This window comes from Mesoplodon bidens, assembly GCF_964165515.1.
Source record: "Mesoplodon bidens genome assembly, chromosome: 2".
In the NCBI taxonomy this organism is placed as follows: Eukaryota; Metazoa; Chordata; class Mammalia; order Artiodactyla; family Ziphiidae; genus Mesoplodon; species Mesoplodon bidens.
Window position 1 is genome coordinate 51,260,638 of NC_138177.1, and position 122,504 is coordinate 51,383,141.

At 38.0% G+C, this 122,504-nt stretch overlaps 3 protein-coding genes and 1 pseudogene across 4 annotated transcripts; 3 read left to right on the forward strand and 1 right to left on the reverse strand.

The window, feature by feature from the left end:
• Positions 1-3,248: 3,248 nt before the first annotated feature.
• On the forward strand, positions 3,249-11,761 carry LOC308629592 (complement component receptor 1-like protein; the record flags this gene model as incomplete). The annotated part of the gene is made up of 3 exons (XM_081257614.1): positions 3,249-3,561; positions 10,835-11,014; positions 11,634-11,761. 3 exons carry the CDS (start codon positions 3,249-3,251, stop codon positions 11,735-11,737), a joined length of 597 nt encoding a protein of 198 aa, XP_081113740.1. The 3' UTR covers positions 11,738-11,761.
• LOC308612486 (uncharacterized protein C9orf40-like) lies at positions 9,982-10,746 on the reverse strand (annotated as a pseudogene). The gene has a single exon. The product of its transcript is annotated as an uncharacterized protein C9orf40-like (transcript).
• Positions 11,762-14,462: 2,701 nt separating the features above from the next.
• Positions 14,463-46,376, forward strand: LOC308629602 (complement component receptor 1-like protein; the record flags this gene model as incomplete). Its single annotated transcript, XM_081257632.1, has 6 exons — positions 14,463-14,476; positions 24,414-24,499; positions 41,851-42,249; positions 44,679-44,855; positions 44,945-45,047; positions 46,283-46,376. 6 exons carry the CDS (start codon positions 14,463-14,465, stop codon positions 46,374-46,376), a joined length of 873 nt encoding a protein of 290 aa, XP_081113758.1.
• A 1,323-nt stretch (positions 46,377-47,699) lies between these two features.
• CR1 (complement C3b/C4b receptor 1 (Knops blood group)) lies at positions 47,700-116,629 on the forward strand (the record flags this gene model as incomplete). Its single annotated transcript, XM_081257640.1, has 24 exons — positions 47,700-47,712; positions 48,185-48,403; positions 50,421-50,600; positions 51,192-51,291; positions 54,440-54,525; positions 56,609-57,007; positions 58,527-58,703; positions 58,787-58,889; positions 60,269-60,354; positions 63,826-64,055; positions 66,046-66,226; positions 66,861-66,960; positions 75,496-75,581; positions 80,797-81,195; positions 82,559-82,735; positions 82,817-82,919; positions 84,101-84,186; positions 85,917-86,144; positions 87,119-87,295; positions 98,432-98,617; positions 100,455-100,478; positions 101,253-101,328; positions 112,508-112,612; positions 115,052-116,629. The coding sequence occupies 24 exons, from the start codon at positions 47,700-47,702 to the stop codon at positions 115,062-115,064; spliced, it is 3,534 nt and encodes a 1,177-aa protein (XP_081113766.1). The 3' UTR covers positions 115,065-116,629.
• Positions 116,630-122,504: the final 5,875 nt, after the last annotated feature.

Below are 122,504 nucleotides of genomic sequence, written 5' to 3' on the forward strand. Positions count from 1 at the left end.
TTGGCAGAGAAGAGGTCAAGGTGCCGAAAGGCCAGGTACTTGGAAAATACCATCATTGTGAATATCAAATCACTGAGGACTATGGCAGGAGTAACAGTAGAGGAGTTTGCCATGAGCTAGGAGCTAAAAGCTTTAAGATATGAGGGAAGAAAGCAGATGCTAGGAGATTAGTGTAAAAAGAAGTGGTAATGAGTGGCATATTCTGATAGCATGTGAGGTAAGCCTGGGGAATTGAATCTTCTATTCCCTTTTCCATGGCCTACCATGATCTGGCTTCTTTTTCTGTTGCTCTGTTGAGAATATTTTGAAAGGATAATATCAAATCCTTGATAGAGTGGTATTAAAGTATTAAAAAGGAGGTGTGGTAAATGATGTGATCAAAGTAGACGTTTCTTGCAGTAGAGTCTTGGGAGAGAGTCTAATGGAAAGGAATGGAAAATTAAGAACATATCTGGCCTTTGTGACATTGCTCTTTCTCAACTAGGACACTTCCCTTTCTCAACTAGGAAGTGAGACTTGAATAAAAGGGACAAATGAAGTAAGACAGTATTCTGGATTGTTTGTGTGAGCTAAGGCTGTACATGCTGAGTGATATAGGTTTGCTGGACTGTGTGTACATGGGTCTCCAGCAGTGAAAGTACACTGAGTAGAGAATAGTTTTCAACCTTGAGTGTCTTTACTCCACGATGAATCATATCTATGCATGGAGGAGAAAAGAGCTAGCATATTTACTGAAATATCTGCTACAATATCTTTTCAACCCTCACCCCCCTCTCCTCTCTACAGCATTTGAGGAATTACTCCACTCTCCATATGACTTGTTCCGACTCTTGCTTCTGAAATGAGTGTCTCTTATTTCTACTAATTTTTAAACCTGGAGTTCTTGTCTTAGGAACCACAGACCTCCAACAATTCGTGGCTAGAACTGTATTTCAGTATAACCAGTTTTCTTTGTAATCCTATGTACTTTATTTTTTGCATTTAAAAAATAATTCTGAGAAGGGGTTCTGCTTGATCAAACAGGCAAAGTGGTCCATGATACACAAAAATATTAAAAACCTCTGGTTGATAAGTCAGACAGAAAAAGACAAATGCTGTATGTTATCATTTGTATGTGGAATGTAAAAAATGAAACAAAAGAATAAATATAGGGCTTCCCTGGTGGTACAATGGTTAAGAACCCACCTGCCAATGCAGGGGACATGCGTTTGAGCCCTGGTCCCAGAAGATCCCACATGCCTCAGAGCAACTAAGCCCATGCGCCACAATTACTGAGCCTGTGCTCTAGAGCCCTCAAACCACAACTACTGAACCCACATGCCACAACTACTGAAGCCTGCACACCTAGAGCCCATGCTCTGCAACAAGAGAAGCCACCGCAATGAGAAGCCCACATATCACAACGGAGAGTAACCCCACTTGCTTCAACTAGAGAAAGCCCACATGCAGCAATGAAGACCCAACACAGCCAAAAATAAAAACAGATAAATTAATTAATTTTTAAAAAATGAATGAATATAACAGAACAGAAACAGACTCACAGATATAAGGAACAAACTAGTGGTTACCAGTAGGGAGAGGGAGGGGGAGAGGGACAAGATAGGGGTAGGGGACTAAGAGGTACAAACTACTATGTATTAATAAATAAGGTACAAGGGTATATCATACAGCACAGGAAATATAGCCAATATTGTATAATAACTTTAAATGGAATAAAATCAATAAAAATTTTGAATCACTATGTTGTACACCTGAAACTAATATTGTACATCAACTATACTTCAACAAAAATTTTTTAAAACCTCTAGATGAATCCTGATCTTTCTATTGTTTATTGTACATGTCCTCCCTTAACAGACCCAAGAATTCCTGAGATTTTTAACCCTCTTCCATCCATTTCCTTTTCAGAAGTCCTCTTTATGGGCCTTACTAGAAGTCCAGCTTCATAATCAACAAACTACCTATATTCCCAAACTTTTCCTAGAACATTCCCACACCTCCTGGCTGTCACGAAACTCCATTTGTCCAATGACCATAACTTTCTCAGTTAAAAATCCAAAAAGCTTTTGACACTCTCCCTTGATCAGGCTACCCTCCCTCCTCCATATTAATTTCCTGTTACTGCTATAACAAATTACCTTGAATCTTAAAACAGCACAGATTTTTGTTTTAAAAATTCTGGAGGTCAGAAGTCTAAAATGAGTACTACAGGGCTGGACCAAGGTGTTGGTGGGACTGACTCTTTCTGAAAGCTCCAGAAAAGAATCTGTACCTTGCCTCTTTCAGCTTCTAGAGGTAGCTGGCATTCCTTGGCTTATGGCAGCATAACTCCAATCTCTACTTCAGACATTACCTTTTCCCACTTTGTTCTGCTGCCTTCCTCTTATAAGAACCCCTTTGATTATGTTGCCCACCCAGATAATACAGGATTATCTCCTCATCTCAAACTCCTTAATTTAATCACACCTGCAAAATCCCTCTTGCCACATAAGGTGACATATCACACGTTGTGGGGAATAGGACGGGGACATCTTGGGGGCCATTATTCTGCCTACCACACACTCCCATTTCTCTCATCTTTGAATTCTTACCTTTCCCTCCCCCATACTTCTTATTTCAATAAATAGCACTACCATTCATTTTGAATCCTCGGGCTAACTATTGATTTCCTTCTTTTTCTCACCACTAACTTTAAGAAAGAAATTAACCAAAATCCAATGCCTGAGAAAATTTTGTTCATCTGCAATATCTTTCTTAATTGTCTACTTTATGCCCAGTCACAGTCACCACCAAACCCCACCCAGATGATGGCAAAAGCCTCCTTGCTGGTCTCCGCTATTGCCTTATTCCTATCCAGTCTTTATACTATAGACAGGATCATACTTTTACAAATGCAAATTTGATTAAGTCACTCTCGTTTAAAAAATCTTTCAGTGGCTTGGTGTATCTCAATTCAACATAAAGCAATTGGTTCTTCATATTCCGTGTACACTGTGCATGCTGCCTGCAACTGTTGCTTCAACAGAGAGAGCAGGCATTTCTTTAGGTGACCTACCCACGTGGATTCCTGAGAAGGGGAAAAGCCGTGCAGGGGTGTATAAAAGCGAAGTTGTGAGAATCCACCGCCTTTGTCTGGAACTGCCCATCCTCACACGCGGAATACATCAAGGAGCTGAAAGCGCTGCCAGATTTTCCTCCTGTACCTGGATCTCTAAGGTGGTCTTTGGGAGTGATACTTGTTAGAAACAATGCAAACTGGGAGTAAACAAGATCTTGCTCACCAAGGGGAAGTTGTGGTCAAAAGCTTTTTGTCCCGGAACCTCCGCCACGCTTCTCAGACCCTGGGAGCGGAACCGGGTGTGTGGTACTTCTCTCGGCTGCACTTTCCCCTGACTTCGATTTTCTCCGAGATCGCATCTGGTTACTCGAGGCCCTTGGGGAGGATGGGAGCCACTTCTCCGAGGAGCCAGGAGCCTTTCCTGCCGCCAGCGTTCCCTACCTTCTGTCCCGGAGGAGCCCTCCTGGCCGTTCTGGTGCTGCTCGCGCTGCCGGCGGCCTGGGGTGAGATGCGGGAGGGCGTGGGAGCGGGCGCGGCGGGCACTGCCTCGCTGGTCCTCGCGTCCGAAGTGTCTCCTTCCACGCGCTAAGCGCGCGAGAAGGCAAGTCGGCTCCGGGATTCCCCTCTGTTTCCCGGGACCCTGCTGGCACTGGTCGAATTCCTCTCTTCGGGGGGCTTATGTTGTGCTCAGCGCAGACGATGAACAGGTGCTGCACGGAATTGCTTGCCTTTGTGTTCATACGGAGACTGGCTTATAGCGGTGTGGCGCTGATCACAGGGAAAGAAAGAGGGGTTGGAAATTCGACAAACTTGGGTTCTAATCCTAGAACCATATTAATTGTGAGGAAAGTTACTACATGTGTTTCTTCATCTGTCAATGCGAATACTGATCTCTGTACCTCATGGGGTCGGTACCTAAATGGCATAAAGTGTGTCAAAGGTCTAACACAGGGCCTGCCGTCATTACTTCAGCTCTTTGTTCACGAGGGTGTTTGGACAAGCAGTCCGGGGGTTGCAATTATCACCTGAAAAGTGCCTTGCATCCGGCTATATTCACCCCACCCACACCCCAAACAACCACTGCCATCATTACAGACCCCAGGTGTTTGGGGTTAGAAGAGCTAGCTAAGCTGCAGAACCCTCAGTGTAAAGGTTACCAGTAGAAGGAGAGTGTAGAGATGTTTACATATTGTCCCATTTTAGCCAATTGTTTAGAACAAAACTATCATGAAAATTTTGATGTGGCATCCTCCCTTCCTTCCGTTAGCTTCAAACAGGTAAACAGAGATTAGAACCCTTCTCTTCTTATTTTTGGCTTTCCTAGAAGTCTTCTTAGTTGCTCAGACTCGTGTCAACATCTTGGTTGAAGTGACGGTCTTTTTTTGTCCAGCCTCTTCTTGACAACTCAGTTTGCTCTTCGCTGTCACTAGACGTTTTGCATTCATTATTATTTATTTATTTATATATTTTTTGTGCGGTACGCGGGCCTCTCACCGCTGCGGCCTCTCCCGCTGCGGAGCACAGGCTCTGGACGCACAGGCTCAGCGGCCATGGCTCACGGGCCCAGCCGCTCCGCGGCATGTGGGATCTTCCCGGACCGGGGCACGAACCCGTGTCCCCTGCATCGGCAGGCGGACTCTCAATCACTGCGCCACCAGGGAAGCCCCATTCATTATTTGATTGTGACTTCTCTTCTAAGAGGAAAAGGGAAACCAAGTTTCCAAAGAAATTGCTATTAATATCTTATCTCCTTAGACGTCATAAAAGAACCTGTTCACTGAAGAAATGGGATAAAACCTAAAGCTTTATTTTCAGAAGAGAAGCATGCCAAGTAAGTTAGGCAATCTGTGCTTATAATTTTTGTGGACTTTGTGGCTATCTGGCTCCCTTCTTACTGGAATGTTGTTGTAGCCTGTCTGTGTTTATTAAATTACTATTATAGTACAATCCCAGACACTATTTTTTTCAATGTCAATTTATCTCTTTATTTTTAATGTAATATTTGTTCAGTTTATGGAACTAATTATTTTTAACATCTTTATTGGAGTATAATTGCTTTACAATGTTGTGTTAGTTTCTGCTGTATAACAAAGTGAATCAGCTATATGTATACATATAACCTCATATCCCCTTCCTCTTTTGTCTCCCTCCCACCCTCCCTATCTCATCCCTCTAGGTGGTCACAAAGCACCTAGCTGATCTCCCTGTGCAAGACAGCTTCTTCCCACGAGCCATCCATTTTACATTTGATAGTGTATATATGTCAGTGCTACTCTCTCACTTCGTCCCAGCTTACCCTTCCCCCTCCCCGCCAGACACTATTAATTACAAAAAAAAAATTTCCTAAGGTCATCAAAATAACTTCAAAATGTGAAACAGCCTAAACTAAACTATCTAGTAATTTACTTGCCAAAATAATTTAGCTAAAGAAAATGCTGGTGGAATGCTGACAGTGTGCACAGCACTTTGGGGTTTGAAAGAAATGTAAGAGAGAGCTATGCCTCCAAGGTGTATGCATACAGGGTGGTAGGGTGGTGGGGTTTTATGAAATCTCCTTAATTAGGATGCCAGCGTTCTGGTTTGTCCAGCCTCTGCTACTTACTAGCTGGGAACATTGAACCCAGCGAGTCAATTAACGTTCCTGATCTTGAGAGTCCACACATATAAAATAAACATAATTGACATTCTGCTATCTGAGAGGGTTATTGTGAAAATCAGATGAGGTAGTGTGTGTGACAGGGTTTTATAACCTGAAAATTCCCATGGAGATCTACAAAACCATGACTAGGAAGTCACAGAAGAGCCCGATGGGATGATTGAAAAGGGAGATCCAGTGATATTCACCTGAGTGGAAGGAGCATGGCTTTAAGAGTACTAGAGGAGTGAATCCAAAAAAAAGAGATTGTAAAGCATGTTTCACAGGGATATTTATTTTACATAAAAATTAGCACACTAGTTAAGCATTACTAGGACCACTTTGAACATACAGCAGACTCTGGCGCCCTCACTTGGTAAATATACATGTTTAAATATATTTAACATTTAAATATACATAATATAACATGTTACATATAAATTAACAATATAATTATGTTGTATTCTGTAATATAACATACTGTTTTATATACCTAAATGTTATATTTATATTATAAAACATACTATGCTATATTTATGCTGTTATATAATGTAGTATGTATGATTACATTGTATATTGCAAACATAATTATAATAATAACTTTATTACGTTATATAATATATATGATAATGTAATATCTAATATTACCTTCTTATAGTTTGTATAGATTATATATAATATTAATCTATATAATACATAATGTGCATATTAACTATCATATATTATTTACTACCAAAGTTTATATTATGCCATATAGAAAATCTAATCTATATTATACATTATAACAAAGTATGTAGTACGTATTATATATTATATAATACACCAAATATATAACGTTTAATATAGGTCATAAAATATATAAATATATTTAAATATAAAATACATATAAATGTTAAAGTGCATGCTCCTTTTTTCTTTAACTTAAAGAGTTACTTAAGCAAACATTTTCAGGTCCCTTCAATAAAGAAGAGAATATGCAGTATGGGGAGCAGAGCATACCCAGGTTGTCAGCTCATGTTTGAACAGACATGAAAGAAACAAAAGGTAGTTTGTACTTATAGTATAGAATAAATCAACTTGCCTTGAGTAGAAGTTTTGAGTCAGGTGTGTATTTCAAAGTGGACTGTGTCATCCAAGACAAAAATCACAATGAGATGACACTATACACCCACCAGAATGGCTAAAATTTTAAAAACTGACCATGCCAAGTATTGGCTATAAGGTGAAGTAACTAGAATTATCATACATGGCTCATTGGTAAAATGATACAACCACTTTGGAAACAGAGTTTTGGCAGTTTCTTAAAAAGTTAAACACACACGTATCTAAGCATTTCACTCCTAGGTATCTTGTCAAGAGAAATGAAAGCATATGTCCTCCTAAAGACTTGTTCATGAATTTTTATAAGGGTTTTATTTGTAACAGCCAACAACTGGAAACAATTCAAAAGTCCTTCAACAGCTGAAAGGGTAAACTAAGTTAAGGTGTATTTTTGCAACTGAATGTTATTCAGCAAACAAAACAAAACCACGCAAATTTTTATACGCAACACCTGGATTATTCTCAAAATAATTATGCTATGTGAAAGCTAGACAAAAATAAAAAGTACAAATTGAGTGATTCAGTTTATATGAAATTCTAGAAGTCAGATCAATCTGTGTAAGAGGAAGCAGGTTGGAGGTTGCCTGGAGAAGGAGATAGAGAGATGGATGGATTACAAAGAAACATTAGGAAACTGTAGGGAGTGTGATGGAAATGTTTGTTGTCTTGATTATGGTGATCATTTCATGGTGCATACATATGTCAAGAGTCATCACATTGTACACTTACTGTATTTAATATATCTTAATAAAGCTATACAAAAAGTTTTTTTGTAAACTCTTGTAGATCTTGAGTTTACAGAGTTCATATTAATATAGTTATCTTAGGAACCAGCCACAATTTGAGGGATTGGCAATGAAGGAGGAAAAAGAAACTAGATCAAGCTTTCTCAGGTGAAGTTTCACAGATTCTTTTTTATTTGGGGTATTATCCAAATTTGAATTTTTAATTATTCCATATACTATACCCAGAACTCAGGTAAGAATTTTAGGTAACTAAAGGAAAGTAATGTCATTCCAAGAACTATGCATTCCATTTGTTTTTTGGTTTACATCTCTGTCTTCTCCTTGTGAGCTTTGCTGTGACATTCAGCCTCTCCTAGTAAAACTTTTGGCACCATTTGGTCCAAATGGCACCTTTTGGTCCATTTGGCATCTCTTCCCTTGTCCAGCATCAATGGATGAGACGAATATCAAAATTACACTCATCCCACATATCAACTAAAGAAAAGGTGCAGGCATAACATTTGAAATCACAGGAGTTGTTTTTTACTTGTAGCTTTTTCCTGTTTGTCACAGTGGTTCTCAAAGTGCTGTTATCTATCCAAATCACCTGTGAAGCTTTTTAAAAAGATAGTTTCATGGGCTGTAACCCACAACCACTGAATTAGAGCTTTTAGGGATATAGCCTGCACCCTTGATTTTTTTAAGTTTTGTAGGTAATTCATCATTCATCTATTCATTGCAACAAATATGCACAGACTGCTTATAATTGAGTGCTAGCCACCTAGACTAGGTATTAGTTTAGAGGAGCAAAAATCATGGGGTTTCTTGCCTTCACATTATGAATGTCTAATATGCATGTCTAATACTTATTGAGATAAATAGATATTTTTAAAAGCACATAAATATAAAAAGCACACACCATCATAAAGCAATTATACTCCAATAAAGATGTTAAAAAATAAAAAAAAATTAAAAATTAAAAAATTAAAAAATATTCCTGTTTTACCCCTAGGTTCTTCATGACATTTTTTTTTCTTAAATACCATATGTATATATATATATACATATATGTTAGCATACGGTATTTGTCTTTCTCTTTCTGACTTACTTCACTCTGTATGACAGACTCTAGGTCCATCCACCTCATTACAACTAGCTCAATTTCGTTTCTTTTTATGGCTGAGTAATATTCCATTGTATATATGTGCCACATCTTCTTTATTCATTCATCCGATGATGGAGGGGGAAGGGTAAGCTGTGACAAAGCGAGAGAGAGGCATGGACATATATACACTACCAAACGTAAGGTAGATAGCTAGTGGAAAGCAGCCACATAGCACAGGGAGATCAGATCGGTGCTTTGTGGCCACCTGGAGGGGTGGGATAGGGAGGGTGGGAAGGAGGGAGACGCAAGAGGGAAGGGATATGGGAGCAGATGTATATGTATAACCGATTCACTTTGTTATAAAGCAGAAACTAACACACCATTGTGAAGCAATTATACTCCAATAAAGTTGTAAAAAAAAAAAATTAATTAATTAATTAAATTTAATTTTAAAAAATAAAATAAAATGGATCATGGATAAGGACCTACTGTATAGCACAGGGAACTCTACTTAATACTCTGTAATGACCTATATGGGCAAATAATCTAGAAAAGAGTGGATATATGTATATGTATAACTGATTCACTTTGCTGTACAGCAGAAACTAACACAACATTGTAAATCAACTATACCAATAACAATTTAAAAATAAGTAAATAAATAAACTAAAGGGGGGGGCACAATACCAGGGGGAGTTCCCTGGTGCCAGTGGTTAAGTGGTTAAGAATCCGCCTGCCAATTCAGGGGACACGGGTTCGACCCCTGGTCTGGGAAGATCCCACATGCCGCAGAGCAACTGAGCCCGTGAGCCACAATTACTGAGCCTGCGCTTTAGAGCCTGTGAGCCACAACTACTGAGCCCGCGTGTCACAACTACTGAAGCCCTTGCGCCTAGAGCCTGTGCTCCACAACAAGAGAAGCCACCACAGTGAGAAGCCTGTGCACTGCAAAGAAGAGTAGTCCCCACTCACCGCAACTAGAGAAAACCTGCGTGCAGCCAAAATAAATAAACAAAACAAAACAAAACAAAAACAATATCAGATTTCAGAAAGAATCTCCCACATTTTAAGTTTGCATAGATGTTTAAGTCAGCTATTTGTTCAACGAAGAAGAGTCGATGAAATGTATTAGAAAGCATTTTATTAATAAACTATTATCAAACAATATTCATTTCATGTAGCACAAATTAACTTTTTGGTGCAAGAAGAGGAATATCTGAATGTTTCCCATCTATTTCTAAAACTGTCAGAATTCCTTTGTATAAGATTGATATCTTCAAATTTAGAACCTAAACATAAATTTTTCTTAAGAATGCATACATAAAATACTTCTCCTGTAACTGCGCTATACCCTTGACAAATCCCTATTGGGAGGTACAGTAGTGACTGCAGGCATTTATCTTTAAAACAACGTTTCCTCATTTTTCAGGTTTGGGAAGGATATCACATCAAGTATGGAAAATAACTTTTTTCCTTAAGAAGACATAAATTCACTTAGAGATGTCTCCTCAAATTCAGGAAAACCCATTTCTTCAGCTCCTTCTGGCAGGACTCCATATTGATCTCAACCACTTCATTCTTGCCTGGAAGTGTTTTTGTCGGGTTGTCTTCACTTACACCTTCAATGTCTGCCAGATCAATAGGTGGTAAAGGATTCCTCCAGCACTGGAAGCTGTTATACTGCCAAAATTCTTCATTGAGCTGGCGCGGCGCGGCCCCCCAGTCTCCCCGCAGGGAGTCTGCGCGCCCCGCCCCTTCGTCGCCGCCGCCCCTCCCCCGGCCCGCGGGGCCGCACGGGCGGCTGCAGCAGCGGCGGTTCGCCGGTCTCCAGGCCGCGGCCCTCACGCTCCGCGCCGTCCGGGGCGCCAGTGTCCCCGCCGTCGCGGCGCTTGCTGGGCGAAACCGAAGGCTCAGTCATAGCCCCCGCGTCGATTTTACACTTTCGGGGCAGCTCCGGGACGCCGAGCGCCTGCCCGGGATGCGAGACCCCCGGCGGCGGGATCCAAAGCCGTGGCCATGCCGGCTCCTCAGGAAAGTCGCGGAGCAGGAGCCAATTCCAGGGCACGTGGAACGTCAGGGGCTCGGCAGCACGCCGCTTGCCCGTGGGCCCTGAAGGCTCTGGCGGAGCCTGCCGGGGGCGGCACTCCCGTAGCTGTGGGAGTGGAGGGCCTCTCTACTAACTTTGACGTCCCTGTGGTCTTGCTCTCCAGGTCAATGCCAATCCCCGGTGCACCTTACATTTGCCATGCCTACCGAACTGATTGACAAAGATGAGTTTCCTGTTGGGACATCTCTGAAGTATAAATGCCGCCTTGGTTACTACAGAAGAGAATTCTCTATCACCTGCCTGCAAAACTCTGTCTGGTCAAGCCCTGAAAACAACTGTAGGCGTAAGTAACTCTAGACTGAGGACTCCTCTGTCTGTGTCAATAATCCTTAAGATCTGATCAGTCGTTCAAATTTTGAAACAAAGACACGTGTCTTGGTAACTTTGCCTAAGGTATAAAAAGATGTGAGGGTTATTCTTGTAGGTCATATCTTCCTACTGCTTTGAGTTCCTAGCACCTTCATTACAAGTTCATTTCATGAGAAATGACCATCACAAGGCATGACTGAGGGAAAATCTCAATTCAGTAGGGGTGTCCCATTTTTACACCTGAAACTAAGTAATGAATGACTCAGGAAAGGAAAGAAATATGTAGGTGGGGAGAGAATCCCAAACTTCAAGACTTTTGATGTACACTGGTTGAATTACAGAGTAAGCATTTTAGTAACAAGCAAAGTTTACATCTTTCTAAGAGGCAAAAAAATATGGGGATGAGATCTGGAAGGGAGGTCTTTTTGAAAGTGGTGCTTAGTAGGTGGCTGATCCTGAGGCAGTCTTGTGAGTTTCCTCAAGGTGGCAAATCTATAGAACTACAAGAGCTATGGCCAGTTTGGGACCTTATGTATTAACAGACGTTCAGAGTATTCTACACCCAGTCCCCACATTCTGCTTCTTTCCCATAGGTAAATCATGTGGATCTCTTCCAGATCTCATAAATGGCAAAATGGACATCAACAAAGACACCCAGTTTGGATCAACTGTTACTTATTCTTGTAATGAAGGGTGAGTTGGCAGTAGCTTTGTTTGGAATGACAGTTCTAGAATTGTAACACTAGTCTCTAAACAGTAGTCTCAGAAAGGAAAGTCAAACTACCTGTCCATTTAAAACATAGCAGTAAGATTTCTAAGTAGAAGTTGTGCCTTGAATCCAGGCATTTAACTACCCTTGCAATGACTAAACAAATATTTGAAAAAATAGGAAAAAACCTGTAACCATGCTAGAAATTGGAGGGGTGAGGGTAGTGTTTGCACACCAAATTAATGCACCTAAAGCCAAGTGAAGCATTTGCTACATGAGAAGGACCAGCCTTCTAAAGAAGTATGTGGAACAAACACACATATATTCTTAACTCAAAGCAATAAGAGATAGAAATGTTGGACTCAGGAAAAAGTAGGAAAGAGTTGTTTATTTGGGATGATGGAGTAGATGTGGTGGATGGGCAAATCTTAATTGTTATAGCACCTCTCCAGAAGTGTACACAATACAGGAATCTTGCTGTGGACATACTCTTGGCTTATCTGTAGGGGAGACAACCAATTTAGGAAAGAAATAGGGACACCTTATATCTTAACTTTTGTTCTGTTTTTATTACTTATTATTACTTACAATACACGCAAAATAACATAAGTGAAACATAAAAATAGTAATAACAATAAAATGAATTTCAATGCATATGCCACCCACCTTAAAAACATCACTAGTACCTTTGACGCTGACTATGTGCTTTTCCCAATTTCCATTCCTTCACCTCCAAAACTTCTCCAGAAGTAACCACCATCCTGAATTTTGTTTATCCCTTGCATTTCTTTTCCATTTTCTCCCGTACATAGTCCTAATCATTATATTTTTAGTTATACATATTTTAACTTTATATAAATGACATGATTTTATATGAACATCTTTGCAAATTAGTTTTGATTTAATAGTTTGTTTCTGACATTCATTCATGTTGTTGTGGTTAATTCATTTTCATTTAGGATAGTGTTCTCTTGTCTGGATACAGAAAAATTTATTTCTTTTTTTGTTGTTGTTAGATATTTCGATTATTTCTAGTTTGTTTTGCTTTGTTTTGTTTTGGCTATTATAAGCATCCCTGATATAAAGATACTCATACATGTCTCCTAGTACACATGGGCAAAAGTTTCTCTAGGACAGTGGTTTTCAAACTTATTTTACCATGATCAACAACTAAGAAATATATTTCTACAGCACATACACACACACATAAACAGATACACATGTATACCACATCACATACACATTTATATAAATTAAAATTGTCACACAAATATTTAACATTATACTGGAAGTTCTAGCCAGGAAATTAGTCAAGAAAAAGAAATAAAAGGCATCCAGATTGGAAAGGAGAATTAAAACAATCTCTGTTTGGAATTAAAACAGTCTCTATTTGGAGGCCAGATCAAGACAGTGGAGTAGAAAAATCCTCACCTTCTCCCACAGACATACGAAAACTACAACTACATATAGAATAACTGTCTCTGAAAGTCACCTGAAGACTAGCAGAACAGATTTTCTACAACTAAGGATATAAAGAAAAGGCCACATTGAGATGAAGAGGAGGGGAAGAGATGTGGTCTAGTCAGAACACCCCCCCCAATGCAGTGACCCACAAGCCAGAAGAAAATCACAACCATGGCGATCCCCCCTGAGGAGTGAGGGGTCCAAGACCTACACTGGGCTCCCCAGCCTGTGGCACCTGCACCGGGAAGACAAACCACCATAGTGTCTGGCTTTGTAAACCAGCAGGCTTATGTTTCAGGGGAGCCAGAGGGCAGCGGGAGACTGCTCTTGAAGGGCTCACTTGCTCTGGGTCCCAGCACAGACAGAGCAGCAACTTAAAAAATGCCTTGGCTTTATGAGGAGGAGATATATTGATTAATTCTGGGGCAGGTACCAGGGGATGGAAGTGCTGGTAGGTGCCATTTTTTTTTCTCCTTACACCTAGCTGGCCCAGTGCTGATAGGTGCCTTTCTGTCACTCTCCATCAACTCAGGTAACACTGTGTGCCCCACCTCAACGTTCCCCTAAGTACCTGCCCAACCCAACCCACCTGCCTCAACCAGTCCCTCTAAAGAAGCTCCCACCCCATCCTACCTGGTACATGGTTCTGCCCAGGACCAGTGCTCCTCCAAAGTGGTTCACATTCTGGGGACCTAGCCCTTCCCACTAGCGAGCCCACAGAAGTTGCAACCAGGCCTCACAGACAGCTGGGCTGGGGATCAACCCTGCCTACCAGTGTGTCTGTAGAAGTCATGGCCTAAACACAACAGGAGGATGCAGGCAGCCCATGCAGGGGTTAACCTTGAGCACCTGGCTCGGGTGACCAGGGGGGATTATGCCACTGGACTCTACATAACACTGTCTACATAAGGCCACTCTTTTAAGGTTGGGAGATGTAGCTGATGTACCTAATGTTTAAAAACAAACACCGAGAGTTAGACAAAATAAGAGACAAAGGAATACCTTCCAAGTGAAAGAACAAGATAAAACCCCAGAAAAAGAAATATACAAGATGGAGATAAGCAAATTACAAGATAAAGAGTTCAAAGTAATAGTCATAAAGATGCTCATCAAACTCAGGAGAGAATGGATGAACAAAGTGAGAACTTGAACAAAGAGATAGAAAATACAAACAAGAGCCAATCAGAACTGAAGAATACGATAACTGAAATGAAAAATACATTAGAGGGAATCAATTACAGAATAGAGGATGCAGAAGAACAGGTCAGTGATCTGGAAGACAGAGTAGTGGAAATCACCCAATTGGAACAGCAAAAAGAAAAAAAGGAATTAAAAAATGAAGATAGCCTTAGGAACCTCTGAGACTACATCAAGCATACTAACATTTTCATTAGAGGGGACCCAGAAGGAGAAAAGAGAAAGAAAGGGACAGAAAGCCTATTTGAAAAGATAATGGCTGGAAACTTCCCTAACCTGGCAAAGGAAACAAACATTAAAATCCAGGAAGCACAGAGAGTCCCAAACAAGATGAAGCCAAAGAGACCCACACGAAGACACACTGCAATTAAAACGTCAAAAGTTAAAGAGAGAAACTTAAAAGGAACAAGAAGTAAACAAGTTATGTACAAGGAAACCCCCATAAGACTATCAACTGATTTCTAGGCAAAAACTTTACAGGCCAGAAGGGACTGGAACAATATTTTCAAAGTGCTGAAAGGAAAAAACTTATAAGAACACTCTACCCAACAAAGTTATCATTCAGAATTGAAGAAAAGATGGAGCCTCCCAGACAAGCAAAAGCTAAAAGTTCATCACCACTAAGCCAGCTTTACAAGAAATATTAAAGGAACTTCTATGAATGGAAAAGAAAAGGCCATAACTAGAAACAAAAAAAATTATGAAAGGAAAAATATCTCACTAGTAAAGGCAAACACAGAGTTAAGGTTGTGGATCTACCACTTATAAAGCTAGTATGAAGTTTAAAAGACAAAGGTAGTAAAATCCATCTAAATCTAAAATAATTAGTTAAACAATACACAGAATGAAAGGATGTAAAATATTATGTCAAAAACATAAAATGGGGGAAGGAGTAAAAATGCAGTGCTTTTAGAATGTGCTCCAACTTAAGCAACCATCAAATTAAGATAGGCTGCTATATACATAGGTTGCTATATGTAAATCTCATGGTAACTATAAACCAAAAACCTATAACACAAAATATAAAGAGAAAAGAATACAGACATAAAGCTAGAGAGAGTCATCCAATCACACGGGAAGAGAACAAGAGAAGAAGAAAGGAACAGAGAAGAACTACAAAAACAACCATAAAACAATTAATAATATGGCAAAAACTACTTATCTATCAGTAATTACTTTAAATGTAAATGAATGAAATACTCTAATCAAAGGATACAATGTTCTTGGATTGGAAGAATCAATATTGTGAAAATGACTCTACTACCCAAAGCAATCTACAGATTCAATGCAATCCCTATCAAATTACCAATGGCATTTTTCACAGAAATAGAACAAAAATTTAACAATTTGTATGGAAACAAACACAAAAGACCCCAAATAGCCAAAGCAATCTTGAGAAAGAAAAACAGAGCTGGAGGAATCAGGCTTCCTGATTTCAGACTATACTACAAAGCTATAGTAATCAAGACAGTATGGTACTGGCACAAAAACAGAAATATAGATCAATGGTACAGGATAGAAAGCCCAGAGATAAACCCACACAGCTATGTTCACCTAATCTATGACAAAGAAGGCAAGAATATACAATGGAAAAAAGACAGTCTCTTCAATAAGTGGTGCTGGGAAAAGAATGAAATTAGAGCACTCCCTAACACCATATGCAAAAATAAACTCAAAATGGATTAAAGACCAAATGTAAGGCCAGAAACTATAAAACTCTTAGCGGAAAACAGGCAGAACACTCTTTGACATAAATCACAGCAGGATCTTTTTTGACCCACCTCCTAAAGAAATGAAAATAAAAACAAAAATAAACAAATGGGGCCTAATGAAACTTAAAAGCTTTTGCACAGCAAAGGAAACCATAAACAAGATGAAAAGACAACCCTCAGAATGGGAGAAAATATTTGCAAACGAAGCAACTGACAAAGGATTAATCTCCAAAATATACAAGCAGCTCATGCAGCTCAATATCAAAAAAACAACCCAATCCAAAAATAGGCAGAAGACCTAAATGGACATTTCTCCAAAGAAGACACACAAATGGCCACAAGGCACATGAAAAGCTGCTCAACATCACTAATTATTAGAGAAATGCAAATCAAAACTACAATGAGGTATCACTTCACACCAGTCAGAATGGCCACCATCAAAAAATCTACAAACACTAAATGCTGGAGAGGGTGTGGAGAAAAGGGAACCCTCTTGCACTGTTGGTGGAATGTAAATTGATACAGCCACTATGGAGAACAGTATGGAGGTTACTTAAAAAAACTAAAAATAGAACTACCATATGATCCAGCAATCCCACTAAGGGGCATATATCCTGAGAAAACCATAATTCAAAAAGACACAAGCACCCCAATATTCATTGCAACTCTATCTACAATACCAGGGCGTGGAAGCAATATAAATGTCCATCGACAGATGAATGGATAAAGAAGATGTGGCACATATATACAATGGAATATTACCCAGCCATAAAAAGGAATGAAATTGGGTCATTTGTAGAGATGTGCATAGACCTAGAGTCTCTTGTACAGAGTGAAGTAAGTCAGAAAGAGAAAAACAAATATTGTATATTAAGGCATATATGTGGAATCTAGAAAAATGGTACAGGTACATATTTGCAGAGCAGGAATAGAGACGTAGACATAGAGAACGGACGTGTTGACATGTGGGGAGAAGGGGAGTTGGGATGAATTGAGAGATTGGGACTGACATATATACACTACCATGTGTAAAATAGCTAGCTAGGGGGAAACTGCAGTATATCACAGGGAGCTCAGCTCAGTGCTCTGTGGTGACTTAGGTGGGTGGGATGGAGTGGGGTGGGAGGGAGGTCCGAGAGGGAGGGGATATGTATATACATATAGCTGATTCACTTTGTTGTACAGCAGAAACCAATGCAACATTGTAAAGCAACTATACCCCCCCCAAAAAAGATACAGGGTGGCTGAATGGATTAAGAAAACAAGACCCATATATATGCTGTCTACAAGAGACTCACTTCAAATCTAAAGACACACCCAGACTGGAAGTGAAAGGATAGAAAAAGATATTCCACACAAATGTAAACAAAAAGAAAGCTGGAACAGCAAGACTTATATTAAACAAAATAATAATATTAGACAATATTAAAACAAAGACTGTAACAGAAGACACAGAAGGACATTACATAATGATAAAGGGATAAATCCAAGAAGAGGACATAACATAAATATATCTATGTACAATAATCAAGATATGGAAACAACCTAAGTGTCATTGATAGGTAAATGGATAAAGAAGATGGAGTATATATACAAAACAATATCACTCAGCCATAAAAAAGAATGAAATCTTGTCATTTGTGACAACATGAATGGACCTAGAGGGCATAATGTTAAGTGAAATAAGTTAGACAAAGAAAGACAAATATGATTTCACTTATATGTGGAATCCAAAAAACAAAACAAGTGAACAAACAAAACAAAGCAAAGCAGAAATGGACTCACAGATACAGAGAACAACTGGTGGTCATCAAAGGGAAGGGGATAGGGGGTTGGGTGAAACAGGTAAAGGAGATCAAGAGGTATAAACTTCCAGTTATAAAATAAATAAATCACAGGATGTAATGTACAGCATAGAGAATATAGGCAGTAATATTGTAATAACTTTGCATTATGGGGACCTAGCCCTTCCCACTAGCGAGCCCACAGAAGTGGCAACCAGGCCTCACAGACAAACTGGGCTGGGGATCAGCCCTGCCTACCAGTGTGTCTGTAGAAGTCACGGCTTAAACACAACTGAAAATAATAATTATGTATAAATAAATAAATACGTATCAGATTTAGGGACATTCCAAGTCAGTGGGTTCATTTCAAGCAAAGGCAGAATCCACAGAGAGGTTAATAGAATTGACACATACACAAATACTAAAAACAAATAAAATACAAATGAAAAACCACAAAATATATAAAAAGCCCTTACAAACAAAATATGAACACCTAAATAGAGAAATGATCAAAAGATACAAAGTGACAATTAAAAGAAAAAGGTACAAATGGTAAATACATGTGGAAGAGTCTGGCCTTGCTATTAATAAAATTAATACAAATGAAAATAACAATAATATGCTACTTTAACCACTTATTCAATCCAAAAGTATTTATTCAGAGCCCACAAATACTAAGAATAGGTACTATTCTGGAAGCTGGAGATACAGCAATAAACAAAATACACAAAAATCCCTCTGTGTAGCTGTTAGTTTTGAAGTTCAGGGTAATGGGCATTGACATAAACTCCTGGTGGCAGTATACATTGATACAAATTTATACCATTTAACACAGTTTAGGCAATACACTTTTGCCAAGAAATCAAACTTAACAGTCTTCCTTTTTGAAGTCTTTTAGACTCTAAAGGCTTGGAAAGGTTGGAATGGAAAACATCTTAATGTTCAACAACAGGGGATTATTTGAGTAAATTACGGTCCATTCATGGGATGGAATATTATTCTGCCAATAAAAATATCGGAGATTGATTATAATATATTTGCTGGGGTTTGAGGGATTCCAATAAACAATACATATATCTTCACCACCAAATTTCTGGACCAGCTGAGGCATCAGACAGATGAAGATCAAATTATATCTTTATTGCTGAAAGAGATTAGTAGAGAATATAACTTTAGGTCAGGGCTAAATGACCTAATTTTTTAAATCCCATAATTAAATGTAATTAAATTAGGTCCTGGCCCAGTTTAACCTCACCTACTTGACAGCTGACATCCATGTTACATGTATATCTCTTCATGTAAGAAACCGAAAGAATTTTCTGTAAGTTCTTGACCCAGAGCATGGTGCACAGACCAGCAAGGTCAGCATCTCCTGGGAGCTTGTTAGAAATGCAGAATTTTCATACCCACTGAATCAGAATCATATTTTCACAAGATCCCCTGGTGATTTCTGTGCAAATAACACTTTGGAGAAGCACTTCTCTAAACCATTAACTATGTTGTAAGATACAGTTTAGGTAATTTTTTTCCATTACTGGAATTTTCTGTATCTTTCACATTTTTTCTACAAAGACTGAGTATTAACTTTTGTAATCAGCTTTTAAAGAGCTGTTACTGAAATTCCAGTTCCAGATTCACTTTTCCCTGCTTCTCTCTCTACACATAACTAAATACCCTAGAAATTGTTCAAGATACAACTATAAAAGGACCACAAAAGGTAGAAAGAAAGTGGACTGGCTAAGGACCCCAGAACTTAAAGAATGACCCTGAAGTGAGTTCCCTGCGTTTTCTTTTTATCTCTCAGGATGGGTGCTATAGAAGACTGTAAACCAGAACAGTCAACAAGCAGAAAGAGAGAGAAGCCTACTCCCCTGTTAAAGGACTGGGGAAGGGAAAGCTCAGCAGGGATGTAGTAGGGAGACCCATACTTAGTGATAGTGGTGGCCCAATCTGCCTAAATTAGCAGCATAAGGAGAAATTGGGGATGGGGGAAGTCTATCTTTCCCATGTCACACACCCATGGGAAGCAGCAGGTTCCAGTCCACCAGCAGCTGTGTCAATAGCCGAACCTGGGTGCACTGACATATCTCATGCCCCCGCATGTGAGCCTTATTCTGCCTGCAGTGGCAGCATCAGCAGAGCCTGGTTGGTGAGACCTAGACTTCAAGATAGCAGCAGGAGGGCTCCTCCACTCACACCAGACATGGGATTGGTAACTTATTTGTCTAGCTTCTTGGGGGCACGTCTGTGCATTTGTCCTCAAGTGGCCTTATGGATGTCTTTCAGAAAATGGTTATTTTATATGATTTGTTATGGAATTTGTTATGTTATGGAATTTGTTCTAATAAATCATTCTTCTATCATGTGGCAACATGCAAAAAAATAAAACAAAACAAAACGTTTCAGAAGAATTCTAACTCAAGTTAGAACTTGCTTCACCATTTTTATCCCAATCCTCTTGATTAGAAAATCAAAAAGAGCACTTTAAGAAATAATCTTTATGAAGTCAAAAACCAGAGGAGTCTCCATGATTCTCCGCTCCTATGGCAAACAGGAAGGAAGAGGTGCACACATAGTGGAAAGACTGCAGCTTTCCTTTACTCCATTTGTTGTCTGTGTGTATGTGTGTTTTCAGTGCAATTTATTTATTTTTTATTTTATTTTATTTTATTTTATTTTATTTTTTTATTAGTTTCTGCTTTATAACAAAGTGAATCAGTCATACATATACATCTGTTCCCACATCCCTTCCCTCATGCATCTCCCTCCCTCCCACCCTCCCCATCCCACCCCTGTAGGCAGTCACAAAGCACCGAGCTGATCTCCCTGTGCTCTGCGGCTGCTTCCCACTATCTATCTACCTTACGTTTGGTAGTGTATATATGTCCATGCCTCTCTTTCATTTTGTCACAGCTTACCCTTCCCCCTCCCCATATCCTCAAGTCCATTCTCAAGTAGGTCTGTGTCTTTATTCCCGTTTTGCCCCTAGGTTCTTCATGACATTTTTTTTTAATTCCGTATATATGTGTTAGCATACGGTATTTGTCTTTCTCTTTCTGACTTACTTCACTCTGTATGACAGACTCTAGGTCTATCCACCTCATTACAAATAGCTCAGTTTCGTTTCTTTTTATGGCTGAGTAATATTCCATTGTATATATGTGCCACATCTTCTTTATCCATTCATCCGATGATGGACACTTAGGTTGTTTCCAGCTCTGGGCTATTGTGAATAGAGCTGCAATGAACATTTTGGTACATGTCTCTTTTTGAATTATGGTTTTCTAAGGGTATATGCCTAGTAGTGGGATTTCTGGATCATATGGTAGTTCTATTTTTAGTTTTTTAAGGAACCTCCATACTGTTCTCCATAGTGGCTGTACCAATTCACATTCCCACCAGCAGTGCAAGAGTGTTCCCTTTTCTCCACACCCTCTCCAGCATTTATTGTTTCTAGATTTCTTGATGATGGCTATTCTGACTGGTGTGAGATGATATCTCATTGTAGTTTTGATTTGCATTTCTCTAATGATTAATGATGTTGAGCATTCTTTCATGTGTTTGTTGGCAGTCTGTATATCTTCTTTGGAGAAATGCCTATTTAAGTCTTCTGCCCATTTTTGGATTGGGTTGTTTGTTTTTTTGCTATTGAGCTGCATGAGCTGTTTATAAATTTTGGAGATTAATCCTTTGTCAGTTGCTTCATTTGCAAATATTTTCTCCCATTCTGAGGGTTGTCTTTTGGTCTTGTATATGGTTTCCTTTGCTGTACAAAAGCTTTGAAGTTTCATTAGGTCCCATTTGTTTATCTTTGTTTTTATTTCCATTTCTCTAGGAGGTGGGTCCTCCTCCTTGCTGTGATTTATATCATAGAGTGTTCTGCCTATGTTTTCCTCTATGAATAGACCAATCACAAGCCCTGAAATTGAAACTGTGATTAAAAATCTTCCAACAAACAAAAGCCCAGGACCAGATGGCTTCACAGGCGAATTCTATGAAACATTTAGAGAAGAGCTAACACCCATCCTTCTCAAACTCTTCCAAACAATTTCAGAGGAAGGAACACTCCCAAACTCATTCTATGAGGCCACCATCACCTTGATACCAAAACCAGGCAAGGATGTCACAAAGAAAGAAAACTACAGGCCAATATCACTGATGAACATAGATGCAAAAATCCTCAAGAAAATACTAGCAAACAGAATCCAACAGCACATTAAAAGGATCATACACCATGATCAAGTGGGGTTTATTCCAGGAATGCAAGGATTCTTCAGTATACGCAAATCAATCAATGTGATACACCATATTAACAAGTTGAAGGAGAAAAGCCATATGATCATCTCAATAGATGCAGAGAAAGCTTTCGACAAAATTCAACACCCATTTATGATAAAAACCCTGCAGAAAGTAGGCATAGAGGGAACTTTCCTCAACATAATAAAGGCCATATATGACAAACCCACAGCCAACATTGTCCTCAATGGTGAAAAACTGAAACCATTTCCACTAAGATCAGGAACAAGACAAGGCTACCCTCTCTCACCACTCTTACTCAACTTAGTTTTGGAAGTTTTAGCCACAGCAATCAGAGAAGAAAAGGAAATAAAAGGAATCCAAATTGGAAAAGAAGAAGTAAAGCTGTCACTGTTTGCAGATGACATGATACTATACATAGAGAATCCTAAAGGTGCAACCAGAAAACTACTAGAGCTAATCAGTGAATTTGGTAAAGTAGCAGGGTACAAAATTAATGCAGAGAAATCTCTGGCATTCCTGTACACTAATGATGAAAAATCTGAAAATGAAATCAAGAAAACACTCCCATTTACCATTGCAACAAAAAGAATAAAATATCTAGGAATAAACCTACCTAAGGAGACAAAAGACCTGTATGCAGAAAATTATAAGACACTGATGAAAGAAATTAAAGATGATACAAATAGATGGAGAGATATACCATGCTCCTGGATTGGAAGAATCAATAGTGTGAAAATGACTCTACTACCCAAAGCAATCTACAGATTCAATGCAATCCCTATCAAACTACCACTGGCATTTTTCACAGAACTAGAACAAAAAATTTCAAAATTTGTTTGGAGAAACAAAAGACCCCGAATAGCCAAAGCAATCTTGAGAATGAAAAACGGAGCTGGAGGGCCTCCCTGGTGGCGCAGTGGTTGAGAGTCCGCCTGCCGATGCAGGGGATACGGGTTCGTGCCCCGGTCTGGGAGGATCCCATATGCCGCGGAGCGGCTGGGCCCGTGAGCCATGGCCGCTGGGCCTGCGCGTCCGGAGCCTGTGCTCCGCAACGGGAGAGGCCACAACAGTGAGAGGCCCGCATACCACAAAAAGAAAAAAAAAAAAAAAAAAAAAAAAACGGAGCTGGAGGAATCAGGCTCCCTGACTTCAGACTATACTACAAAGCTACAGTAATCAAGACAGTGTGGTACTGGCACAAAAACAGAAAGATAGATCAATGGAACAGGATAGAAAGCCCAGAGATAAACCCACGCACATATGGTCAACTTATCTTTGATAAAGGAGGCAGGAATGTACAGTGGAGAAAGGACAGCCTCTTCAATAAGTGGTGCTGGGAAAACTGGACAGGGACATGTAAAAGTATGAGATTAGATCATTCCCTAACACCATACACAAAAATAAGCTCAAAATGGATTAAAGACCTAAATGTAAGGCCAGAAACTATCAAACTCTTTCAGTGCAATTTAGAATATTTTCATTTTTGATGGTGTACTGGAAGGCATTAAAAACCTGAAAACAATACTGAAGGCATTAATAAATACAACATAACCACTGCTTCAATGTAACAGTGCTTCAGGTTTCTTCAAAAACATCCACAGCTCTTTTCATTTGATCTCCATTTGACCCATTTTGATGTTTGAATAAAGTTTGTGCCACCATAGTTTCTTATATATTCATAAGGCAGTGTTCTCAGTTATACCAAATAACACCTGACTGTTACTTGACACTATTCATCTTAACATGCAGTAGTATCAAGTTCAGCCTTACTCTCCACCAATTTTCATGAATGGTTCAGCCCAATATTCCATGACTATAGAAAATTTCAGTTGAAGTAAAAATAAATGTCATCAGGTTTTCCAAATTGTATGGCAAACTTTGAACAGCTTGTGGCGTACTAATTGAGAATTTCTGTCTCTAAAATTTATAATATGAAATAAGTGTTCACCTGTTTTTGTCTTGCTTGGGTTTCCTTTGGTTATAGTTTGATGAATCTTATTTATCTTAGATGTATATAAAAAATGTGCCTTAACCTAATAAAGAAGAGACATCTCATCTAATTTAGAAGGCATGAATAAGATAATTTTAAAGTCCAAATAAAGACACAAAAGTTGGGAAAGCAATAGTACTTTGACAAATGGAAATTGTCCTTCTGAATTCTCCAAGATTGTAATCTCTTGTAAGCAGCAATTTAAGCAGGATTAAGTGTTTATTTAGATTATAACATTCATTATTCTTTGCCTCTAGATACCGACTCATCGGTAAATCCTCTGCTGCATGCGTCATCTCTGGCAACTCTGTCACCTGGGATAATGACCCACCTATTTGTGAGAGTGAGTTGAAATATTCTTTTCTATCACCTTTACCAATAAATTCTCACTTTCCCCCTGGAGCTATAAAAATCTTAATTGATTTTTGCATTCTGTCATTCAGATGGCTGAAGACAGCTATAATGGTCTCAAAAATACATGTGGGGTCCTGGCAACTGTTTTCTTAAGTTCTTCTTTATCCTGGGTTGTGCCTTTTCTGAACCTCAGGACTTAAATGCATAAAAGTCTTCAAACTTTATTTTTACTTCAGTTAATTTGGAATTATGTTGGTTCTGCCATCCCCAGTATAATAACCATCCTGCTTAGAAAATTAGTAAAGATTTTTAAAGTGATGCTCTTTGAGGTTTGATGAAGCTGTGGAGGAATTCACACTTTCACGTGTCAGTGGTTCAACACACTCTCTTGAAAGTCATAATGTAATATAAGCCTCAAAAATGGGCATACATTTTGACCCACTTCTTAGAATTTATACTTAGAAAATAAACAGATTGTAAACTTTTTATTGCAGCATACTTTATAATGGCAAACATGTTAAACTAACCTAAATGCACTGCATGGTTCCTAATATGGTTTGGAAATAACCTATTGGAAGCAAAAAACATGTTAAAAGTGACTACAGAGAATTCCCTAAGAAGCATAAAATAGCCATGCAGAATTAGAAGAAATACATCCATACACTGGAAATTTATTCAGCCATAAAAAGATATTATGGAAAAACACTTAATATTTATAAAGATGAGTATTATATATATTTCTGTGAAGAAAATCAGATGACAAAATAATATGTTTTATACACAATTTATACAAGACTATACAAGATCTCATTATATTAAAAATAATACGCCTTGACATATTTCCATATTTTTGTCTCTATCTTTAATTCTGTAACCTTTTGTATATCCAACCCTGGCAAGTGGCTTTAAGCCTCCTTGGTGAATGATAGGGAGGAAACTTACAGTATACATTTTGGCTGTGCAGCAGTTGCTTCCTCTTCCTCAAGAAGAGCCAATCTCCTGTTTTATTGAAGCTGCTCTGGGTCTCTAAACTGGTTCTCAAGTCTTAGAACTGGTTGACAAATAACCACAACTCTCTTTTGTAGTGATTCAAGTCAGACTTCTCTTCACTAGACCTAGATCTTCTCTGCTAATACAAATCAACTAAAACTTTAGACCACTATCCATCTGCTTCAGTTTTAGAGATTCTATGATCAATGAGCCAATGACAAAGATCTTTGCAGGAAAATCATTCTGATTTCTGCTTCAGTTGTCTCTGACAGTTAAGTGCTACCACTTGGCCTCTGTGACCCTGAGGTCCTTTCATCCCCATTGGATTCAGGTAACCCCATTTAATAGCTACCATTCCTACTGTCATTCCTGGCCTATGGAGAATAGCCATCACAGAGTTCTTCAAGGATGCTGAAACTTCTGCATAAATGTATTTCTCAAAGCCTTGGGTAAAAGGTCTCACTTTCAACCTATGTGCACCATGGAGATAATTAGGGAGTAGATGAACAGGTCTTACATAATAAATCCACTCTAGCATTCCTAAGTCCGTAGGCCACAGGATGTTTTCCTCTGCAGTGCCCTAATAATGTTCTGCTTTTCAACTTCATTCTGTTAGGCCACACTCAAACTAACACGTTGAATTCAGAATCTCAATTCTTTTGCTGTATTTTATACTTTCTCACAGGTCATAAGTTTTATTTCCCCAAATCTCCCTGGTCCTGTCAGGGCTTGAATCTGGTTAGAGGACTAGAAACAATGCAAGGTGGTAGGGATAGGTCCTGAGGAAAATCAGCAGTCCCTGCAATTTGGGTTGCCAGACTTAGTAAATAAAAATGCAAGATGCCCAATTAAATTTGAATTCAGAGAAGCAACAAATATTTCTGTAGTATTAATATGTGCCATGCAATATTTGGGATATACTTAGAAATATTCTTGTTTTTCTGAAATTCAAATTTAACAGAGCATTCTGTATTTTCCACGGCAGTCCTATCAGGACAGCTACCTCAGGAGAGGCTGTTAGTTTCTTCAGGCAAGAGGAGGCTTTTCTCCTCAGACCAGGGAGGAAGGCTCTCCTTCTGGCAAAGGAGGCTTGGCAGAATTTCTTGTTTTCTTTTTTGCCATCTGTGTATCTTCTTCTTCTTTTTTTTTTTTTTTTGTATTTAGAATTATTTACTTTTCTTTGTGTTTACAATTTTTTTAACATCTTTATTGGAGTAAAATTGCTTTACAATGTTGTGTTAGTTTCTGCTGTATAAAAAAGCAAATCAGCTGTATGCATACATCCATATCCCCTCCTTCTTGCATCTCCCTCCCACCATCCCTATGCCACCCCTCTAGGTGGTCACAAAGCACCAAGCTGATCTCCCTGTGCTATGCAGCTGTTTCCCACTAGCTATCTATTTTATATTTGGTAGTGTATATATGTCAATGCCACTCTCTCACTTCATCCCAGCTTAACCTTCCCACTTACCGTGTACTCAAGTGCATTCTCTACGTCTCTGTCTTTATTCCTGTCCTGCCCCTAGGTTCTTCAGAACCTTTTTTTTTTAGATTCCATATATATGTGTTAGCATACAGTATTTGTTTTTCTCTTTCTGACTTACATCACTCCGTATGACAGACTCTGTGTCCATCCACCTCACTACAAATAACTCAATTTCATTTCTTTTAATGGCTGAGTAATATTCCATTGTATATATGTGCCACATCTTCTTTATTCATTCATCTGTCGATGGACGCTTAGGTTGTTTCCATGTCCCAGCTATTGTAAATAGAGCTGAAATGAACATTGTGGTACATGACTCTTTTTGAATTATGGTGTTCTCAGGGTATATGCCCAGCAGTGGGATTGCTGGGTGGTATGGTAGTTCTATTTTTAGTTTTTTAAGGAACCTCCATACTGTTCTCCAGAGTGGCTGTATCAATTTACATCCCACCAACAGTGCAAGAGACACTTTTCTCCACACCCTCTCCAGCATTTATTGTTTGTAGATTTCTTGATGATGGCCATTCTGACCAGTGTGAAGTGATACCTCATTGTAGTTTTGATTTGCATTTCTCTAATGATTAGTGATGCTGAGCATCCTTTCATGTGTTTGTTGGCAATCTGTATAGCTTCTTTGGAGAAATGTCTATTTAAGTCTTCTGCCCATTTTTCGCTTGGGTTGTTTGTTTTTCTGATATTGAGCTGCATGAGCTGCTTGTATATTTTGGAGATGAATCCTTTTGTCAGTTGCTTCATTTGAAAATATTTTCTCCCATTCTGAGGGTTGTCTTTTCGTCTTGTTTAAGAGTTCCTTTGCTGTGCAAAAGCTTTTAAGTTTCATTAGGTCCCATTTGTTTATTTTTCTTTTTCTTTCCATTACTCTAGGAGGGGGGTCAAAAAAGATGTAGCTGTGATTTTTGTCAAAGAGTGTTCTTCCTATGTTTTGCTCTAAGAGTTTTATACTGTCTGACCTTACATTTAGGTCTTTAATCCATTTTGAGTTTATTTTTGTGTATGGTGTTAGGGAGTGTTCTCATTTCATTATTTTACATGTAGCTGTCCAGTTTTCCCAGCAGCATTTTTTGAAGACGCTGTCTTTGCTCCATTGTATATTCTTGCCTCCTTTATAAAAAATAAGGTGACCATATGTGTGTGAGTTTATGTCTGACCTTTCTGTCCTGTTCCATTGATCTATATTTCTGTTTTGTGCCAGTACCATACTGTCTTGATTACTGTAGCTTTGTAGTATAGTCTGAAATCAGGGAGCCTGATTCTTCCACCTCTGTTTTTTTTTTGTTTTTTGTTTTTCTTTCTCAAGATTGCTTTGGCTATTTGGAGTCTTTTGTGTTTCCATACAAATTGTGTAATCTTTTCTTCCACTTCAGTGAAAAATGCCATTGGTAGTTTGATAGGAATTGCATTGCATCTGTAGATTGCTTTGGATAGTAGAGTCATTTTCACAATGTTGATTCTTCCAGTCCAAGAACATGGTATATCTCTCCCTCTGTTTGTATCAGTTTTAATTACTTTCATCAGTGTCTTATAGTTTTCTGCATACAGGTCTTTTGTCTCCTTAGGTAGGTTTATTCCTAGGTATTTTATTCTTTTTGTTGCAACGGTAAATGGGAGTGTTTCTTTAATTCCTCTTTCAGATTTTTCATTACTAGTGTATAGGAATGCCAGAGATTTCTGTGCATTAATTTTGTATCCTGCTACTTTACCAAATTCATTGATTAGCTCTAGTAGTTTTCTGGTAGCATCTTTAGGATTCTCTATGTATAGTATTATGTCATCTGCAAACAGTGACCATTTTACCTCTTCTTTTCCAATTTGGATTCCTTTTATCTCTTTTCCTTCTCTGATTGCTGTGGCTAAAGCTTCCAAAACTATGTTGAATAATAGTGGTGAGAGTGGGCAACTTTGTCTTGTTCCTGATCTTAGAGGGAATGGTTTCAGTTTTTCACCATTGAAAACAATGCTGGCTATTGGTTTGTCATATATGGCCTTTATTATGTTGAGGTAACTTCCCTCTATGCCTACTTTCTGGAGGGTTTTTATCATAAATGTGTGTTGAATTTTGTTGAAAGCTTTTTCTGCATCTCTTGAGATGATCACATGGTTTTTATCCTTCAGTTTGTTAACATGGTGTATCATGTTGATTGTTTTGTGTGTATTGAAGAATCCTTGCATTCCTGGGATAAATCCCACTTGATCATGGTGTATGATCCTTTTAATGTGCTGTTGGATTCTGTTTGCTAGTATTTTCTTGAGGATTTTTGCATCTATGCTCATCAGTGATATTGGCCTGTAGATTTCTTTCTTTGTGACATCTTTGTCTGGTTTTGGTATCAGGGTGATGGTGGCCTCATAGAATAAGTTTGGGATTGTTCCTCCCTCTGCTATGTTTTTGAAGAGTTTGAGAAGGATAGGTGTTAGCTCTTCTCTAAATGTTTGATAGAATTCGCCTGTGAAGCCATCTGGTCCTGGGCTTTTGTTTGTTGGAAGATTTTTAATCACAGTCTCAATTTAAGTACTTGTGATTGGTCTGCTTGTATCTTCTATTTCTTCCTGGTTCAGTCTCCGAAGGTTGTGCTTTTCTAAGAATTTGTCCATTTCTTCTAGTTTTTCCATTTTATTGGCATAGAGTTGCTTGAAGTAATCTTTAGTGATCCTTTGTATTTCTGCAGTGTCAGTTGTTACTTCTCCTTTTTCATTTCTAATTCTATTGATTTGAGTCTTCTCCCTTTTTTACTTGATGAGTCTGGCTAATGGTTTATTTTGTTTATCTTCTCAAAGAACCAGCTTTTAGTTTTATTGATCTTTGCTATTGTTTCCTTCATTCCTTTTTCATTTATTTCTGATCTGATCTTTATGATTTCTTTCCTTCTGCTAACTTTGGGGGTTTTTTGTTCTTCTTTCTCTAATTGCTTTAGATGCAAGGTTAGGTTGTTTATTTGAGATGTTTCCTGTTTCTTAAGGTAGGATTGTATTGCTGTAAACTTCCCTCTTAGATCTGCTTTTACTGCATCCCATAGGTTTTGGGTCGTCGTGTCTCCTTTGTCATTTGTTTCTAGGTATTTTTTGATTTCCTCTTTGATTTCTTCAGTGATCACTTGGTTATTAATTAGTGTATTGTTTAGCCTCCATGTGTTTGTATATTTTACAGATCTTTTCCTGTAATTGATATCTAGTCTCATAGCGTTGTGGTCGGAAAAGATACTTGATATGATTTCAATTTTCTTAAATTTACCAAGGCTTGATTTGTGATCCAAGATATGATCTATCCTGGAGAATGTTCCATGAGCACTTGAGAAAAATGTGTATTCTGTTGTTTTTGGATGGAATGTCCTATAAATATCAATTAAGTCCATCTTGTTTAATGTATCATTTAAAGCTTATGTTTCTTTATTTATTTTCATTTTGGATGATCTGTCCATTAGTGAAAGTGGGGTGTTAAAGTCCCCTACCATGATTGTGTTACTGTCAATTTCCCCTTTTATGGCTGTTAGCATTTGTGTTATGTATTAAGGTGCTCCTTTGTTGGGTGCATAAATATTTACAATTGTTATATCTTCCTCTTGGATTGATCCCTGGATCATTATGTGGTGTCCTTCTTTGTCTCTTTTAAGAGTCTTAATTTAAAGTGTATTTTGTCTGATATGAGAATTGCTTCTCCAGCTTTCTTTTGATTTCCATTTGCATGGAATATCTTTTTCCATCCCCTCACTTTCAATCTGTGTGTTTCCCTAGGTCTGAAGTGGGTCTCTTGTAGGCAGCATACATATGGGTCTTGTTTTTGTATCCATCAGCCAGTGTATGTCTTTTGGTTGAAGCATTTAATCTATTTACATTTAAGGTGATTATAGATATGTATGTTCCTATTACCATTTTCTTAATTTTGGGGGGGTTTGTTATTGTAGGTCTTTTCCTTCTTTTGTGTCTCCTGCCTAGAGAAATTCTGTTAGCATTTGTTGTAAAGCTGGTTTGGTGGTGCTGAAATCTGTTAGCTTTTGCTTGTCTGTAAAGGTTTTAATTTCTCCTCAAATCTGAATGAGATCCTTGCTGGGTAGAGTAATCTCAGTTGTAGATTTTTCCCTTTCATCACTTTAAATATGTCCTGCCACTCCCTTCTGTCTTTCTGCTGAAAGATCAGCTGTTTATCTTATGGAAATTCCCTTCTATGTTATTTGTTGCTTTTCCTTTGCTGCTTTTAATATTTTTTCTTTGTATTTAATTTTTTATAGTTTGATTAATATGTGCGTTGTCATGTTTCACATTGGATTTATCCTGTATGGGGCTTTCTGTGCTTCCTATACTTGATTGACTATTTCCTTTCCCATGTTAGGGAAGTTTTCCACTATAATATCTTCAAATTTATTCTCAGTCCCTTTCTTTTTCTCTTCTTCTTCTGGGACCACTAATTCGAATGTTGGTGTGTTTAATGTTGTCCCAGAGGCCTCTGAAACTGTCCTCTATTCTTTTCATTTTGTTTTCTTTATTCTTCTCTGTGGTAGTTATTTCCACTATTTTATCTTCCAGGTCACTTATCCGTTCTTCTGCCTCAGTTATTCTGCTACTGATTCCTTCTTGAGAATTTTTAATTTCATTTACTGTGTTGTTCATCATTGTTTGTTTGCTCTTTAGTTCTTCTAGGTTCTTGTTAGATGTTTCTTGTATTTTCTCCATTCTATGTCCAAGGTTTTGGATCATCTTTACTATCGTTACTCTCAATTCTTTTTCAGGTAGACTGCCTATTTCCTCTTCATTTGTTTAGTCTGGTGAGTTTTTACCTTGTGCCTTCATCTGCTGCATATTTCTCTGTCTTCTCACTTTGTTTAAGTTACTGTGTTTGGGGTCTCCTTTTTGCAGGCTGCAGGTTCGTAGTCCCCATTGTTTTTGGTGTCTGCCCCCAGTGGGTGAGGTTGGTGCAGTTGCTTGTGTAGGCTTTTTGGTGGAGGGGACTGGTGCCTGTGTTCTGGTGGGGGGGACTGGATCTTGTCTTTCCCATGGGCAGGGCCACGTCCTGTGGTGTGTTTTGGGGTATCTGCGAACTTAGTATGAATTTAGACAGTCTCTCTGCTAATGGGTGGGGTTGTATTCCTGTCTTGCTAGTTGATTGGCATGGGGCATCTAGCACTGGAGCTTGCTGGATGTTTGGTGGTGTTGCGTCTTATTATTGAGATGGAGATCTGTGTGAGAGCTCTCGCCAATTGATATTATGTGGGGTGGGACATCTCTGGTTGTCTAATGTCCTGAACTTGTCTCTTCAACCTCGGGCGCTCAGGCCTGATGCCAGGCCCGAGCACCAAGACCCTGTCAGCCACATGGCTCAGAAGAAAAGGGAGAAAAAAAGAAAGAAAAAACAATTTAAGAAAAAAAAATTATTAAAATAAAAAATAATAATAATAAAAAGAAGAGAGCAGCGAAACCAATAAACAAATCCACCAATTATAACAAGTGCTAAAAACTATACTAAGATAAACATAAAAATCAGAAACAAATCAGTCGCAGACAGCAAACCCCAAGTCTACAGTTGCTCCCAAAGTCCAGCGCCTCAATTTTGGGATGATTCATTGTCCATTCAGTTATTCCACAGATGCAGGTACCTCAAGTTGATTGTGGGGTTTTCATCCACTGCTCCTGAGGCTGCACGGAGCGATTTCCCTTTCTCTTCTTTGTTCACACAGCTCCTGAGGTTCAGTTTTGGTTTTGGCCTTACCTCTACGTGTAGGTTGCCCTCAGACCTCTGTTCCCACCCAGACCGGACAAGGTTTAACTGGAAGCCGATTAGGGGGCACTGGCTCACTGAGGCTGGAGGGGGGAGGGAGAGGTACGGTAGTTATAATTGGAATGCATAGCGAGCCTGTGGCCGCAGAGGCCAGCGTGGTGTTGCAACAGCCTGAGGCACACTGTGTGTTCTCCTGGGGAAGTTGTCTCTGGATCACAGGACCCTGGCAGTGGTGTGTTGCACAGGCTCCCAGTGGGGTGTGGATAGTGACCTGTGCTTGCATACAGGATTCTTGGTGGCTGCAGCAGCAGTGTTAGCATTTCATGCCCGTCTCTGGGGTCTGAGCTGACAGCCATGGCTCACGCCTGGCTCTGGAGCTTGTTTAGGCGGTGTTCTGCCTTCTGTGGGCAGACAGGGAAGGAATCCCCTCTCCTTGTGTACCCTGAAACAATGGTCTCTTGCCCCTTAGGCTGGTCTAGACATTTTTCCGCACTCCCTCCTGGCTAGCTGTGGCACACTGGCCCACTTCAGGCTGTGTTCATGCAGCCAACCCCAGTCCTCTCCCTGGGATCTGACATCCAAAGCCCGAGCCTCAGCTCCCAGCCCCCACCCACCCCGGCGGGTGAGCAGACAAGCCTCTCAGGCTGGTGAGTGCTGGTCAGCACTGATCCTCTGTGCGGAAATCTCTCCACTTTGCCCTCTACACTGCTTTTGCTGCACTGTCTTCCGTGGCTCTGAAGCTTCCCCCATGCCCACCTCCCATCTCCACCAGTGAGGGGGCTTCCTAGTGTGTGGAAACTTTTCCTTCTTCACAGCTCCTTCCCAGAAGTACAGGTCCTGTCCCTATTGTTTTTTCTCTGTTTTTTCTTTTTTCTTTTGCCCTACCCAGGTGTGGGGATTTTCTTGCCTTTTGGGAAGTATGAGGTCTTCTGCCAGCGTTCAGTAGGTGTTCTGTAGGAGTGGTTCCACATGTAAATGTATTTTTGATGTATTTGTGCAGAGGAAGGTGTTCTCCACGTCTTACTTCTCTGCCATCTTGAAGGTCCTCTCTCAGCAGAATTTCCAGGTTCAAGGTATTCTGTTTCATTAGAATTTTCCCATATATCTCCATCTCAATTTTCAGAGTCTTCCTTTTTCTAATCAATGCCCAAACTTTAGCGTAAGAGACTCTGAAATTGTGAATTCAATTTGCATTGCAGTTCAGCCACAGGATTAGGTGGTGTGTTTGTTTTTTAGGAATCTTGGCCCTGTGCCTACAGGATACAAGTGTTTCTTTTTGGGCAGATGTAGAAGCTTCCAGATCCAGACCTTGAACAGGAATTTAAAGCTTTGTACTCAAAATTTTCTTTCTCTTAAGTTCTCTGGTGCACTTAGAAGTACGCAACCAACCTCATTATTTGCCTTCCTTAAAATGTTCTAGGACAGCAACCACTTGGTCACCCAAAACCTTGCTTCGATTGATTGTAGATGTCTGTGGGTGTTAACTGAGGTGATCTTCTTTCTCTACATTCCATAAACTACTTGTGCGCCCTTTTTCATGGGCAACGTTAATTCCTTTAAATCCAATCGTATCAAAGAACCAATCCCAGACTCTTCTGTTACTCTGGGATAAATTTTGGTCCAAATATGGAAGCAGAACTACTATTGGTATTATGAAATAAGAGATTTATTATGGAACTAAACTTTATCCAGTTGCATGAGGAGCTGCTCTAAAAAGATCAGAAAAATCACTAACCAGCTGTCTTGGAGTTGGGGCTTTCTGGAAGCTAAGCACATCTGACTGCTGGGGTAGAACTGGGAAGACGGCTGGTGTTAGAAATCTATAAAAGTTTTTTGCTCTTCATGACTACTGCTTCTGTAAGCTCACAGTGAAGCATCTGAGACTGGGTTGGAATCACTGTAGGTAAGCAGGAACAGCAGTTAAGGAGAGCTGGATGCAGAAATAAGGAGAGCAAGAACAAATGGGAACCTGTCCATTTGTCTGGTGCATCTGTCCCCTTGCCACCTCTAACCAAGGATGACCTTCAGAGTGGAACTGCTGTTGCTTCATTTCTACCTTGCATTTCATGCCAATTTCTCAAACTCTAACCCTAATACAGGCAAAGTAAGTCTGGGAAAACTAATTCCAATTTAGCCTTGATGACATTGTACAAAAACAGTAGATAACTACAAACTTTCTGTCTCCCTTCTTCTTCCTCCTCTTACTCCTGCTTCTTTCTTTTCTTTCTCTATCCCTTCCTTCCTCCTTCTATCTTTCTTTCTGTTTTCTTTTGTTTGTTTGTTTTTTGTTTTTTCCACGCTACATGATTTCTGGGATCTTAGTTCCCCAACGAGGGATTGAACCTGGGCCCATGGCAGTGAAAGCACTGAGTCCTAACCATTGGACCACCAGGGAACTCTCTCTTCATTCCTTCCTCCCTCCTTCCCTCTCTCCCTCCCTCCCTCCCTTCCTCCTTTCCTTCCTTCCTCTCTTTCTTTCTTTCACTAGGTAGACCACCAGTGTAACATTTCACATTGGGGGCTAGAAGGCATCCTTGTTTTGTTCCTCATCTCAAAGGGAAAGATTCAATCAAATATTTCACCATTAATCTGGTATGTGTTGTAGGTTTATTTTGTAGATACGCATTTTCAGATTAAGGAAGTTCCCTTATGCTCTTCATTGCTAAGAAATTTTGAAAGACAAACTGATTCAAATTCCAATTTTACATTCTTGAAATAAATCAGCTTGGTCATAATATTTTATAATTTTTTTGTTGTTTAATATGCTTTTGTTTGAGATCTAATTCATATACCATAAAATTACCCTTTTAAAGTATACAGTTCAATGATTTTTGGTATATTCATACCTGTGTAACCAGCACCACTAATTTTAGAACACTTTTATTACTCCATTCTTAATATTTTTTAGAGAGATTAGACTGTAATTTTCTTTCTTGTAATGTTTTTATCTGATTTTAGTGTCAGATTTATGATAGCCTCATAAAGCCAGCTGGTAGTGTTCCATATATCTGTTTCCCTGTAAGGGTTTAGGTGAGATTGGAATTAATTCTTTTTTAGATATTTGAAAGAATTCATCAATAAAGCCTTGTGGCCTGGAATTTACTTTGTTAGATGGTCTTTTTTTCCCAACAATTTTTTCACGTTGTGTAGACTTTTTATTGAAGTTTAACATATATTAAAGTGCACAATCTTAATCATTCAGTTCATTGAATTTTTACAAAGTGAACGCACCCATGTAAATAGCACTCAGATAAGATATAGAACATTATCAGCACCTCAGACTCCCCATCTTGCCCTTTCTCAGTTATTATCTTCCCAAAGTAACTATTATTCTGTCCTCTATCACCAAAGATTAGGTCTGCCTCTTCTTAAATTTTATATTAAAGAAACAAAAAAGTGTGTATTCCTGTGTCCAGCTTCTGCTCAGTGTTTACTTAGGAGACTCATCCATGTTGTTGCATGTAGGATTAATTGTATCTTTTCTATTGCTATACTGTATTTAATTAATTTGTAAATTCAGCTGTTTAAATATCAGCAGTATTTCTTACAGGTACATATGCAAATCTATGTGAATTTGTGAATATTTATATATATGCAAATCTATACATATTTATATACATGCAAACCTATATAAATTGTTTATATTTCTATAAGTGGAATTCCTGGGTATAAATATATTCAGTTTTAGTAGATACTGCTAAGATTTTATAAAATGGTTGTACAAATTTACACTTCCACCAGAAGCATATGAAAGGTCCAGCTGCTCCACATCCTTGGAAACTTGTTATTTATCAATTGTTTAAATATTAGCTGTTCTGGTGGCTCACTGTGGTTTTTAATTTGCATTTTCCTAATGACTGATGCTGATCACCTTTTCATACGCTTATGAATGCCTGTTTAAAACTTTTCCCCAATGTTTACCCGTTTGTGTATCTCTTTATTGTTCTGTAGAAGTTCTTTACATATTCTCAGATTTTCCAATAAATGTAACACAAAAATTTTCTTCCAGGCTAAAACTTGTCTTTTGGTTTCTTAATGATGTCCTTGGTAATAGAAATACATTTTAATAATGTCTAATTCATGAGTCTTTTCCTTTCTAGTTACTGCTTTCTCTGTTCTACTTAAAAAAAAAAAACTTTGCCTATCATTTTATTTTTCACGTTTAAGTCTGTGATTCATCTCAAATTTATTTTTTGTATGGTGTGGAGTATGGTCAAAGTATTCATTTTTTGTTTTTTTTTCCCTGTTGGATAGACCATTAATCTAATAACATTTATTTTAAAAGACCATTCCTTATATACCACAATGCCAATGAGTCAGGTGATGTGATATGTGAATCTCATTCCAGAGAGGTTCTGTTCCTTTCGTTTATTTACTACATGGTTTCCATTTCTATAGCATTATATTAAGACTGGTATCTGGTGGCTCATATCCTCTAACCATTTACTTTCAAGATTTACATGGTAACTCTTGGCCCTTTGCATTTCTATATAAAATTTAGAATCAGCTTGTCAGTTTCCACACACACAAAAAAAAATCCTGGTTGAATTTGTATTGGGTTTCTGTTGACTCAGTAGATCAATTTGTGGACCATTAGCATATTTATGTTTTTGAGTTTTAAATTCATGAACATTATATATCCCTCCATTTTTGAAGCCTTCTTTAATTTCTCTTAATATTTTCCAGTTTACATTATAGAAGTTTTGAACATCATTTATTAGATTTATTCCTAGATATCTTTTTCAAAATTTTATTTTCTAATTGTTTATTTCTTAAACATGCAATCATTTGACCTTGAATCCGACAATTTTGCTAAATTTTCTTTTAAATTCAATAGTTTATCTGCCTATTCTTTTTGGTATGCTGCATAAACAATCATGTCATTTGTGAATAATTATCATATTTTTAGATTCTTTCCTTTCCTGTATATTTATTTATTTCTTTTATTTTATTGCATTGGCTAGAAACTCCAGTGCAATGTCGAATGGAAGAGATAATATTGGTTTTACATAGTCATTATAAAGCATAATATTTCCTGTAAATTTTTGGCAGATATCCTTTATCAGATTAAGGAAAGTCCTTTTGCTATCTAATTTGCTGAAAGACTTATCATGAATGTGGGTTCTAATTTATCACTCTGCATCTATTGAGGTAGCCATATCTGTTTCTCCTTTACTTTGTTGATGTTTTGTATTACATTGATTGATCTTTGGAAAGCTAACCAGCTTTGAATTACTAGAATAAATCCATCTTGGTCATGATTTGTTATATATGATTATCTTGTGTGTGGTGTATGTGTTTGTGTGTGTGTGATTGCTAATTTTTTTTATTCAAGTATTGTAAGATTGGTTTAATATTTTAAAATTAGTCAATGGAAGTCCTATTTTGACCATTATACCATCCTCTGTAAGTACTGCTGTGTTCAGTTTCTTAATATTTTGTTTAGAAAATTTGCACTTATGTTCTCAAGAGATGTTGAACTCTAACTTATTTTTTTCTTTTAATGCCCTTGTCAGGTTTGGGCATCAAGATTATGCTAGTCTTATAAAATGTTTTGGAAAATATTCATTCTTTTCTATTCTCTGGAATTATTTATGTAACATTAATATTATTTTTCTTTATATCTTTGCAATAATTCAGCAGTAAAGCAATCTGGATGTGAGTTTTTGTTGTTAGGTTTTTAATTACTGATTTAATTTCTTCAATAGCTATAAATACTTTTAAAGATTTTTAATATCTTATTTAATAAGTTTTAGTATGTTGTGCTTTTTAAGGAATGTATTTCATTTACATTTGCTAAGTTATTGGTATAATGTTGTTCATTGTATCCTCTTATTATATTTTAATGTGTATGGGGTCTGTAGTGATATCTCTATTTTAATTCTTGATAATGGTAACATTTAAAAATTTCTTTCTCTTGATTACTTTTACTAGGCGTTTATAAATTTTACTAAGATTTTTTGAAAAACAACTTTTAACTTAATTTTCTGTAGTGTATAACTAGTTTCTATTTTATTGATTTCTGATTTATTATTTCCTTTCTGATACTTTCTTGAGCTTAATTTGGTGTTCTCTGTTAATTAATTCTTGATATGGAAGCTTAGATAATTTTGTTTTGGCTTTTTTTTTTTCTAACAAATATATTTAAACCTGTAAATTTTTCTCCAAAAGTGCTGTATTTGCTTCCCACAATCTTCATAGTTTCATTATCACTATACAGAAAAATTGTCTAATTTTCCTTTTGATATATTCTTCTATCCAGAATTTATTTTAAAGTGTGTTACTTAATTTTCAAACACTTGGAGATATTTTATCATTATCATTCTTTTGCTTTAATCCTTTGAAACTTTTTGAAACATGTTTTATAGCCCAGAATATGGACAGTTTTGGTAAAATGTTATATATGCCCTTGAAAAGAAGGTGTAGTTGTTTTATGTCATTTTCTATAAATGTCTCTTAGAAAATATGATTTACTGTGTTTTTTTTCCTCCACTTGTTCTCTCAGTTATTGATGGGAATGTGTAAAATACCTGTGTTACTTTCCTAGGGCTGCCATAACAAATTACCACAAATTTAGTAGCTTTAAACGATAGAAATTTATTCTCTCATAGTTCAGAGGTCAGCAGTCCAAAATCAAGGTGTCAGCAAGGCTGGTTCCTTTTCCTGGGAGAAAGAATCTGCCCTATGCCTCTCTCCTACCCCTGGTGGCCACTGCAATCCTTGGCATTCCTTGGCTTATAGATGCATCACTCCAACATCTGCCGCCATTGCACATTGCATTCTCCTCTGTGTGTGTCCCCTTCCCTTCTGTCTCTTACAAACACTCTAGTCTTTAGACTGAAGATCTACTCTGTTAATCCAAAATGATCTCATCTCAAGATCCTTAACTTAATTATATCTTCAAAGACTCTTTTTCCAAATAAGTTCACATTCACAGGTACCATGCGTTAGGACATGGAATATCTTTTTAGGGAATCACTATTTAAACCACTACAATCACCAAATGTGACTGGATTTGTCTATTTCTCCTATCGCTCTAGAGATTTTTCTTTATATAATTTAAAAGCTATGTTATTACATGCATGAAAATTTTGAATTATTATATTTTCCTGCTTAATTGACTCTTTTAGCATAATGAAATGTCCCTCTTTACCTTTCATAATATTTCTTGCCTTAAAATCTATTTTGTATGATATCAATATAGATACACCAGCCTTCTTTTTTTGTTTCCTGTTTTTGTATTACATATATTTCAGATCTTTTACTTTCATCCATTCTTTGTCCTATATTTAAAATTTACCTGGGAATTCCCTGGCAGTCCAGTGGTTAGGACTCTGTGCTTTCACTGCTGAGAAACTGGGTTCAATCCCTGGTCATGGAACTAAAATTCCACAAGCCGCCCAGCACATCCAAAAAATAAATAAAAATAAAATAAAATAAAATTGATCTCTTGTAAACATCATATACTCAGATTTTGTTGTTTCATTCAGTCTGAAAATCTTTGCTTTTAATTAGAATGTTTAGGACATTTCAGATTAACATAGTTACTGATATAGTTAAGTTTAAACTAACTATAATTATAGGTTAGTTAGTTATAGGTTTCTCACATTTTAAAATTAATCAAGTATTTTTATTATTCTATTTTTTTCTCCTCAAGAACACTTTAGTTGCACTTTATTTTCATATTAATGCTATCCTAGAGACTCCAATATAGATCCTTGATTTATTATAATTTAATTTATTATAATTATAACCTATTATAATTATATAATCTAATTTATTATAAATAATGCTTTTTACCACTTCCCAAACAATGCAAGAACCATAGCAGTTTAACTCCATTTATGCTCTCCTGCCATTTTCTACGGTTTTTTTTACATATATTATATATCTCACAAGACAGTATAGTTGCTGCTTTTATAAAAATGGTATTTATTTATATTTATCTACACATTAACTCTTTTGTTACACTTCCTCCATATTGCAGTTCTATCAGTTCTATGTGACACTATTTTCCTTCAGCCTAAAGAATTCTTTCTAAGCATTTTTATATTGTAGGTTTTCTGGCAATAAATGCTTTAAACATTTTTCTAAGTATGGTTCCTCTGTTACTCTTTTGTCTATTTACGAACATTTTGTCTCTCTGTGTTGTGTCCTGGATATTTTTTTCTGTCCTAGTTTCCAATTCATTGATTTTTCTTCAACTGTGTCTAAACTGCAACTAATCTTATCCAAATTCTTAATTTCAGTATCAAATGCCCCCTCCTGGTTCAACTAACCTTCCCAGGGGGGAAAGTAGCCCAAATGCTTGGCTCTCACCTGGCTTTTAACCTTCTATGAAACCAGCTTGTTAGCACCCTGATGCATTCTGATATGTTTTATATTTTACCCAGCATTTCTAGTTTTTCTCTGTGGGTGAGATGGGTGGAGTGATGTTTGATTTGAATTATTGAGATTACCATTACCGGAAGCAGAAGCTTCCTAAAGAATTTTCATTTTTAATTTTAAGTGTTTTGGAATTTTTGTTGATGTTACTTAGTTCCAGTTATATAGTGTTAGAACAATACAATTTTTTCTAACTATGTCCTACTATGTACTAGTCTTACTTCTACATTTTTAAATGTATTTAGCTCTTTTTTTGGTGGACTACTATATGATCACTTTTACATGGGTATAATATTATGATATCAAACTTAGGCTTGATAAAATGGCTTGCTAAGTTCTCTCCTTTACCTCTTGTGAAACACCTGAAATTACATTTAGAAGTATATATTACTTGAAACTGTGATAGAACTTATAGGTGAAATGTTTTCTTCTATTTTTACAAGTTTCTTGGTCTATTCTAGCTTTCTGTATCTACTTTAATGAATATTAGTAATTTATATTCCCATTTATATCATTTAGATTTTCAAAATGTTTAACATCCAGTAGTCTACAGTTTCATAAATATTCTCATGTTTACCCAGATATACTCAAATTCTACTTAGGTATGTCCACCTAAATTACAACTTCATAAAAAATTATCTACATTAGCAAAGATTAAAAGCAAATAATGAAGGTAAAAATAGTTACAATTTAGTGACTCATTTGATTTCTGTCACTAGTTATTTTAATTCACTGCTTTCCCTTTTCCCAGGCATTCCTTGTGGGCCACCCCCAGCCATCGCCAATGGAGATTTCATTAGCACCGACAGAGAATACTTTCAATACGGAATAGTGGTGACCTATCACTGCAATCTTGGAGAGAGAAGGCAGAAGCTGTTTGACCTCGTGGGTGAACGGTCAATATATTGCACCAGTGAAGACAATCAAGTTGGCATCTGGAGTGGCCCTCCCCCTCAGTGCATTACACCTAATAAATGCACGCCTCCAGTCATTGAAAATGGAATAAGGATGTCTGAGAACAAAAGCTTATTTTCTTTACGTGAAAGGGTGAGGTTTAGGTGTCAGCCTGGCTTTGCCATGAAAGGACCCTCCACTGTTGAATGCCAGGCCCAAAACAAGTGGAGGCCTGAGTTGCCCAGCTGCTCCAGGGGTGAGTCTGACTGAGGCTTTGAAGGGGCCTACAAATGACGTGAGTTGTAGGAGGATCAGGAGGTTAGTGTCGGTTCTGGGGGGAGGATGTGTGGTGAGCACTGTGGATGGGTAAATTTTCTTGGGAGGAAACATTAAATAAAGCAGGTGTGTGTGTATGTGTGTGTGCATGTGTATGTGTTCAAACTCAGAAGCAAAGATAAATCTGGGCAAAGAGTATAAAATTTCCTTGGAATGTCACTACTGACATCATCATCTTTCAATTCTTTCTTTTTTTCATTTAAAATAATCTTTTTAAGAAAATATTTATTAGTTACTCTTTTGAGTATTGTAACTGCTAATACATAATGACTGATTCTTCTTGTTAGGTGCCGCTATATAGTCTATGGATTCACTTAATTTTTTTTAATTAAATTTATTTATTTGTTTATTTTTTGGCTGCTTTGGGTCTTCGTTGCTGCACGCAGGCTTTCTCTAGTTGCGGTAAGCAGAGGCTACTCTTTGTTGCGGTGCGCGGGCTTCTCTTGTTGTGGAGCATGGGCTCTAGGCATGCGGGCTTCACTAGTTATGGCACACGGGTTCAGTAGTAGTGGCTTGCGGCTGTAGATCACAGACTCAGTAGTTGTGGCGCATGGGCTTATTTGCTCCGCAGCATGTGGGATCTTCGTGGACCAGGGCTCGAACCTGTGTCCCCTGCATTGACAGGCAGATTCTTAACTACTGTGCCACCAGGGAAACCCCACTTAATTCTTAAAACAAAGACATAAGATAGTTACTATTCTTTCCATGTTTTACAGAGAAAGTGAGTCTTAGAGAGGTTAGATAACTGTCCAAGATTAAATAGATGCTAACTCTGTGAAGACAAGAACCCAAGCCTACCTGACTCCAGAGCCAGAGAAATCAAAAGCTACTCTAGATATTTCAAGGAGTGAGGGATTTAGTGCAAGTAAGAGAATATAAAGGTGTTAAAAGGGCAGGAAGAGCAAAAGGAGGAAGGCGGTGTTACCAGAGCTCAGGGGGCTGCCATTCCTCCTGGACTAGAACACAGGCACCTGCACTCACTGAGCAGGTATTTCCTCCAGCTGCTCATGCTGCAGAAGCTGCTGCTGCTGCCAGAACGTAGCTGGAGCCTGCAGTCATTGGCATTGCTAGAATTAATTTTGCTGCTGCTAAGGAAGAGCCATCAGTTTCCACTTCCTGGTCCTCCTTTACAAGAAGAATGACTTCTATCATCTTCCTACTTTTTAATTTAGTATATTTGCCTCCAATTGTCAGAGCTTAACCAGGACCCAGCTGGCAAGGAAGATAAGCAGTTGTACTTTCAGGCTTCTGTCCCCAGCAGTCAAAGGAGAATGCAGAAGTGTAAGGCTGGGAGTCAACAGAGATTTAACCAGGATAGCACTTAAATTATCACATCACAGTGTACTTATTAATCAAGGAAAACAGGGGGGTGATGAGCCCTGAAATTGGGTGTTACATCATCAGAGTATTTACAAAGTCCTTAAGGGGGTTATTTATTCTAGTCCAATGCCCCACTTTATACTTGAGAAAGCTAAAGTCCAGAGAGAGAAACTAACCTGATCTAAGCCAAAATGAAATGACTTTTCATGTTACTACAGTTTTATATAAGTTAGGAGGTTCAAGTGCATTCTGATTCTGAGTTCAAACCAACTGTATAAAGAGACAGAGGCTCAGTTACAACATATGGTATGGAATATGCACTCTCATTGTGAGGGCTGTAGGTTTTTTAGAAGACTTCATTCAATGGTTTCCCATCTTCTCATTGGAATGAAGTGAATGGTTAAGCAGGACCTGGCCCTGTAGAGTGCAGAAAGGAGACATCTTCTCCACCAACCCATGTCAGGTGGCGTGACCACTGGAGAGGAGCTGGAAAGAGATGAGAAGAGATGTATGAATCTTGTTTGTCACAGCAGAGTGTGATAGGTGATTGGGAAATCTGTTGGATGAGATTTGGGCTCAAGCATTCCTTATTGCCAAAAAGGTGGATATAAATTGGTGATGCCAATAAAAATAAAAATAAATTAAAAATCCATCAATCTAACAACTGTGTACTAAGTGAACAGTAACAGGAAGAATTGTGGAGGGGAACTGTTTGTTGTGTCATCTTAGGTGTGTACTTTAGGTGGAAAACCATGAACTGAAGATGTCTCAGTTCTAGTCACTGTCCTGCAGTGTATCTCAGTTCTATGACTTTTCCCAAGACTCTCTCTCTCTCTCTCTCTCTTTCTCGGTCTCTGTCTCTGTTTCTCTCTCTCTCTGTTCAATTTTGCCATCAATAAAACGAGAGGGTGTTAGTCTACCAGATTTTTAAAAACAAATAGATTTATGATTATGATTGTCTTAGCCAGTTTACCACTGAGGAAAAGTTATTTTCACACAATTAACAGCACTTTGATTCTCTTTCCCTAGTATGTCAGCCACCTCCAAAAGTCGTGCATAGTAAACACACCCCAAGCCACAAGAACAACTTTTCTTCTGGGCAGGAAGTGTTCTACAGCTGTGAGCCTGGCTATGATCTCAGAGGGGCTGCTTCTCTGCATTGTACGCCCCAGGGAGACTGGAGCCCGTCAGCCCCCGAATGTGCAGGTGCCTATACTGTAATCTGGTTTGTGGATCAGTTTCTTTGTCCCTCACAGGAACATCTCACTCCTGTGTGTGTGTGTTTTTATTCCTAGTGAAATCATGTGCTGACTTCCTGGACCAGTTACCTAATGGACATGTACTCTTTCCACTTAATTTTCAGCTTGGAGCAAAAGTATCCTTCGTTTGTGATGAGGGGTGAGTGTGAGTTTGCCTGGCCTACTGAACACTGAAATTGAGGTTAATTCAAAAAGGGAAGGTTTAGTGTGATTTTTAAAATAGGGAATACTCAGGGATATTAAATTTGGGGAGTGTATGTGGGAAGTTAAGAGTAAGGAACACGTGGAACTAATGACATAAGATATGAAGGAAAAACTGAAACATATATTAAATGGCATGCTTAAACACAAACACAACTACTGTTTAAGAGTATACACAGGTGACGCATTAAGTGAAAAAATCATATTTTCCAAGCATAAAAGAAAGAGAGTAATTTGGAGAGTTACAGAAAAAGTTTGATATGTGACAAAAATCTTATTAAAAATAAGATCATTTAAGAATTATTTCAGACAATTTTTTAACCATCAAAAGTGAATTTTGTAATAAGAGAGAAAGTATAAGAATAAGCATTTTTAATCCAATCATATATCACCTGGTTGATAACAGGTCAAGGGCTCTGAAATGGTATTATGGTGGCTGATATTAAAGTTTTAATTAAGGTCATTCACTTGACCTTACACAGCATGCACATCTCTACATGGGATGTATCAAGCATGGGCAACAAAGTACCTGATCTCAAAATGTTCCAAAGAATCCTTGACAGGCACCAAATAAAATTTAGGAACCATCAGGGTCCAACATACATTGAGAAATTTGGAAGATTTTGTGCAAGAGTCATTTCCAATCTCCTTTTGTTTTTCCCCCCAGAATATTCATGCTTACTCTTCTGTAGCCCAGCGTGCTGTTGTGAGCCTTCTGCATAACCATCACAAATATAGAGACAAAAGAACAATCTTTGTTCTCTTTCCAGTTATTCTCTGCTTGTCCAGTCCAAACTGGGAGCTGTTTTACTAGCTGTTCCAGTGTCATCACTTGGAGGATGTTTTATTCCAATAATGACTATGAGTAGATTTATCAGCTTTACCATGGGATGCTCAGTGAGAGACTGATTTCTGTGAGCCTAGGTCCAGGATCACGGAGAGGCAGCTATGCTACAACTGCCTTCTTCAACTTAGGCTGGGACTATATTATGTGACCAAGTGACTGTGCTTTGCCGTTCTCCCTCACTGGAAGCTGTGACTTTTCCAGATTTATGTGGCCTCTGAACCTCTGCCACCTGCTGGTTTCAGATCCTCAAAATGCTGAGATTTTTGCAAATGGAATGGCATTTTGGCTTAAGCAGCTCACATATTCACTACCATTTTCTTCCTTAGATTCCAATTAAAAGGCAGTTCTGCTAGTTACTGTGTCTTGGTTGGAATGGAAAGCCTTTGGAACAGCAGCATTCCTGTGTGTGAACGTGAGTAGAAGGGATAACACTTCAGGCCAATCTCTCCCTTTAATCTATTTGGTAATTTGACCCATGGCCTCCCCAGCCGTGTTTGTTCTATTTTCTAATCTGAATTATTGATAAAGTTGCTTATTTTAATAGTATTTTATTGTGGATCGATTTGTTGTGATGCACTTTCTTGTGCGTCATGTGTTTTGAGAACCATCTGATCAGTCTCTGTCATTTAGAATTCTTTGTTTTACGTGATAAATCCTGCTGTAGTTTGTCTCTGAATCAGGAGAGATTAACTAATGTGAAGCTTTGACAAATTTCTTTCTTTTTTCCTTCCTTCCTTCTTTCTTTTTCTTTTTTATGCTATCAAGGTGCAGTCACTCTACACTATTCCTGTCTATTTGCTAATATACAAATTTGAAACATTCATTCATTCAATTATTTATTGAGCACATACCATGTGCTTGATGTTCTTCCAGGCACCGGTGTTATAGCAGTGAACAAGATGAGCAAATTCCCTGTCCCATGTTATTTATACTCAAGTGGGGAGATGTACAAGAAAGAAAATAAATTAAATCTTATGGAGATGATAGGTCAGAGCAATGCAGAAATGAGGGGAAAGTGGGGAACAGCATTACACAGGGTCAGCAGCTTAAGACTCCTTAAACTCTCAAAATTTGTATCTAAATTATGCTGAAAGATTCAGAAATAATAAGCTGATTAAAAAATGAGTCTCCTATATGCAATGCCACCACTGATTTCTCCTAGTCTACCCATTTGTATTTTCCCCAATAGAAGATAGGACTTTGCCTCATCACTTGATCCTAAAGATTGGAAAATATATAAATTTTAAAATAATCCAAATTTTACTAAAATGTTTATGTTGCAAGAAATCTGCTCAGTTATCCTATGACACATTTTATAGTAAAACTTTATTTTAAAAAAACCCCATAACTTCTATATAGATCCTGTCATCCAATAAAACCAGCTTTCATTGAAGTAACATGACAAATGGCTGTCCACTGGCATGGGTTAGAGCTCAGTTATTGATTGTACTATTTCTCTTATTTTTCATGACTCTTTCTAATTTAAGTAGCTTCTTCCAAATCCCAAGCCTAATAAGAAACACTAAATAGAAGTAAGGGAAGGGCTGTTTAAACAGACAAGCAGATACCAGAAAGAAGTAACAATTCGACGCCTGACGGAAAGTAAAGAAATTAAAAAAAAAAAAGCAATCCCATGCATCAAAAAAAACAATAACAACAAAACAGTCTGGATCATTTAGAGTTTTTACAATGAACCATATATGTTTCAATTCATTGTGACAGCACTACTGTCATAATCGATTGATGGTCACTATGGGTAAGTTATTAAGGAAAGGTTTCATATGATTAGGTGATTAGTACATATGGAATACATTGTAGAAATATTTCCTGAGAATGTAAGTTCCCTGGAAGACAGAGACTTTATCTGTGCTCTCCACCACTCTATCCAGCCAGCCCTGAGGAGTGGCTGACACAGAATAAGTGCCCAATTAATATGTGTTGATTAAATGAATGAGTTACTCTCCAATAGATTATTTTTCTTCTTTAAAAACTTTGGTACGTAATTAAAGGTGTAAAGTTTCTATCATACAGAAAACTTAAAAGTCTGGAAGATTCAGGATAGGCAAATTCTTTTGTACTTTTTCAAGTAAAAAAAAATGGGATTGAAATCTCACTTCATTTAGTCCATTCGGTGTTTTTAGGTAGTACCAACCATAACACCCAATGACTATAGATTACCTCTGGTGAAAACTCATCAATGAAACTTAGAGCTTTTGCCTTCTTTCCAGAAATCTTGTGTCCAAATCCTCCTGATATCCTTAATGGGAGACACACAGGAAAACCTCTTGAAGTCTTCCCTTTTGGAAAAGAAGTCACTTACACATGTGACCCGCACCCAGAGAGAGGGATGATCTTCAGCCTCACTGGGGAAAGCACCATCCGCTGTACCAGTGACAGTCAAGGAAACGGAATTTGGAGCAGCCCTGCCCCTCACTGTGGACTTCCGGGTTAGTGCGTGCTACCCCACATTCCAAATGGATTCAGAATATCTAAACCAGACTCTCCAAGTTTCCGTAATTACAATGTGGTGTTTATTTGTGCACTCGATACAATTAAATGCCAAATCAATAATAAATGGCTTTAAGATACATCAACATGTAAGATTCTGATGATCTTCGCTTCTAGAGGGCTGGTGAAAAGAGATGGAAGAAGTGGGTGGTGGTTCTAGTTCTAATTAGAATTAGAAGGAAAATGTTTTCAAAGCATAGGAACTGAAAGCAAATACCTATGAACCTTAACTAGCATAAGTTGTGCCATCTTCACAGGTTTTGGAGAGAAGCACAGATCAGCAGAGAACAAAGCCTGGCAAAACCGCTTTTAATTACCTATTTGGCCAGAGACCACTGTGTGTTCTCTCTGAAAACTGGGCTGCATTGTAAACAAAACACAAAGATTCTTTTAGCCAGTATGGGCTAAGTTCTAAGTTAAGATAAGGCTTACTTGCTCCTTAGCCCCACACTAATTTCAGCTGTTGAAGTTTTCCCTCTTTGCTGGAAAGAAAAAGCAAAGCGATGTGAACTCAAGGGAAAAATGCAAAATAGAGTGTGTATTTCTAAGGAGAAGGTATCCTAAGGTAACCAATACCACTATGACACCCACACTCAGGAAGTGAAGACGGAAGGGGAAAGTAAATTGTCGAAGTGACCCTAGTCCCAGCATGACAAACGGACTGCTGAGGAACTCTGAAATAAAAGAGCAGTTCTAAAAGGAAAGGGACCAAGAACGGGCATTCAGAAGTCATTTTTGCCCTCACTCTCCTTCTGTAACACCATGGCTTCATCTTGGGTTGTCCCTATGAACCTGTTTACAAATACAGAGACCTAGTTCAGATTCACTGAATCAGCAGTGAAAGGCAATCTTCCCCTAAGTTCTATGACTTTTTTCACCAGTACCCTATCCTGAGATGGCAGTCCTACTTTTATCAGCTAGATTTTTTAGACTGGAGACCTGCCAGACCATCTTCATGTGTGATTTGGCCTTAGGTAGTAGGTTTTAATCATAAGGGGGACTCCTTGAACTAGAATCTAGTATAGCTAATATTCAAGCTCTAAAATAAAAAAGAAACAGGCAATATAGATGGATGTATTGCCTGTGAAGCCACCTTGAAAAGAAGCCAAATTTTCATATTGAGAAAAATCATTTAATTATATGTTAAAGAAATGAGAAATTGGTTTGCAAGTCTTCATACAGAGAATTATCTGGGTGCAGAATTGGCTCTAGCATAGCTTTTACTATTTGAAAAAATAATTGAAGGGGAGGTGGAGGACAGCTGGAATAGAAACTAAAAGAGAAGTTATTGTCAAAACCAAGTGGAAACAATTTCTATTTTTCCAAACATATACACTTTTTTGATTTCATACTACTTGAATCCAAAGTGAGTTTTTACTTCTCAAACCTAGAGCTTTAGGTCTAGGGGCTTGGAGCTAAAGCTAGAATTTGATTCAACATACACTTCAAACAGTGTTTCTATTTTTGTTTTGCTGTTGTTGTTTTTATTTTGAGGAGATTCTGTTTATTTCCTTGTTGTGTTGAAATGGCCAGCTTAGGAATCAGACCTAGAAAGTTGGTGGCCGCTTCCTAGTTTCAAAAAACATCTTGAGTTCTCCATTCTTGCTTGTAAGCATGGGTTTTGATGCACTGAAGTACAAAGAAACCAGACCAGGTGTGACCTGGGCAGAAACACTCCTCTGTCTCCCTAAAAATGTGAAAAATTGAATTGGAGCTGTCTTTTACAGTAAGTGATATGAGTAAAATGCCCAGATAGCAAAATAGCCTTCCAGATAATATATTTTCTAATGGGCACATGCTAATGGAACTTTCCCTTCAAAGATTACAAGGAAATTATCTTTCCACAACTAAAAGTTTCTTTTGTTCTGATATCAAATCTAACAAGAAAGAGAAAAGGAAGAATGGCATTGGGTATCTTTTTGTTAACTCTGATGTTCTTGATTTTTTGATCTCTAGGTCATTGTAACACCCCAGGTCATTTTCAATTTGCCAAGTTGAAAATCCAGACCAATGAATCTGAGTTTCCCATTGGGACATCTTTAAAGTATGAATGCCACCCTGAGTACCACAGGAAGTCATTCTCTATCACGTGTCTACAAAACCTCATGTGGTCAAGTGCCAAAGATGTCTGTAAACGTGAGTAAGCCCTGCTTTGGAGCGTTCCTATGTTTGTCAAAGTATCTATAGGATCTTATTTAATTTCTCCAAATTTTAGAGATAAGAAAACTTTGTCAAACATGTTCACATAGGTGGAGGTAAGAGTTGGTCTTGTAGGTCACCCCTAATTATTGGTTGAAATGCTTATCTCCTGAGAATGTTTCAAGGAATATTTGCAGGAGAACTCCATTTTTTAATGGGGAAGTGAATAATGAATTACTCCAGATCAGGAAAAAATTTTGTAAGGAGACATAAACTGTTTGAATAACCAGGTAATAAAAAATTTTATACTGGTGGGATATAAGGCCACAAATGACCTTTATATTTTGATAAGAGATTTGAGGCAAAGATAGGAGAGATTTAGAGGGGAGGTCTCTTTGAAAGTGGTGCTTAGTGGGTGGCTGATCCTGAGGCAGTCTGGTGAGGTTCCTCAAGGTGGCAAAATCTGTAGAACCATCAGAATTGCATATGCTCTTCAGAAAGCTACAGTCAGGTGGGGACTAACTTGTTATACACTAACAGAAGTACAAATTACCCTTCCTGGCTCCAAAATTCTCTTTCTTTCCTAAGGTAAATCATGTAACACTCCTCCAGATCCTGTGAATGGTGTGGTGCACATAGATACAGACACCCAGTTCGGATCCAGAATCAAATTTTCTTGTAATAGAGGGTGAGTGGGCAGGAACATCTGTTGGTTCAAGAGTTCCAGGACAGCGATACTACCTTCTGGTCATATCTTGGAAAAGAGGACTAGGCTATTACCATCTGTTCTCAAGAAGCTTGAACATAGGTGTTTAACTCTTAATTGAAATGGACAAAGGTATGATAAGATTTGAGGGGAAATCTGTCTCCTTGCTGGAAACCAGGGTAGTACGTACAAGAAAAGTGAGGTATTCACCAGGTAGAAAGGAAGAAAATGGGGGGAGGGCATAGTCAAACCATACAAACAGCCCTTGCCGAGAGCAGACATTGCTGAAAGAAAGGGAAGGCCACGGAGCCACTGTGTAGAAAGCAGATCTTATAAGGTAACTGCACTATTCGTTTGCTAGGGCTGCCATAACAAAGTAGGACAAACTGAGTATCTCAGAACAGCAACAAAAATTTATTCTCTCAAGGTTCTGGAGGTTAGAGGTCTAAAATCAAGGTGCTAGCAGGACATGTTCCCTCCAAAGCCTTTGAGAGAGGATCCCTCCTTGCCTCTTCCAGATTATGGTAACCTCAGGACTTCCTTGGCGTGTGGCGCATCACTCCCGTTTTTGCCTCTGTCTTCTCATAGCCATCTTCATTCTGTGTCTGTGTCTTCACATGGCACTCTCCTCTCTGTGTGGGTCTATGTCCAAAGTTCTCTGTTTTTATAAGGACTCCAGTCATATTGGATTAGGGCCCACCCTAATGACCTCATCTTAACATGATTATATCTGCAAAGGCCCTATTTCCAAATAAGGTCACATTCATGGGGATTGGGGGCTAGGGCTTCAACATACTTTTTGGGGAACACTGTTCAACCCATAACAGAGTCCCCTGTGAAAATGTCAGACGTAAAGTGTTTACTGGGCAGCAGTCCCAGTTTTGGGGCTTAACCTTGCTCAGTCTCAACCTCACTCCCAGTGGGAGCAGCTGAACCAGTTAGAGAATATGGGCTAAATTTGCACTGCCATGATAAACACTGAAAAGGAACTTGTGGCCTTCAGCATATTTGCTAACCAAGGCCTTACAGATCATAGTACCTATAATCTGACAAAGTGAAATTAGAGTAAATCTAAACACTTCTGTCTTTCTATGAGCATTTTTAAGTACAATCTATAAATTCTCTGTCTGTACCCTCTTTATATTGTATTACAGAATAAGAGTGAACCTCTCAGTGGCATAAAATAGAAAACCATTGAGCTTATGATATGTTACAGGAAATTAATGTAAAAAGAGCAATCTGAAAAATCAGAAGAAATGTCCTCTTACAAAATAGAGTTACTTCCAAGAAATAAGAGAAACTTTTAGAAAAATCTCCTGTTTATGTTTTTAACAAGATTCAGTTGCACGCTGTTTCTGTGAAACTAGTTAGGAAATAGAGAATGTTTGCATATGAATGAAAAGCACAACTGTCAAACTAAAGAAAAATTCTGTGATAAACACACTGAATATTGTAGAAAATTAAAGCAGAGGGTAAGAAGACAAATTAATCAAATTCTCCCAGAATTAAGTGGAAAAGGATGAAGAAGAGAAAAGAGAAGATATGTATAAAAGAGTACTGGGATTCAAATTACATGTAACAAAAATTCCAGAAGGGAAAACAATAAGCCTATATTTAGCCAACACTAGGGAATCATCTGTATTTCAGGGATCATGAAAAAAACCTCAAGAATGCAGAAAGAAAATTAATAAACTATAATAGCTGCGAAAGAAATTAATTTGTATTGCTATCACATTGATCCTTCACATCACTAAATTGCAAAAGATGGAGTTTCTAATGAGCTAAGCTAGTATTCACATCTAGAGGCTACAGATGTACAGTAAAGGATAAGCAAGGACCTAAAAATCACACCTGTGTACTTTACAGGAAGCATACTTCCTGGGAGAAGGAAAAAGATAAACGCGGGCAATCCATAAGTATTTTCTTAAAAGATAATGATAAATGCTGGTGAGGTAGAAAATTGCCAAAAATCAAACAAAAGAAAAACAAATTTTAAAAAAAGTTCAAATATTTTCAACAAAGTTATAAAACTTAATACAATGACAGAACTAATTGTTAAAAAGTGGAACTTGACAATGTAATCATAATCTAATAACAATTTCTGAAGTCATAAAATATATCCATAAAACTAGAAAACAGAAGAAAGCAAAAAAAAAAAACATAGTCTAGACTTTTATTACATAGGAGATGGGTAGACTGTATATATTTTGACACCAAAATTGAGAAAATAGGGTTGAATACCTGTGTTGTGTATGTATTGGGTTGGCCAAAAAGTTCGCTTAGGTTTTTCCATAGGATGTAGCGGAAAAACCTGAATGAACTTTTTGGCCAAGCCAATATATAACACATGAAATGAAATTTCCAAGGAAAAAAAATCAGTTATTTAGCTTCCAAATTATTAGAACAACTAAAAGAGGTTCACCTATCTGGTTCACGTAGCAAATGAGAGGGAAGAAAAAGGAATAGCATGGACTGTATCCATCTCATTCACCAGAAATAAGCCCCCTTATATTTGGGGCAGATCTGTTGTATTCACTGCTATGTGCTTACCATTGAACATTATGAAGGAACATTATGAAGTGATGACAAAAGCAAGATCAACCATACCATTTAGTTCAGTAAATTTGAATGGTTTAATATCCCTGTTGAAAAACAAAAGTTTCCAAATAGGATCAAAAGCATCACAAATCTTGTTGTATTTACAAGAAACATGCCTAAACTAAAATGACATAACAATGTTAATATACAATATGTATATTTATGTATATCAGGAAAATGCAAAAAGAAAATTAAGTAACAATAATAATATAAGAAAAAACAGATTTTGAGAAGAAAATTATCAGGCAGATCTACAAAAGTATTGTTTTATTTAGGTACTGGGTACAATACAAAATGAAACCAAGAAATTAAGAAGCAGAGCGAGCCATGAGGAATTAGAGAGGAAATACTCCTTTCAACAGTGAGAGGATAGAAAAAGAGAAATAAGAAAAGCCAGATAAAATAGGTGGAGTTTAGGCTAGTCCTTGAACTTCTTTCACATTGTAGCCTTTCAGATTTGCTATGCATGTATGCATGCTGAGGAAGCTGATGGGATGTGTACAGCATGCCTATTTTTCATTTTTGGTTTCAGGTATCAACTCATTGGTCACTCAGCTGCTGAATGTATTATCTCAGGCAATACTGTCTTTTGGGATTCAGAGCCACCAATTTGTGAACGTGAGTTGAAATCTCTAGCCCCATTTATTCCATGTTCAATCCTACAGTTGGTCCCTAGAATTACAAAGAATAAATTTCATCCCTTTTGGCAATAGTATCCTACTGATATTTGAAGAAAACACTCCTACCCTTAAAGGTGCTCACAATGTTCCAAGCTTCTAGTTCCTCCTGATTTTTCCTTATCCTAGGGTATAATTTATTTTAAACAATAGTTTTGAACTCATTTAGAAGAGCACCCAAATTCTTCTTTGGTTGGTTGAACACCTTCCAGTTTGAAGACTGTTCTCTTTAGTGAAGTAAATGAATACAAGGTTAGTGAAAGTGCCTTCCTTCCTCTCTGTCAACTCTTAATACCAGGTCATCTGTTCAAGCCGTGGGCCTTCCCTGCTCCTTATTCTTTGTCTGAACAGTGACATGCCATCTTTCCCATGAGTTGTTTAGAATATGAACTTTCTACACTTCAGGGCACATAGAGAAAGGAGCAGTTGCAAATTAACAAAGAACATAAAGATATAACCCTGGGTTTGGTGATAATGTAAAAAAATCAGCTCAGTGCTTTGTGACCACCTAGAGGGGTGGGATAGGGAGGGTTGGAGGGAGACACAAGAGGGAGGGGATATGAGGATATATGTATACGTATAGCTGATTCACTTTGTTATACAGCAGCAACTAACACAACAATGTAAAGAATATACTCCAATAAAGATGTTAAAAAAAAAAGAAATCAACACTCTCCAACTCAACTGGTAGTAGGATAAGTTGTAATGAATTTTCTAACAGGCCAATACACAGTATGTATCAAAACCCTTAACTGTATGCAAGCCTTTAATCCAGAAATCCTACAGTTCATGACTTTAAAAAATCACCATGGGTGTTCGCGAGGATTGATGTACAGATGTTACCAATATTATTATTTTATGATAGTGAAAAAGTCAAAAGAATCTAAATATTGTGCATATTTCCAAACAATGTTCTGGAAATAATCTACTGAATAAGCTAATAAATAATAAGCTTATAAAGGTACACAGAATGTGTTCTAATAAAAAAGTTTAAAATATGCCAGAATGCATTTGACAAGAGAGAGAACACTTTCAAATGGAATCAGTTAGTAGGTTTGTGCTCTGAAATATTACTTAGGCAACAAAGATATTTTAGAAAAAAAATATGTGCGTGTGTGTGTATATTAAAGATTGCACATTAAATAGTTAATAGTGATTCCTTCTAGATAATGGGCTTAAAGGTGATTTTTATTTATATTTTATAAATTTTCTACAATAAATATGCATCTTCTTAAATATTTTCTTAAGCAAAAATAAATAAATAAATAAATGTCTACTTTGATATTCATGCCAAAAATGATAGAAATATTTTATATGCTCAGGAATGATTTAAACTGCCTAGAAATTATCTGTTACTTGAATATTAGATTAAATTTGTTGATAAAATTATCTGTGCTTCATACCTTTTTAGCACTAGTGTTTTTGATATATTTTTTTCCACTTCTATATGCTGCCTTTTCTTGAGTCAATATTGGCAAAATATATTTTTATTTCTAACATCCTCATTTTCAAGATTATTAGCATAGAGTAGACACATATTCAGTTATTTTTATTACTTCTGAATCTGTGATTGTTATGTTTGTCGTGTGTAATATTGTGTATTTGTGTTTATGTTTTATTAGTTGTACCAGAGCTTTTGGTTTTTATTTGATAGACTATATTGTATGCTATACCATATTAATAACCAATAGAATAAATCCAAATGCCCTCTACAGAGAAAGAATTGAATTAAAAATAGTTAAATAACATATAAATTCTCACTTAAAATGAAAAGTATGTGGACTATAATAATATATGGATACATTTATTGAAATAGCATTAATTGAGAAGAGCAGAGGTCATAATATTGTGGCTATCTAATCTGTGATTGTGTAAAAACATGTCTGTACATTAGCAAATATTAGACAAGAGCAGAAGTGTTCTGAATAGTGACATTTTGATCATTTTTTAAACTGGTTACCAAAATTCATAATTGAATTTAACTTTAAGAAACTGAGGTTTTAACTTGCTGTCCCTTTTCCCAGGCATTCCTTGTGGGCCACCCCCAGCCATCGCCAATGGAGATTTCATTAGCACCGACAGAGAATACTTTCAATACGGAACAGTGGTGACCTATCACTGCAATCTTGGAGAGAGAAGGCAGAAGCTGTTTGACCTCGTGGGTGAACGGTCAATATATTGCACCAGTGAAGACAATCAAGTTGGCATCTGGAGTGGCCCTCCCCCTCAGTGCATTACACCTAATAAATGCACGCCTCCAGTCATTGAAAATGGAATAAGGATGTCTGAGAACAAAAGCTTATTTTCTTTACATGAAAGGGTGAGGTTCAGGTGTCAGCCTGGCTTTGCCATGAAAGGACCCTCCACTGTTGAATGCCAGGCCCAAAACAAGTGGAGGCCTGAGTTGCCCAGCTGCTCCAGGGGTGAGTCTGACTGAGGCTTTGAAGGGGCCTACAAATGACGTGAGTTGTAGGAGGATCAGGAGGTTAGTGTCGGTTCTGGGGGGAGGATGTGTGGTGAGCGGTGTGAGTAAATTTGGGTCAAGGAAACACAAAATTAAGAAAATGTGTGTTTGCACTTGTGTGTAAGTGCCTTCATTTTGAGAAGCAAGAGTTTAATTATTCAAGGAAGGAGACATTTGGGAATCTCATATTGAGGAATTCTCAAGGCAAACTACCAGCTCCAATATCTCTCAGTTGTATTCAAGAATGATGTGAACTTTCTGGTTAGCTGTATAATAATCTTGTCTACTCTTTGCAACACTCCTTTGAAATAGTGCTATCCTTATATCCATATGACAGTGAAGTTAGCTTGGTCTTTCAGAGGTTAAATAAGTTGTCTAAACTGTGTGCTACTAAGTGGCATATCCAGGAATAGAATGCAGTGTGTCAGCCCCTAAAGTTGAATGCTCTGGTTCTTGACAGAACTTTGCTTTATAGAATTCTACTTTTATCAACATCTGTCACAGAAAGAAACTGGCTTATGAAGAAAGATATCATAGCCTCAGAATAGTGACAAAGACTTTAGAGTTGTTTTGGTCCACCTCCTACATTTTATCATTAGAAATCTGAAATTGAAAGTGCAAGTAACTTGCTCAAAGCCAAACAGATTTTTCATTCATCTTTAATTAGATACAGGTTAACTTGAAGTTCAAATGAGTTCTAATGCCCCTAGCACACACCAAAAGGACTGTGAATGGAGGCACCCACACCTTGAGTTGAATATTCTCTAAGGAATGTGTCCTGTCATTACGAGGACTGGCTTATTTAGGGGATTTTTGTTCTCAATGGCTGGTCTTGTCTTCTTATGCCACAACAGCTGTCATAAGAAGGACTGTAGAAGTGGATTGGTAAATATTGTGGTTGATACTAGGGACAGAGAGGGAGCTTACAGTTTTTCCACCAACCCATATCAGCCTTGTACAACCAATGAGAGGGCAGCTGGGAGGACAAACAGATACATTATGGGTAATTACTACACTTTGATCATAGAAGTGTGAAAAAAAGAGATAAGGGGAAATCTGTTACAGGTTTAGGCTCAGGTACCCTTCTCACTACCTTAAAGATGAGGCTGTAAATTGTATTGCCTTTCTAGCAAATATGTGAGTTGGGTAGTTCACCAGTACTAGTGACTCTATACTAGAGAGCCAGCAGTGGAAGAAGAGACAGCGTGCCTGGTGGACTAATGAATGTATTTTAGAACTTGTGCTGGGAAGGACTGGGTTCTAGTTCTCTACCTCGTACTAGCTGTGAGGTTTTTGGCTACATCTCTTCCCTATCCTTAACTTCCACATTAGTAAAACAAGGGGATTGGAGTATCATTTGACTTCCTCTGTTATACCTGTACCCCCTTAATTATGATTCTCTAAATCCTTGGAAGGGTTAGAATTTAGCAAAAGGCATTTCCCTATAAGTGACAGGTACTTTACTGTTCTTTACCCAGTATGTCAGCCACCTCCAGAAGTCCTACATGGTAAACACACTCCAAGCCACAAGAACAACTTTTCCTCTGGGCAGAAAGTGTTCTACAGCTGTGAGCCCGGCTATGATCTCAGAGGGGCTGCTTCTCTGCACTGTACGCCCCAGGGAGACTGGAGCCCAGAAGCTCCCAGATGTGCAGGTGCCTATACTCTTTTCTGGTTTGCAGATCAATCTCTTTGTCCCTTACATGGCAGTCTTACTCTTTTTTTTTTTTTTTCCTAGTGAAATCATGTGCTGACTTCCTGGATCAACTTCCTAATGGACATGTGCTCTTTCCACTTAATTTCCACCTTGGAGCAAAAGTGTCCTTCATTTGTGATGAGGGGTGAGTGTGAACTGGAAAAGACACCAAGGCCACATTGATGGATGCTGATATGCTGATGCTCTGGGCAATGGGTTTTATCCAAAAAGGGGGCTGACCAATGGAGAAAAAGTACTAAAAGAGACTAATATCTCAAAGAGTGATTGGGAAGTATGGTAAGAATCAGATGGACCATGAACAGATGCTTAAAAAGGAAAAGTGGTAAATATACTGAACAGCAGAAACATAACAACAGTACTTGAATATTTAGGTGGAATATTAAGTGTTTGGATAAAATGGATAAATAGTAATTTGTAGGCATGAAGAGATAAATATTCCAGAGGTTATGTTCGATATATATATATGTATATATATATATATATAATATACATATATATGAAAGAAAGTTATTTATAAGACAGATGACATGCAAGGACTGTGTCAGGAAATTTTTAAACCAATTATTAGTGGCATTTGGAATAGGAACAGAAGAGTAAGCAGAAGTATTTTTAATCTGTAATAATTACATATCATCTCATTAGTATTAGGCTGTGTTGAAAGAGCATGAAGACTGCTGTTCATATTTCAAGTAACATCATTAACTCTTTGTGTGAATCTAAATGATCTTGATATTATGTTCCAACACCATTGGCAGGTAAAAAGCATGGACAATAGAGCAGTTGTTCTCAGTATATTCCAAGGACTCTTGACAAGCATCAATTACCAGTCACCCAATAAAGACCCAGAGGCAATTCAGGAGCCACTGGTCTGACAATAAACCAGATGTTTTAGGATGATTGTTCTCCAAGGAATCCTCTCTCCTCACCTTTTCTTCTTTTTCCTAGATAATTTGGCTTTACTCTTCAGTAATCCAGATATGTCAGAAGTCTCATTCAGGAACATTCCAAATGTATTGGCAAAAGGAACAGTCTCTGATATCTTTCCTCATGTTCTCTGATTTGTTTAAATCAGGAGTTGTTTTCGTCCTGGTCTACTAAAAGAGGAAAATGCCACGCTTTGCATTAGAGGACAAAGTTTCTCCTAATGACAAAAGGGGGCTTGTTAGAGAGCAGTCAGGGTAAGATGGTCTCCTGAAGGTCCAGAACCAGACTAAGGAAATGCCTGTTATGTTTTTTGTACCTTCTTTAGTTCAGGCAAGTCTGATTACTGAGCTTTGACAGGTGTTATTGCTTTGTCCTCATTGGAAGCAGCAATTTTAAAAAATGTTTTGGTTTCTGAGCCTCTATCAGCTGAGAAACAAAATAGGCTGAGCTTTTTCTTTCACCTGGGATTTAACTTAGGCATTAAATTGTGTTTTAGCAGAAGGGAAGTAGCTGAGATCTGTCAATGGATGGAAGAGAGAAATGGTGTGCTCATCCAGTCACTACTGCTTTGTTCCTTAGGTTCCAGTTAAAGGGAAGCTCAGCCAGTTACTGTATCTTGGTTGGAACGAAAAGCCTTTGGAATAACAGTGTTCCTGTGTGTGAACGTAAGTAGAAAGAATATCTGTTCAGGTCTGCATCTTTCTCCTTGTTTTTTTCATTTTCTTGTTGCATTTTACCACATGATATTATCTAATGTCTATCCCTCTGTTTATTTTGTTTTTGATAGAAATATTTATTGTTGAAATAGTTACAAAGAATGTTTTTTGGGGAAATAAACCTGAACATCATGGGCTTTGTGTGTCATTCTATAAATATTTATAAACGTACTATGTGCTATAAATGGGAAGAAATGCTTCACAGATGGGGAGAAATTTATGGCTGACGCTTTGTCAAATTTTCCCTTTTTCCTTTTCAAAAATGATAGTCACACTTCAGCTTTTTTAATCCTTTCTTCAATCATCCATCCATCATATACACATTCTTTCAACAGATTTTTTTTGAGTAACTACTATGTGCCAGCCAGTCTTCTAGATACTAGGAATATGCCTGTAAACAAGACAGACTAGGTTCCTGCTCCAATGTTGTTTATATTCTTGTGCAGTGAGAAAGGCAAATATATATATATATAAAACAAGTAAACAAGCAAACACATAAATAGACAATTTCAAATAATACTAAGTGTTATTAAGAAAAAAACAGGGTAATGCATAGTTGTGTAAAGAGGAAAAAGGAATTCCAGAAAAAAAATTGTTTCCACTTAAAATGATTAAGGAAGAAAAAGAGAAAATAACATTTGAGCTTTGATGAAAATTGATTGATTACCAATGTGCAAAGATAGAGGAAGAACTTTCCATGCAGATGGAGCAGAAACTACAAAGTTCCAAGGCAGAAGTGTTCCTGGCATTTTTTTGAAAAGCCTGCTCCTGACATTTCTCAGAAGCCAATATGGCTGATGTTCAGTGAGCAAATACAGAAGTATACAGAAGCAATAAAAGAGAATAACTCTATACTCTGTAAGAATTTAGGTTTTCACTCTAAGCAAGATGAAAAGCCATTGGAGTATTATGAGTAGAAAAGTAACATGATCTAACTTACTTTTAATTATTTCACTCTGGCTACTCTAGAGAGAGCTGAGTTGAAAGGATGTATCTTAGATTGAGATTCCCCCAAAAACAGTGCCAGAGACAAAGTTTGAGTTATAGTGCTCTACTGTAGGGTATAGTCCCAGGGCAGCAAAAGTGAAGGAAAACAAAAAGGGAGGTGGAGAGGAAAGAAAAGCAGATAAATAAAAGAGATTGTGTTATTGAAGTGGCCATAAGCTTCACAAGAAAGACGGCTGGTTGTTTGGCCATATAGGACATCTCCAGAGAGATTCTGTGGAACCAGAACTGACCATTAGAAGAGAAAGAACAAGCAACTTATCTGCTCGGTCTTTCCTGTCTCTCATCTTCTGTTTATTCCAAGGCTATTAAGTCCTTGGGTTTCATGTTGTATTATTTCTCTCCCTGATCAGACTCTGGGGACACTAGACCCATGACCTGTTGCCTGGTACTCCACCTAAGCCAGGAAGTGATAGAAGGAGCCAGAGTGGACATGGATCCAGTCATGTTGGCTTAGATTTAGAACTACTGTGACCTCCACTGCAGTGGTACAGCAGAGGCTGTGCAGTAGCCCATCTCACCCTTGGGGCAGCTGAGACAGCCAGTGTTGTCAGGAAATGAGGTAGCAGTAGTATCATCACTCTCAATTGAGGAAGCAACTGAAGGCCCAAAAGATACCTATAGCCAAGTAAATCTGAGGGTAGAGCTGAGGATACAAGCTGGGAGGCTATTGCAAAAATCTAACCAGAGGTGTTGGCCCAGGATAACACTGAGAGAGGTGATAAGCAGTATTCAAATTCTGGATATATTCTGAAGGTAGAAATGACAGGATTTGCTGATGGTTTAGATATAGAGTTTAAAATAGAGGTTAAGTGAGATCACCCAGAGAGTGAATGGGGCCAGAGAATAGATGCATGGTCTGAGCCTTGTAAATTCAACATTAAGATGTTGGAAAGATTAGAAGGAATTGGAAAAGGAGATTAAGAAAGCAGCCAGTGCATTGAGAGAAAAATCAGGAGGATGAGGTATCTTGGAAGACAAGTGGAGAACTTTGTTTAAGGAGATGAGACTCAGAAACTGTGTTATTCTTCAGAGAGGTCAAATAATATGAGGACAGAAAATTATCATTGGGTTTAGCGACTTGGAGGTAATGAATGACCTCGATAAAAGCAGTTCAGTAGAGTTGTGGGGGCAAATGCCCAATTGGAATGAGTTCAAGGGACAATGAAAGGGAGGAAGGACAGACCATAGACAACATCTTAGAGGACTTCTAATGTAAAGGGGGTAGAGAAAAGGGACTACAGCTGCAAAGGAAGTGAGATTAGGGAGCTTTTTCTTTTTTAATGACAGAAATGTAACCTGTTAAATAGAGAAACACTACGAATATATCCAACCTGTACATTTATTTCTTCACTAAATCACCAGGATGTTGCTTCGTCTTCTGATTGTAATGACTGAAAGATATATATTTATTTTTTCAAATGAATACTTTGCTTTAATATTATTTGAACATATTGTACTGATTTATATAATGAAACCATAGTTGTATCTTTCATGTTTGAAAGTCAGCTATTTGAAAATCTTAATGTAATTAAGAAACATGAAAGAAAGAAAGAAAATTACTCCCATGAACTCAAGGATATACCTAAAATCACTTTGTAGAGTGTAAACATTGGTTAAGCTATTCCACCCTTTGAATAGTTAGTTTATCCATAATTCTTTCAAGCTGCAGTATCCTCTTCCTAAATACAGATCAAATCAGAAGGGGAAAGGAGCATCTCTAAATAGATAATGCTCAAAAGAAGAAATGTGTGTTTCTTCAATGATAAAAACAAACTGTAAAACCTATAAGTATCTCAAAAGTCAAAACATTTCTGAGCCTTTGGAGCATGCACTGGAGTATGGAGAATGTTTCATTTCACTGTGGCAGCATTTCTGTAACCATTCATTTTGCTTTTGAGAATAACAGCCTCAAGGTATCAAGAAAAGATTAAATCATGGATAGACAAATAGTAAATGTATATATTTGGAATATATTTGGAAAAAATTCTCTAGGATGAAGATCCTTGATGTTAAAAGATCTCACCTATTTTGTGCTTAAAATAGTACTTGCTGTATAGTAGGTGCTCAAAAAAAAAAAAAACCTTCTTGGTGAATTAATGGATGATTTCCTTGTTAAATGGATGTGGTTAAGAAGATTTTTGTTTATTTAAGCCTCAATTATCCAGAAGGCTTAAATCGCTGAAGAGTTCAGGATGCTTACGTCCCTTTTAGACTTTTATAATAAAAATTGATTTTGATGTAACTTCATTTAGCTGCATCTCAGCAGTGTCCTAATATATTTATTTTGTAGTTTGTACTCTCCCTAAGAGTTTAATTGTTGTTGAACTGGCAACACAGTCACAGAATCCCACAATTGTGGAATCGACTCAGATGAAAATTTAAGCATTTTAATGTAACTTTTAGCTCTTTTAGAAATTTTTTGTCCAAATCCGCTGGCTATCCTTAATGGGAACCACACAGGAAATTCTCTGGGAAGCATTTCCTGTGGAAAAGAAATATCTTGCACATGTGACCCCCACCCAGACAGAGGGATGACTTTCAGTCTCTTTAGGGAGAGCACCATCCACTGCACAAGTGACAGTCAAGGGAATGAGGTTTGGAGTATCCCTGACCCTCACTGTGAACTTTCTGGTTCTGTTGGTCAGTGCCCACTCCTATATACCCTAAATGGGTTCAGAACACCTGGACCACATCCTTTATACTTCTATAATGAGATATGGTGTTTTCTTGTGAGTTTAACTTTGTCATAAGTGGAAGTGTTGAAATTACATGCCATGGCTAAAACAGATATTTCCAGCAGTGCCAAGATGTTTGACTAGGTAAGATGCTAATCATTCTACTTGCTGGTGGAGTGGTGAGGAGAGTGGGGCAAGAGAAGAATGGAAGCTCGGATAGAGTGGGGGTGTGGCACCAACCTTGGAATACCTCATCATTGGCAGGGGAGCCCTGAGATAGAAGAGCAATCCAGTGAGAAAAGGCTACACATGATGAGAGGAATTTAACCTTTCCTTGATCTTCCTCACCCTCCAGCTGGGTGGTATATATCAGAATCCAGTGAGATTTCTTTAAATGCAGATGCCTAGGTCCCCAGCCAGGCTTATTGAATGGGCAAATAGAAGCAGTCTCCACCAAGGAGGAGATAGTTGAGTTCAGACTCTATTTCAAATTATGCAGCATACAGTATACCCTCTCATAAAGAAGACCTAGCTTCTTAGAGGAAGCTACTGAATGGCTTAGTCTGTTTTGTCCTTGTTCTTGAATGTCTGCATCAGAATGAGAAGATTGGTCTATTAGTATCCTAGGGCTGCCATAAACCATGAACTAGGTAGCTTAAAACAACAGAAATTAGTTCTCTCACAGGTCTATGGGCTGGAAGTCTGAAATCAAGGTGTTGGCAGGGCTGCACTCTCTCCTATGGCTCTAAAAGGAGGATCCTTCTTGCAGCTTCTGGTGGCTCCTAGCATTACTTGGCTTGTGGACACATCACTTAAATCCCTGCCTCTGTCTTCACATGGCCTTCTCTCCAATATCTCTGTGTCTCAAATCTCCACTTCCTCTCTCTTAAAAGCACAGGGAGCTCAGCTTGGTGCTCTGTGATGAGGTGGGATGAGGTGCTCTGTGATGCTCTAGATGGGTGGGATGGGGGGGTGGGAGGGAGGTGTAAGAGGAAGGGGATATATGTATACATATAGCTGATTCATTTTGTTGTACATCAGAAACTAACACAACATTGTAAAGCAATTATCCTCCAATAAAAAAGATAAAAGCAAAAAAGAAAAAAAGACATCAGCAGTCACTGGAGTTAGGGTTCACTCTGGTAATCCAGGATAATTTCATCTCAAGTTCATTACCTTAATTGTATCTGAAATGACCCTTATTCCAAATGAGTTCCCATTCTAATGTTTTAGATGGTTGTATCTTTTGGGGGACATCATTCACCCACTACAAGTGGTGACTACTATTTAGTACCAGAGAAGCAGCTTATGGTAGGCATCCTGAGACTGAGGTAGGGAGGAATAAGTGAAAAGAGACAGTAAATATGTCTTAATATACATGAGTATGTTAACACCAGTAAATGAGGATGTAATGGTTAACTTAACTCTCGATAAAGGCACCCTGATAGGAGGCCTGGCACGTGAAACTATTGGCTAAAACTCTTGCTTTGAACAGAAAGGCCAAAAAGGTGAACAGTCTTCCAAGCAGTAAAAATTTCCTGATGGGGGGCTTCCCTGGTGGTGTAGTTGTTGAGAGTCCGCCTGCTGATGCAGCGGACACGGGTTCGTGCCCCGGTCCAGGAAGATCCCACATGCCGCAGAGCGGCTGGGCCCGTGAGCCATGGCCGCTGAGCCTGTGTGTCCGGAGCCTGTTCTCCGCAACAGGAGAGGCCACAACAGTGAGAGGCCCGCGTACCGCAAAAAAAAAAAAAAAAAAAAAAGTTTCCTGATGGGTAGATGCTATTGTAAAGCACCATCCTAAGGTAGCTTCAGGGGTTACCTTAGGGGAAGAAACTCTTTTGCCATTATTATGTCTCTGTTTCTGTGATCCCATCTATCAGCTCAGTTGGAGAGAAAGAGGAGATAGGGTGGAAGTCTCTCTGCTCACTTTGATATTTCTGTGGTTTTGGTCTTCAAGTATTGTAAAGCCCCTAAACAGTTTCCATTTACAAAGCCTACAATCCTGACTGATGAGTCTGAGTTTCCAGTTGGGACATCTTTGTATTATGAATGCTTCCTTGGGTATTTTGAAAATATGTTCTCTATCACCTGCTTAGAAAACTTGCTCTCGTCAAGTGCCAAGATATTTAGAGATATGAGTAACCCCTTCCTGGGAGCCAATTCATGTATATCAAAGAATCTGTGAGATCTGATTTAATTTGTTCAAATTTTGAAGGTGAGACATCTAAGTTTGCCCAAGGTATTTAAATGGAGGGTGGACTTGTAAGTCATCCCTTCTTATCGCCTTGCATTTCTACACCTTGACTAGATATTCATTTCATAGGAATGGCTCTCACAAGAGGAATTGGAGGAGAATTTTCCATTCACTGGGGGTTACCCTTGGTGGCTAAAACCATGAAATGAATAAAACAGGGCACAAGAAAATTATGTGGGTCACAGTGAATTGTGCTTGGCTAACTAAGATAGGAGGAAAATCCCAAATCTAAGGCCTTTGATTTAGGCTGATGGGATGGAAAACCACAAATGACCTTTACTGGGTGATTTGATGGGATTATTTAACCACAAATGGTCTTTATTGGGTGATGCTCATTGGTCATTTTAAAAGCAGGTGCCCTATAGCTACTTGTATAGTGAGTTTTCTCAAAGTGGTCAATTCTGTAGAACAATCAGAAGTATACAAGCTGTTCAGTATGCTGCACTCCAGTCTGAATCTTAAAAACAAATGTAAATTGAACTGTACACCTCATCCTGAATTCTGCTTCTTTTCTGTAGGAAAATCATGTGGAAGACCTCCAGAACCCTTCAATGGCATGGTGCACATAAACACAGACACCCGGTTTGGATCAACAGTTAATTATTCATGTAATAAAGGGTGAGTTGAGAGCACTATCTTTGGAATGTGAGTTGCAGAACCGCAATGCCAACCTTCCACCCAGCCTAAGATATGCAAACCAGACTACTGACGTATGTACTTCAAAAAGTAAGCAATAGGACTTTTGGGTAGAGATGGTAGCTTGAACAACATAGGCATGTGACCAAGGAATCTAAAAAAAGAAGGCGCAATGTGTACCTGTATTAAAACTAGGGGAGGGCACCATGCTTCTGCTGAAGGTAGTACATGAGAAAGATATTCACTGGATAAAAAGGACCAGCTTGCCAAATAAATAAAAGGAAACATGCTGGTTGAACCATGCAAACATCCTTAACAGGTTAGCGGGTGTATAGTTGATTAGAAGACCCTGGGGCAGGGTTTGAGAGGATAAATATTAAAGGTAACAGCAGCTCTGGGAAATGTAAGTGTTAAAGTGCACACAGAGTGGGGACCTTAAGGGAGTTCTTGCACTTGACTTTTCCCTGGAATGGGGAAACATGCTAGAAGCCATTGCCTCAACTTAGAGGGAGCAATTAAAGAATGTTGACTAATTTTCAGTTGGCACAATCACTTAGAGGGAAAAAAGATATCTATATTAAATCTTCCTGCAAAAACCTCCCCTAGTAATTGGCCCCATGCTATTCTGCCCAGGCTATTATACCTATGATCCAGCAAGTTTAAATTAGGATAAATCAATATTCACCCCTTCTCACTTTATCTGAGCTTGGGAGACTTAAAAACTTTCCATACAATCTCATCACCAGCCCCTTCTCACCTCCTCTCAGGAATAAGCCTAAAGCTCTCTCTGTGGTGAGCAAGCCAAAACATCATTAAATATAAGGTTAGATACAGCAATTGAAAATAAAAAGACTAATTTGAGAAATCAGAGAAAATATTCCTCTATAGATCAGAGTATTCCAATAAACATGGGAATAAGCTACAAAACAGGATACTAGAAATCTCTCATATGTGTTTATAACATAGAATCTATGAAAGGCATTTATAAGATTTAATGATCCGATATTAGGAAAATTTACCTATGGATAAAACACACAGGAATCTAAAAAGCAGCAATAATCAGGAGATTGAATCCAGGAAAAAAACAAAGAGATCATTAGAAAATAAGATTAAATTCTCTAGAATTAATCCAGGACAAAACTGGAAATTATACACATATTCACTCACACACAATCTAGATATGAGAAAAACAAAAGAAAGCAGAAAAAAGTGAAGCATTAATTAGCACATAATGGAAGATAGTTTCTCAGACCAGAATAAAAAAAAACAAATGCAAGGTTAATGGTAAGAGGCACTGGCCGTACATGAAGGAAATTTATGAAATTCAGATACTGAATAAAAATACTGCAACTATCGAGAGATAAAATAAATAGAAAAAGAAGAACTTCATTTTGGCATCAAAAGTCTCTTCCACACACTAAATTACAGAAATTAGTGTTTGAGAGAAAATATTATGCCATAAAATATCTGTGCTCAGCCAAGCTATCATTTATCTCCAAGGCACAAATGTATAGTCTTACATGAGTAAGAACCCAAAACATATGCCAGTTAGATATGATTCCTGAAAAAAGAATAATTCTCACAAAAACATGAGTAAATTTTTAAAAGAAGAAATCAAAGAAATAGTAGTGAGTCACAAAACTATTTAAACAGAGTTAAAATTGTTATTTTTAATATGGTTGTGAAACTAAATATAATGGCAGAACTAATTCTTAAAAGAGAACTCATGTATGAAAGGAATTATAGTAAACTTGATATAAATAATAGATTTTTATCACAACAACTAGGAAGTTGGTGATGCAGTAAAATATATATATATATATGCTTAAGTTATAATACATGCAGATAAGTACATATTCTTGACATGATAAAGAAGATATTATTCCATGCTAGTATAAAATCAAAATATAAAATTTAAAATCACAATGGCAATCAAAAAAGCACAACCACTTGGTCCATATGACAAAAGAGGGGTAAGAAAAAGAAGAACTAGGAAGCTTTCTATCTCTCTTGCTGGAAACAGCATCAGCAGAGCAAGAATGGAGCTCGTTTTATACAGTACTGAGTTCCAACCCTGGGAATTGTTAAATAAATAAAAGGAAAGAACACTATAAGCAAGATAAAATGTGTAAGTTATTACAGTACCTGTGATGGCTTAAATTCCCCTTTTGAAGAACAATGCCTTCTAAATATAGTCAATAAAAACTTCAAACTACATGATAATTAAAAGACACATTTCTAAAATAAAAAATTCCATTTATAATTGTATCAAACAATAAAATCCTTAGACATAAATTTAACCAAGGAGACATAAGACTTATACACTGAATACTATAAAACATTGCTGAAAGAAATTAAAGAAGACTTAATAAATGGAAATACATTCATATTCTTGGATTGGAAGACTTAGTATTGGTAAGATGAAAATACTGCCCAAAGTGATATACAGATTCAAGGCAATACCTACAAAAATCCCAACGGTATTTTTTGCAGAAATGGAAAACCATCCTAAATTTTGTATGGAATTTCAAGGGACCCAGAACACCCAAACAGTCTTGAAAAGAACAAAGTTGGTTGACTCACACTTTTTATTTCAACACTTACTACAAAGCTAGTCATTAAAATAGTATGTTACTGGCATAAAGTTAGACACACAGGCCAGCGGAGTAAGTGATAGCCCAGAAATAAAGTTGCATATTTATGGTCAATTGATTTTCAGCAAGGGTGCAAGGACCACTCACTGCGGAAAGAACTGTCTCTTCAACAATGGTCCTGGGAAAATTAGACATTCGCATGCAAAACAATGAAGCCACCTTACACCATATACAAAACTAAATCAAAATGGATCAAAGACTTGAAGTTAAAAGTTAAAATTATAAAATTCTTAGAGGAAAATATAGGGACAAATCTTCATGACTGTGGATTTGGCAATAGTTTCTTAAATATGACACCAAAAGTACAGGCAACAAAAGCAGACATAAACAAATTGGGTTTCATTAAAATTAAGAACATTTTTGCATCAAGACACTATCAAGTTCATTCAGCTTACTATAACAAAATATCACAGGCTAGGTAGTTTATAAACAACAGAACTTTATTTCTCACCATTCTAGGAACTGGAAGTCTGAGGTCAGGGTGTTGGCAGGGTCAAAAAGATCTTCTTCTAGGTGTATGCTCCTAGTGTGTCCTCACATGGTGGAGGGGTTAGGAAGCTCTGTGGGGTCTCTTTTATAAGAGCATTACTCCCACTCATGAGGACTTCACCTTTATGACATAGATCCTAAAGGCCCTACTTATTAATGCCATCAATTTTGGAGGTTAGGATTTCAACATATGAATTTTGGGGAGACATAAACATTCAGACCATAGCATACACTATCAAGAGAGTGAAAAGACAACTCATAGAATGAGAAAAAATATTTGCAAATCATATATCTGACAAAATTAAAGATACAGAATATATAAAGAACTCTACAACTCTATATACAGAATATATAAAGACCTCTACAACACAAGAAAAAGACTACCCAATTTAAAATGGGCCAAGGACTTGAGTAAGACATTTCTCCAAAGGAGGTATACAAATGGCCAATAAACACATAAAATTACTAAACATTATTAATCATTAGATAAATGCAAATCAAACCCATTCATACCTCTTAATATGACTTTAATAATAATTATTAATAAACAGAAAATAAAAAGTGTTGGTGAGAATGTGTAGAAATTGGAATCCTTGTACATTGCTGTTGAGAATGTAAAATGATGCTGCCACTATAGAAATTGTTAGGTATCTACACATGAACTATTTTGCAGCAATCAAAAAGACTTAATTAGATCCTATATTCAGTGATCTGGATGGATGATCATGATGTGATATTGACTGAGAAAACAATTTGTAGAGTTTGTTTTCAACTTGGAAAAATAATGACAAATTTTGAGGAGGTACTCTATATGCGTATATATGTTTGAATGTGCTTGGAGAAAGTAGGGTTATCTGAAATACATGGTATTCTAAGCAAAAACATATGTTGGAATGTTCTGTTGTTAAGTTACTGAAAAGAAATAAATTAAATTTAAATAAACAAATAGCCAAGGAACAGATGTTAACCTGGACAAATAAAACGCAGATTGCTTTGACAAAGGGGTGTCAAACTTTTTCTGTCCAGACCCAGATAGTAAATACTTTCAGCTTTGTGGGCCGTATCATCTCTGCTATAACTACTCACCTCTGCAGTTGCAGTGGGATAGTAGCCCTAGACAGTGAATGAATGAATGTGTGATACAGCATACATGGGGCCTGCAGAACTCAGTTTTGCCAACCTATGGTTAGATGAAAGAGCATTATTTTTCCTCAATTTCTTTTATTATTCCAAGTCAAGGAGGTTCTAAAAAGAAGTAAAAAGATACATTGATAAAATAATAATAATAGTTGAAAACTTCAGATTGGGTAAGCAAAGGTACGAAAAATAAGACATTGATGGATGAGGCTGCTTTGGTACATGTGTGTTGAATTTTGTACCTTACAGAGAATGCAGACTCTTTCTAGGGACCATTTATGAGAGTCGAGAGCATATCACTCTACAGGGTGTACCTCAGTAGATTTGAACATAGGAGAAACTGAAACAGCTATATACGCTTATTATAATAAAAATAACACTAGGAATTAGTGACAAGGATAAATAAAAATTCAAGTTTCGGATCTTAGTCAAAGAGAAAATTAAAACGGACATTGCAGATTACATATCAAATAACAATAAGGAATGATTATTGAGTGCATGAGCCCTGAGGACTCTTCTAGTGCTTTACATGAATTAACTTAATCTTGAAAATGACTCTTTGTAGTGAATATTACACATAGCCCCATTTTACAGAAGAGAGAAACTAAGACAGAGAGATGAACCAATTTACCAAAACTCACAGGACAGAGGTTGAGGTTAGAATTTGAATATTGCCAGTCTGCCTCAACAGCCCATATTGGTAAACCTTACATTATTCAGCCTGTTCATTATGAATGCTGGTGCAAATATTACTCATGAAAATTTCTGGGATGCTGATGCCAAAACTGTCCTTAGAGAAATAGTCAATACTTTTGTTATCTGACAAAAAGTTTTCAAATAAATGAACAAAACATTTTACCTAAGAATTTTTAAATGACTAGAACATGAACACATAAAAGAAGCTGGAGTAAGAAATTAATAAAGAAAGGAAATTAATAAAAAGTGAAAAGGGAAACGATAAGTAAAAATCTCAGAGTACTTTCTTAAAGTGGCCAATTAAACAAACGGAATTTGGCCAATTGTAATTTCACAAAATAACAAATCTGCAAATACATGTGAATGAGAAAGGAGATATCGTAGATATTGAAGGGATTCAATCAATACTAAATAAAAATAGTATATCCTCTCTATCCTAATGAAATTGAAAACATCCATGAAATGTGCCATTTTGTAGGAAAAATACAATTTCCAGGATGTACTTAAAAATACATAAATCAGCTGATAAACCTGTATCTACTTGAGTCTCTGTTGTCAGTCTTTCTGGATATATAGCTAAGATTGGAATTGCTAGACCATATGTTAATTATATATTTAACTTTTGAGGAATAGCCAAACTGTTTTCTACAGTGGCTGCACCATTTGAAATTCCCACCAACAATTACAAGCATTCCATTTTCTCCACATCTTCACCAACACTTTAATTTTTCATTTTTAAAAAGTTATTATTAATAAAAACTCAAAAAAGTTATTATTATAGCCATCCTGGAAGGTCTGAAGTGGGTTTGACTTGGATTTCCCTAATGACTAATAATAGTTCGTATCTTTTCATGTGTATATCTTTTGTACATTTGTATATCTTCTTTAGAAAAATGTCCATTCAAGTTCTTTGCCCATTTTTCAATTGGGTTGTTTGTCTTTTTGTTGTTTTGTTATAGGAGTTCTTTATATATTCTGTATATTAAACACTTCTCAGAAAAATGATTTCCAAATATTTTCTTTTATCCTGTGGGTTATCTTTTCACTCTCTTGATAGTGTCTTTGATGTTGACTGGGGCTGCAGTCATCTGAAGGACTTAGGGGGCTGAGAAATCTGAGAATGTTTGGAGGGGTTTGGAGGGCAGATGGGAATCTGTACTTTACAAATGTAGAATTGGTGCTTGTGTCCAATTTAACCAGCTCTTCCTTCTAAAGGTAGCTAAGCCCAGTTGACATCTGGGTTACACGCATATTTTTAGATAAAAAGGCTAGAAGGATTCATAGCAAAATATTAGCTACTACAAGTGGTGCTATCTTGGGTGGTGATATTTTTGATCTTTGGGTTATTCACAACTTCCAAATATGTCTACAATGAATGTATGTTAACTTTTATAAGCCAATAAAATTCAATTTTAAATTTCTTTTTTTTTTAAAAAAAGAGGACTGCTGAAAATCATATCTGTGAGCTACTTTTAGTAATTTGCAGCCTACTGAATGTCTCCATAGAGTCCCTCCACTGCTAAATAGTTCAAAGTACATGAACAAATAGGAAAAGATAAAAATGACACCATCCTAGCCCTTGATTCTCCCATCCCTGACCTTACTTAATGGGCTCTCCAATGCCTCAGCACGCCTGTCCACAGTATGTATGATGCTTATAGGGAAAGGAATCTCATGACTCTTGAACAACAATTTAGAGTTGTTCTATGCAGAAAACTATACAGATTTCTAATGCTCAGGGGAACTGAGTGGGCTCCAGTAAAAGAAATTCACAGAGATGGGAAATCCATCCAGGAAAAAAATTACGACATAATCACTACTGCAGCATACTAGTGTCTTACAATATGTTCAAAAATATTCACTCCTTTTTACAGTTAATACAGAGGCTGGAACCTGCTTCACATTTTTACTCCAAAGCTCTAGTTTAGTCATAGTGAGTACATTAAGAGCAACCTTTATAAGGTCAAAAGTCAGAGGATACCCATGACCCTGTGCTCCTAAGGCAACATTTAAATGTATGATAGGAGACGGGCGAAAGGAAACACACACGTAGTACAGGGATGATTATCCTCTTTCCTTACTAAAGTGGTTCTCAAAATGTTTGTTTGCAGACATTTTGAAGATTAAATATTTGTTGGCACACTTAAAAGATTTTAGAACACAGCTCATAAAAAACAAGGTAACAATAAGTAAAATGTAATCACTACCTAAATATAAAAGTGACTTACTGTGTCTACCAAAATATTCACTGTCATTGCTCTACCAACGTGGTTCCCACCATCTTTTTGTTACTGTTTTGGGAAGAGCTGGTATACCAGTTAAGATTAGATTAAGTTATAAAAGACAGAAAAAACACAAAATAACAGGGGCTTGAACAAGACAGCAGTTTACTTACCTCTCATGTTAAGAACCATGACGGCCCAGGGCTCATACAGTGGCTCCAAGATCCACAGAAACCTGGGATCCTTCCATTAGAGAGTCCATCTCAACTCATGGTCCAAACTCCATTTAGCAAAGAGGAAGAATGGAGGAAGGGAACACTTATCCCTGTGAAGACACTTTCCAGACACTCCATTTACATCCCTCTAGCCAGAACAGAGTCACACGGCTGTCAGGGAAGCTGAGAAATGAAGCTGTTATTGAAAATGGCGAATGGCCCAGTTAAAAATACAGGGTCATGTTACTAATGAAGAAAAGAAAAGTGGATACTGGAGATTCCAGTGGTCTCTGCTCCACATGGGTACTGCCCTGATCACATGTCCTAGGTAATCAGAAGACAGATTTCTTAACTGTTGCAGTAACTACCTCACTGTTATGTGACTTTGCCTTACACCCATCACCTTTTACTTTATCAAGTTTAGCCCTGCTGTACATTGGAACATATGAATAGCTTGGCTGAGTATCTTTTGTGACATTTCTCAACAGTAACAACATAGAGATATAATAAATAAAAAATAAATGATGAAGTTTCAAATTTTGTGACCCATTTTGAATGATTTTATGACACAGTTGGTGAGTACCCCTGCTTTCTACATTTGAAAGGTATGGTTAGCTGTTTCCTCTGACTCTCATTTATTAAGTCTTCAGGGTAAAGCCATCATTCTTCCCTTCACTCAGTAGATATTTTTCAGCACCACATGCTTGAAAGTCTCTAGGCTAGGTGCTAAAGAGTGTATATATTTCAGTAAGACATCTTCCCTCCTAATCAAGCACTTATAATTTCTCAGCTGAAAGTACAAATGGATAAAATAATTCTGAGGTACCTTTAAGACAAGTACAGAAGTGTCCCATGGTTAATAACGGGAATATTGCAATGAGTTGTGAGGGGACTAGGAATGGAGATGGATTAAAGAGGTAAGAATTTTAGCTTGCCCTGAAGAATAAAGAGTAATTTATAGGTGGAGATGGGGTTTCTTTCTTGAGGTCTCTCATGTTTTAATCTGTCCTGTAATTTGTAACATCCTCCTGCTATTGTTTTCTCATGGTGATTTAAGTGGGAAATCTGTGTAGAGTCTAATCATCTTTCATTCTTTGCTTCTAGGTATCGACTCATTGGCTCCCCTTCTGCTACTTGTCTTCTGTCAGGCATTGATGTCACTTGGGATAAGAAGGCACCTATTTGTGAGAGTGAGTTGAACTGTTTTTTCCCATAATTCCCTCCATTTGATCCTTATTTATCCCTGGAATTATGAAGAAGGAATCAAATCCTTCTTGCACAGAGTTGTCTCTCAGTTGTTTGAAACTTGGAGTCATGTGCGGCACGGTCCTCCTGGTTTTTCTTTACTTTAGGAGGTAATTTATCTGAAACTGTGGACTTAAACTCAGGTAAAATTGCCCCAATTTCCTACTTTGATAATAAACTCTCAGTATAATGATCATTCTCCTTAGTGACTAAACTTAAAAGATACTAAAGAAAATTAATTTTGTCTCTACAACCTCCTAATATCACATTATAAGCCCAGAAAGTAGATTACTCCCTTCCTTATCATTCTTACTCTGAAGCATAAAAGATCTTACAATCCTTAGCAATTTTCCCAAGCCTCGGGTTATTCTGCTCTTTATTCTTCCCTCAAATTCTTCCAAGCTCATGCCCTAGTTGTATTTGTTCTTGATTAGTTGGCCATTCATCTTTTCAATGGAATATTGTAAAGTGAATCTCCAAAATTTTGAGGAACATAGAAGAATGATTGCAAATTGGTAAAGTATTAAGGCTGTGAAGAAATCAGAATCACATGCAGAATTGATGGCAGTAAAAGTGGGCACAAACTTCTGGAAGGCTAATGAGCAATATATACTAAAGCCTTAAATGCAAATACCCTTTGACCTAGCAATTCCATTTCACAGAATTTATCCCAAGAAAATAATCATCATAGACTTTTCCCGTGATTTTCATCCAAAGACACTCAATGCAGAAATCATGGTTTGTAAATAGCTGATGGAAGACATAAGCCTTATTAAAAATGGTTATGATAAGTTTTTAAGAAAGGTAAAAAGTATACCATAAAAATTAGAGAGAGATGCCACATCCAAGAAGCAATGGATAGTACATTTATATATCTACATCCCAGAATATTATTCAGCCACCAAATATACCATAGACAATATAACCATAGACACACATGCACGTGCACACACATATCTGAAACAATATACATTAAATTATTAATAATATTTATTTTTGGACCTTATCATTTTTTGTTTGTCCACATTTTATAAATTTCCTACAATGAATATATTCATTGTATTCACAGGTATTCCTCCAAAAATTACTGTCCTTTTCCCATTGGGTTATTTTTCTTCCAGAAAATAACATTGGCTTTTAGATATCCAAAGACATAAATGAGAAACTATAAAAGGTGCCTTCTTTACTTGCCAAAAAATATTAAATTCTCTGAAAAAAATTCAAATTAGCAAGGTATTATCATTTACTACATACAATTTTCAAGGTCTGTCACCTTTTGTAGGAGGTTATCTTTAATGAAAAATGTTTCCACTTCTACTATATTTATAGGTCAATAAACATTTAACTGAGTCCATATTGGTGATGTGTGTACATGTGAATGTATGAATAGTCAATTATACCAGTATGTTTTAAATTACTATGTTGTGATAGGACATAGTAGTCATTTAGCATTTTATTACCCCAAATCTGTGATTATTTCCTCATGTCTTTTATATTTTCTTTTCAACCTTTTTTTTGAAATATATTAGACATATAACTTTGTGTAAATTTAAGATGTACATTAATATATTGTAATATGATTGCCATCATAGGAATAATTATCACCTCCATCACATTACATAATTATTCTTTATTTTTAGTAGTTGGAATAGTTTCTAGTCTCTCAGCAAGTTTTATTATTATAGTACAATGTTGTTGTCTATATTCATTGATCTGTGCATCTCCAGGGCATATTTTCTACTTGTTGTAAGTTTATACTCTTAGACAACATCCATTCTGTCCTCCCATTCCCTGGTAACCACCATTTTATTCTATTTTTAAAACTTGGCTTTTTTACATTCCACATATAAATGGTATCATACAGTTCTTGTCTTCCTCTGACATCTCATTTAGCATAATGTGCTAAAATTCCATCCATGTTGTCACAAATCTCACTTAGCATAATGCTTTAGCACATTGTTCAGCTTGTTAATATGGTGTATCACATTGATTGATTTGTGTATATTGAAGAATCCTTGCATTCCTGGGATAAACCCCAGTTGATCATGGTGTATGATCCTTTTAATGTGCTGTTGGTTTCTGTTTGCTAGTATTTTGTTGAGGATTTTTGCATCTATGCTCATCAGTGATATTGGCCTGTAGTTTTCTTTCTTTGTGACATCTTTGAGTGGTTTTGGTATCAGGGTGATAGTGACCTCGTAGAATGAGTTTGGGACTGTTCCTCCCTTGCTATATTTTGGAAGAGTTTGAGAAAGAAAGGTGTTAGCTGTTCTCTAAGTGTTTGATAGAATTTACCTGTGAAGGCATCTGGTCCTGGGCTTTTGTTTCTTGGAAGATTTTTAATCACAGTTTCAATTTCAGTGCTTGTGATTGGTGTGTTTATATTTTCTGTTTATTCCTGGTTCTGTCTCGGAAGGTTCTGCTTTTCTAAGAATTTGTTCATTTATTCCAGGTTGTCCATTTTATTGGCATATAGTTGCTTGTAGTAATCTCTCATGATCCTTTGTATTTCTGCAGTGTCAGTGGGTACTTCTCCTTTTTCATTTCTAATTCTGTTGATTTGAGTCTTCTCCATTTTTTCTTCATGAATCTGGCTAATGGTTTATCAATTTTGTTTATCTTCTCAAAGAACCACCTTTTAGTTTTATTGATTTTTGCTATCGTTTCCTTCATTTCTTTTTCATGTATTTCTGATATGATCTTTATGATTTCTTTCCTTCTGCTAACTTTGGGGGTTTTTTGTTCTTTCTCCAATTGCTTTAGGTGTAAGGTTAGTTTGTTTATTTGAGATGTTTCTTGTTTCTTGAGGTAGGATTGTATTGCTATAAACTTCCCTCTTAGAACTGCTTTTGCTGCATCCCATAGGTTTTGGGTCATCATGTTTTTACTGTAATTTGTTTCTAGGTATTTTTTGATTCCCTCTTCGATTTCTTCAGTGATCTCTTGGTTATTTAATAGTTTATTGTTTAGCCTCCATGTGTTTGTATTTTTTACACTTTTTTCCTGTAATTGATTCATAAGTCTTCTTTACTTTTTAAAAATCTTAGTTCTCTCCCCTCTTCTGAGTCATTTCTAAATTCCTATCCTCCAGGCTGCTATTCTTTCTTTGACCTAATCTGCCCTATTTCCTAAGCTTGCTAATGCATTCTTCATCTGATTCATTGAATTATTCATCCCAGAATTTGTCTGGTTCTTTTTAAAAATTTCAGTCTCTTTGGTAAATAACTTCTTCTTGTTTATTAATTTTATTCCAGAGTTCATTGAATTGCCTTTCTGAGTCTTGTTGTAGCTCATTAAATCTCTTTATATCAGCTATTTTGAATTCTTTTTTAGTCAGATTGCAATATTCTGTGCCTTTGGATTCGGTTGCTAGAGAATTATTGGGGTTTTTGTGGTACCATATTACTGTGACTTTTCATAATGTTTGACAAAATGGTCATTTGAAGTAGAGCATACCTTTCTTAGTTGTTTACTTTGATTTTTGCAATTCAACAGGTGGCACTATAGCTCAAGTTTTGGTTTCTTTTTACCTGAGTTGGCTCTGGGGCTGCACTTGGGAGGAAAGGTACAACAAACAAACAAACAAAAAACCTGGCATAGGAAAAGCTGGCGGCAGAGTGAGGAGAGGTGTGGGCTTAGCAACTGTGGCTTCTGTAAGCACCACTGAGCAGTAAGAGGATCCTCCAGTAGAGCTAAAATCTCAAAGCAGACAGCAGGCAAAGAATTCCTTCAACGTTCTTTGTTATTCTTGTCCATCTCTTTCCCTTTCCTCTCCCTCCTCCAAGTCAAGGAGGTCCCTTCTCAGAAATTCGTGCTGCTGGAGAGCAATGGCTCCCTCCAGTTGCAACTGGGTAACCAGGCAGTTAATCATTCAACACTTTTGCTTTTCACCTCCTCTGTAAGGGAACTTGCTATTGTCACCAGAGGGGAAAGACCAGCCGCTGCCAGGGTCTCCTGGGGCAGGGGAACTCACTCCTTGAGAACTCGCCTGGGACAGGGGAACTCACTCCCTTTCCTCTGCCTCCAAACTCATCTCTATCCTCCTCTTATACTGTGCCTGATTCTCCCATCAGGCTGGCTAGGCTTCCACAAATTCTCTATCTCCTTGCATGTCCACCCTGTTTTGTACTCTTCAGTTTTGCTTCTTCTCCAATTACAGCAAGTGAGAGTGGATCTGTCCCCCCCCTCCAAGGTCCAACCGACCCACTTCCTGAAGCATGGGTGGATAAAAATTTCCTGGGTGTTCTGGTGTAATGTGCAGAGGCACTTTTGTTCAGATATGAATGACCAGTTCATTGTTAATAAAAGGGGAGGGAAAAAAGCATCAACACATACTGACATGACTCTTTTCTTTTTGGTATTTACTTGATGAGTAGTGGCAGAGGTAATATATTTAACCTGCAAAGATGTTATTAAATAAACAATAGAAAAAATAGCCCAGCAGTAAATAAATAACTTAACAATCTATGATAAAATCACATAGATTATCCATTTAAAATCATAAGTATGTAAACCATAATAATACATGGATACTTTATATGAAATTATTATGGACAGAACCCAATCATACACAACTAAATTTCAGCTATGTAAATAACATGATGTTAGCAAATATTAGAATAAAAGAACAGTACTGTAATTACAGTTTAGGAAGTGACTTGATTCTTTGTATTTGTTATTTAAATTCATAGTAAAATAATTCATAGTAAAAAAATAATAATTCTGGAAAAGGCAAAATAACAGAGACAGTAATAGCATCAGTGGTTGCCAGGGGATGGGTTGGGGGTGGGATTAATGGGCAGAGCACTGAGGGATTTTAGGGAAATGAAAATACTTTGCATGATACCATAATGATAGAAACATGTCATTACATATTTGTTGAAACCCACAAAATTTGCAAACCAAGAGTGAACCCTGATGCAAACTGTAATGTTGAGTCATTATTAGGTGTCAATGTATGTTCATCAGTTGTAACAAATGTACCACTCTGCTGGGGGATGTTGATAATGGAGGAGACTACACATTTGTAGGGGCAGAAGGTGTTTGAAAACTCTCTGTACTTTCCCTTCAATTTTGTTCTGCAACTAAAACTTCTCTTATAAAGTTGTATTAAAAAATAAAAAAATAAGCTGTTGTTTACCACACTCTCCTTTATCCCAGGTATACATTGTGAGCCACCCCCAGCCATATCCAACGGAGAATTCTACAGCAGCAATAGAAACGTTTACCAATATGCAACAGTGGTAACTTATCAGTGTCACACTGGACCAGATGGAGAAAAGCTGTTTGACCTCGTGGGAGAACAGTCAATATACTGTACCAGCAAAGACAATCAACCTGGTGTTTGGAGCAGCCTACCTCCTCAGTGTATTTCTGCTAATAAATGCACAACTCCAGAAGTTGAAAATGGAATTAGAGTGTCAGGAAATAAGAGTTCATTTTCCTTAAATGAGATTGTGAGATTTAGCTGTCAGCCTGGCTTTGTCATAAGAGGGTCCAACACTGTGCAATGCCGGGCCAACAACACATGGGTACCTGAGCTGCCAAGCTGCTCCAGGGGTGAGTTTCATCCACTGAGACTCTGCTGGGGGTTTAGGGAGTATAAATGGTAGGAGTTGTTGAAACTAAGGAAAGGGTATGCATGTGTGTGTATAGGCATGCAAGGCTATGAAATTGGGATAAACACTAAACATAATACTAGCTTTACTATCTGTTACCTCTGATAATAATAATTGTCAAGTAATGCTTGCTCTGTCCCATCTGTAATGCACCCATTTTATATACATTGTTTAATTTAATACTTAAGCAAACATATAAGGTAGGAACTATACTTATTCCTATTTACACTGAGAAAACTGAGTCTTAGGGATGTTAGGGAACTATGCCCAGGTCACAGAACTAGTAAATAACAGAATAAGGCCTAGAATTCAAGAGCCTTTCTGATTGCAGAGCTCAATGATAATGTGTAGTGAAGTGTACTATGAACAATACTGTATGATAACAATGACATTAATCTATCATTGGAGAAGGTCAGAAAGCAAATGAGCCATGGGTTCCAAAATGATAGCGTCAGATTAAAAAGCCTTAGATGTCAGTCATTCTGTTCCAACTCCCCTATGTTATTACTGAAAACCCTGAGGCTCAGGAAGTGGTAACAACTTGCTCAAATCCAAGCAATTGTTTTCATTTTTATTCCACTATATACAGTTCAGATTGAGGCTCAAGTGTGTTCTGATGCCCTGAGAACACACCAATTGGTCTGTGGATGGAGGCAGCCAAACTTTGAGTCAAAATATACTCTAAACAATATGTTCCCTCTTTTAAAAGTCTACAGCTTTTTTCTTTTAAGGGGATTTTGTTCTTGGTGGCTTCTCTTGTCTTTTTATGCTAAAATGCCTGGCTTAGCAGTGGAATGCAAAGACTCCAGACTGGCACATAGGGACCAAGCAGAAGCTTACAGTTCTCAAGGAGGATCTGGGAAAAAAGATGAAGGGGGATGGCTGACTAACTGTACCGTAAGCTAGGTGTGGGGTCTGTTGGATGACACTTGGGCAAAGGTATTCCTTGTTGAAGCCAGAAAGGAGAGCTTTCTAGGAAGTGTAAGAGGTGGAACAGTCCACCAGCTCTCACAGCTCTGTGCTGGATGGCCAGTCCTAGAAAGCAAAAGGAACATTCTGCTTGTAGTCTTAGGACTGTTTTAGTAGAAAAAACAGAGAAGGTGTTGGAGAAAGCTTCATTCTACTCATAGCTCTGCCCTGTGGCCTTAGTTTGCTCATCAGTAAACTGTGGGTTCTGAACTAGCAAATCTTTTCTTTTAAAATCCACACTGTGTAAATAAGATTTTTAAACTCCCTGGTAGGCACAGGATATGGTAAAAGATATTTCTCCATAATTGACAGGTACCTTGCTGTTCTTTCCTCAGTATGTCAACCACCTCCAGAAATCCTGCATGGTAAGCACATCCCAAGCCACAAGGGTGACTTTTCCTCTGACCAGGAAGTGTTCTACAGCTGTGAGCCTGGCTATGATCTCAAAGGGGCTGCTTCTCTGCGCTGTACACCCCAGGGAGACTGGAGCCCAGAAGCTCCCAGATGTGCAGGTGCCTATACTTTCATCTGGTTTGCGGATCAATCTCTGTGTCCCTCACATGGACATCTTACTCCTGTGTTTTTATTCCTAGTGAAATCATGTGCTGACTTCCTGGACCAACTTCCTAATGGACGTGTGCTCTTTCCACTTAATTTCCAGCTTGGAGCAAAAGTATCCTTCATCTGTAATGAGGGGTAAGTGTGACCTGGAATAGAGACCAGGAACACAGTGTTGGGTAGTGACTCTTGGGTTCAGGAGTTAATCCAAAAAGTGAGGCTGACCTGTGGAATAGAAGTACCTGGGGAGACTGGCTTCTGAGCAGTTTTGAAATGTGTCAGTACCCAGGGGCACCACTATCAGGAGATAAAGAAATTGGCACATGCAATTCAATGTTGAATACAATCATAAATATAGACACTAATCTTGAATTCATGGTTGGAGCTTGAAGTAAATGGGGAAGTCGTTGTTTGGAGGCAGAAAATTACAGTTCTGTGGGAAATTTACTAATAAAAAGTTTAATGTATAAGACAAAAATTGTTTGCAATGTGATAATCAGGCAAAGGTTGTTTTAGGAAACTAAAAACTAATCAGTACTGGAATTTGTAATAGTATATGGGCAAGTATTTTTAATACAATCACATCTGTTTGCATCAGTAAAGTCTTTGACATTGGAATCGTAATGGCCAATGTTATAGTTTCAGGTAATATTACTAGTTATTCATGTGGATCTAGGACTCTCAGTAGAATGCACTCTCTGTGGGAGGTAACAAAACTGGGCAATATGGTAGTTATTTTTAATAATTTCCAGGAATCTTTGACTTTTACAAAGTCTGCCACCCAATAATGATGAGCAGATTTCATAAGGACCCTAGGATCTAATAATAATCTGGGCATTTCAGTGGTAGAGACCTCTGTGAGCCTCCTTCTGGCCATTACAGCTGTAGTGGCAAGAAGAGCAATGTCGGTTCTCTTTCCCGATGTTCCCTGCTTTGCTTCCCCAGATCAGGAGCTGTTCTTGCTCCTGACCCACTAATGAGGATAAGAGGAATGTCAGAGGACTGTCAGTGAGAGATGGGTGTGGGTCTAGGGCACAGGGGAGAGTCCACCTCTGTGTTCAGGGACTTTTGAGGTGACACTGGGCTATGTTTTTTGTTTGACTGTTAAGTGTACAAGTTCTGATTGCTTTGTCTGCCACAGGACCCTGTGATACTTTAGAAAACTTTGGCTTCTGAATTTCTGGCAACTACTGAATTCAGGTTCCTAAAGAACTGAGACTTAATGGTATTTAGGCTGAAGTGAGAAAGCTTACCATCTATCAATGAAGAGATGGAGAAATGGGAATTTCTCCCCTACTTGCTACCTCTTTCTCCCTTAGGTTCCGGTTAAAAGGCAGCTCTGCTTGTCATTGTGTCTTGGTTGGAATGAAAAGCCTTTGGAACAGCAGTGTTCCTGTGTGTGAACGTGAGTAGAAAGAAGAACTCTGCAATCTGGATATCTCCCCTTATGTTGTTCTAGTATGTTTCACCTCATGGAATCACCTGTTGTCTGGTACTTTATTTAACAAATTACTGGTAAAATACTTCTTTGTTGGAAGAATTTCAAAAAAGGTTTGGCAGGTATTATACATCATGTGTTCATATTACTAATCTGTAAGTCACTAGTTTAATGTCAGTGTTGAATTTTGTGGGGAATATGTGGGGAGAAAGTAGATGACATAACAGTATACCAAAATTTCTTTATTCATTTACTTTTTCAGTTTTATCACCAAGGAGTAATTTCTCTTAAATTTTTATGTCCTTTTATCTTCTCACATATCTGAACCATTTATTCAGCCTCTCATTTTGTTCATGGTATTTATTGAGGAAGGCTTCCCATGTGCCAGGACTTTGAATCTAGAGAGAGTGCTGAATAGTGTTAACCCTGCTCTTGCGAGGTTCATTTTCTGTTCAAGGAGGCAGACAATGAAAATAAACCAGTAAGCAAATTTAAAAATAGAATATATAAAATGGTATGTCAAAAAGTGGTAAGTGTTACAGAGAAAAGAAAACATTTATAGGATAAATTAGTGCGGTGCAGGAAGGTGAGTCAATATTTGAAATGGTGAGGTGCCCTAAATTTCAATAAAACTCAAAGATTCAGAAATTGATAAATATATAAAAGTGTTCTATGTACAAAAACAATACTGATTTGTCCTACTCTGTTTACTAAGACTTTTTAAAATGCCTTTTCCTGATGATTAGATTGTTCATTTTATTTTGGATTTTGTTAAAACGCTTTGCTAGAAGTCTGTTTGAACATTTTATGGGATTATGGTGGAGCTTTACAAGAACATTAAATATGTATTAAAGGCAGATATCAAGCAAGCTCCACCTTCCTGTGACACATAAAGCTGAAAATAAATATATAAGTAAACTGGAAAAACAAGCACCTAGTTAAAATCCAGGTATGAGAAGTCAATCATTAGTGTACCCTCACTTTATACACGTTTCTGACAAGATCTGATATCTCTTCCTAAATTGGTACCATATTAAGAGCATCAGATTAGTTTCAGGGAGGGAACTGCTAGAAACAGATACACTGTTTGACAGAAAGAAATGACAGCTGATAGCTTCAAAGAAAGAAAAAACAAAAAAGGAAGAAGAAAAACAGGCTCCCTGAGGCCCTTTAATCTGGTTATAAAGAGCCCTATGGGAATCAATGTAGTCTGATGACACTGTTGTATATTTGGTATTGGTACTGATGATAATTGTCTTGAGTCATCAAGAAAAATTTACATCTGCTGAAAATGATAGTCCACGTTAAATAAACTTAACCCAGATTTCCCTAGAATTTCAAATCTTTGAGGGAAAAATCTTGTCTGTGTTGTACCCCATTGTCAACCCAGGATTCTTATGATGCCTGACATAAAGTAGTCAATAAAACGGTTGCTGGAAAAAAAAACCAAATTAATTAACTCCAAACAGATTAAAAAATTAGCTACCTGAAGGGTATTTTGTACTTTTACAACAAACTGTAATTCGTCTCACCTGAGTTAGATCCTTCTCAGAGGAAGCCTTACATATTTCAGTTCCATCCAATTTAAGTACGTTGTCATAGAAAAAATGTATTAATACAACAATCACAGGGCATAATTATTTTATAATACTTTTGATTGAAACTAATGGAACCTAAAACTTTTGTGTTCTTTCTAGAAATCTTTTGTCCAAATCCTCCAGCTATCCTTAATGGGAAACACACAGGAACTTCTCTGGGAGACATTCCTTATGGAGAAGAAATTGGTTACACATGTGACTCCCACCCAGACAGAAGGATGACCTTCACCCTCACTGGGGAGAGCACCATCCGCTGTACCAGTGACAGTCAGGGAAATGGGGTTTGGAGTGGCCCTGCCCCTCGCTGTGAACTTTCTGTTCCTACTGGTCAGTGCACATTTCCCCATGCCCTAGAAGGATCAGTATGTCTAGGCCAAAGCTCCGTATTTCTGTAGTGACAGTCCTTTTTGCTTGTGAATATGGCTTTGTTATAAACATGGGACAGAATTACCTGCCAGGTGAATAACAGATGGCTTTAGATGTGCCACACTCTGTCCCAGTTGGGGGTATTCTGATGACCCTTCCCTCTGGAGTGATGATTGTGGGATGGTGAAGAGAGGAGAGAGTGGAGAGAATCAGTGAAGCCTAGAATTTATAGGGAATATTTTCAAAGCACTGAAAACAAATGCCAAAGAAAACATTGTTATGCCATCTCTACTGAGTTGTCTTTATACTAGATGGATGGGTGTGCAGAGCAAAAAGCACATGTTGATGTTAGTAATATATTTCAGAATTGATGATGTTGTAGAAATAATTAAGGAAACTCTGATATAGGAATTCATCCTACTTTTGTTATTTCTGAGTTCTGCTCCAGCCTGTGACCGTATTTTGTTGACCCTTCATCTCACCTTTAGCCAAGGGAACTCACGATGCCCTGGAGAAGTGGAGTGTAAGGTTGTGCTCTTGACCTCTGTAGCTCATTCCTTTTACATATTAGTCTGGCTTTAAACGACAGTACCAGACAATCAGGTGCACTTGTGGCTGTGATTATCCACACGAGCTCCGTCCTCCAGTGAGGACAGAATGCACTGAATTGGTAGTTTGTGTATCCTAGCGGTATTCCCACCTGATGCAGTTTACAAGTAGAGATTACAGATGGTCCTGTTTAAAGGCTGAGAAGTCTGGCTTTAGACAATTGGTTTTCCCACTGATAAGCAAACATTTAGTGCGTTGGGACCTGCCTGCCTTGGGTTTTCTTGTGATTCTAATAGACAGATATATTATTAGATGTGTTGGAGTGTTCATACTTCTAAGTTGAACTGAATGTCTTTTCTTGTGTTTTGGTGGGAATTTGTTCTTAGCTTGTCCACATCCACCCAAGATCCACAATGGCCACCACATTGCAGGACATGCCTCTCCATATCTTCCTGGGATGACAGTCAACTACACCTGTGACCCAGGCTACAAGTTGGTGGGAAAGGCCTTCATTTTCTGTACACACCAGGGAACCTGGAGCCTGTTTGATCTTTATTGCAAAGGTATTTGGTATTCTTGCCTGATTTTTATGAAATACTGATGCATGAGGCTAATAAGGCTGAGAGATCACTTCTGAGGGGATCATAAAATGAGTATCAATAGAGTTGGAGAAAAGCAGAAGAAAAGAGAGGAAGCGAGGGCTTCCCTGGTGGCGCAGTGGATGAGAGTCCGCCTGCCGATGCAGGGGACGCGGGTTCGTGCCCCGGTCTGGGAGGATCCCGCGTGCCACAGAGGGGCTGGGCCCGTGAGCCATGGCCGCTGAGCCTGCGCATCCAGAGCCTGTGCTCCGCAGCGGGAGAGGCCGCGGCAGTGAGAGGCCCGCGTACCGCAAAAAAAAAAAAAAAAAAAAAAAGATAGGAAACGAGGCTGTCCAAGCACCCTCAACTCTACCAAATAAGTAGGAAGAACTTATGGAATTTCCAGTAGTACAATAGACATCAAACAGCAATTTTAAATGCTTTATGGGCTTTTAACTAATAAAATATTTCAGCTCTAAAGGACCCGAGAGAATCACAGGTGGTCCTCACAAAAACCCTTAGGAGATTAATAGGACACTTAGAAGCACACTTTGTTGTGTGGAATATTGAACCTGAAGCATGGTTAAAAGCAATTAATTCCTAGAATTACTGGGTACGAAGCCTCATTACAATCTCCAGGGCTAAAGGTGAGGTGTTTATTTCCTCTCTTCCCTGGAGCAAGTCTGTTTATAAAAATGACATCTGACTTTAAAATCTTTGTTGGCAATATTCTAAAAAGCTACAAAATGTGGAAATAAAAATAATATTCTGTGACTAGGCATGATACTGAGGTCTTTACGAAGGTTATTGGTGTTAGTCTCCAAAACAATCTGATGAAGTGGGATTATTATTTCCGTGATCTTACAGAGGAGGAAATTGAAGTTGAGAGAGATCCAGTAACTAGTCCATGATCCTCAGCTCAGCAGTGGTGGCACTAGGATTGGACCCCTGCTCAGCCCCTGCTTTTGAACACTGCACTGAACACTGTCTCCTTTTTTTAATGGATTCACACTTTACTATATCTGATAATTACAAAAAGAACCTTAAACACTCATTTTAAAGTTTTAAATTCAAGCGTTTACAAATACACAGAATTAACACCAATTAGGATTTGAGGCAAGTTACCATAGGAAACATACCGCAGAGATTGTTTGCACCACTTACTAATTCATCTTCAAACTTAATTAAATAAAACCCAAGATTTGCCAGAACCTATCCAAATCTGTAACAGAAAGATACAAATTACAGCTTGGTTAGACAAGCCATAACAACTTTAGCTATAAAATGTATTCTCTCAATGTTTCATAATGCATTACAGTGGTGAATTTTTAATTAGTTAAAAACTTTTTTCAAATGATGACTTTCTAAAACACTTGAGGTAATAAAATTATGTAGTTTTCAGCAATAAAGATTGTGGTAAATTACAGACACTGAAGAAAGTTGTAAGGCAAGAATCGAAATTCTGGTGTACATTCTGCTTTCAGAACACTGTCTCCTTTCAAATGTAGTTCTTTTGATTTTGCAAAACTGTAAGTTAAGTGATTTTGCTTTGTTTGTTTCTTTTCTATTCTTGCTTTTTAGAAATACTAGACTAAGGTCAGGGATGAGGCAGGAGAGATTTCAGACATGCATGTGTTTCTAATGTTGAGGAGCAGTTAGTCCTATGGCTGCTGTGGTTATAGGATCTTAGGGCTCTCCCCAACCTAAATCCTTGTCCTCCTAGCCCTCTGATTTAAGAGATAGAGAAAATTAGGCCCACCACAGAGACGCTCCTGTGTTTATTTGCAAGAATGGACTGCACAAAATCAGAGTCCCCATGGCTCTGCAGAAACTGGAAAGCTTGCCCCTCCTTGCTTTAGTTACATAAAGAAATATGAAGATTCAGGGAATAGTTCAAAGATGAATTATAAAAATTAAGACTGTGATAGTTCTTCTCCTGAAAATAAAAGGGTAATATTCCATTCTCTTGACAGCTGCTTTCTTCTCATGTAAATAAAATTCATTTTGTCTTAATAACGGTCCTCTTTAAACACGCTTTTTAGCAGTCATTCTCTGTCTTTATCATTAGCAAAATCAGCCAGGGAACTTTCTAAAAATATGGAGTCTTTTCTTTGAAAATTGAAATATAATTGATGTGCCATGTTATGTTACTTTCACATGTACTACATTGACATTTGCATACTTTATTCAATGACCATCAAAATAAATCTAGTAATCATCTGTCTGCATACAAATTTATTACAATATTATTGACCATATTCCTTCTGCTGTGTATTATATCCCTGTGGCTTATTTATTTTATAACTGGAAATTTGTATCTCTTAATTCCCTTTACCTTTCCCACCCACCCTCTAGAAACCACCCATTTGTTCTCTGTATCTATGAGTCTGTTATTTTGTTTTGTTTGTTTGTTCTATTTTTTTAGATACCCCATATAAGTGGTATCATATGATATTTGTCTTTCTCTGTATGGCTTATTTCACTTACCATAATACCCTCTAGATCCATCTGTGTTGTCACAAATGGCAAGATTTCATTTTTTTATGGCTGAGGAATATTCCATTGTGTGTGTGTGTGTGTGTGTGTATATATATATATACATATTTATATACACATCTCATCTTCTTTGGATAAGGAATTCATACATTGATGGACACTTAGGTTGCTTCCATATCTCGGCTATCGTAAATAATGCTGCAATGAACATGGGTATGCATATATCTTTTCAAATTAGCGTTTTTGGTTTCTTAGGGTAAATACCCAGAAATAAAATTTGTAGATCACATGACAGTTGTATTTTTAATTTTTTGAGGAACCTCCATACTGTTTTCCATAGTGATTTCACCAACTTACATTTCCACCAACTGTGTACAAGTTCCCTTTTCCCCACATCCTCGCCAACACTTGTTACTTGTTGTCTTTTTGACGATGGCCATTCTGACAAGTATGCATTGGTATCTCAATATGGTTTTGATTTACAGCTCCCTGATGATTAGTGATGTTGAGCATCTTTTCATGTGTCTTTTGGCCATCTGTATGTCAGGTCCTCAGACCTTTTTTTTTTTTTTTTTTTTTTTTTGCGGTACGCGGGCCTCTCACTGCTGCGGCCTCTCTCATCCCGGAGCACAGACTCCAGACACACAGGCCCAGCAGCCATGGCTTACTGGGCCCAGCCGCTCCTCGGCATGTGGGAACCTCCCAGACCAGGGCACAAACCCGTGTCCCCTGCATCGGCAGGCAGACTCTCTACCACTGCGCCACCAGGGAAGCCCCTCAGACCATTTTTTTTTTTTTTTTTTTGTGGTATGCGGACCTCTCACTGCTGTGGCCCCTCCCGTTGTGGAGCACAGGCTCCGGACATGCAGCCTCAGCGGCCATGGCTCACGGGCCCAGCCGCTCCGTGGCATGTGGGATCTTCCCGGACCGGGGCACGAACCCGTGTCCCCCGCATCGGCAGGCGGACTCTCAACCACTGCGCCACCAGGGAAGCCCCTCAGACCATTTTTTAATTGGGTTATTTGGGGATTTTTATGTTGATTTGTGTGAGTTTTTTGTATATTTTAGATACTGACCCCCTTATCAGATATATCATTTGCAAATATCTTCTCCAATTCAGTAGGCTGCCTTTTCATTTTGTTGATAGTTTCGTTTGCTTTGCAAAAGCTTTTCAGTTTGTTGTAGTCCCATTTGTTTATTTTTGCTTTTGTTTCCCTTGCCTGAGAAGACATATCCAAAAGAATGTTGCTAAGACTGATGTCAAAAAGTGTACTGCTAGGCTTCCTCATCTTAGAGGAAATGCTTTCAACTTTTCACCATTGAGTATGATGTGAGCTGTGAGCTTGTCATATATGGTCTTTGTTATGTTGCAGTATATTCCCTCTATACCCACTTTGTTCAGCGTTTTTATCATAAATGGATGTCACATTTTGTCAAAATCCTCTTCATCTATTGGATGATCATATGATATTTACTCTTTAATTTGTTAACATGGTGTGCCACTTTGATTGATTTGCAGATTGAACCATCCTTGCATCCCCGGGATAAATCCCATTTGATAATGGTAAATTATCCTTCTATTGCATTGTTGAATGCAGTCTGCTAATATTTTGTTGTGGATTTTGCACCTATTTGTGTGGACATATTGTCTTTTAATTTCCTTGTGGTATCTTTGTGTGGTTTTGGTATCAGGGTGATGCTGACCTTGTAAAATGCATTTAAAAGTGTTCCTTCCTCTTCTATTTTTTGAAATAGTTTGAGAAGGATAGGTGTTAAGTCTTTAAATGTTTTGTAGCATTCTCCTGTGAAGCAGTCTGATCCTGGACTTTTGTTTGTTGGGAATATTTTGACTACTCATTCAATTTCATTACTAGTAATCATTCTGTGCCTAGTTTCTATTTCTTCCTGATTCAATCTTGGGAGATTGTACATTTCTAGAACTTTATTTCTTCTAGGTTGTCCGTTTTATTGGTGTCTGTTTGTTGCTGTGATCTCTTATGATTCTTTGTATTTCTATGTTGTTGGTTTTAACTACTCCTCTTCCATTTCTAATTATAGTTATTTGGGCCCTTCTCATTTTTTTTTTTTCTGGATGGGTCTGGCAAAAGGCTTATCAATTTTGTCTATCTTTTCAAAGAACCAACTCTTAGTTTCATTAATCCTTTATATATTTTTAAATGTCTATTTCATCTATTTCTGCTTTGACCTTTATTATGTCTTTTTTTGTACTGACTTTGGGGTTTGTTTCTTTTTCTTTTTCTAGTTCCTTTAGGTATTAGCTTGTTTGTTGGAGATTTTTCTGGTTTCCTGAGGTAGGCATGTATTGCTTTAAATTTCCATCTTGGAACTGCTTCTGCAGTTCTTTAGATAGTTCTAGATATATATCATAGATTTTGGATCATTGTGTTTCCATTTTCATTTGTCTCCAGGTATTTTTTGATTTCCTCAGTGACCCATTCATTGTTTGGTAGCATATTGTTTAGCTTCCACGTGTCTGTGGTTTTTGCAGGGTTTTTTCATATGGTTGATTTCTCATCTCATAGTATTGTGGTCTGAAAACATGCTTGATATGACTTCAGTCTTCTTAAATTTATTGAGACTTTTTTGTGACCTACAGTGTGTGATGTATCCTGGAGAATGTTCCATGTGTACCTGAAAAGAATGTGTATTCTGCCGCTTTTGGATTAAATGCTCTGTATATATCTATTAATTGCATATGACCTAATGTGTAATTTAAGGCCAGTGTTTCATTATTGATTTTTTGTCTGAATAATCTGTCCATTGATATAAGTAGGATGCTAAAATTCCCCCCCATTATTGTATTATTGTCAATTTCTCTTTTTATATTTGTTAATATTTGCTTTATATATTTAGGTGCTCCTCTTTGTGGTACGTGTGTGTATATATATATACACAATTGTTATATCTTCTTGTTGGATTGATGCCTTTACCATTGTGTAATGTCCTTATTTGTCTCTTGTTACAGTCTTTGTTTTAAAGTCTATATTGTCTGATATAAGTATTGCCACCCAGCTTTCTTTTCGTTTCCATTAGCATGGAGTATGTTTTTCCATCCCCTCGCTTTTGGTCTGTGTGTGTCCTTACATCTGAAGTTAGTCTCCTATAGGCAGCATCTATCTATCTATCTATCTATCTAACTATCTATCTATCTATCATCTATCTATCATCTATCTATCTACCTATCTATCTAATCTGTCTATCTACAGCCACTCTGTGTCTTTTCTTTTCCCATGTATTTTGCAACTGACAGTTTGTACCTCTTAATCTCCCTCACCTATTTCTTTCCTCACCCCATTTCCCTCCCCTCTGGCAACCACCTGTTTCTTCTTTGTATCTATAACTCTGTTTCTGTTTTTTTTATGTCTGTTCATTTGTTGTTGTTGTTTTTTTAGATTCCACAATAAGTGAAATCATGTAGTACTTGCCTTTCTCTCTCTGACATGTCATTTAGCATAGTACCTCAAGGTCCATCCATGTTGTTGCAGATGGTAAGATATCATTCTTTTTATTCCTCAGTAATATTCCACTGTGTATGTATACCACATCTTCTTTTTCCATTCATTTATTGATGGGTATTTAGGTTGCTTCCATATCTTGGCTTTTGTGAATAATGCTGCAATGAACATAGGGGTGCATATATCTTTTCTAATTAGTGTTTTCATTTTCTTCAGATGAATGCACAGGACTGGAATTGCTGTCATGCGGTAGTTCTAGCTTTAATTTTTTAAAATTAATTAATTTATTTAATTTTGGTTTCATTGGGTCTTCGTTGCTGCATGCAGGCTTTCTCTAGTTGTGGAGACCGGGAGCTACTCTTTGTTGTGGTGTGCGTGCTTCTCATGGCAGTGGCTTTCTTGTTGTGGAGCATGGGCTCTAGGCATGTGGGCTTCAGTAATTGTGGCACGCAGGCTCAGTAGTTGTGGCTCGTGGACTCTAGAGTGCAGGCTCAGTTGTTGTGGCACACTGGCTTAGTTGCTCTGCAGCATGTGGGATCTTCCCACACCAGGGCTCAAACCCACGTGCCCTGCATTGGCAGGCAGATTCTTAACCACTGCACCACCAAGGAAGTCCCTAGTTTTAATTTTTTGAGAAATCTTCATACTGTTTTCCACAGTGGGTACAATTTACATTCCCAACAACAGTGCATGAGAGTTCCTTTTTCTCCACATCCTTGCTAACACTTGTTATTTGTTTCTTTTGATATTAGCCATGCTGACAGGTGTTAGGAGATATCTCTCTATGGCTTTGATTCTCATTTCTCTGATGATTAATGATGCTGAGCATCTTCTCACATGCCTGCTGGCCATCTGTATGTATTCTTTGGAAAAATGTCTATTCAGATCCTCTGCCCGTTTTTTAATCGCATTGTTTGTTTTTTTAATGTTGAGTTGTATGAGTTCTTTGTATTTTTCAGCCTTTCTTTGTCTTTTGATTGGAGCATTTAGTCCATTTACATTTAAGATAATTATTCATAGATATGGACCTATTGCCATTTTGTTAATTTTGGGGGATTGTTTTGTTGCGTAGTTCTTCTTTTCCTCTCCTCTTTTGCAATTTGATGACTTTCTTTAGCATTATGTCTGGATTCCTTTCTCTCTTTTTTTGTGTGTATCTATTATAGGTTTGGGTTTGTGGTCACCATGAGGTTCATATATAACAGCTATCTATCTATCTATCTATCTATCTATCTCTCATCTATGATTATATATAGATGTATATATGATTAATTGATGATCTCTTAAGTTTGAATGTATTCTAACAACCCTGCATTTTTACTCCCCCCCACAATGTTGAATATTTTTGATATCATATTTTACATCTTTTTGTTTTGTGTATCCCTTAACTACTTATTTTGTATATAGATGATTTCCCTACTTTTGTCTTTTAACCTTCCTGCTAGCTTTATAAATAGTTGATCTACTATTTTGCCTTTACCAGTGAGATATTTTCTTTCATAATTTTCACATTTCTAATTGTGGCCTTTTCTTTTCCACTTAAAGAAGTTCCTTTAACGTTTCTTGTAAAGCCAGTTTAGTGGTGCTGAACTCTTTCCGTTTTTATTTGTCTGTAAAACTCTCCTTCAAATATGAGTGGTAACTTTGCCAGGTGGAGTATTCTTGTTTGTAGATTTTCCCCTTTTATCATTTGATTATACTGTGCCACTCCCTTCTTGCCTGCAAAGTTTCTGTTAAAGAGTCAGCTGATATTCTTATGGAGGTTCCCTTGTACATAACTAGTTGCTTTTCTCTCACTGTTTTTAATGTTCCCTCTTAATGGTTCACTTTTTGCCATTTTAATAGTATGTGTTTTGGTGTAAATCTCTTTGGGTTCATCTTGTTTGTGATTCTCTGTACTTTCTTACTTGGGTGTCTGTTTCCTTCCCCAGGTTAAGGAAGTTTTCCACTATTATTTCTTCAAATAAGTTCTCTGACCCTTGGTCTCTGTCTTCTCCTTCTGGGACCCCCATCATGTGAATGTTAGTATGCTTGATATTGTTCCAGAGGTTTCTTAAACTATCCCCATTTAAAAAAACTTATTTCTCTTTTCTGTTCAGCTTAAGAGATTTCCATAACTTTGTCTTTCAGATCACTGATCTATTCCTCTGCATCATCTAATCTACTGTTGATTCCTTCTAGTGTATTTTTTATTTCAGTTATTGTATTCTTCAGCTTTGTTTGGTTCTTCTTTATATTTTCTATTCCTTTGTTAAACTTCTCACTGTGCTCATCCATTCTTCCCCTGAGTTCAGTGAGTATCTTTATGACCATTACCTTGAACTCTTTTTCATGTAGATTTCTTATCTCCACTTCAGTTATTTCTTTTATGGAAATTTTGTCTTGTTCAATCATTTGGAACATACACCTCTGTTTCCTCATTTTGTCCAATATTCAGTGTTTATATCTGTGTGTTAAGTTGGTCCATTATGTTTCCTGATCTTGAAGAAGTGCCCATGGTAGGAAACATCCTGTGGTTCCAGCAGCATGCTCCCCTCTGGTCATGAAAGCTATATGTTCTATGGGTGCTCCCTATGTGCGATGCTTGTGCCCTTCCTTTGTAGTGGTACCAACTACTGTGGGCACACTGTTATGTGGGGCTGACAACTAGCCAAGTTGGCTGCTAGGCCATGCTTTGTACAGTAGCTGTGGGCCCACTGGAGGGCTGGGTAAGCTTCCTTCATGTTTGGCTGCACAACCAGTGGGATGTGGGGCCGATGCTGGCCCACTAAAGGGTAAGACTGTGTCCCTGTGTGGCTGTCTGCATAGCCTGGTGGTAGTGGTGGGCTCAGCATTGGTGCTGGCCCACTGGTATGAGTGGCTGGGTCCCCATGGGGCTGTCTACATGACCCTGGGGGCTCAAGGCTCATGCAAGCCCACCGTAGGTCGGGGCCAGGTCCCTATGTGGCTGTCTGCGTGGCCCAGAGGGACTCAGGGCAGGTGCTCTCCTGCTGGTGGGTGGGGCCAGGTCCCCACATGGCTGTGTACATGTCTGGGTTGGGTTGGGCTGGTACAGGCCCACTGGTGGTGGTAAGCCTCCAGCACTAATAGGCTAGAGGGAGGATTTCCAAATGGCGTTTGCTAGCACTGGTGTTATCTCGGTAGAATGAGCTCCCCAGAGTGGCTGCTAACAGTGTCTAAGGGGAATCCCAGTTGCCTGCTGCCTCTCTGGGAGGCTCTTCAAGATCAGCAAGTAGGGCTTCCCTGGTGGCGCAGTGGTTGAGAATCTGCCTGCTAATGCAGGGGGACACAGGTTCGAGCCCTGGTCTGGGAGGATCCCACATGCCATGGAGCAACTAGGCCCGTGAGCCACAACTACTGAGCCTGCGCGTCTGGAGCCTGTGCTCTGCAACAAGAGAGGCCGCGATAGTGAGAGGCCCGCACACCGTGATGAAGAGTGGCCCCCACTTGCCACAACTAGAGAAAGCCCTCACACAGAAATGAAGACCCAACACAGCAAAAATAAATTAATAAACTCCTACCCCCAACATCAAAAAAAAAAAAAAAAAGATCAGCAAGTAGGTCGGACTGAAGCTCTTTTCAAACTACTGCCTCTGTGCTGGGACTCGGAGCATATGAGACTTTGCACGTGCCCTATAAGGGTGACATTTTTGTTTCCTATAATCCTCTGGCACTCCCGAACATAAGCCCCACTGGGTTTCAAAGCTAGGTGTTGTGGGGGCTCATCTCCCTGGAGCAGGACCCCTGGCTGGGGAGCCCAATGAAGTGCTCAGACTCCTCACTCCTCGGAGAGGACCTTTATGATTGTGATATTCGTCCCATTTGTGGGTCACCAACCAAGGCTGTGGGTCTTGACTATACCATGTCTCTGCCTCTCCTACTCATCTCATTATGGTTCCTTCTTTATCTCTTTAGTTATGGAAATTTTTTTCTGCTAGTATTCAGGTCATTTTCATAGGTACTTGCTCTGTAAGTAGTTGTAATTTTGGTGTGTCCATGGGAGGAGGTGAGTTTAGGGTCTTCCTATGCTACCATCTTGGACACCTTTCCCTAAAAAGACAGATTCTTAAATTCCATTCCCAAGAACTCTGACATGTTGAGGCAGAGTCCAGAGGTCTATTTTTAACAAACCCATCAAAATATTTTGATGTAGCAGGACCACAGACCATATTTTGAGAAATGCCACTTTACCCTGTTGGTTCTTATTTTAAAAAGAGAACTTAGGCTAATTTTGAGACCATTACAACTGAAAAGCAGGCTTTGCTTGGAAGGTATCAGTGGCAAGGCAGAGAAAGAAAGCAAAACAAAGGATGGGCTTGTTGGCCTAAAACAAATAGACTGCCAGTTATTTCTCCAGCAAAAATGGTCTTGCTTGGGATCAGAAGAGAATTGTGGTTTGGGGTCTGCAGACGTGGTGAGCCACATGCAAATCCCCGCATAGCAAAGGAAGGAGAACTCTTTTAACAGAAGGGAAAAGGAAGTTGTAAGGGCTCTAGCAAACAAAGATTCCATGGCTTTTCCTTGCTGATTTGCTGCCAGGAAAGAAGAGGAGTCTTTCTTCTTGCTGTTGAGCTCTGCTGTCATCACTATGTGTGAAAGCTCCCCCTTCTGGTCTCCAGACTCTATTTAATTATTTAATTTAAGGTTTCTATTTATTAATTTTTACAAGATAAATGAGATAAAATTAAGTAGAAAATTAATGCCTTAAATTCAGAATCATAATTTATTAATTTCTTTGTTCTGTGTATAGAAATGATCCAGAAATATGCATTTATTCAAGAGACAAACTACCTGTATTAGTTGTATACCTAAAGAGAGTTTAAATGATATTCCTGTTTTCTTATGGTGTGGCCCAAGTGGTTCCAAGGCTGGAACATGGTTATCCTAATTCCTAACCTTTCCACAACTTTCCTGTTGAAGAGTTAACAATAATTTAAAGTATGATAATTTAAAATAGTTATAAGCAATACATTTATATTCCCTTGCTTTACATAAAAAGGGAAGTCAGAGAATTTTAAATAATAAGATGTTGTAGGAGAGGTATCAATAATTTTTGATGGAAGACATGACTCATCTTTGCTAAAAGCCAAGTTTCAACTAACAATTAACGATAAAATATCAATTTCTTTTTTTATTTTTCTAATTTCAGAAGTAAAATGTAGCCTCCCACAGATTATGAATGGAATTCAGAAGGAACTAAAAATAAGAAAAGTATATCACTCTGGAGATAATGTAACTTTGGAGTGTGAAGATGGGTATACTCTGGAAGGCAGTCCCTGGAGTCAGTGCCAGGAAGATGACCTGTGGGACCCTCCTCTGGCCATATGTACCTCTCGTAAGTGCAAGTGCAAGGAATGTAGGTCCTTCCCAGCCATGGTTGTTCATTCATTCATCTGTACTGACACTGAATGTGGTGGTGTGCCATATGGTGTGCATTAGCTAAGAGCTAAGGAGTGCACTAAGAGTCCTTAATTCTTCCCCAAAAGCCCTTAGCAATGAGAATAAGGCAAACCTTGCTCCTCACACTTCTTAACCCATCCATCTCTCCTCAGGGACTCCTCTGAACCTTTTTTGCCCATTATCACTCTATTGCTGCATACAGTGCACAGTAATAATTTGATTACATCCTATGGGTCTTAAAATTCAGTAGCAGATTAGTGGTAGAGCAGGCCTTCAAGAATGTTTTCAGCATGAGTCGGGGATCACCTTCCAACTTGCAGAGACTAGCTGGCCGGTCTCCCACACTGGCGTAGACTACAGGATTTTAACCTGGTACATTGGATAGAGTGATTTAGGAATCATGTGTCATTGAGATCTGTAGAAGGGTAGCCTTCTGCTGGCAACTAGAGGGTGATGTAAAATAGAAAATCCTATACCTTAAACTTGTACACATCAAGTAACAGATGGGCAAAATGAATAATGAATAACCTTCCTTAATCTAAATTAGTCTTAGCCTTCTCTTCTCCCCCATTCTTATCACTCTTACTTAAAATATGTGGTTGAATACCAAGATTGTTCAAGATACAATTTTTTTACAGTTAATGCCTTAAATGCATTAACAAAGCTCACTCACAAATAATATTTCTAAATTATAAACTTGATACTCCCTTAATATCAAATTATATTCATTTCTTTGGCAAAAAGATCATTGCCTATCTGAATGCCTTTTGAGTATTCAACGATGTGGCTGTGAGAGACAGAAAATTCACATAATTTGGGGGGACTGACCTGCCAGATATTAAAATAGAAAGTAACAATACATAAATCATTTTATATCACTGAAAATAGACTTATCTTTATTAAAAATGGAATAAAGTAGATATTAATAAAATAGAGCTAGTATAAATAGAAATTAAAGTATCTTACAGAAAACAATCTAATAACGGAGACATAATCAATCCAAGGGGAAGAAAAAGATGATCAAATAGTACACGTAGCACTGAAAAAATTTGGAACCTTTCTTTTTATCTTACAATAAATGCCAGATGTAATAAATAGTTAAAAGTTTTAAAAGTCAACATAGGAAAGCAAAAGTAGAAAAGGAAAAAAAAAGAAGATAAAACAGCTAGAAAAAGAAAAACAACTTTTGGAAATTTTTGATATGATAGAGAAAATTATAAAAGGTAAACAAATTTGACTTAGAACTTATGAACTTTGAAAAGTAAATAAGAAAGCAGTAGACAAATGAGAAATATGTTAAAAATATAATGAAGTGTTAATAGTGTTATACACGTAGCAGTAGTGGTGGTTGTGGTAATAATAAAGGTTGTAAAAGTTAACATATGTTGAGCACTTAATTCAACTGTTCAAAGATTAGATAGATATTCTATAACTATGTAAAAACGTAGATGCATGAGAAAATGTACTAGATAAAATATTTCAGGATAGTAGGATTATGGATGATATTTTTCTTTTGTTCTGTTTTATAAACTTTCTGCTCTAATTATACTACTTTTATGACAAAATAGTAATTTTAAAAGAAAAAAACAGACTTTGCTGAGTACACAAAATAATATGAGATTGTGTGAGTAAAACCAATGGCTTTTTATATTAGAAAAAAATTAAGAATCTGTACAGAAAAAAATCAGGATGAATTATAACTGGCTGAGAGCTCCTGCTTGATCATGTTGTGTGCCAGACTGATGTTTTTTGTGGCTTTTGCTTCCTTTTAGGCACGAGTGATGATCTCATAGTTGGTAAGTTTTATGAAGGGTCTGCTGAGGAAACATCCTTAACAGTAGGTATCCACTGATAATAAGTGAAATGTAAAACAAGAGATCAAAATATCCTAGACTGCAATTTTAATTAAAAAGAAAAGAATAATGAATTCAGGCCATAGTGTAGCAAAACTGGTATCCTTATATGCATATAGAGTGAGTGTCCTTTATCAAAGTTTCTTTACTATCTTTGAACCATTATAAAAAAAGAACCATTCTTCGTATTTTAATGTGTCTGGAGAAAGCAACGTGCTCTTTAGTTTATAACCTGGGAATAGTCTTCAGGATGGTAGTCATGCCCATTTGCATAAATTGAAAGCCACAAAGACCAATTTTCTAAGCCCATTTCTGTGATCTGCCTATGTGAGAGGAATAGTTTTGTGGTAGAATTTCTAAGACAGTAGAGTCTGCTGCATAGAGTAACTCGTGCCTTGCACCTCACACAAGAGATGTGTGCAGGGTCATGGCGAGCTGAGCAGAGGAGCTCCAGTGCTTGTTCTCACCCACTTATTGAAATGCTGCTGTTGGACAAAGGTCACAAACTGCTCTCTCACTGCTCATTTATAACCCTGTGGTAATAAGACTAATATGCTAGATTAAACCAGGAACGGGGGGAAATCTTAAAGATAAGCCTGTGGGGGGTGTTTTTTAAAAACAGAATTTATACTTACTTTTTAAAAACTCATTAAGACACAGTTTGAAACCTACAGGTTATATTTTCCATGCATTTAATTACCATGTTTTACTGCCTAGGCATGTCCTTTGGTATGGTCCTCTTGATTTTATCCGTCATTGTTTCCTGTTTGATAATTCTAAAGTGCAAAAACGGGTAAGTACAGCCATATTCTCCTAGAATATGTTTATAACTCTATTTGCTGCTTCTTGGAAGCCAAAGAGATGTAAAAGATGTTGACCTAAAACAGACTGCCAGTTATTTCTCCAGCAAAAATGGGTTTATTTGGGATCCGCAGGGAATAGCAGTTTGAAGTCTGCAACAATGGTGAGTCATATGCAAGTCCCTGCATGGCAAGGGAAGGAGAGTGCTTTTCTTGGGAGGAAAAGGAAGTTGGGAGGGCTGTAGTAAACAAAGAGTCCATGGGTTTTCATTGGCTGCGCCCTTGCCAGGAAAGAAGAGGAGTCTTTCTTCTTCCTGCTGGTCTCTGTTGTCTTCCTAGGGCAGGAGAACTCCCCCTTCTGGTCCCTCAACTCTATTTCTTTGAGGGTTTTGGGGATTAATTTTTTACAAAGAAAACCTCAAAAAAGAAATACTACATAAACAGAGGTGATAATTCTTATAAAGAAGGCTGATGACACATATTAGGCATAAAGAAGGATTCACACTATTAAAAACAACAAAATTCAGCTGGGTAAATTTGAAGATCTAATTGGCTTTTTTAAAAGATTCATGGGGGCTTCCCTGGTGGCACAGTGGTTGAGAGTCCACCTGCCGATGCAGGGGACACGGGTTCGTGCCCCGGACCAGGAAGATCCCATATGCCGCGGAGCGGCTGGGCCTGTGAGCCATGGCCGCTGAGCCTGCACGTCCGGAGCCTGTGCTCCACAACGGGAGAGGCCGCAACAGTGAGAGGCCCGCGTACCGCAAAAAAAAAAAAAACATTCATGGATTGCTCAGGGTATATGCCCAGTAGTGGGATTGCTGGGTCATATGGTAGTTCTATTTGTAGTTTTTTAAGGAACCTCCATACTGTAATTCAAAAAGAGTCATGTACCAAAATGTTCATTGCAGCCCTATTTACAATAGCCCGGAGATGGAAACAACCTAAGTGTCCATCATCGGATGAATGGATAAAGAAGATGTGGCACATATATACAATGGAATATTACTCAGCCATAAAAAGAAACGAAATCGAGCTATTTGTAATGAGGTGGATAGACCTAGAGTCTGTCATACAGAGTGAAGTAAGTCAGAAAGAGAAAGGCAAATACCATATGCTAACACATATATATGGAATTTAAGGGAAAAAAATGTCTTGAAGAACCTAGGGGTAAAACAGGAATAAAGACACAGACCTACTTGAGAATGGACTTGAGGATATGGGGAGGGGGAAGGGTAAGCTGTGACAAAGCAAGAGAGAGGCATGGACATATATACACTACCAAACGTAAGGTAGATAGCTAGTGGAAAGCAACCGCATAGCACAGGGAGATCAGATCGGTGCTTTGTGACCACCTGGAGGGGTGGGATAGGGAGGGTGAGAGGGAGGGAGACGAAGAGGGAAGGGATATGGGAACAGATGTATATGTATAACTGATTCACTTTGTTATAAAGCAGAAACTAACACATCATTGTGAAGCAATTATACTCCAAAAAAGTTGTAAAAAAAAAAAAAAGAACAACAACAAAAAGATTCATGGATTGGGCAGCATCCCATTTAGCAACTAGAAGGATGCACAGAGGAGTGGTACAAATGGAAGGTTTTCATAGGAAGAAGGGTGGGGCAAAGGAGCTATTAGGGGAAAAAGGGATTATTTTTAAATCAGGACATCTTCTTTGGGGGCAGGGCAGAGGTGTTAGACAGCAAGGATTTATGAAATTGATTGCCTCTTCTTCCTCTGGGAGGTAGAGAGGACCTACATAACAGATTACCTTATTGATGCTGACCAGAAATTTTCAGACTGGTTGATTAAGATTAATTTCTGCAGAAGGTCAAAACTGCAATTAAGTCTTGGGATCAAATGATTCCATTTTGTGTCTGTTACTTTCTTTAAAGAAATATATATGATAATAAGAACACTTTCTTTGAAAGCATAGAATTTATGAAGGACTCAAATTTTGCAAAAGAGAAAATAGAAGGAATTTTTACAAGGGTGCTGATGAGAATGTTGGTATCCTTGTTTTGATAAAACATTTCAGACTCCGACCTCTATACACTGACCCTATCAGGGCACTAGAAGTTAGAAAGTGTGTCCCACTGGCACACATACCCAGGCTGCCAGTGTGGAAGAATTAAGGTTTTGCATGGGTATTTTTAAAAAATAATAATCTTGGAGATTGGTTCAAGATGGCAGAGTAGAACGACATGCTCTCACTCCCTCTTTTGAGAACAACGGAATCAAAACTAACTGCTGAACAATCATCAACTGGAAGACACTGGAACTCACCAAAAAAGATACCCCACATGCAAAGACAAAGGAGAAGCAACAATGAGATGGTAGGAGGGGTGCAACCACAATAAAATCATATCCCACCCAGTCACACTGGGTGGGTGGCTCACAAACTGGAGAACACTTATTCCACAGAAGTCCAGCCACTGCAGTGAAGATTCTGAGCCCCACGTCAGGCTTCTGAACCTGGGGGTCTGGCAATGGGAGGAGGAATTCCTAGAGAATCAGACTTTGAAGGCCAGCAGGATTTGATTGCAGCATTTTGACAGGACAGGGGGAAACAGAGACTCCACTCTTGGACGGCACACACAAAGTAGTGTGTACATTGGGACCCAGGGGAAGGAGCAGTGACCCCATAGGAGACTGAACCAGATCTACCTGCTAGTGTTGGAGGGTCTCCTGCAGAGGCGGGGGATGGCTGTGCTTCACCGTGAGGACAAAGACACTGGGAGCAGAAGTTCTGGGAAGTATTCCTTGGTGTGAGCCCTCCCGGAGTCCACCATTAGCTCCACCAAAGAGCCCAGCTAAGCTCCAGTGTTGGGTCCCCTCAGGCCAAAAAACCAACAGGGAGGGAACCCAGCCCCACCCATCAGCAGACAAGCAGATTAAAGTTTTACTGAGCTCTGCCCACCACAGCAAGAGCCAGCTCTGCCCACCACCAGTCCCTCCCATCAGGAAACTGACACAAGCCTCTTAGATAGCCTCATCCACCAGAGGGCAGACAGCAGAAGCAAGAAGAACTACAGTCCTGCAGCATGTGGAACAAAAACCACATTCACAAAAATAGACAAGATGAAAAGGCAGAGGGCTATGTACCAGATGAAGGAACAAGATAAAACCCCAGGAAAACAACTAAATGAAATGGAGAGAGGCAATCTTCCAGAAAGAGAATTCAGAATAATGATAGTGAAGATATCCAGGACCTCAGAAAAAGAATGGAGGCAAAGATTGAGAAGATGCAAGAAATGTTTTACAAAGATCTAGAAGAATTAAAGAACAAGCAAAGATGAACAATACAATAACAAATGAAAACTACACTAGAAGGAACCAATAGCAGAATAACTGAGGCAGAAGAACGGATAAGTGAGCTGGAAGACAGAATGGTGGAATTCACTGCTGCAGAACAGAATAAAGAAAAAAGAATGAAAAGAAATGAAGACAGCTGAAGAGACCTCTGAGACAACATTAAATGCGAGAACATTTGCTTTATAGGGGTCTCAGAAGGAGAGGAGAGACAGAAAGGACCCGAGAAAATATTTGAAGAGATTATAGTGGAAAACTTCCCTAACATGGTAAGGGAAATAGCCACCCAAGTCCAGGAAGTGCAGAGAGTCCAATACAGGGTAAACCCAAGGAGAAACACACCTAGACACATAGTAATCAAATTGGCAAGAATTAAACACAAAGAAAAATTATTGAAAGCAGCAAGGGAAAAATGACAACATAGAAGGGAACTCCAATAAGGTTAACAGCTGATTTCTCAGCAGACACTCTACAAGCCAGAAGGGAGTGGCATGATATACTTAAAGTGATGAAAGGGAAGAACCTACAACCAAGATACTCTACCCAGCAATGATCTCATTCAGATTCGATGGAGAAATCAAAACCTTTACAGACAAGCAAAAGCTAAGAGAATTCAGCACCACCAAACCAGCTCTACAACAAATGCTAAAGGAACTTATCTAAGCGGGAAACACAAGAGAAGGAAAGGACCTACCAAAAGAAACCCAACACAATAAAGAAAATGGAAATAGGAACATACATATTGATAATTACCTTAAACGTGAATGGATTAAATGCTCCAACCAAAAGACACAGGCTTGCTGAACGGATACAAAAACAAGACCCATATATATGCTGTCTACAAGAGACTGACTTCAGGCCTAGGGATACATACAAACTGAAAGTGAGGGGATGGAAAAAGATACTCCATGTAAATGGGAATCAAAAGAAAGCTGGAGTAGCAATACTCATGTCAGATAAAAAATACAGAATGTTGTAAGAGACAAGGAAGGACACTACGTAATGATCAAGGGATCAATCCAAGAAGAAGATATAACTGTTATAAATATATATGCACCGAACGTAGGAGCACCTCAATACATAAGGCAACTGCTAACAGCTCTAAAAGAGGAAATAGACAGTAACACAATAATAGTGGGGGACTTTAACACCTCACTTACACCAATGGACAGATCATCCAAACAGATAATTAATAAGGACACACAAGCTTTAAATGACACAATAGACCACATAGATTTAATTGGTATTTATAGGACATCCCATCCAAAAACAGCAGATTATACTTTCTTCGCGAGTGCGCATGGAACATTCTCCAGGATAGATCATATCTTGGGTCACAAATCAAGCTTCAGTAAATTTACGAAAATTGAAATCATATCAAGCATCTTTTCTGACCACAACGCTATGAGATTAGAAATCAATTACAGGGGAAAAAAGGTAAAACACACATACACATGGAGGCTAAACAATACGTTACTAAATAAACAAGAGATCACTGAAGAAATCAAAGAGGAAATCAAAAATTACCTAGAGACAAATGACAATGAAAACACAACAATCCAAAACCTATGGAATGCAGCAAAAGCCATTCTAAGAGGGAAGTTTATAGCTTTACAAGTCAACCTCAAGAAACAAGAAAAATCTCAAGTAAACAATCTAACATTAAACCTAAAGGAAGTAGAGAAAGAAGAACAAACAAAACCCAATGTTAGCAGAAGGACAGAAATCATCAAGATCAGAGCAGAAATAAATAGAAACAAAGCAACAATAGCAAAGATCAATAAAACTAAAAGTTGGTTATTTGAGAAGATAAACAAAATTGATAAACCATTAGACTCCTCAAGAAAAAGAGGGAGAGGACTCAAATCAATAAAATTAGAAATGAAAAAGGAGACGTTACAACAGACACTGCAGAAATACAAAGCATCCTAAGAGACTACTACAAGCAACTCTATGCCAATAAAATGGAAAACCTGGAAGAAATGGACAAATTCTCAGAAAGGTATAACCTTCCAAGACTGAAACAGGAAGAAATAGAACATATGAACACACTAAAAACAAGTAATGAAATTGAAACTGGCATTAAATATCTTCCAACAAACAAAAGTCCAGGACCAGGTGGCTTCACAGGTGAATTCTATCCAACATTTAGAGAAGACCTAACACCGATCCTTCTCAAACTCCTCCAAAAATTTGCAGAGGAAGGAACACTCCCAAACTCATTCTATGAGGCCACCATCACCCTGATACCAAAACCAGACAAAGATCCTACATAACAAAGAAAATTATAGACCAACATCACTGATGAATATACATGCAAAAATCCACAACAAAATACTAGCAAACAGAATCCAATGACACATTAAAAGGATCGTACACCATGATCAAGTGGCAGTTATCCCAGGGATGCAAGGATTCTTCAATATATGCAAATCAATCAATGTGATACACCATATTAACAAATTGAAGAAGAAAAACCATATGAGCATCTCAATAGATGCAGAAAAAGTTTTGACAAAATTCAACACCCATTTATGATAAAAACCCTCCAGAAAGTAAGCATAGAGGGAACCTACCTCAACATAATAAAGGCGATATATGACAAACCCACAGCCAACATCATCCTCAATGGTGAAAAACTGAAAGCATTTCCTCTAAGATCAGGAACAAGACAAGGATGTCCACTCACACCACTATTATTCAATATAGTTTTGGAAGTCCTAGCCATGGCAATCAGAGAAGAAGAAATAAAAGGAGTGCAAATTGGAAAAGAAGAAGTAAAACTGTCACTGTTTGCAAATGACATGATACTATATGTAGAGTACCCTAAAGATGCCACCAGAAAACTACTAGAGCTAATCAATCAATGTGGTAAAGTGGCAGGATACAAAATTAATGCACAGAAGTCTCTTGCATTCCTATACACTAATGATGAAAAATCTGAAACAGAAATTAAGGAAACACTCCCATTTACCATTGCAACAAAAATAATAAAATACCTAGGAATAAACCTACCTAGGGAGACAAAAGACCTGTACACAGAAAACTATAAGACACTGATGAAAGAAATTAAAGATGATACCAACAGATGGAGAGATATACCATGTTCTTGGATTGGAAGAATAAATATTGTGAAAATGACTATATTACCCAAAGCAATCTACAGATTCAATGCAATCCCTATCAAATCACCAATGGCATTTTTACAGAACTAGAATAAAAAATCTTAAAATTTGTATGGAGACACAAAGACCCCGAATAGCCAAAGCACTCTTGAGGGAAAAAAGCGGAGCAGGAGGAATCAAACTCCCTGACTTCAGACTATACTACAAAGCTACAGTAATCAAGACAATATGGTACTGGCACAAAAACAGAAATATAGATCAATGCAACAGGATAGAAAGCCCAGAGGTAAACCCACGCACCTATGGTCAACTAACGTATGACAAAGGAGGCAAGGATATACAATGGAGAAAAGACAGCCTCTTCAATAAATGATGCTGGGAAAACTGGATAGCTACATGTAAAAGAATGAAATTAGAACACTCCCTAACACTATACACAAAAATAAACTCAAAATGGATTAGAGACCTAAATGTAAGACCAGGCACTATAAAACTCTTAGAGGAAAGCATAGGAAGAACACTCTTTGACATAAATCACAGCAACAAATTTTTTGATCCATCTCCTAGAGTAATGGAAATAAAAACAAAAATAAACAAATGGGACCTAATGAAACTTCAAAGCTTTTGCACAGCAAAGGAAACCATAAACAAGATGAAAAGACAACCCTCAGAATGGGAGAAAATATTTGCAAATGAATCAACAGACAAAGGATTAAACTCCAAAATATATAAACAGCTCATGCAGTTCAATATTAAAGAAACAAACAACCCAATCCAAAAATGGGCAGAAGACCTAAATAGACATTTCTCCAAAGAAGACATACAAGTGGCCAAGAGGCACATGAAAAGCTGCTCATCACTAATTGTTAGAGAAATGCAAATCAAAAGTACAATGAGGTATCACTTCACACAATGGGTATCATCAGAAAATCTACAAATATCAAATACTGGAGAAGGTGTGGAGAAAAGGGAACCCTCTTGCACCGTTGGTGGGAATGTAAATTGATACAGCCACTATGGAGAACAGTATGGAGGTTCCTTTAAAAACTAAAAATTGGGGCTTCCCTGGTGGCGCAGTGGTTGGGAGTCCGCCTGCCGATGCAGGGGACACGGGTTCGTGCCCCGGTCCAGGAAGATCCCACATGCCGTGGAGCCGCTGGACCTGTGAGCCATGGCCGCTGAGCCTGCGTGTCCGGAGCCTATGCTCCTCAAGGGGAGAGGCCACAACAGTGAGAGGCCCGCATACTGCAAAAAAAAAAAAACAACTAAAAATTGAATTACCATATTATCCAGCAATCCCACTACTGGGCATATACCCAGAGAAAACCATAATTCAAAAAGACACATGCACCCCAATGTTCATTGCAGCACTATTTACAATAGCCCGGTCATGGAAGCAACCTAAATGCCCACTGACAGACAAATGGATAAAGAAGTTGTGGTACATATATACAATGGGATATTACTCAGCCATAAAAAAGAACAAAATTGGGTCATTTATGGAGACGTGGATGCATCTAGAGACTGTCATACCGAGTGAAGTAAGTCAGAAAGAGAAAAACAAATAACGTATATTAACGCATATATGTGGAACCTAGAAAGTGGTACAGATGAACCAGTTTGCAGAGCAGAAATTGAGACTCATAAGTAGAGGGAAAACGTACAGACACCAAGGGGGGAAAGCAGCGGAGGTGGGCGGGGATTGGTGTGATGAATTGGGAGATTGATATGACATGTATACACTGATGTGTATAAAATTGATGACTAGTAAGAAGCTGTTGTATAAATAAATAAATAAAATTTAAAAAAACTAATAATAATCTTTTATAAACACCATTTATTTTTTAAACTTGCCAAAACCTTGCAAGGATTCAGACCTAAATAAAGAAATGGGGTTTTTTGGGGTTTTTTTTGTTTGTTTGTTTTTTATGTGGTACGCGGGCCTCTCACTGTTGTGGCCTCTCCCATTGCGGAGCACAGGCTCCCGACGCGCAGGCTCAGCGGCCATGGCTCACGGGCCCAGCCGCTCTGTGGCATGTGGGATCTTCCCGGACTGGGTCACGAACCTGTGTCCCCTGCATCGGCAGGTGGACTCAACCACTGTGCCACCAGGGAAGCCCAATAAATGTTTTTGACTGGGAATAGAACATACACAGCTTGTGTACTAGTTGATTTAATTATAACAAAATCAGTGTGGTCAAAGTCAATGAGATACGAGCAAACTATATCCAGGAGAAACAGTTTGAACTTTGAATGAACAGTTTTCTATAGCAAATGTTCTAAGCAAATACAGTCTCCTAAAGAAGCTTTACAGAAATTGTAGTTTTGATATGCACAGAGGATGCCAATATAAAGTTTAAAAAAAACAAAGTATCACATTAGAACTTCTTGCAAACAATCTAGCCATTTCCTGCCTCTCCCTGAATTGTCCTTTCTCACACTCTTTAAATTCTCTCTTGTCTTCTTGATCTCCACTACACTCCTCACTATGCCCCTCCACAGACAATGAGCTACTTGTGAACAGGGACCACCTACCTACAAGGGACTCAAAATAATTTTTACTTAATGACTTTTGATCTCCACTTTTACAGTAGTCAAGACTAGTAGTAAGAATAGCAATAGCTAACATGTTGTTTACAAAATGCTTTACCATTTGTGGTCTTCTTTGGCCCTCAAAGCAATTCTGTGAAGTAGATAGACCTAATAATATTATTATCCCAAAGCAGAGAAGCCTCTGAGCTGCAGAGAAATTCAGTGACTTGCTTAAAATCATATCAGTGGGAAGTTGTTAAGAGTTAAGACTCCAGTCCGAGTTATCTGAAGCAAAATCATGAACCCTTTCACACATTCTGTTGATAATTTTCTTTGCCCATTTCTGAATCTGATTTTGTATCACTGAATTTCAGTATCTAGAATTGTGTATAGTACAGGGTTGAAATACTTCCTCTTTATTTCAATAATTCTTTTTTTTCTCCCTCTATTTTATTGGATTTGTCTTAGCTACTCTGCTATAATGAGTCAGTATCTTTCTAGAGAATGGTAGGCAAACTCTCATTTTTCACTCTATTTTGAGTTATTAGCCTACAAGAGAATTATAATATTTCTGTAAGGGCCTCTGTCTTATTAAGGTTTAGTGACAATTTTCCTATTTGTTCATGCAAGGTTTTTTTCTGTGATATAACCTCACTGGATTGACATTTCACTAGTTCTTTTTTAAAAAAAAGGTCTTATCTGCACACTTGTTATTTTACTATGTATTTACTACCTCAATAATTTGTGACAAATTTTAATCAAGAAGTCATGCACTGATTACTGAGAAATAATAGATTCCTCCATTCAGAGCCCAGTAATCCTTACCTGTTGTTTTTGCCTCTGATTCGCTCCAATTTCTATACAAGACAGCCCCTTGTCCACATTCAGATAAAGCCTGAAGTCTTCATTAGTATTATGTGTAGAGTTCAGAATTATTAAGGCCGCTCTCTGGAAAGGCTCGCTGCATTACCCTCCATTCACATTAGCCACCATCAACCACTTGCACAGCCATTCTTTGAACACATACTCACTAAGGTTGTATCCTCTCACGCCCCACGTACCACTCAGCATCCAAGACCACTTTCAGGCCATTACTCACCTAACCACCTAGTCACTGCTCCTTGGACGCCCATCCAACGTGGCTGTCCAGCCCTCTACGCTTCCTCATGCATGAATCTCAAGTTGCCCTTCTTCATCCTGCGGACACTTTGCTCCTGACTCACAGTCTCCTCTTTGTCTCAAGTGGTGCCACCATCTAACCTCCATGAGAGGGTAAAGAGGAATAATGAGGAAGTACTGGGAAGTGGTGGAGTGAGTGAACTCTTTGTGCTTCCATTCTTAAATCCCTAATGCCAAGCTAGACTTGAAATCTAAAGGTACTAGTATTGTATGATTCATCATTTCATTTATGTAAAGTGAAGTGCTGATTAAATGAACCGCAAAGGCAGAGGAGCATACCCGGTAAGACCCTGGGCTTTGCAATAGGTAAGACCTGTGTTCACACTCACTTACTACTATGAGACCCTCAACAAGATACATATCCTGTCTAAACTCTACTTTCCTTCCCTACAAAATAGGGAAAATAATAGATTCTACCTCTCTTAACACAGGTTCTCACATATGGTGAATGTCAGAAAAGTTAACTCTATTTATTGTTATCTACACATGATTGTTATTACTGACATTTAAAAGTAATTAAGTACTTCTATTTACTGTCAGTTCTCATATACCTTCATGAAAACTACTGCTGCTCTCCTAACTGTGGGTATTAATGGTACAGAAAACAGAACTTACATCTTCACTACATGGAAAGAAAGAAGCCTTGTGTAAAATTGCAGTGCAAAGCCATTCACATTGTGAAGCCTAACTAAATGTCACAGTATTGTGGTGAGCAATATTTACTAATCAAAATTACATTGGAAATAGTGAAATGTGTTATTTTAAGTATGGACACTTGTCTATAAGCAATTTAGAATCTTCTGACACAATATATAGGATGGTTTTATTATTATTTCCTAATGCAAGTTTTTACTTAGACTTGAAATGTGGGATTTGGTTTTTTTCTTTTTAGATATCTTCAAAGATTTGAGAAACTTGAAGCAAAGTATGGCCTAAATTTTAAAATGAAAGCTACTAATTTCTTTCAACACTGAAAGTTATATATTTAAAATATTTTTCCTATTTTTCTCCATTGTCAATTAGCAACAATACAGATGAAAACTTGAAAGAAGCAGTTATCCATTTGCATCCCAAAGAAGGCAGTGGTGTCCATCCTCATACTCTGCAAACAAATCAGGAAAATATCAGGTACCTAATACATAAACTGAATTCAAAACGTTTTCAACAACTCAAATGTTGAAAATGAAAGTAGGATTTGAATATGCTATGGCACGAGTTGGATCACTGATACCAAAGGAGATGGAATGTACTTCAGGAGCTGGAAACGCCTTTGTGGTTTTTTTCTTGGATTGTTGTTTCCAGTGATTTGGGGGTGATGACTCTCAGTGCTCTGCACAGGCAGTTTCTTTTCAAAGCTTTCCTACATTTTTGTGCATTTATGCTATGAACCTTTGAGAATAGTAAGCTTTTCTTTTTCTTTTGGAACCCAAGCATTTACTCAAGGTGCATCTCAATCTGTGCACATTGACCGTTGATCGCCTTTTTAAAAACAGGTAGAAATTCCTTAATGACATTGTCTCAAATTTCCCTTTTAAAATTGGAATTTTGGCCACACTATTTCACAGGAGTAAGGTTAATCATTTGTGGCAACATATGGTTGACAAGGAGTGAGTTAGAGTCTGTAAAAAATTAAGACCTGTGCACCCAGACCAGGCGCAGGGGCAGAGGGGGCAATATAGCCATCTCCAGTGTCACAGCGCCATGTTAAAGGACATGAGAATATTCAATGATGCAGTTAACACATGATGTTGGGAAGTCTTGTGAGGTGGAAGGAGAACAGTGATGAGGGATTCAGTGGCAGTAATAACTGCGAGTGACAGGTGAGCTGATGAGCCTCATCAGGGGTGTCCATTAGTACAAGAACAGTGTTCCTGGCCTTGAGAAACAGGAGAGGCTTCAGCATGGCCAAGGGAGCATTTGGATATCTTGAACTATACAGTAACTTCTTTCGATCTTACTGCGAGTAGGGGAGAAGGACATGCTATCTGAAGCTGACCCTCCTCCAAACCTCGAGCTCCTGTTTATTTCCTCTAACAAAACCATCAATCAGAAAAGAGACTCAAGGAATCATTTTTTGTGTTATGAGGGACCTGTGTGTGTTCCAGAATGAGGCTCTTTTTATTTAGTTGCTCAATTCTTTTTTTTATTTTTGGCTGCGTTGGGTCTTCGTTGTTGTGCGCGGGGCTTTCTCTACTTGCAGCGAGCAGGGGCTACTCTTTGCTGCAGTGCACAGGCTTCTCATTGCGGTGGCTTCTGTTGTTGCAGAGCACGGGCTCTAGGCACATGGGTTTCAGTAGTTGTGGCACATGGGCTCAGTAGTTGTGGCTCGCAGGCTCTAGAGTGCAGGCTCAGTAGTTGTGGTGCACAGGCTTAGTTGCTCTACGGCATGTGGGATCTTCCCGGACCAGGGCTCGAACTCGTGTCCCCTGCACTGGCAGGCAGATTCTTAACCACTGCACCACCAGGGAAGCCCAGTTGCTCAATTCTGAGAACTCTTCCTTTGACAAAAGAAGCAATGAGGAAAGGTCAAGTTATTGTTAGTCTCTTATTGATTTATGATGTCGACTGAAAAGAACGCATAACATGAGAGTTGTGAGTTAAGTTTTATTTGGGGCAAAATGAGGACTATAACCCGGGAGACAGCATTCAGATATCTCTGAGAAATCGCTACAAAGAGCAGCAGGGAAGGTCAGTATATATGTGATTTTGGCGGTGGGGGGATATATGCAGTCAAGCCCACATTTTTGCAGAAGGTTGCTGCTAGTCTTGTGAAGGTTGCTGCTAGTTACAAGGAGCAGACATCACCATGAAAACTTTTAGTACTTACCTAGATAGGAGATGCAAGAATAAAAATAAAATCTCATATAATCTTCTCCTGAAAATATCTAACTATCTGAAGGCCTGTTCTGCCAGTTTTTTCCAAAGCACAGAGTGCCTCATTCCTGATCTCCACCCTGAACTCCTTTCAGAGGATGTCGAAAGTCAGCAGCTGTAGCAGCTCATGATTTAATCCTTGTAGAGGTAGATGGCAAGTGCCAGATGGTAGTTGGCAATGCTATACTTCTTTGTGCCCGACACAGCAGCCACAACAGAGGACAGTAAACACTTCTTTTATTTATTTATTTATTTATTTATTTATGGCTGTGTTGGGTCTTCGTTGCTGCATATGGGCTTTTCTCTAGTTGTGGTGAGCGGGGGCTACTCTTTGTTGCCGTGTGCAGGCTTCTCATTGCGGCAGCTTCTCTTGTTGTGGAGCATGAGCTCTAGGTGTGTAGGATCAGTAGTTGTGGTTCACGGGCTCTAGAGCACAGGCTCAGTAGTTGTGATGCATGGGCTTAGCTGCTCCATGGCATGTGGGATCTTCCCAGACCAGGGCTCGAACCTGTGTCCCTTGCATTGGCAGGTGGATTTGTAACCACTGTGCCACCAGGGAAGTCCAAGTAAACGCTTCTTTTAAAACTTGTAATTTATGTACAATGCTAGCATCGTGATTATCAGCATATAAATTCTGGGTAGTTCAGTTGTTGACCACGCTGTCATCTAAATAAAAATATCTTGTTATTTCAGTGTCCTTCCTTGACAAAGTACTATAAAGCTGGAGAACACCTCCAATTAAAATGTTGATTGGGAAGGAGCCAATTCATTTCAACAGAATAAGATCTGAGACTCATAAAATCTTTGAAGTGACTTCACAGAGATGCAAACATGTGCACTTGAAGATGCTGAAGCTCTACCAGTACCTAGTGAAGCACCCTCTTCTTAGCTTGGATTACAGTCACCCCTTCACCCTCTTCTCTTGTGCAGAAAGCACACATTATCTAGTCAGGGGAAAACTACACTTAGGATTTTATAAATAGTCTAACTATTTAAAGAAAAAAAGTGTTGCCTATGATTTCTGTTTGTAAGTTGGTCATTTTTTTTTCAAATGTTTATAATAAGAATGGGCTCATTAGGGCAAATTTGGAAAATGCAGGGAGAAGAGATGAAGAAAAGTCACATTAATTATACTACCCAGTGGTAACCATTGTTAATATTTTAATTCATGTTCTGCTAATCTTTATATATGTTTCTTTATACACATATGTTTTTCTTTCTTAAATACTTTCTTTTTTATTGAATAGAATCCACTCATTTTAGACAGTTGGGAGAAAAATGTACAGTATATCAGTTTTCACTTTCTCAAAGGAAAATAAATTAATTTCTGTTTATTAAAAAGGCATTGGGACTTCCCTGGTGGTCCAGCGGTTAAGACTCCATGCTCCCAATGTAGGGGGCCCAGGCTGGATCCCTGGTCAGAGAACTAGATCCCGCATACCACAACAAAGAGCCTGCATGCCACAACCAAAGATCCCGCACGCCGCAATGAAGAGGCAATGAAGATCCTGCGTGCTGCAACTAAAGACCCAGCACAGCCAAATAAGTAAATAAAAAATTTTAAAAAGGTATTAAATGATTATAGGGGAGATGGGTCAAGACTATTCAAGGGAAATAGCTGGAAAAAAAATTAAGCTTTGGATATTTCCTAAGCTCTATTTCAAAAGCGCTTTGACCTATGTTATTAATTTAAAACTACTAAAATTTAAATAAAAATAATTTTTATCATAAAAGTAACTAGCTTACTTTTGTATCCATTCAGAATACACTAAATTAACTAAGAAAGCATGACTTTTAATAATTTATCAAGCTAATAATATCAGGGAGGGAAAATTTCCCTCTGGAAATTCTTATAGCTGGTCTAAGAATTAAATTGACATTAGACAGATTAACAGGAGAAAATCAAACCAATTTTAATAACATGTTTATGTGGGAGAAACCCAGGAAAACTGAGTAACTCCCAAAATGGTCAGAGCACTCCCCTTAAATACCATTTTCAGCTAAAGATGAAGGAGGATGTTGGGGGTAGTGGTTTGGGACATTAAAGGGGAGGAAGGTAATTTACATGGAGGTGGAAAAACAAATGTTTGAAAAATGCTTGCTGGGCCAGGCAGAGACAATGAGACTCAGAGTAGACTGACCTCTAGGCCCTGCCAAGTTCCCCCCGCCACACTGCTCCCAGCACTTCAGCCCATATTCTTTGCACATATCTCTGGATATAGTCCTATTCCAGGAACAATCACTTTATCTAAAGTTTTTAAGCAGCTAACAGGGTGGTAACAAGGAAAAACTTCCTGAGCTTTGTGTTTCTTAAAAATAATCAGCCTAGGGCTTCCTTGGTGGTGCAGTGGTTAAGAATCTGCCTGCCAACGCAGGGGACATGGGTTCAAGCCCTGGTCCGGGAAGATCTCGCATGCCGTGGAGCAACTAAGCCCGTGCACCACAACTACTGAGCCTGCACTCTAGAGCCCGCGAGCCACAGCTACTGAGCCTGCATGCCACAGCTACTGAAGCTGATGCGCTTAGAGCCCGTGCTCTGCAACAAGAGAAACCACCACAATGAGAAGCCCGCAACGAAGAGTAGCCCCCACTCACCGTAACTAGAGAAAGCCCGCGCACAGCAACGAAGATCCAGTGCAGCCAAAAATAAATAAATAACTTTACTTAAAAAAAATAATAATCAGCCTAATAATCCTCATGCCAATGAGACACACTTCCAGGTGGCACATTTTATTCCCCTACAATAAACAGGTACTGACACCTTCTAAATAAGTAGCCCTGGAATCTTTAATGCATCCACATCCTTATAGATCAAAACTTTATTTGGTATAATATTATCAGCCACTCTAATGATCTATAAAAAATATCAAATCTTTCTGGATATTTAACCATAGATTTGTATAAGACTACTGCTAATTTCTGTGTAATTCTGGGTTTTAAAGTATATTATTCCACATTTACCTTGATAAATATAAAGAGTGAACTGGACATCAACTTGACTTTCAATTTAAAATCATACAAGATAGAAAAATAAAACAGTATAAGCAAAGAAAAATGAAAGAAAAAATTGCAACTTATATTACAAGCAAAGGGTAAATGGCTTGAGGCTTAAAAATTCAAAGACAACTGCTGCTCACCTCACAAAATACAGGCAAAGGACATACACCTACATCAACAAAACAAAAGACAAGTAGCCCCTGAAAATATGAAAAGTTGCTCAATGTTTTGCTTAGTTAAAATTTTAGCAATCTCTATTATTTCTTGGGTTTCTGAGGAAGTAAATTTTAAAGGAGAACTAGAAATCAACTGCTTGGGAATCAACCATTCTTACAATCAAAATTTCCCATCACAAGAAAAAAATTCTCATTTCTTTTTTCCCCCCCAGAATGGAGTATGTCAGTGAACAATGTGATTAAAAAATATTTGATGTGTGTGACTTTCTAACTGCAAGAAATCTGTGTGTTTCTGTAAACATCAGTTATCTATGGGAAATATGTGTTTAAATTATGTATATATTAACTATATATATACTATGTAATAATGTATATACTGTCCACTGAAAGAAAAACTCACAAGGTAAAAGTTGTGAGTTAAGTTTTATTCTGGGACATTTCTGAGGACTACAGCCCAGGAAACAGTCTCTCAGCTCTGAGGAATGGCTCTGAGGAGGTAAGGCAGCAGTCAGGATATACATGAATTTTTTGCTGGAAAAAAAAGCAGACATGTAGTTGAACATCAAAAGATTACTGCTAATCCCAAATCTCAAGTTAATGATTTTATTGCTTTTCTAAGTATGAAAGATATTTTTCCTTAGATATGCATCTTAACTATCTAGGGGCCTATATATCCAAAGCACAACATACTTCCTGTTTTTCTCCATCTTGAATTCCCCTCGGGGTGTACTGTCCATGAGCAACTGCAGTAGCTAATGGCTTACTCCTTGCAGAACTGGAATAGCAGGCAACATTTTTTTCCTTCACATTACTAATTATGGGTAAAATACTATATTGCTTAACTTGTGTTACTGAGCACTTCTGTTCACTTCTGACCTTACATATTTCATCTGAAAAGCAGGGGCTGGACCAATTGATCTCCAAAGGTATTCCTAGTGCTAACATTCTAATATTTTGTTTCACTTGCCTTTTTCTACAGTTAAATGTGAGATGTAAGTTAAAGTACATGAAGTTTAAATGTAATTTGTCTCAGCATTATAATAAGAAAGGAATAAGAGATTTTATCTTTGCAAATCAACTTGTGGAATATGGTTTGTAATATATTTACTGTGTAAAGATTTCAAAAGCCAAGGGGAAACAAAATGAATATGTGATCCTTATGAGAAACGCCTTCCTTTCTGTACTTGACTGGGTTCTGAATCCCTGTGTTGGATGTGGCACCACAGTAATGCTCTTGAGGTTAACAGCCAAGTAAGAAGGTCAATTTGCTGGCAGGTGCCTACCAGGTACAAGTAGAGGTGGCAGAGCTCCCAGGACCAGCCTCAAATAGGTGGCCTAACCATCCTGTTTAGCCATTCTCTTTCAGGTTTTCACAAACACCTAACCTGTAAAGCACCATGACAGGGGAAAGCCTCTTCTGAGAACATTCACAGGACCCTTCATGCTGCTACGCTCACCTCTGAAAAGCAAAATGTAAATATACCAATTTAGGAGGCAAAGGATCGTCTAACATTGTTTTATTTAATGAAGTTACCCTAGGTTTAATGACATCCACAGACACCTCCCTCTACCTTACCGCTATTCCTAAAGCTTACAGGAGAGCTACTACGTAGCTCAAAACCTGGTCTACAAACAATCGTATTCTCCATTCTCTCCTCATTTTATCGCTGGCAGCTTGATAAAATCTTCAGGGAGAGTTGGAGGAACCACTAGGGTTTAAGCCCCTACTTCACTCAAAGCCTCGACTCTTGAGTTCTATTCCTCTCAGCACCTTAGGAAGTTCACAGTCAGTACTCTCCCTTTGAACTCAGTCACTAAAATGATCTCAAGGCTAAGGGTTAGACAGTAGGTCCACTTCATAGGTCAGCTTGCCATGCCTGATTTAGGAAAGTTTTCTCTGCAGACAGTTGTAGACAAATCCTTTCAGAGACAAATCCTTCTTTGTTCCTAGTGGCTAAAATTACTAAAATCAAAATCTCTCAGGACCTTCCCAGCATTTGGTAAATGCGCACTGGAGGAGGACTGGCAGAAACATGTTAAATGCACTTGACAGCAATGCCCATTTATTTCATTCAGTATTTAGTGTGTATTTATTATGCACCTAGTGTAGGTTTAGAATTGTCTCAGCACTGGAGATACAGCAAGAAAACTATCCCTGCCTCATGGAACTTGTCCAGAAAAATAGAGAACAAGACTTAGAACCTTTCAAATGGAGCCTCAGTTGGGTCAAATCAAAATAAGTTAAAGAAATCTATGTGAAACTCTTCAATTATATTTGGGATGATTTGATGAGCCCCAGGTACAGAAATTTCACTGAAACAAAGTTCCAGTAAAACCCGAATCCTTGAATCTACTCTAGCAAAAGCTAGTCTACTTCTTTTCCTACCTTTTAAATTTTCTCATCAAGAAAAAAAAAAACCCAAAAAAACCTTACTTTCAAGCCCAAAAATAAACGGGAAAGTTTTTTTTCAGCTTATTGACATACAATATTATGTACAGATAGTTGCAGAAGAAATAAATTCTGTTTTCATAAGTAAATGCCAACAGTGAGCCACAGAATATTTGTTATATCACTCCTTTGTAACTGAAAGAATTAACAGAAATGATAATTCCCCCTCATTGCATTTCCTTTCACTGTCCACTTAATTATAAAATTATGGATTTTATAACCCCCAATACTAAGGTGTATATTTTTTACATCACATCCACACTTCGTGTTTATATGCTCTGCCAAGAATTCAAAAAATTGTATTGGTCTGGGAGGAAGAGGAAATTCCATGGTTTGTTCATCCCAGAATAGCTTTAGTACGTCTCACATATAAAATTGTTGAAAAATATATAAAGTTTTGTTGGAAGCAGCCTAAATGTCCATTGACAGAGGAACGGATAAAGAAGATGTGGTACAATGGAATATTACTCAGCCATGAAAAAGAATGAAATAATGCCATTTGCAGCAACATGGATGAACCTAGAGATTGTCATACTGAGTGAAGTAAGTCAGAGAAAGACAAATATCATATGATATCACTTATATCTTGAATCTAAAAAAATGGTACAAATGAACTTACAAAACAGAAATAGAATCACAGATGTAAAAAACAAACATGGTTATGGGGGAGAAGGGGGAAAGGGATAAATTGGCAGGTTGGGATTGACATATACATACTACTATACATAAAATAGTTAACTAATAAGGACCAACTGTATAGCACAGGGAACTCTACCCAATACTCTGTAATGACCTATATGGGAAAAGAATCTAAAAAAGAGTGGATATATGTATATAACTGATTCGCTTTGCTGTACAGCAGAAACTAACACAAAATTGTAAATCAACTATAGTCCAATAAAAATTTTTTTAAATTTTAAAATATATATATATAAAGTTTTGTGATTCCAGATGATGCATTTGAAGTGTATACAGAGAATTTCCATTTCCTCACCATCCTCTCATACCTTAACTCTGTGTGATAACAGGTTCTATTCCCACCATTCTATGAATGAAATAGCAATTGAAATATAGGTTGGATGTAAATAAATTTTTTTCTTTACCTGATTCCAAAGGTAACATAGTGTCAGTATAGAAAGCTGAAAAGCACAAAGAAAATTAAATATCCGTAATCCTATCAACTATTGGTTAATTTTGGTATATTTCCAACTAATCTCTGTGTATCAATATACTACTTTTGTTTTAATAAAAGGAATGAAAAAAGGTACACACTGATTTGGAGTCTCCTTTTTCCACTCAGGAATTTATCATAGTTCCTCACATTGATTTTTTTAAAACAATAAACTACCTACCATAAAATCCTTAATATTTTTGCTAGACACATGGATTTAAATTTTTTTTGCAAAACTATACAGCTTTGCTCTGATGATTTCTTTGGGGTAAACTCTAAATGGAACTGGTGATTTAAAAGTCATGTCCATTTTAAAACTTTTGACATACAGAAAAGTTATGTCAAATACTAAAATCTGAGGGTACTGGTTCCCCAAATATGTTTACTTACATTGGTTGACCTTCTTATTCTTTGCCAACTAATAAGACGAAAATGTCAACTTCTTTTGTTTGCTCTTTAATACCAGTCAGGTTACTTTTATATTTCTTTTACTAGTCATACAGGTTTACTTACAATTCTACAAATAAATCTTGCTCATTGTTAATGTTCCAGCATTGTTTGCAAGATCGTTTCAACAGAAAAGTTCTCCCCCTTATCCACTTCAGCTGACCAATTCCTACCCCTCCCAACTCTAATGACATTTACTGCTTCCAAGAAATTTGGCACTTAATGCACCCCCATCCTTGCCTTTTTCATGCATGTATATTTCATCTTCAATAAAACATTTAGTGGCTCAAGGACAAAGGCCCTGTAGCGTTGGAACCCATTATGCTAATGGCCCGGTGTTAACAATTTACCTTCCCAGGGGTCCTTTCCTGGGAACACAGGGAAGGCTAATTGACTTTAGCAGTTGGGAGAGCAATGACCAAACCTTTCGTGATTTTAAAATCAGGCTATGAGAGGCTTCAGAAGCAGAGGCTCAACCACGGAAACCTCAACTATTGTCCCGAATTATGCCTGACTAATGCTAAGGATTGAGCAAGGGTCCAGGTGTCCGGACCATCTGGAGTGCCCCAGGTCCAAACTGGAGTCCTGAGGGGTGTCTGCCCCACCGTGACCCACTGGCTGGGCTCTAGGTTTCTATTTTCGGGTCGATGCGCTTGATTCTTTAGTCCAGCTTTCCGGAAAAGGGACAGTGATGACCGCACCGGCCCTTGATGCCTTTCCACCCTTCCTGAGTAGGTTGGTAACAGTCTGTTTACGTAGAGGCGGTGAGCCAGCCATTTCCCGCAAGCCACCGCGGCTCTCCTTCAGGTCTTCAGACAGAGGAGTCAGCGACAGTCCGGGTACAAGAAGGAGGCGCAAAGCTCCCCGCTCACCGGGAGGGTAAGCCCCGCGAAAGGGCCTCGCCTC